At 43.9% G+C, this 144,179-nt stretch overlaps 1 pseudogene; it reads left to right on the top strand.

Moving 5' to 3' along the window:
* Positions 1-37,610: 37,610 nt before the first annotated feature.
* Positions 37,611-110,206, top strand: LOC141126961 (phosphatidylinositol-3,5-bisphosphate 3-phosphatase MTMR2-like; annotated as a pseudogene).
* Positions 110,207-144,179: the final 33,973 nt, after the last annotated feature.

Raw genomic sequence — 144,179 nt, 5'->3', positions numbered from 1 at the left:
AAGAAGTTTAGGAAGGTTTGGTTCCGGTGAATAGACTCTGAGAATACTCTGGATGAGGGAGAGCCCTAGTCTGTTGCATGAGTGGTAAATAAAACTCTGGAGAGCTAGATATTGATTGCTTTGCTTCTTTCTCCTAGATGGGCCAGGTATGTTAGTTTTGAGACTGGGCAGTAATACTGAAATGTTGACATCCCAGGGGAAGAGGGTGGGAGGGGAGGGGGGTTGGGAGGTTTACTGTTATTTGTTTTTTTTGTTTTTTTAAATGCACGTGTATGCTAACATGAGAAAGAATCGATGATGGGAATGGCATATTCTAAGCCTGCAATATGATTTGTATACTGATGGAACATATGTAATATGTGTAATATGTGCGGTATGTATACTTTTGTTGTGCATAATAAAAAACTTTTTCAAAAAAAAAAAAGAAATGAACAATATATCATTACAGAGATATCTTGCACGTGTACACGCTTGCTCCTGATGAGTGACATCAAGTCACGAAACGCGTTGAGCTAACAGATGTCATGTTCAAATCGCATACTTCATCCTACCACGTCATTGTGGACTCTGTTCATGCATTATGTATTTGACTATATTCCAATCATGTGCTATCCAATTTGGGCTTTTCTATATGTATTATGTGCCATCCATTTTTTGGATTATTTATGTATTATGTATTGCTGTATGAAATAAAGTCTTTCATTTAATATCTTACTCCATACAGGTATTTAATTATATGTGTAGTATATCAATTTTCTATCGAATATGAATTATGAGACAAATGTCCAATTCCTTTACATATATTATAGATATGTCAATTATAATGCCACACAACATTTGACACTCCGCGTACTTCTTTTAAAGTCCCGCCCCCCTGTTCTATTTTGTACATTAAGATAAAAAACCTTCTGCCTTTACAACCCCTTTATGCATGGTAGCTCATAGTAAAAAAAATACAAAATTCCCTGGCACACTTACCAGCTAGCCAGCAAAATAAAACAAGTCTAAACTGTTTCAACAATTTGTATTAGGTTTACATTGTATGTATATTTGCAAATATATGTAAAGCCACACTGCCACGTCAAGGCCCCTCTGCAAAGTGCAGTCCCTAACTCTACTCTAATGTAATTTCCAAATTGAGACATTTATAGCAATAAATACATTTAGCAGCTAAACTAGTGCAAAAATGTTGATACAACAGAGGTTTTTGTTGCATATATTTGCAAACATATGTGAACGTACACAGCTTTCCCACAGCAGAGCGCGTGGATCTACTTTATGGCTTGTACTTGATCACAGTGAGACCTCGCATAATCTATTCTAAGCCTTGGGTGCTTGTAGTGATACAACGGATGGTGTTAATAAAGTTTGGAAAGTCACTAGCACTTGAAAGGATTATTTTTACCATTTATTGTGAGAGTAACGTTATAATAGTCCAGTCAATATATTATTGCTGGTTTGCACACATCTAGTGCCAAATGGCAAAAAGAAAAAAAAAATACTGGCCTCCAACCTCCCCTTATAGCCAGTCAACACATGCCTAAAAAAAGTACCGTCCTCCAACCTCCCCCTATAGCTGGCCCATTAAGTGCTTGAAAAAAAGTACCAACCTCTAACCTCTCCTTTTAGCTGGTCCAACACACATCTGAAAAAAACACTAGCCTCCGACCTCCCCTTATACTGGCCTCCAACCTCCCCTTATAGCCAGTCCAACATACGCCTAAAAAAAGTACTGTCCTCCAACCTCCCCCTATAGCTGGCCCATTAAATGCTTTAAAAAAAGTACCAACCTCTAACCTCTCCTTTTAGCTGGTCCAACACACATCTGAAAAAAACACTAGCCTCCGACCTCCCCTTATACTGGCCTCCAACCTCCCCTTATAGCCAGTCCAACACACGCCTAAAAAAAGTACTGTCCTCCAACCTCTCCCTATAGCTGGTCCAAAACACGCCTGCAAAAAATATTACCTGTCTCCAACCTTCCTAGTTTAGCTGATCCAACACACGTTTGAAAAGAAAAAACTGGCCTTCGGCCTCCCCTATAGGTTGGTACTTTTTTTCAAGCATTTAATGGGCCAGCTATAGGGGGAGGTTGGAGGACAGCAGAGGCGGCTCTCTAATTAGGCGAAACAGGCGGTAGCCTCAGGCCTCACAGTCACAGGGGCCTCGCACAGATTGCTAGTTTACCTAATTATAGAGCCGCCTCTTCCAGCAGCAGAGATCTCCGCCATCACACAGTCCCGAGTCCCCTCGCTCTGCTACAGGGAGAGATACAGGCTGCGAGTGAGACGTGTGATCGGAGCTCACGTACATCTCCGGATCACAGACAGGGAGAGCCGCTCAGTAGAGCCTGCTCTGACAGATCTCCCCCCTCCCCCTGCTGCCAGCACAGCCAGACAGAAGAGGAGAGAGAGCTTCTGCTCCTCCTCCTCCCGCCCTCTCCTCCTGTGTCTGCCCCGCCCACTCTCCTCGGCAGTGTTCTCTGTTCTGCCTCAGAGAAGGGGATGTGTGGGCAAGAAGATTCAAGCTGAAGCCCAGCAAACAGAAAAGGACAAGGGGAGTCTGATCCATCTATCCAGTCCCTCCTGCCTCCCAGTGAGTACACTGATGTAGGGGATGCTCTTCCTTCCCTTCCTCCTCCACCCCCTAGCTTTCTTTCTATCTTTCCATTCTTTCTCTTTCTCCTTCCTTCCTTCTTTCTTTCTTTTTTTTCCTTTCATCTCTCCTTTCTTCTTTCTTTCCTTCCTTCTTTCTCCATCCCCCTCTCTTTCTTTTCTTTCTTTTCTTTCTTTTTTCCTTTCATCTCTCCTTTCTTTTTCTTTCCTTCCTTCTTTCTCCATCCCCCTCTCTTTCTTTTCTTTCTTTTCTCTTTCTTTTTTTCCTTTCATCTCTCCTTTCTTCTTTCTTTCCTTCCTTCTTTCTCCATCCCCCTCTCTTTCTTTCTTTTCTTTCTTTTCTCTTTCTTTTCTTCCTTCCTTCTTTCTCCACCCCCCTCTCTTTCTTTTCTTCCTTCTTTCTCCACCCCCTCTCTTTCTTTTCTTTTTCTCTTTCTTTTCTTCCTTCCTTCTTTCTCCATCCCCCTCTCTTTCTTTTCTTTCTTTTCTCTTTCTTTTCTTCCTTCCTTCTTTCTCCATCCACCTCTCTTTCTTTTCTTTCTTTTCTCTTTCTTTTCTTCCTTCCTTCTTTCTCCACCCCCCTCTCTTTCTTTTCTTCCTTCCTTCCTTTCCAGAGAAAACAGAATAAGTGTAGCACTAAAACAATCTTAAATGTCCAATATAGAGACAATGTAGTCCAAGAGATGGTGAAAACATCTTAAGTGAGACTTAGAAGAAAGTCCTCCATGTTTATAAGACGCATAATAACTGATAGTCCATAGAAATTACGTGACTTTTTGTGAGGAACAAATCAATAAGTGCGTGACATCTGGAGTGAAGACAAAAGAAGCACACAACCGACAATAAGAAGGCTTACCGGATCTATTGGACCCAAAGAGACATACGCCCAATTGGTTCAAACAGGTTTGGGTGGTGGGTGGTTGTAGGTAATCCAGAGGGGTTTGTGAAGATGGAGGTCCTGGAATGAACCGTGGACTGGTGTGTCCCTCAGGATGATGTTAGGAAGCAGATGGTAATAGTATAAGGTGGAGAGGAAAAAAGGAAGGCCACATAGTGTAAATCCATAAAACAAGTATCAAATTTATTAAAAATGAGAGATACACTCACATGTAAATCTTTCAAAATCAGCGCTGTAAATGTGTGGCGGCAGTGGGGTCCTACCCGACGCGTTTCGTCCTCTTAGACGTTGACCCCCCAGACGACGTCTAAGAGGACGAAACGAGGACTTGTTTTATGGATTTACACTATGTGGCCTTCCTTTTTTCCTCTCCACCTTATACTATTACCATCTGTTTCCTAACATCATCCTGAGGGACACACCAGTCCACGGTTCATTCCAGGATCTCCATCTTCACAAACCCCTCTGGATTACCTACAACCACCCACCACCCAAGCCTGTTTTGACCCAATTGGGCGTATGTCTCTTTGGGTCCAATAGTAAGCCTTTTTATTGTCGGTGGTGGTGTGCTTCTTTTGTCTTCACTCCAGATGTCACACACTTATTGATTTGTTCCTCACATAAAGTCACGTAATTTCTATGGACTATCAGTTATTATGCGTCTTATAAACATGGAGGACTTTCTTCTAAGTCTCACTTAAGATGTTTTCACCATCTCTTGGACTACATTGTCTCTATGTTGGACATTTAAGATTGTTTTAGCGCTACACTTATTCTGTTTTCTTTCCATATGCATATATCCTATTGGCCGTGTTAGCTGTTTATTCGTTTTGTTTTTCTAGGCAGCGCAGAATTATTTGGCATATTTCCTTCCTTTCCATTCTTTTTGTCTTTCTTTCTCCATCCCCCTCTCTTTCTTTTCTTCCTTTATTCCTTTCCATTCTTTTTCTCTTTCTTTCTTTCTCCATCCCCCTCTCTTTCTTTTCTTCCTTCCTTCATTACCATTCTTTTTGTCGTTCTTTATTTCTCCATCCCCTTCTCTTTCTTTCCTTCTTTCTTTCTTTCTTGTCTTTGCAAAATCAGCGCTGTAAATGTGTGGCGGCAGTGGGGTCCTACATGACGTGTTTCGTCCTCTTAGACGTTGGCCCCCCAGACGACGTCTAAGAGGATGAAACGCGTCGGATAGGACCCCACTGCCGCCACACATTTACAGCGCTGATTTCCTTTCTTCCTTTCTTCCTATAAAAATCTACGTTGGAGCTGATGGCACCTATGGTCTTTGTATTTCTCCCCATCTGCTGCTGGTGAAAGAGAACCCATAATAAAGCTCTTGGTCCTCTTCTGATACTTCAGCATCCAGTTCTTCTTCGTTTTCCTCAATCATCAGCTCTGTGATCTGGTCCTGTGAAGAGAAGAAACATTATTACTGAAGAATATGTACAATGATAGCCTTTCTATTTGAAATGGCTATGCACACTCAGGTGCTGGGAGAATATAGAAGGACCAATGTGTGGTTTATATACTTACTGTCTCCATGTCGAATGGTGGGCTTACTTTCCCAGCCTTCAGTTTCTCCCAGTCTACGCCGCTAAAAAATGGGTGGCTTTGTAGATCTTTAACATGCATCTCTCTTGCGTTTGGACATTTGCATAGAAGCTGTAATAATATAAAAAAAAAACAAAGGTTAACATTGGTACAAAGGCAATAACTATGCCATTCTTCTTTAATAAATATTAATAAAATAGACATTTTCTGGCTGGCTACAGATGGTGTTTACTTACTTTGTCCGCTATGAGGTCCTTGAGATCTGTGTTGAAATCCTCAGGGAAACTTGGAAAATCGTTGCAGATTGAGTCTTTGAGCACCTGATCGATGTCTGAGTCAGTGCCCAAGTCGGTGGCCCAGTCGCTGTCCGAGTCGTTGTCTGAACTGGTCTCTGAGCAGGTGTCTGAAACGGTATCTGAGTTGGAGTAGGCGAATGGATATTTTCCAGTCGCCATCTCATAGACCATAACTCCCAGGGAGAAATAGTCAGCAGCAAATCCGTGTGGCATTTTCAAATGGACCTGTAGAAATATCAAAAAAGAGTAGAATAGTCATTACTGGTTGCTTTACTGACAAGAAGAAGGGAAAAGCAAAATGATCCAATACTCACTTCTGGTGCCATGTAGAACGGAGTGCCGACATAGGACGTCAGGGCCTGGGAGGAATGCACATCCGTTTCTGATACGCCAAAATCAGCGATTCTGACATGTCCACTGCTATCCAGCAGAATGTTTTCTGGTTTGATATCCTGATGTACAATTCCCTGGTTATGAAAGGACTGCAGGCCACAAATGATCTCGGCGGTGAGGAATCTAATGGAGAGATAGAAAAGGTTTATTTATTTATTTCAGGTACTTATATAGCGCCGTCAATTTACGCAGGGCTTTACATATATATTATACATTCACATCAGTCCCTATACCCTCAAGGAGCTTACAATCTAAGGTCCCTAACTCACATTCATACCTATACTAGGGCCAATTTAGACAGAATCCAATTAACCTACCAGCATGTCTTTGGAGTGTGGGAGGAAACCGGAGTACCCGGAGGAAACCCACGCAGACACAGGGAGAACATGCAAACTCCAGGCAGGTAGTGTCGTGGTCAGGATTCGAACCAGCGACCCTTCTTACTGCTAGGTTGATATAAAGCATTTTTTTTATGGTAACTTAAGCCAGAAAATAGGAAATCATTGATTCTAACGATCCAATTATCAGGCATAGTCATGCATACTTGCAATAACTAAATTGTGTTGAAAGAAAATATTATGATACTGGCCAGTGGCAGCTGGTGGTCACCACCCCCCCGGCGGGAGATGGATGGGAAGGCGGCGATCCCCCACACGTGGGAGATGGATATGCAGGTGGAGATCCCCCCCACAGTAGGCAGACGGGAAGGTGGTGATCAACCTCCCCCTCCGTGGTAGACGGATGGGAAGGAGGTGATCAGAGGCCTCCTTACCTTAGGAGGCAGATGAGGAGGATTCAGGGTAGGGCTGCTGTTCCTCGCTCCGGGGCCATTGTTTCTCCTCCCGGGCCGAACAGGAAGTGGGTCCTAAGACCCCCTATATGTATATAAAGAAGTAGGTGCCCTATATCTATACTATCCCTAAAAAGTAAATCACACTACTCTTTAGTGTGCTGAGTGTAGATGACAAAGTGAGAAAAATGTGTATAGGTGTATATCAAGGCGAAAATCAAGCTACTGTAGGTATTCAAAAAAACGCATCATAAACAAAACTCTATAGATGCAGTGTGCAATCAACATAAATAAAAAATTAAGTGTACCACACCTATTTGTGCACTGCAAGTGCAAATTAGTTCAAGTGTAAACCAATGTAATATGATAATGAACCTTGAATTATATATAGTGAAAACTTCAAAGTCCTTAAATGATTAAAACGTGCTAATGCTAAGTGTCCTTGTATGCAATATTCCAAAAGTGACTTGTGCAGATATCCAAAGTGACTGGTGCATACACTTTATCACAACTCCTGTGCAGAAAGTGAGGTGACACTCGTGCTCCCCTTCGGGTCCACGCTAACCAGATCTCTGCACCCCTGCAGGGTAAAGCACATGTAGTCAGGTCTGTTTTTGGTCTCGATATCCTGGTGGTCACATCCTCCGTGGTGTGTCAGAACGTGGGATATCCACATATGGACAATAAGAACAGGCACTCATATTGTGAATCCGAATGGGTAAATGTATTTAAAACGAATGCTAAAAACAGTGCATTCCATATGCTCAGTTAAAAATGTATGGGACCTATGGACTTGGTCCCATACATTTTTAACTGAGCATATGGAGTGCTCTGTTTTAAGCACTTGCAGTGCACCAATAGGTGTGGTACATATTAGTCATTGGGATTTTTTTGCACTTTATTTTTTATTTCTATTTATGTTGCTTGCACACTGCATCTATAGAATTTGGTTTATGATGCGGTTTTTTGAAGATCTATCTTGATTTTTGCCTTGATGCACCTATACACATTTTTTTTACTTTGTCATCTACACTCAGCACACTAAAGAGTAGTTTGATTCACTTTTTTAGGTCGGTTTAGATATAGGGCAGCGCCAACTACGTCTTTATATACATACTACTACATACTTCACTTTGTGGGGTTTTTTAGGGGAGGCAGCAGCCCTTTTCACTCCTAAGCGCAGAATCTTAACCAATTATATACTCCTAAGACCCCCTGGCCAATTGGGTCTCAGGACCAGCTTCCTGATTGGCCAGGTGGAGAATCAGGAAGACAATAGCGAATATTCATTTGCTATTGTCACACAAATGGGTGGGCTCAGGGCGCAGTGCTCTGGACCCCGAGCCCACCCTTTTTGAAGCCAATTAGAGCCTCGGGCTCTAATCAGGTGCTTAAAAAATAAATAAATAAAAACCCACATTGAAATTCATGCGTCCGGCGCCCTGCATGTAAATTAGGGGCTGAGCACATGGATTGGGGGGATGGCGCCCTGCACCCCGTATGGATGGACCGCCACTGATAATGGCAGAATTTAGCACGATACATAGAAGTGTTTTATAGGGATATTTGACATCGCTGTAAATATTTAACAAATATGCTTTGTGAAATCTCATGAATTTTTTTTTTTTTACGATAGTAAAAGTGTTCAGATATGATTGAATGAAATTGTACAGTCTTTCCTAAAGTGTATGTAAGGCCTAAACAGAAAGCATTAAAAAAGCTTCCACGTTCCATCCAAAACTACAAAAAAAGTTTTACATTTACAAACTAACTTTATTGTCCGGAATCAGTCTCACTAGATGCTTGCTATATGTCTGGTGCCTGGGACGTCTGCTCAGTGTGTGATTGTACATGTATGGACAGAGCTTTGGTAGGACAGATGTACTGAAAATCAGACCTTCCTGCCACAATCTCGTATCTAAGACAAGCCTACACTTTAATGTCATCTATGTACAGTACTATGTTCTACCTCCATCCCTATTATGATGGTACACTATTGTCTTATCTATCTCATATCTAGAACAAGGCTACACATTGATGTGCTCTATATACAGCACTATGTTATACCCCCATTCCTATTATTTTAGTACCCCACTGCCTTACCTTATCATCTCAATAGTTAATGGTGCCCTTTTCTTTAAGAAGTTCTCCAGGTCTCCACCACTCAGGTATTCCATGACGAAGAATAAGAGATCCTGTGCAGAGGAAAGAAAGATCCAGGTTATAGAAATGATTCGCTATTTTAATCACTATGCAGCTTTGGGTAGATTGTGAGAAAGGTAGGTGTCACAGTTGTATTCTGAGAGGATAACCATTTAACAACAACCTCTTTCACAAAATAAATATAAGGTAGTCACTTACCTTTGTCTGGAAGGTACCGTATGCACGAACGCAGAATGGACTGGTACAAACTTCCTTCAGTATGCGGCTCTCCTTGAGGACTTCTTCGTAGTCTTCCCTGTTCTTAATCAGGATTTTGACAGCCAGCGGTTCATCAGTGGAGGTGTGTGATGCCAAAACCACCTGGAGGAAACAGAAGGAGAGAAATTATAGCTGACAATTAGAGATATTCATTGCCATTTAATACTTTATTTATGGGTCCACAATAATGGTAGAATTATTATAATGGCATTTTTATCATCACAGGGTCTACAATGGTGAAACAGCTGAAATTATGGGACATTCTCTCACTCCTGGCTGGAGATAAGTCAATGAAGAATCCACCAAGAAAGGTGAGATCGTCTCATTTCACTACAACTCATTCCTTCGTGAAGAAGTTGTTCTTGAAACTAAGTTTCAACACCCTGATTCCTTCTCTATGCTTAATTAAACATTGAGATGAAATCAGCTAAATACACTACAGATGCATCAAAACAAAATATGTTTAATATAAGTCTTACAATTTGTTTTAATTAAAAAGCAGCAGCAGCAACCTGAATGGAATAGAAAAGCCTGCCCCCTGTCCCCCTAAAGCAGTGACCTCTCTACAGAACTTTGGCACGTCTTTCTAAAGCAGAACCCAGAGCTCTCCAATCCGCTTGGAATGTGAGCTTTGATGATTGGAGAGCTCTAGCGCTGACTCATCAGGGGCCATGCTGAACCACTGTAGAGAGACCACTGCTTTCCAAGAGGCTCTGCTCTGTAAAATGCTGGCAAACAACAGGCTTTGATACTTAGCTGCTAAAGAAAAAAATAACTATAAACACATTTTATGTTAATGCACCTGGAATGGAATTATTTGAATAAAATGAAAGGTTTATTTTGGGCTTTAAAGTGTATGTCCAGCTCTGCAACAGCCACACAGACAGAAATAAAAATATTTTCTTTAGTAGAGTAGAGGGAGGGGATAGCTGTCTGTGTCCTTGTTGCAGATTTTCCATCACTTCCAGCCTGGTGAAACCATTGTCAGCAGGTCAGGAAGTGAGGGGAAATCCTTTCACACTATATCTGAACATTTTAAATCAGAGAAAATATCTGACCACTTACCTTTCCATAACTCCCCTTTCCGAGAAGGCTAAATAATCTGAAGCCATCCAATGACATTGGTATTATCTCCTTAGTGCTATGGCACTGACTGTCACTTTTTGTTGGCGTCTCAATGTGAATATCACTTTTAGGTGGAGCCTCAATGTGAACTTCACATGTTGGTGGAGTCTCCATGTGGACTTCACATGTTGGTGGAGTCTCAACGTGGACTTCACATGTTGGTGGAGTCTCAGCGTGGACTTCACATGTTGGTGGAGTCTCAGCGTGGACTTCACATGTTGGTGGAGTCTCAGCGTGGACTTCACATGTTGGTGGAGTCTCAACGTGGACTTCACATGTTGGTGGAGTCTCAGCGTGGACTTCACATGTTGGTGGAGTCTCAGCGTGGACTTCACATGTTGGTGGAGTCTCAGCGTGGACTTCACATGTTGGTGGAGTCTCAGCGTGGACTTCACATGTTGGTGGAGTCTCAGCGTGGTCTTCACATGTTGGTGGAGTCTCAGCGTGGTCTTCACATGTTGGTGGAGTCTCAGCGTGGTCTTCACATGTTGGTGGAGTCTCAGCGTGGTCTTCACATGTTGGTGGAGTCTCAGCGTGGTCTTCACATGTTGGTGGAGTCTCAGCGTGGACTTCACATGTTGGTCTTTGTATTTCTCCCCATCTGCTGCTGGTGAAAGAGAATCCACAATAAAGCTCCTGGTCCTCTTCTGATACTTCAGCATCCAGTTCTTCGTTTTCCTCAATCGTCAGCTCTGTGATCTGGTTCTGTGAAGAGAAGAAACATTATTACTGAAGAATGTGTACAATGATAGCCTTTCTATTTGAAATGGTTATGCACACTCAGGTGCTGGGAGAATATAGAAGGACCAATGTGTGGTTTGTATACTTACTGTCTCCATGACGAATGGTGGGCTTACTTCCCCAGCCTTCAGTTTCACCCAGTCTACGCCGCTAAAAAATGGGTGGCTTTGTAGATCCTTAACATGCATCTCTCTTACGTTTGGACATTTGCATAGAAGCTGTAATAATATAAAAAAAACAAAGGTTAACATTGGTACAAAGGCAATAACTATGCTATTCTTCTTTAATAAATATTAATAAAATAGACATTTTCTGGCTGGCTACAGATGGTGTTTACTTACTTTGTCCGCTATGAGGTCCTTGAGATCTGTGTTGAAATCCTCAGGGAAACTTGGAAAATCGTTGCAGATTGAGTCTTTGAGCACCTGATCGATGTCTGAGTCAGTGCCCAAGTCGGTGGCCCAGTCGCTGTCCGAGTCGTTGTCTGAACCGGTCTCTGAGCTGGTGTCCGAAACGGTGTCTGAGTTGGAGTAGGCGAATGGATATTTTCCAGTCGCCATCTCATAGACCATAACTCCCAGGGAGAAATAGTCAGCAGCAAATCCGTGTGGCATTTCCAAATGGACCTGTAGAAATATCAAAAAAGAGTAGAATAGTCATTACTGGTTGCTTTACTGACAAGAAGAAGGGAATAGCAAAATGATCCAATACTCACTTCTGGTGCCATGTAGAATGGAGTGCCGACATAGGACGTCAGGGCCTGGGAGGAATGCACATCCGTTTCTGACACGCCAAAATCAGCGATTCTAACATGTCCACTGCTTTCCAGCAGAATGTTTTCTGGTTTGATATCCCGATGTACAATTCCCTGGTTATGAAAGGACTGCAGGCCACAAATGATCTCGGCGGTGAGGAATCTAATGGAGAGATAGAAAAGGTTGATATAAAGCATTATTTTTATGGTAACTTAAGCCAGAAAATAGGAAATCATTGATTCTAACGATCCAATTATCAGGCATAGTCATGCATACTTGCAATAACTAAATTGTGTTGAAAGAAAATATTATGATACTGGCCAGTGGCGGCTGGTGGTCAAAATTTTGAAGGGGGCAGCAAACCAACACCACCATCCCCCCTCCCCGGCGGGAGATGGATAGGAAGGCGGCGATCCCCCACACGTGGGAGACGGATATGCAGGTGGAGATCCCCCCACAGTAGGCGGACGGGAAGACGGCGATCAACCTCCCCCTCCACGGGAGACAGATGGGAAGGAGGTGATCAGAGGCCTCATTACCTTAGGAGGCAGATGAGGAGGATTCGGGGTAGGGCTGCTGTTCCTCGCTCCGGGGCCATTGTTTCTCCTCCCGGGCCAAACAGGAAGTGGGTCCTAAGACCCCCGTATGTATATAAAGAAGTAGGTGGCGCTGCCCTATACCTATACCGTCCCTAAAAAGTGAATCACACTACTCTTTAGTGTGCTGAGTGTGGATGACAAAGTGAGAAAAATGTGTATAGGTGTATATCAAGGCGAAAATCAAGCTAGGTCTTCAAAAAAACGCATCATAAACAAAACTCTATAGATGCAGTGTGCAATCAACATAAATAAAAATAATAAAAAAATAAAGCGTACCACACCTATTTGTGCACTGCAAGTGCAAATTAGTTCAAGTGTAAATCAATGTAATATGATAATGAACCTTGAATTATATATAGTGAAAACTTAAAAGTCCTTAAATTAGTAAAACGTGCTAGTGCAAAGTGTCCTTGTATGCAATATTCCAAAAGTGACTTGTGCAGATATCCAAAGTGACTGGTGCATACACTTTATCACAACTCCTGTGCAGAAAGTGAGGTGACACTCGTGCTCCCCTTCAGGTCCACGCTAACCAGATCTCTGCACCCCTGCAGGGGTAAAGCACATGTAGTCAGGTCTGTCTTTGGTCTCGATATCGTGGTGTTCAAAGTGGTCACATCCTCCGTGGTGTGTCAGAACATGGGATATCCACATATGGACAATAAGAACAGGCACTCATAGTGTGAATCCGAATGGGTAAATGTATTTAAAACGAATGCTAAAAACAGTGCATTCCATATGCTCAGTTAAAAATGTATGGGACCTATGGACTTGGTCCCATACATTTTTAACTGAGCATATGGAGTGCTCTGTTTTAAGCACTTGCAGTGCACCAATAGGTGTGGTACATATTAGTCATTGGGATTTTTTGCACTTTATTTTTTATTTCTATTTATGTTGATTGCACACTGCATCTACAGAATTTGGTTTATGATGCGGTTTTTTGAAGATCTATCTTGATTTTCGCCTTGATGCACCTATACACATTTTTTTTACTTTGTCATCTACACTCAGCACACTAAAGAGTGTGATTCACTTTTTTGGGTCGGTTTAGATATAGGGCAGGGCCACCTACCTCTTTATATACATATAAAGGGGAGGCAGCAGCCCTTTTCACTCCAAAGCGCAGAATCTTAACAAATTATATACTCCTAAGACCCCCTGGCCAATTGGGTCTCAGGACCAGCTTCCTGATTGGCCAGGAGGAGAATCAGGAAGATAATAGCGAATATTAATTTGCTATTGTCATACAACTGGGTGGGCTCAGGGTGCAGTGCTCTGGACCCCGAGCCCACCCTTTTTGAAGCCAATTAGAGCCTCGGGCTCTAATCAGGTGCTTAAAAAAAACAAAAAACCCCACATTAAAATCCATGCGTCCGGCGCCCTGCATGTAAATTAGGGGTTGAGCGCATGGATTGGGGGGACGGCGCCCTGTGCCCTGTATGGATGGACCGCCACTGGTAATGGCAGAATTTAGCACGATACATAGAAGTGTTTTATAGGGATATTTGACATCGCTGATAAATATTTAACAAATATGCTTTGTGAAATCTCATGAATTTTTTTTTTTATGATAGTAAAAGTGTTCAGATATGATTGAATGAAATTGTACAGTCTTTCCTAAAGTGTATGTAAGGCCTAAACAAAAAGCATTAAAAAAGCTTCCACGTTCCATCCAAAACTACAAAAAAAGTTTTACATTTACAAACTAACTTTATTGTCTGGAATCAGTCTCACTAGATGCTTGCTATGATATGTCTAGTGCCTGGGACGTCTGCTGAGTGTGTGATTGTACATGTATGGACAGAGCTTTGGTAGGACAGATGTACTGAAAATCAGACCTTCCTGCCACAATCTCGTATCTAAGACAAGCCTACACTTTAATGTCATCTATGTACAGTACTATGTTCTACCTCCATCCCTATTATGATGGTACACTATTGTCTTATCTATCTCATATCTAGAACAAGGCTACACATTGATGTGCTCTATATACAGCACTATGTTATACCCCCATTCCTATTATTTTAGTACCCCACTGCCTTACCTTATCATCTCAATAGTTAATGGTGCCCTTTTCTTTAAGAAGTTCTCCAGGTCTCCACCACTCAGGTATTCCATGACGAAGAATAAGAGATCCTGTGCAGAGGAAAGAAAGATCCAGGTTATAGAAATGATTCGCTATTTTAATCACTATGCAGCTTTGGGTAGATTGTGAGAAAGGTAGGTGTCACAGTTGTATTCTGAGAGGATAACCATTTAACAACAACCTCTTTCACAAAATAAATATAAGGTAGTCACTTACCTTTGTCTGGAAGGTACCGTATGCACGAACGCAGAATGGACTGGTACAAACTTCCTTCAGTATGCGGCTCTCCTTGAGGACTTCTTCGTAGTCTTCCCTGTTCTTAATCAGGATTTTGACAGCCAGCGGTTCATCAGTGGAGGTGTGTGATGCCAAAACCACCTGGAGGAAACAGAAGGAGAGAAATTATAGCTGACAATTAGAGATATTCATTGTCATTTAATACTTTATTTATGGGTCCACAATAATGGTAGAATTATTATAATGGCATTTTTATCATCACAGGGTCTACAATGGTGAAACAGCTGAAATTATGGGACATTCTCTCACTCCTGGCTGGAGATAAGTCAATGAAGAATCCACCAAGAAAGGTGAGATCGTCTCATTATACTACAACTCATTCCTTCGTGAAGAAGTTGTTCTTGAAACTAAGTTTCACCACCCTGATTCCTTCTCTACGTCTAATTAAACATTGAGATGAAATCAGCTAAATACACTACAGATGCATCAAAACAAAATATGTTTAATATAAGTCTTACAATTTGTTTTAATTAAAAAGCAGCAGCAGCAACCTGGATAGAATAGAAAGCCTGCCCCCTGTCCCCCTGAAGCAGTGATCTCTCTACAGAACTTTGGCACGTCTTTCTGAAGCAGAACCCAGAGCTCTCCAATCCGCTTGGAATGTGAGCTTTGATGATTGGAGAGCTCTAGCGCTGACTCATCAGGGGCTATGCTGAACCACTGTAGAGAGACCACTGCTTTCCAAGAGGCTCTGCTCTGTAAAATGCTGGCAAACAACAGGCTTTTATACTTAGCTGCTAAAGAAAAAAATAACTATAAACACATTTTATGTTAATGCACCTGGAATGGAATTATCTGAATAAAATGAAAGGTTTATTTTGGGCTTTAAAGTGTATGCCCAGCTCTGCAACAGCCACACAGACAGAAATAAAAATATTTTCTTTAGTAGAGTAGAGGGAGGCGATAGCTGTCTGTGTCCTTGTTGCAGTTTTCCATCACTTCCAGCCTGGTGAAATCATTGTCAGCAGGTCAGGAAGTGAGGGGAAATCCTTTCACACTATATCTGAACATTTTAAACCAGAGAAAATATCTGACCACTTACCTTTCCATAACTCCCCTTTCCGAGAAGGCTAAAGAATCTGAAGCCATCCAATGACATTGGGATTATCTCCTTAGTGCTGGGGCACTGACTGTCACTTTTTGTTGGCGTCTCAATGTGAATATCACTTTTAGGTGGAGCCTCAATGTGAACTTCACATGTTGGTGGAGTCTCCATGTGGACTTCACATGTTGGTGGAGTCTCCATGTGGACTTCACATGGTGGAGTCTCCATGTGGACTTCACATGTTGGTGGAGTCTCAACGTGGACATCACATGTTGGTGGAGTCTCAGCGTGGACTTCACTTGTTGGTGGAGTCTCAGCGTGGACTTCACTTGGTGGAGTCTCAGCGTGGACTTCACATGTTGGTGGAGTCTCAGCGTGGACTTCACATGTTGGTGGAGTCTCAGCATGGACTTCACATGTTGGTGGAGTCTCAACGTGGACTTCACGTGGTGGAGCCTCAATGTGGACTTCACATGTTGGTGGAGCCTCAATGTGGACTTCACATGTTGGTGGAGTCTCAACGTGGACTTCACATGTTGGTGGAGTCTCAGCGTGGACTTCACATGTTGGTGGAGTCTCAGCGTGGACTTCACATGTTGGTGGAGTCTCAGCGTGGACTTCACATGTTGGTGGAGTCTCAGCGTGGACTTCACATGTTGGTGGAGTCTCAATGTGAACTTCACATGTTGGTGGAGTCTCCATGTGGACTTCACATGGTGGAGTCTCCATGTGGACTTCACATGTTGGTGGAGTCTCAATGTGGACTTCACATGTTGGTGGAGTCTCAACGTGGACTTCACATGTTGGTGGAGTCTCAGCATGGACTTCACACGTTGGTGGAGTCTCAGCGTGGACTTCACTTGTTGGTGGAGTCTCAGCATGGACTTCACATGTTGGTGGAGTCTCAGCATGGACTTCACATGTTGGTGGAGCCTCAACGTGGTCTTCACATGTTGGTGGAGTCTCAATGTGGACTTCACTTGTTGGTGGCATCTCGATGTGGATTTCACGTTGGGTCTCGCTCACTAAGGCAGGCCTGCCGTGTGAGCTGCATCTGCGGTAAATACCGCGTACATCTGCAATAAAAAAAAATTGGATTTAAAACCTTCATCTACATTTGATACAGTTTTCTTTGTAGAACATACAATTATAGGAAGTAAAGGTCAAAACTCAATTGCCAGGGACAATTAATAAACCCACCATGACAGGGACTACTATTTTTCTTCTTCTTATAAAAATGCCGGTTGGCAAGTATCCCGGCCCACTAGATGTTATACTTTCTACAAGTCAGTGAGTCAAGAAGCCGCCAACAAGTATTTTGAGTGATGTGATAATTTAGAGTTAAATTAGAAGGCAGGTCACAAATGAAGTTGCGAAGCTGCATCAGGAAGTAGTTGTGTCACCTGCCTGGCTGTGCATTGTGGCAGGGGTTGGTAAATCATCGGACCAGCTATGAAAAATGACAAATGTGTTTTAAAAGAAAAGGAAAGGCTTTGTTAACTGATAATATTGCTCAGAAAGTGTGCATGTTATCCCTAAGATCAGACAGGAGATGGGTCACAGTAACTGTTTAAATACAGTGTGATGTGGAGTTTGGCTTCAATGTGTTGGTGTATCTAAATCTGAAAGTATATCTAACACTCCCCTCCCCCTAGACTGACAGTGCTGCTGTCTGCTGTGCCCCTGTGCTCCTTTTATCAGACTGGAGGCACTCTAGTACAGGAGATATATTACTGGCCAGATCACCATGTAAAAACAGTAGGAAGAAGGCTAAAAAAACGAATGCAGCTGCATTACATCACATTATTGGTTATGGGTGTAATACCGCTTTAATTATTTTTAAACATTGCATTGTATGTGGGGTTTCTTTCATGTCCAAGTTGCATGTTACTGGTGGCTGGTTGGCACCACCATCTTGTTGGTTGGCACTGAGGTCTTCAGCCCACCCCGTAGTAAGGGGCATGCAATGCTTGTTAAAAAATAAAGAGAGAGGTGGGGGTGAGTGGAGGGATTGAGACTTGGCTCCCTGTATACAGCTCTGATCGATGATACCCGGGACTCCAATGACACCCAACATCAGGAATTGAGTGTAATTCTCAGTGCCATATCAGACTGTCATCAGTGAGGATATAGAAATCATGGAAGACACAAATATCCACCAATGAGAGTCCAGTTACTGAGCCACCTAACTGACACCCCCCCTCCCCCACTGACAGTGACTGTTGATGTTCCGTGGTAGAGGCTTTCATTGTTAGAAATGAACAGAGACATCATTCTACAGTCCAAGGAGACCGGAGAGCTGCTAACAGTTCTAAACCTGTCCAAATGAAAAGGGCATGCTCTCATTGACTTCAATGTTTAAAAAAGTGTTAAAAAGCTTAATATTTTAAAAAGTATAAATAGTAGAAAAAAAGTTGAAGAAGTCCCATGATAAGATGAAAGCGCTGAACATTTTAAAAGTTGAATGGTTTTAATAGCTGAAAGTATGCAGAAGTTACGCAGAGCCAAAAAACATACGGAATAAAATTAAAATGAAAAAAATGAATAAATAAAAACAAATAACAATAGTGGGACTGCTGAAGCAGTCCCACTAATGATCAGTAAGCTGCAATATAATACATTTTTGGATTTGCGTTTAATACTCATTTAAATGGATAGATTTCATCCTTTTTGTTTGAAAAAGTGGCAGTTTATTGTTAGCTGAGGCCACTGAGATTTGAAAAATAACTGCCACTTGTGCTCCAGCTTGGTGCAGTGCGCCTAATATGTGTTCATTTATAATCAGAGATTTGTGTATATAGGGGGGACTCTAATCCAGGTATATAGCGCTGATCCCAGTATGTGTATAGGAATGACAGCACCCTTATATTATATATACACTATTGATCATTATGATTTCCTGATGGGTCTTCTGTTGCTTTTTCAACCACCATTTTGGGTTTGAAAAACCTTCTGATGTTGCGCCCAGCTGCCCTAATACCCCGCAAAATGCTGCTACCAATACCCCTTTGCCGGGCAGCTACATTGGGCTGTGTATCATGTTGTAAAGCAGGCTGGAGATCCTCGGGGGAGGAATTCCTTTTCTGCTCTGTAGATTCCTCTTTTATGACCAGAGGATGTATCTTATTTTGCTTACGAAATCACTTCATTATAATCTAATATTAAACGCTACAAATCGCAAGAGCTTCACAACTCGCTTCCTCTTTGTTCAAGAGTCAGTAGAGTTTTTTTAGGCGTTTTTCAGGCGCTTTAGCGTTAAAAAAAAGCGCCTGTAAAGCGCCTGAAAAGAAGCCTCATCTGCAATCGCAATGTGAAAGCCCGAGTGCTTTCACACTGAGACCCCTTTCACACTGGGGCATTTTTCAGGCACTTTAGCGTTAAAAAAAGTGCCTGTAATGCTCCTGAAAGAAGCCTCATCTGCAATCCCAATGTGAAAGCCCGAGTGCTTTCACACTGGGGCGCTGCGCTGGCAGGGCGTCAAAAAAAGTCCTGCAAGCAGCTTCTTTGCAGCGCTTTCCTGTTTTTGCCACCGGGCTGGGTGTGCCGATGGCCCGAGCCCTTTCACACTGCCAGCGCCCGAAATACGCCTGAAAAACGCCCCAGTGTGAAAAGGGTCTCAAGCGGCGCTTTACCAGCGTTTTTCGGGCGCTGGCAGTGTGAAAGGGCTCGGGCTTTCACATTGGGATTGCAGATGAGGCTTCTTTCAGGAGCTTTACAGGCGCTTTTTTTAATGCTAAAGCGCCTGAAAAACGCCCCAGTGTGAAAGGGGTCATGTAGTGCAGCTGGTGACATCACAGGGAAAAATGGTCGCCTAGCAACTGACCACCCAGGTGCAGCTGCACTGAGTGATGGTCACCTAGCAACTGACCACCCAGGTGCAGCTGCACTGAGTGATGGTCACCTAGCAACTGACCACCCAGGTGCAGCTGCACTGAGTGATGGTCACCTAGCAACTGACCACCCAGGTGCAGCTGCACTGAGTGATGGTCACCTAGCAACTGACCACCCAGGTGCAGCTGCCCTCTTTCAAGCGCAATTGTTTGGAAAATACACACTTTACTGAATTAAAAAAAAAAACTAAACAATAAAGTTAGCCCAATTTTTATGTATATTGTGAAAGATGATGTTGCGCAGAGTAAATAGATAGACAGAGCCATAGAGAACCTGCTGATCATCATAATGACCATGAGCACACAATGGGGAGTGTGGGGACTGAGCCTCGGCCTGTGTGATGTGTGATATATCAGTGTGGAGGGGGATTGCTTGTCTGTGGACCAGCGTCGGGATTACTCTCAGTGTCTCCTTCAGGCTGCAGCACGTCCCTTACTGAGGGAAGGGAGCCGCATTACAATTGAATCCATCCGCCGAGGAAAGCATACAATGAGTACAAAGTCCCCTCACTGATACAGAGCAGGGATTGTATGCTTCCACCCGAAAATGGAGAAAAAGTCCCTCTTCTGCTCGCACCTCCTGGGCCCCCGTCAAGAAACACTGTACCCATTTGAAATTTTTACATTTCTTTCACACAAATAGCGCTTTCTTTTGGTGGTATTTAATCCACATTGCCCAACATTACCCAGCATGCACCTCCAGATCTCGCACATGCTCAGAGCAGCACGAGCAGTGTAATAGGTTGTAGGTTGGGTTTCCATAGCAACGACAGTGTCAGAGGTCACCCCTTAGCTATGGAAACCTCTCCTCCCCCTCCAGAGACCAGGAAGTTTATCTACATTTACAAAGATTATAAATCTAGAAATATAAAAAGCTCCTGCAAAAGGTAATTACTTTTTTAAAAGATAATATTTGTAAATGGTATCCCTTGTTTTGTGCAGATTTTATATATAAGACAGGGAGCCCACCTTGACATTGCTCCCGCTGAAACCAGGACTAAAGAGAAGGCAGTAACCCACACGAAGTTTATATATATATATATATATATATATATATATATATATATATATATATATATATATATATATATAAATAAAATCTCTTGTTATGTGTGTGTATATATCGTGGCAAAATCGCAGCAAAAAAGAGAGGGGGAATTGCCTTAATGGGGGTACATACAGCAATGAAAATTGACAGGGGCTCTAATCCCTTTCCACTCAATCCAAAACTAAAAAAAAAAAAAAGTGTTGCCTTTAGTTATAATTTAATTAAAAAAAAAATTTGCAGATTGGTGTTTACAAGACACAACACAGCAACTCTAATGTGGGCCAGGCTTGTCTTCTTCCCACCCCACCATGTGATTTACTCCCCACACTGCTTGTTCCAATGCATGTCTATCTAGGATTATGTGTGCCAGTCACTGTGCCCTGTCCATGGCCATCCCTATACATATATACACATGGGAATGTCACCTGTCATCAATGGGGAAAAGTAGAAAATGAATCTATCAATATTTACAGTACTCACCATTCCAATCCTTGATCTCCTGGGTTGGGCCATAGACTTTATAGCCGAGACCAAAGCATCCAGCTGCGGCTCTAAAGCAGCCGCGCATAAAATCTCGTGCCCGCTTCATTTTTGCGGGCTTCTTCATTGGGGTATCTGCAAGCTGTTCAATGATACCTCCTTCCATAGGTGGTCTTCCAGTGGTCTGTTTATCGTTGGTGTTAATATGATAAACAGCTTTTTTACACTGAAAAAATTTCATTCTGAAGAATAATCCAAGCACGCTCTAAGCGCGGGAGAATGAAATTAAAATACAATAGAATCAAACGAAATCAGTAGAATGAAATCGCAAGCAAAAGGTCGCCAGAAACAAAACAGCACGTCTGCACCGTTCAGCAATCACTCTGGGACTGGCAGGATCCTGCTGAGAGCTGTGTTATATGTTGGCAGTTGATGACATCATCATCCCTGGCACTGAGCCAAGACTAACTGACGTTCTATTTTTAGATCTCTGGCACTGAGCCAGGAATAACTGACGTTTCTCCTGGTGTGGTAGCTTTGTGAATTCAGCCTCTAGGCTCAGTATACAGATCTCACATACCAAATGATTATTTTTTTAAATTAAAGTGACAGCTATTTTGTTCGATATTTAAAATTTACAGTCCCATTTTTCTCTGTTAAAAAAAAAATTTACAGTCCCATGGCTTAAATAAAGATCTTTATTCCTATGTTAGCACTGTGCATTGAGTCTTATCACTTCATATAAAAGCTTTCCTGTAGGTCAGATATTTTAATTTCTGTCCTGCTTTTATTTATTTAATTTTTTAAAATCATCTTTTAACCCTTTCATGCCTAAACCTTTTTCTGACATTTGTTGTTTACACGTTAAAATCAGTATTCTTTGCTAAAAACTTACTTAGAACCCTCAAACATTATATATATTTTTTAAGCAAAGACTCTGGAGAATAAAATGGTGGTAGTTGCAATATTTCATGTCACATGGTATTTGCGCAGCCCTCTTTCAAGCGCAATTGTTTGGAAAATAATACACTTTACTGAATTTAAAAAAAAAACTAAACAATAAAGTTAGCCCAATTTTTTTTTCGTATATTGTGAAAGAAGATGTTGCGCAGAGTAAATAGATACCTAACATGTCATGCTTTAAAATTGCATGCACTCGTGGAATGGCGACAAACTACTGTACTTAAACATCTCCATAGGCGATGTTTTAAAAAAATGTAACAGTTACCTGTTTAGAGTTACAGAGGAGGTCTTTTGCTAGAATTATTGCTCTTGCTCTCTCACATGTGTGATTTTACAACTGTTTACATTTGTGGGCGTGACCTATGTATGCGTTTTCTTTGGCACATGAGCCCGCGTGGATGAGGGCGCTTTAAAAAAAATTACATTTTCTTTTTTTTTTTTTCTTTTTTTTTTTTCTTTTACACTGTCCCTTAAAAAAAAATTCTGATCACTATTATCGCTGTCACAAGGGATCTAAACATCCCTTGTGACAGTAATAGGCAGTGACAGGTACTCTTTATGAAGGGATCTGGGGTCTAAAAGACTCCAAATCTTTCTCTGCAATTCGCTGTTTTTAAATAATCATTTTTTTTTTTAAATTGGCGCCGTTGGCTGCAGAGTAAATTGGAAGTGACGTTGTGACATTGCTTCCGGGTTACTACCCTGTTTCCCCGAAAATAAGACCTAGCATGATTGTCGGTGATGACTGTAATATAAGCCCTACCCCCCAAATAAGCTCTAGTTAGAGTCCTTGTAGGTCTGATTTTCAGGGTAGGGCTTATTTGGGGGGGTAGGGCTTATATTGCAGCCATCACTGACAATCACGCTAGGTCTTATTTTCGGGGAAACAGGGTATATCGGAGACCCCATCAAAGCCAATTCCGGCTTAGTTCGGGTCTCCGGCCAGCTGGTGGACGCGCCTGCTAGTCGCTCGGGTCTCCCGGTGGGACGGGAGACACGGGCAGAGCGGTGGAATGCAGTGGCCGGGGGGAACGCCCCCTCCCACTGCTTGTGATAAAGGCCAAAAGGCTATTTAGCTGCATCAGTTGTTATCACAATTTATCATTATTACCAAAAATAAATTGTTTTTTTTCCTAATCCTTCCAGTAGTTCTTTAGTAGTCTCAAAACCCCGCCTCCTGACATCAGTCTGAGCTCTTTTTGAACTCTGTTAGCAGTCTAGGCCTACATTCGCACTGCGAAAACTAAACAATAAAGTTAGCCCAATTTTTATGTATATTGTGAAAAATGATGTTGCGCAGAGTAAATAGATAGACAGAGCCATAGAGAACCTGCTGATCATCATAATGACCATGAGCACACAATGGGGAGTGTGGGGACTGAGCCCCGGCCTGTGTGATATATCAGTGTATAGGGGGATTGCTTGTCTGTGGACCAACGTCGGGATTACTCTCAGTGTCTCCTTCAGGCTGCAGCACGTCCCTTACTGAGGGAAGGGAGCCGCATTACAATTGAATCCATCCGCCGAGGAAAGCATACAGTGAGCACAAAGTCCCCTCACTGATACAGAGCAGGGATTGTATGCTTCCACCCAAAAATGGAGAAAAAGTCCCTCTTCTGCTCGCACCTCCTGGGCCCCTCTAGTAACCTGATGGGCCCAGGAAGGTACTATATACTTTGCCAATCAAGTAGGTGCAGGTTAATAAAGTTCTTTAGCTAATTTGTTTGTTTTTTAGCTAGAAATCTGCTCGCCCCCCCCGGTGGCTGGGCCCGGTACAACAGGGCTGGCTGTACTGCCCTATCAGCGGCCCAGAGTCCCGCTGCTTGTGATAAAGGCCGAAAGGCTTTTTAGCTGCATCAGTTGTTATCACAATTTATCATTATTACCCAAAATAAATTGTTTTTTTTCTAATCCTTCCAGTAGTTCTTTAGTAGTCTCAAAACCCTGCCTCCTGACATCAGTCTGAGCTCTTTTTGAACTCTGTTAGCAGTCTAGGCCTACATTCACACTGCTCTGTAGCAACATTGTGTTTGTGCCACATTTCCAGTGCTTTTTTTGGTTGACTGCATCTATGAAAAATGGACATGTAACTCATGAAATGCACCAAAAATGCAAACGCAGTGCATTTTTAGTGCTTTTTTGCAGCAGTTTTCATTCAATTCATTGGGAAGCTGCGGTTTTGAAAGCTGCACCAAAGATGCAGCATGCAGGACTTTTCAAAATGCACCGCACCCAGTGGTGTGAAGAGTCCCAAAGGGTTTAAAAGGAACCATTTTTATTGCGTTTTTCTTGCAAGGTAGAAATGCAGGAAATTTCATCAGTGTGAAAGGGCCCTAAACTTCAAACAAACCTGCAATAATTAACCAACAGTGTCTGTAATATGACACTATCAGAGCTGCAGACAGGAAAGGCTGATGATTTAATGTTGTATAAATAATTTTTCAATTTACAATTGCGTGGTCAAGAAACACTGTACCCATTTGTAATTTTTATATTTTTTTCACACAAATAGCGCTTTCTTTTGGTGGTATTTAATCCACATTGCCCAACATGGTGCACCTTGGACAGAGTCCTAGTGATGGATCAATCACCTTTTACCTCTATATCATGTCTGGTTTCAACATGACAGTAGATCCTTGCAATTTTTTTCTAGCGCCCACTGGGAGTGGTCACACCATCCCTTGTTATGGTAGCAGCTGTAGGTGGTGCCTGGGAGGTAACCACACTATTTCCACCTTCTCTGGTTGAAGGTTATCCTTCCAGCACTGAGCTTAAAGCGGAGTTCCGCCTGCAAATAAAACATTAAAAGTCAGCAGGTACAAATACTGCAGCTGCTGACTTTTAAAATAAGGACACCTATCTGTCCAGGGCGCCCGCAATGTCCTCACCCGAATCCGACCCGTCCCTCGGCTCTGGGTGGAGGCACCGGCATCTTAAGTAAGGGAATCAGGAAGTGAAGCCTTGCGGCTTCACAGCCTGTTTCCCTACTGTGCATACGCGAGTCGCTCTGCACGTTCTGACTGGTCCCTGTGTGTCTCCCAGGAGACAGCGGGTGGGACGGAGGAGGGGCCAGACATGGCGTAGATCGCAGCGGATTCTGCTGCGATCTTTCGCTGGAATTGGGAACAAATACCTGTATTAGACAGGTATCTGCTCCCCCCCCCCCCCTGAAGGGGTGCCAAATGTGACACCGGAGGGGTGGGGAGGAATGTACAAGGCTCTCTGGGGAGGATGGGCCCCTATGTACAAGGCCTGGGCCATCTTAATAGCATCATGGGCCCCTGGGCAAATGAATGCTCTGGGGCCACTACAATGGAGACACGGCAAGTAAACAGACATCAAGTAGGTAGGAGGCAGACAAGCGGAGCTTCCCCTTTTGGGTGGAGCTCCGCATTAACTACATGAACAATCATTCTGTACAGCAAAGAAACAGTGGGGAAATACTACATACATAAAGTAACAAAGCTGTCCTGTACATATAATATATCTGCTAAATTGATGCCTCCCCAGCACTATGGCCCCTCTACACCCTAAATATTCCCCCTGCACTCTGACCCCTCTACACCCCAGATATCCCCCTGCACTCTGACCCCTCTACACCCCAGATATCCCCCCCAGCACTGTGACCCCTCTACACCCCAGATATCCCCCCCACCACTGTGACCCCTCTACACCACAGAAATCCCCCCCCCACTCTCTGACCCCTCTACACCCCAGATATCCCCTCAACACTGTGACCCCTCTACACCCCAGATATCCCCCCACCACTGTGACCCCTCTACACCACAGAAACCCCCCCCTACTCTCTGACCCCTCTACACCCCAGATATCCCCTCAACACTGTGACCCCTCTACACCCCAGATATCCCCCCAACACTGTGACCCCTCTACACCACAGAACCCCCCCCCCCCCCACTCTCTGACCCCTCTACACCCCAGATATCCCCCTAGCACTCTGACCCCTCTACACCCCAGATATCCCCCTAGCATTCTGACCCCTCTACATCCCAGATATCCCCCTAGCACTCTGACCCCTCTACACCCCAGATATCCCCCCAGCACTGTGACCCCTCTACACCCCAGAAATCCCCCCCCACTCTCTGACCCCTCTACATCCCAGATATCCCCCCAGCACTCTGACCCCTTTTTACACCCCAGATATCCCCCCAACACTGTGACCACTCTACACCACAGATATCCCCCCAACACTCTGACCCCTCTAAATCCCAGATAACTCCCCAGCACTCTGACCCCTCTATATCCCAGAAATCCCCCCAGCACTCTGACCCCTCTACACCCCAGATATCCCCCCAGCACTCTGACCCCTCTACACCCCAGATATCCCCCCAGCACTCTGACCCCTCTACACCCCAGATATCCCCCCAGCACTCTGACCCCTCTACACACCAGATATCCCCCCCCCAGCACTCTGACCCCTCTACACCCTAGATATTTGCCCAGCACTGTTACCATATACCATAAGATACCCCTTGTATTGTGACCCCACTACATCCCTGATACCCCCTACACTGTGGCCTCTCTACATCCCTGATACCTCTAGCACTATATCCACCCAAGCTACCCCAAACACTGCTACCCCCTATACACCCCAGATCCGCCCTCAGCATTTTTTTCCCCCATACACCCTTGATATCCCCCAGCACCATTATTCCATCCATGTAGTACCCCCTTTTCCAGTGGAGATACAGTGCATGTAAACTTTTGGCTATGTGCCAACCTCCAGCACTGGACTCACCTATGCCAATCAAGCAGGCAGAAGGAGGGGTGGAGGAGGGAGCATCCCTCCGGGCATTCCAAGCCCTTCGGTGAAAACAGTGCTGGACAGCTGGGCTCCCCATGACACCATCCACAATGCTACTTTGGCAGGTGGGCTCTCAGTGCTGCTGACTCAGCAGCTCCCACTCCAGCTTCTACCCCGCGGCCTCCAAGTCCCGAGCATTCAAGCTGCATGGGGTGGGGTCAGAGCATCACTGGCGCTCCGGCCCTGCTGGCTGTGAAATAATAGGTATCGTTTTGCACAGCACAGTGCACCGTTGCCAGCCTGCCCCCCCAGGTATCCATCACTCTCAGTGCCATCATGGGGCCCCCAATTTTGGGGCAGCGTGGGCTCAAGGACCAGCTGCTTTGGGGAAAGTGCAGGGGCCTCTATGCAGCTGGGGCCCCTGGGCAGTGCCCAGGTCTGCCCACTTAAAACAGCCCTGTACAAGGCTCTCTGGGGAGGACAGGTCCCTATGTACCGGACTCTCTGGGGAGGACAGGTCCCTATGTACAGGACTCTCTGGGAGGACAAGACCATATGTACAAGACTCTCTGGGAGGACAAGTCCATATGTACAAAGCTTTCTAGGGAGGACAAGTTCCTTATGTACAGGACTCTCTGGGGGGGCAGGTCCCTATGTACAGGACTCTCTCAGTGGGCAGGTCCTTATGTACAGGATTTATACAGGACAGGTCCCTATTTACAAGGCTTTCTGGGGAGGACAGATTCCTGTGTACAAGGCTTTCTGGGGAGGACAGGCCCCTATGTACAGCCATGGCCAAAAGTTTTGAGAATGACACAAATATTAATTTTCACAAAGTCTGCTGTTTCAGTGTTTTTAGATCTTTTTGTTAGATCTTACTATGGTATACTAAGGTATAATTAAAAGCATTTCATAATGGATTTTTTTGACAATTACATTAAGTTTATGCAAAGAGTCAATATTTGCAGTGTTGACCCTTCTTTTTCAAGACCTCTGCAATTCTTCCTGGCATGCGGTCAATCAACTTCTGGGCCACATCCTGACTGATGGCAGCCCATTCTTGTATAATCAACGCTTGGAGTTTGTCACAATTTGTGGAGTTTTTTTGTTCACCTGCCTCTTGAGGATTGACCACAAGTTCTCAATGGGATTAAGGGGATTACGTTTCCTGGCCATGGACCCAAAATTTTGATGTTTTGTTCCCCAGGCCACTTAGTTATCACTTTTGCCTTATGGCAAGGACAAGGTTTTTTCTGGATGCCCCAAACAATCGGAAACGGGATTCATCAGAGAAAATGACTTTACTCCAGTCCTCAGCAGTCCAATCCCTGTACCTTTTGCAGAATATCAGTCTGTCCTCCCTGTTTTTCCTGGAGAGAAGTGGCTTCTTTGCTGCCCTCCTTGATATCAGGCCATCCTCCAAAAGTCTTCTCCTCACTCTGCGTGCAGATGTACTCACACCTGCCTGCTGCCATTCCTGAGCAAGCTCTGCACTGGTGGTTCCCCCAAGCCGGCAGCTGAATCAACTGTAAGAGACGGTCCTGGTGCTTACTGGACTTTTTTGGGTGGCCTGAAGCCTTCGCAAATGCAGTGTAATTTTTTTTTTTTTTTACGGGATTAAGTTCATTTTCATGGCAAAGAGGGACTTTGCAATTAATTGCAATTTATCTGATCGCTCTTTATAACATTCTGGAGCATATGCAAATTGCATCATAAAAAAACTGAGGCAGCAGACTTTGTGAAAATTACTATTTGTGTCATTCTCAAAATGTTTGGCCATGGTTGTACAAGACTCAATAGGGAGGACATGTCCCTATATACAATGCTCTCTGGGGAGGACATGTCCCTATGTACAGGACTCTCTGAAGAGGACAGGTCCCTATGTACAGGACTCTCTGGGAAGAACATGTCCCTATATACAAGGCTGTCTGGGGAGGACAGGTCCCTATGTACAAGGCTCTCTGGGGAGGACAGGTCCCTATGAACAAGGCTTTCTGGGGAGGACAGGTCCCTATGTACAGGGCCCTCTGGGGAGGAAAGGTCCCTATGTACAGGACTCTCTGGGGAGGACAGGTCTCTATGTACAGGGCCCTCTGGGGAGGACCGGTCCCTATGTACAGGACTCTCTGGGGAGGAAAGGTCCCTATGTACAGGACTCTCTGGGGAGGACAGGTCTCTATGTACAGGGCCCTCTGGGGAGGATCGGTCCCTATGTACAGGACTCTCTGGGGAGGACCGGTCCCTATGTACAGGACTCTCTGGGGAGGAAAGGTCCCTATGTACAAGACTCTCTAAGGAGGACAGGTTCTCATGTACAAGGCCCTCTGGGGAGGAAAGGTCCCTATGTACAGGACTCTCTAGGGAGGACAGGTTCCTATGTACAGGGCCCTCTGGGGAGGAAAGGTCCCTATGTATGAATGTATTTAATACAGTTGCCTTCTCCCTGTCAGTTGTTACCAACTTCCCATGATCATCTTTTATGGGGCCAATATGTTCTGACCTTACCATTTTACCATTAATATATTTAAAAAACTTTTGGTGATTTGTTTTACTCTCCTCCACAATGTGTGTTTTTATCATCTATTTTAGCTGCCCTGATAGCGCTCTTGCGTTTCTTATTGCGTTTTTTGTAGTTTTAGAATGCTGATGTTCACCCTTCAGTCTTATATTTTTAAAGGGAATTTTTTTCTCATTTACAATGATTTCTCGGTTCTTGAACGCTTCTGTTCACGAACAATATATATATATATATATATATATATATATATATATATATATATATATATATATATATATATGTTCAGAACGGATTAACCTGATGTACATTGATCCCTTTGGGAAAATTTGCTTCGGTTCACAACCAATTCGGCTTGTGACCAGAGTCGTTTCACAAAGTAAGTTCGTGAACCGAGGTACCACTGTATGTGCCTTTTTACGTTCATATTTTGCCACCCAGGTTTGACTTTTGTTCTTTTAAATTTGTTTCCAAATGTAATGCACTGACAAATGTCACCATTTAATATGTCCTTAAAGCACTCTCACTTCTCTTCAGTGTTCTTTGTTTCAAGAATTTGATCCCATTTGATGTGATGTAGTATAGAGCACAGCTTAGTAAAGTTCACTCTTTTGAAATTTGGTGTTCTTATTCTTCCCCCGTGTCTCCCTTTCATAAAATTGATAACAAATGTATTTACTCGGTGATCACTTTTTTCTAAGTTATCCCTACTTCCACATTTGTAATCTGCTCTGTTTTGCTCCAGCAGAGGATTATTTTTAGTTGTGGCTTTCACCGTTTGACTTGTTAAATTGTCTTGCGTCATGTTCGAGAAAAAAATTTGCCTTAGATGAGTTTTCAGTTCCATCTGCCCAATCAATATTGAGATCAATATCGGGATAACTGATAAGTCCCCTATGATTATAACATTGCCCTGCCTCCCTGCTGACTCTAACTGTTAAAGGAGATGAGTCTCATCCTCATCCTGAAGGTTAGGGGTCCTATAGCATACCCCCACAATTAGTTTACCATTTGTCCCTTTTAAGTTCAAACCACAAGGACTCCATATCAACACCTGCCTACAATTCTGATCTACTGGCTTCAATACTTTGAATACCTCACTCAACCAAGTATGCAGTTCAGGAGTACAGTTTTCATTCTGATTATACTTGCTACAAATTTGTCAAGGCCAGCGACAAGTAGGAGTAAAATAAGTCTCATTGATGGTTTCAGTGGGAGTAAAATAAGCCGCCCCCCCCCCCCCCCCCCCCCGCCCGGTGTTGACAGTGTGCAGGAGACCTGCATGGCATTAACAATCTCCTGATCGCTGGTACAATGCTTTACATGCTCCTGATATAAAAAATAATAAATTCAAATTTTTTTACCTGTAAAAAGATGTGCATTTATTATTTTTTGTACAAATGTGAATTTATCCTTTAATCCCTATGTTTGCATTGTTCTTTAGTGCTTGTAAGGGTTAGGTGCCACCCTACTCCAGATTGGCTGGTTGGGGTGCCAATTAGAGGGAGAAGGTCTAGCATATAAGGGGGAATCTTTAAAAAGTGCCAGAAGGCTATATTAAAGTGGAGTTCCACCCAAAAGGGGAAACTCTGCTTGTCTGCCTCCTCCCCCTCTGCTGTCACAATTGGCACCTTTCGGGGGGATTGGGTATCTTTCGGGGGGAGAAGCGTGTGGCTCCTATGTACCTCTCACTCAGGAATGTTGCTGTAACAGAGATTCCCCTAGTATGGGCGATGCTTGAATACAAGGCCTCCATATTAATGGAGGCCAAAATTGTATTCATGGGGACCGATAGTCCCTCCAAGATAGTAAGTAGATGAATTGTATCTTTGAGATATGTCGAAAGGCTCTCCACGTGTGGTCGTAGATAATCAATGAGGGAGCTGGCTTTGTATGTTAAACAGCCAATGCCTGAAATTATGGGTCTCTCAGTTGAATCTGAAAGGGATTTGTGGGTTTTTAGTAGGCCATAGAACGTGGGTGATTTACTTTTAAAAATCCTCTGGTATTTTTGGTAATAGAGTAAATAAAGTAAGCCCTGTCTATGATATTGAAAAATTCCTTTCGATAGTCTACAATTGTGGAAGCTGGTATTTTCTGGTACCATGATGGATTTTTTTTAAATTCTGTGACACATTGTCATACAGCCATCAATTGTGTGTGACAAGGTTGCCACCCTTATCTGACGGTTTTATAATTATGTCTTGCCTGGCTTTCAATTGATTGAAGGCTACTCTTTGTGTGTGTGTTTAGTTATTTTGTGTTGCATGTACTTTCTGGATATCTTGGGTTACTCTTTCCACAAATAGTTTTACATTGGAGTTGGAGAAGGAAAGAAATTTACTTGATTTGTTTTTATATTGGGGGGGGGTAAAATCAGACTCAGTTACATCCTCTGATTCAGTGAGGACTCAAAACATTTCTTGGGGGTTTTTCCAACTGATCTAGAATAGCAGTGGCCCCAAACTGTGGCCTGATGGACAGATGTGGCCCTTTGCTAGCCTTTATCCGACCGTTGGGGTACTATTCCTCCCACTGATATGGAGCACTATTCCTCCCACTGACACCAACAGGGAGGCACTATTTCTTCCACTGATACCAATGACTATACTATACAGTATAATACTATTCCTCATACTAATAGGGGCACTACTCCTCCTCCTACTGACCACGAACCCTATGGCCATAAACTTGCTGTGGGGGCACCTGAGCCGAGTCACAGCTCCCTGTGTCCATTCAGACATGGAGACCCACCCCAGCCTGGACCCTCTCTCTCCTGATTGGCTAGCTGACTTTGATTGACAGCAGTGGCAGCCAATGTCTCAGCCAATCAGGGAGCGAGAATCTCGGATGGCTGAGACACTCGTGGACATCGCTGGACAGAGAGGAACCTCAGGTAAGTATTAGGGGGGTTGCTGCACACAGAAGACTTTTTATCTTAATGCATAGAATGCATTCTAACCATCATGTTCCTGCTTTGTAATTATTTCATGCTGTATTTATATTTTTTATTCTTTTTTTATAATACCATCATTTAAAAAATTTATGGCCCTTTATATACACCAAAAACAATTTTTTAATCCCCCTTTCCCCTATAGGATCCTTCAGGGTTGTGTGTGCTTGGTGGCGGTCTTGATGTGGTCTATGCTGTCCCTGTCTTGGTTTTCCTCTGATCCGGGAGCTGCGACGCGCACTGCGGGCGTTCCCTCCCTGTCTTCCTGCAGGGGGGGGTGCACGCGTACTGCGTGTCGACATCACACTTTCTACGCCGGCATCAGTTTCTGTGGCGCTGCATTTGCCGACGATTATTCTACCTACGAGCGCTATGGGACCCGGTTTGGTGTCAAACCACCAGGCAGCTCTTCCGCATTGGTGATGGCGTCTCCCCTTCCCTTTGCTCGCATATGTGTGACGTTGATGGGACTTTCGCGGCGATGCCCCACTAGGCGCCATCTTTGGATGGTTCTAGCATTTGGCTTCTGCTTCTTCCTTTAGACACTATACACAGCCTACCTCCCTTTTTGGTTGGTAGGCTACCTTTCCCCCATATCATTCCTTCTGCATCCCACTTTTCACTTTCTGGTCCTGTTAGTCCACTTTTGTGGGTGCTCTTTTACCTCTCGCACACTCCCCTGCTTTTTATCACCCTTCTCTCTTTTTTGTGAAATTGCATGACCCTCATGCGATTTTTCACCTTTCTATTTTTTTTCCCTGTATGGTGTGTTTTCTTTCTCTTTGAACTCACCACCCCCTTTACTTTTCTAGGCAACAATTAGTGCTGGTTTCCTATCCATGATTATATATGGGAGGAGCCCAGGGAGTGTTGGGTGTTACTTATACCCCCACTGGGCAGTGGCATCTCTAGCTTTCATATTTAGGGGGGGGCACATGGGGGGACAAGGACAAAAGTAGGGGGGCCAACCATAAAAACGCAAATATATATATACACATATACACACATTTTTATTAAAAAATAAATTCAAGAATAGAATGCACCCCAGCAGAAATCACAGGAGGCCATGATGTGCAAGATAGTTGAGGTCAGGTGTATGGGGGGGAGATCGATCCTGTGGGGGGGTGTCTGTCAGGGTCTCCCACCTTGTTCGGCAGACTCAGAGCTCAGCACTGTCAGCAGGACAGGACGGGTCCTCCTCTCTCTTCCACCTTCTCCTTCCTCCTTGCATTGCTGCTTCCTCCAGTCGTGGCTCGTGGGGGTCGGTCATGGTCAGTGATGTTGCTCCTGGCTAGGGTCTCCACTCCACTCCACTCCACTCCACAGTACTCTTTACTGCAGCCACCAGGCGCGCCCAGGCCAGCCACGTGATGTGGTGTCCAGGCAATATCTGACCGCGATGAGAGTTGTTGTAGCACGCAGGCTCAGGCGGGCTGCGCTGCTCTCCTCTCCTTAGACTGACTCCACCCCCCCCGGGAGCAGGAGCAGGGAGCTTGAGCACACAGCCGCCGCCTCGCTGCGGACTACACTACAACTCCCATAAACAACAGCAGCGGACAGAGGCTGTCGTGCGGCGTCACCTGGGCTAATAGCTAGCCCCGCTTACTGGCTCAGAGACTGACAGCCATACTAGTGAGTCATTCAAGCGGGCGGACTGTGTGCACTCGGACAGCCGCAGGCGGCTATTCGGTTATTATGGTAACTGACATTCAGACAGTACTTAACTTGGGGGAGGAACATGGGGGGGGGACACAGTAAAATTGGGGGAGTCATGGCCTCCTCAGGCCCCACCCTGGTGACGCCCATGGAGCTTGCTCAGGAATGGCAGCAGGCAGGTATGATTAGATCTACAAGCACAGTGAGGAGAAGGCTTTGAGGATGGCCTGGTGTCAAGGACAGCAAAGAAGCCGGTTTTCTCCAGGAAAAACATCAGGGACAAACTGATATTCTGTAAAAGCTACAGAGGTTGGGTTACAAATAAAACATATTGTTCGATTTTCCATGACTTTGGATATAAGACTATGTATTTTTGTATACACCATGGAAGCTTCTTTTGTTTGTTATATATGTTAAACAAAATGTAAAAGCTGTATGTACAATCGCCTCAATAAAAACTTTTATGGAAAAAAAAAAAAAAACTAGGACTGCTGAGGACTGGGGTAAAGAAATTTTCTCTGATGAATCCCCTTTCCGATTGTTTGGGGCATCCAGAAAAAACCTTGTTCGGAGAAGAAAAGGTGAGCGCTACCATCAGTCCTGTGTCATGCCAACAGTAGGGCATCCTGAGACCATTCATGTGTGAGGTTGCTTCTCAGCCAAGGGAGTGGGCTCACTCACCATTTTGTCTAAGAACACAGCCATGAATAAAAAATTGTACAAAAACATCCTCCGAAAGCAACTTCTCCCAACCATACAAGAACAGTTTGGTGATGAACAATGCCTTTTCCAGCATGATGGAGCAGCTTGCCATAAGGCAAAAGTGATAACCATGTGGCTTGGGGAACAAAACATTGACATTTTGGGTCCATGGCCAGGAAACTCCCCAGACCTTAATCCCATTGAGAACTTGTGGCCAATCTTTAAGAGGTAGATGAACAAAAAAACAAATTCTGACAAACTTCAAGCATTGATTATACAAGAATAGGCTGCCATAAGTCAGGATGTGGCCCAGAAGTTGATTGACAACATGCCTAGGAGAATTGCAGAGGTCTTGAAAGAGATGGGTCAACACTGCAAATATTGACTCTTTGCATAAACCCTTACAGACCACTTTGACCTACAGGTAAGCCTAGATTAAGGCTTACCTGTAGGTCCAAGAAATATCTCCTAAACCTACACGGTTTAGGAGATATTTGCAAAAAGACAGGCACCGCTGTCTACGGCGCATGCGCCGTAGACAGCAGCGCGCAGGCGCACTGAGCTTGCCGCTGCTGACGGCGATATGCCGTTAGTGGCGGCTCCCGTGCGTATGCGCGGGAGTGACGTCATCGCGGCTCCGGCCAATCACAGCGCCGGAGCCACGATACCCAGAAAGAAGATGGACGCTCCGTAGCAGAGGGGACAGCGGTGACATTGCAGGCTCCTGTGTCAGGTAAGTGACACTTAATGGGCTACTATGCGATGCATAGTAGCCCATTATGCTTTACCTTTGCAGGGAAACAAAGAGGAAGTAAACCCATCAGGGGTTTACTTCCTCTTTAATGTCATTGTCAATAAAGGCCTGACATTTATGAAATGTTTGTAATTATATTTTAGTATACCATAATAACATCTGACAAGAAGATCTTAAAACACCAAAGCAGCAGGCTTTGTGAAAAATAATATCTGTGTCATTCTCAAATCTTATGGCCACGGCTATACATATGTCCCCCCCCCCCCCCCTTCTTCACATATATCAAATTAAATTTTCGCTAAAAACACACTAAAATCATTATTAGTAGACACAAACACAACAAAACTCCAGCAAAAGCTCTGTATGTGAATGAGGTCTTGGGGCTGGTGCTGTGGCCTGTACAATGTGAGTCAATGTTTTTTTATGTGGCTGGAGCTGTGTGCAGGCAGCTTTTGTTACCCTATGGGGATGCAGTAGCTGTATGAACACAGCCGCAGGTCCTAATTTGACAGGTGTGTGTGTGTGTGCGGCTGTATAATCCCCAACACAGTGTGCATTCAGGGCCACCCCCACACCTGCCACCTGCTATGGTTGAGCTGCACGCACCAACCGCTACCCCCTTTAGCAACAGAGGCAGTGGCTTTGCAGCCATGGCAGAAATGATAGAGCGCAAAGGATATGTTAACGAGTCCCTAATTTTTTTTTTTTATTATTTTTTAGAATTTAAATTTAAATTTTTTTTTTTTAGAATTTAAGTTTTTTTTTATTTGTTTATTTTACATTTTTGTAACTGCCTTGTTAGTGGGGGGTTGGCAGCAGGGGGATGGGGGCACAAATTCTAGAACTGATCCCCTTGCTGTGCAGCCAGAGGGAGAAAGAAGAAGATGATCCGGCAGCACTAATGGGGGAGGTACAAGAGGATCAGTGTCTGCAATAAGGCAGTACAGCCGGCCCTCCCACTCATAAGGTGCCTGGGCCCCCTTTTGAACTGCTGGGGCATGGGCCTGGTACAGGAGGGCTGGCTGTACTGCCTTGTCAGCAGCCCTGCCCTTTTACCCCAACACTCTTCACCCCCTGCAACCCAAATATACCAACACTCTGCACCCCCACCTCTCTGCAACCCCAATACCCCACCTCTCTGCATCCCCAATACTTCAACATACTGCACCCTCTGCAACCCCACCTCTCTGCACCCCCAATACCCCAACATTCTGAACCCCCAATACCACACCTCTCTGCACCCCCAATACCCCACATCTCTGCATCCCCAATACCCCACATCTCTGCACCCTCTGCAACCCCACCTCTCTGCACCCCCAATACCCCACCTCTCTGCACCCCAATACCCCACCTCTCTGCACCCCCAATACACCAACACTCTGCACCCCCAATACTTCAACATACTGCACCCTCTGCAACCCCACCTCTCTGCACCCCCAATACCCCACCTCTCTGCACCCCCAATACCCCACCTCTCTGCACCCCCAATACCCCACCTCTCTGCACCCCCAATACCCCACCTCTCTGCACCTCCAATACTTCAACATACTGCACCCTCTGCAACCCCACCTCTCTGCACCCCCAATACCCCAACATTCTGCACCCCCAATACCCCACTTCTCTGCATCCCCAATACCCCAACATTATGCACCCCCAATTCCTGCCCCCCATTTCCCCAACCTCTCTGCATCCCCAATAATCTGCACCCCTATTACCCAACCTTTCTGCACCCCCAATACCCCAGCACTCTGTACCCCCATACCCAACTCTCTGCATCCCCTATACCCTAAAACTCTGCAACCATCATACCCTAACTCTCTGCACCCCCAATACAACACTTTGCACACCCCACACCTCCTATTACACATCACTCCCAGAATTCCCCAATATGCTCTCTCTGTAGCCATCTGTATTACATCTCACCCTGTGTCCCTCCACCCTTACCCTGCACACCCCACACTGCACCCTCATTACAGCTCACTCTGCATCCCCAATACCCCCACCACACTTCATCCTCCCTGACATAAAGCGCCCCCTGCTGGTCACATCCGGGCTGTTCCCATTTCCAGGATTTGGGAGAAAACTTCAGAAACCAAAGCGGAGTGGTCACATGACCTAGTAAGAGCAATCCGTAGAAAAGTGTGATTTGTGACCAATGGAAATGCTGGAGCGCCCGGCGGGGTGTGGTTAGGAATACGTTGGAGAGGTGAACATGACTGTAATACAGGTGAAAACCTCAGTCCCTCCCCCTCCTCCTCCCAGATACTACAACGGCGTGCACGCGCTCCGGCGCATCTCCGTGCGTTGCCGCGCGCACCCTACATTGAATCACTTGTGTGTGTGTGAGCGCGCGGGGGGGCGAGTTCTCGCGAGAAGTGTCGGAGGATTCCGGGAGAGGTGAGGAGGAAGCGTGGGGGGGTGGGGTGTCAGAACTACTCGGGTCCCTCTTATAGAACTTGTCCATGACGTCACTGATCACAGACACCACTCAGGGCTGGCAGCATTGCTGGGACTTGTAGTGCAGTAGGAGGTGACAGGTGCAGTGTGTGGGGGCGGAATAAACTGTATGGAGAGACAAACACTTGTATTTTGTAGATTCGGATGGAGTATTTAAGGGTTAAAGTTCCTGCCGGGGTGTTCTGTACTGTCTGTATACCATAGAGGGGTTTCCCTTCACTTCCTGTCCCAGGGACACCACAGGAAGTCCCCCAGAGTGTGGGGGGAGGGGGTCCCCTCTTACACTGGTGGTGTCCCCATTGGAAGTGTTCTCACTCTCATGACAACGTTAACCACGCCTATTTTTCAAACTTGTTCACAAGGTAAAATCTTTTTTTTTTCATAGAAAATTATTAGAACCCCAAACATTTTATATATATATATATTTTTTTTTTTTCAGACACCCTAGGACAGTGCTGATGAACCTTGGCACCCCAGATGCTTTTGAACTACATTACCCATGATGCTCAACTACACTGCAGAGTGCATGAGCATGATGGGAAACGTAGTTCCAAAACATCTGGCGGTCGTTGTAATACTTTATGTCACACCGTATTCGCGCAGTGATCTCACAAGCGCAATTTACAAAAAAAATGCACTTTTTTTTTTTTTTTTTTCTTAAATTAACCACCTCCCGTCCGCGCTATAGCCGAAAGACGGCTGCAGCGCGGACCTACTTTGTCAGTAGGACGTCCATAGACGTTCTCCCGTGCTCGAGCAGGCCTGCGCGCCCCGCTCTGTGATCAGCGAGTCTATGAGACTCGGCTGATCGCAGATCGGAGTAAGTGGTCGATACCTTACCACCTGATCAGCGGATCATGTGATGTAAACAGAGCCGATAATCGATTATTTTTTCTCCTCACGCGAGAAAAAAAAAAAAAAAGCCGATCACCGGCGGCTGTGAGAGGGACATCAGTCCTGATCATGGAGAGCCTCTGCAGAGGTTTCTGTGCCCACCAGTGCTGCCTACCAGTGCCCACTAACGCCACCCATCAGTGTCCACAGTGCCACCTATAAATGTCACCCATCAGTGTCACTCATCAGTGCCCCTCAGTATCGCCTTATCTGTGCCCATCAGTGTCGCCTTATCGCTGCCCATCAGTGTCGCCTTATCGCTGCCCATCAGTGTCGCCTTATCGCTGCCCATCAGTGTCGCCTTATCGCTGCCCATCAGTGTCGCCTTATCTGTGCCCATCAGTGTCGACTTATTTGTGCCCATCAGTGTCGCCTTATCTGTGCCCATCAGTGTCGCCTTATCTGTGCCCATCAGTGTCGCCTTATTTGTGCCCATCAGTGTCGCCTTATCTGTGCCCATCAGTGTCGCCTTATCTGTGCCCATCAGTGTCGCCTTATCTGTGCCCATCAGTGTCGCCTTATCTGTGCCCATCAGTGTCGCCTTATCTGTGCCCATCAGTGTCGCCTTATCTGTGCCCATCAGTGTCGCCTTATCTGTGCCCATCAGTGTCGCCTTATCTGTGCCCATCAGTGTCGCCTTATCTGTGCCCATCAGTGTCGCCTTATCTGTGCCCATCAGTGTCGCCTTATCTGTGCCCATCAGTGTCGCCTTATCGCTGCCCATCAGTGTCGCCTTATCGCTGCCCATCAGTGTCGCCTTATCGCTGCCCATCAGTGTCGCCTTATCTGTGCCCATCAGTGTCGCCTTATCTGTGCCCATCAGTGTCGCCTTATCTGTGCCCATCAGTGTCGCCTTATCGCTGCCCATCAGTGTCGCCTTATCGCTGCCCATCAGTGTCGCCTTATCGCTGCCCATCAGTGTCGCCTTATCTGTGCCCATCAGTGTCGCCTTATCTGTGCCCATCAGTGTCGCCTTATCTGTGCCCATCAGTGTCGCCTTATCTGTGCCCATCAGTGTCGCCTTATCTGTGCCCATCAGTGTCGCCTTATCTGTGCCCATCAGTGTCGCCTTATCTGTGCCCATCAGTGTCGCCTTATCTGTGCCCATCAGTGTCGCCTTTACTGTGCCCATCAGTGCAGCCTCATCAGCGAATATCAATGAAGGAGAAAAATTACCTGTTTGACAAATTTTATAACAAACTATGAAACTTTTTTTTTTTTTTTTTTTATTTCTGTTTTTTTTGTTTGTTTTGCAAAAAATAAAAACCCAAGTGGTGATTAAATACCACCAAAAGAAAGCTCCATTTGTGTGAAAAAAATGATAAAAATTTCATTCAAGTACATTGAGCATGACCGCGCAATTGTCATTCAAAGTGTAACAGCGCTGAAAGCTAAAAATTGGTCTGGGCAAGGAGGGGGGTTTAAGTGCTCAGTAAGTGGTTAAAAAATAAGGCAACAGTAAAGTTAGCCCAATTTTTTTTCTATGAAAGATAATGTTGTGAAACATTTTCTTGTGAAAGATAATTTAATAAATTGATGCCCAACATGTCACGCTTCAAAATTGCGCCCACTCGCGGATGGCGACAAACTTTGATCCTTAAAAATCTCCATAGGCGACGTTTAAAATTTTCCACAGGTTACCAGTTTTGAGTTACAGAGGAGGTCTAGTACTAGTATTATTGCACTCGCTCTAACGATCGCGTCGATACCTCACATGTGTGGTTTTCATATGCAGGCGCGACTTACGTATGCCTTCGCTGCGGGACGGGGCGCTTTAAAAAAAACATTTTTTCTTATTTATTTTTTATTTGTACACTGTCTTTTTTTAAAAAAAAAAATTTGGGTCACTTTTATTCCTATTACAAGGAATGTAAACATCCCTTGTAATAGAAATCAGCATGACAGGACCTCTTAAAGGGGAGTTCCACACAAAAATGGAACTTCCGCTTTTCGGAACCCCCCCCTCCGGTGTCACATTTGGTACCTTTCAGGGGGGAGGGGGGTGCAGATACGTGTCTAAGACAGGTATTTGCACCCACTTCCGGCATACACTCCCATGGGAGTCTATGCCTCTTCCTGTCCCTCCGCGCTGTCTGCTGGGAAACACACAGCTCCCAGGAGAGAGCGGGGACCACTTGGGACGCGCAGCGCGACTCGCGCATGCGCAGTAGGGAACCGGGAAGTGAAGCCGCAACGCTTCACTTCATGATTCCCTCACCTAGGATGGCGGCGGCAGCTGCCGAGAACCGAGCGGGTTCTCGGCGTCCCCCGCCAACATCGCTGGACCCTGGGACAGGTAAGTGGCCATGTATTAAAAGTCAGCAGCTGCAGAATTTGTAGCTGCTGGCTTTTAATATTTTTTTTTTTAGATGATGTAGGTGGACCCCCGCTTTAAATATGAGATCTGGGGGGTCAAAAAGACCTCAGATCTCATATTTACACTTAAAAGCAAAAAATAAATAAAAATTAGTTTTTTTTTTTTCCAATAAAAAAAATTTCCCCTTTGAGAGCATTGGGTAGAATTGACGTTTGACGTCGCTTCCGTCATCCAGTGTTATGGAGCGGAGTGGGGGTCATCTTTCCCTCCCTCGACTCTAAGTCTCTGAGGGGAAAGGACCCCTATCATCTCCGCCACTACCGACGGCTCCGGTAAGCGTCAGAAACCACCAGGGATGGGCGGGGCACCTGTCCCACCGCCGATAAAAGTGATCTTGTGGCGAATCCCCCGCAGAGACCACTTTTATCTGTTGACGGACCGCCCGCTGTTTAAAAATATACCGCGGTTATGGCAGCTATCAAACAGCCACCATATAATGACGGCGGGCGGTCCATAAGTGGTTAAACTAGAACTAAAGGTCAACTTTTTTTTATATATCATTTTGGATAGCATAAGGGAGGGTTCTAACCCCTGTCAGGTTTCTTTTTGCCATTTGTATCCCATTGGGGGGAGGGGATTTACATTCACTTCCTGTCCCAAAACCAAAACAGGAAGTGAGAGGAAATCCCTGCACAGTGAAGGGAATCCCTGGTTGTCACTGGAACTAGTGTCTTCAGTTACCCTTTATTGTCCCTTTCAGATAGGTGGCGTGTTCACTGCCCTTTGAAAGCAATCCAGAGGACCGCAACTGTGAGCCCAGCGTCTGGTCACGGTTACGGTTTGGCCCCATTGGTCTCATGGGGTGAGTGTGGCGCGTGGTGCCACCTGTCAAACTCTTTAGCCCGAGTTTAACCACTTCTGGTACGTCGCTGGGCCTTTGCTGGTTATCCCGGGATGATGCCTGCAGGTACCATATGTTTTTGTTTTGTTTTTTGTTTTTAGAGCCGGCGTTCTATCAGAATACCGCTACCCATCAGAAACGGCAACGGAAGTGACGTTCCGTGGCAGCCATCTTGGAACACCCCGCACTCGTCCACAGTAAGCCTACAGTCAGAAGGCGGTAAAGCAGACATCTTTTTACACCCACCGAAGACTTGCATCTCACACTTAATTTTAACCAGTAAATTCCGCTTTTTTAGTGGAATACAGTATTTGGAAGTCCGTGACACTGTTTTGATGTTGAATTTTAAGTGCCGGTTCACACAGGGCTTGCAGGTCGCCTCACCGAGGCGACCTGCACACGACTTCAGCGGCGACTTGCAAAACGACTTCTGTATAGAAGTCAATGCAAGTCGCCTGAAGTCGCCCCAAAAATACTACAGGAACCTTTTTCTAAGTCGGAGCGGCTTGCGTCGCTCCTATTAGAACGGTGCCGTAGTACAGAACGGGAGGCGACTTGTCAGGCGGCTAGGTCGCCTGACAAGTCGCCCCTGTGTAAACCGGCACTAAAAGCATCGGCAAGCCTGCTGATCTCACAGGTTTGCTGATCTGACAGAACACCGCTGCTTTTAAAATTAAACATCAAAACAGTGTCACAGACTTCCAAATACTGTATTTCACTAAATAAGCGGGATTTACTGGTAAAAATAAGTGTGAAATGCAAGTCTTCGGGGGGTGTAAAAATATGTCCGCTTGCCGCCATCTGACTGTAGGTTTACTGCGGACGAGTGTGGGGTGTACCAAGATGGCCGCGAGGGAACGTCGCTTCGGTTGCATTTTCTGATGGGTAGCGGTATTCAGATAGAACACCGGTGTTCTTTCAGATTGGCGAACACTTTAGATAATGTAACGGAAGTGACGTTCTGTCAGCTGCGCATGCGTTCCACCGCTACAAGGTTTGCTAATCTGACAGAACACCTGCAGTCAGAAGAAGGCAGCGGACATCTTACTACACCCAGCTACCGCTTGAATTTCACAGTAATTTTAGCAATAAAGTGAGCGTATATAAATAAATATAGTATAATGACATCTGTGATGCCGTTTGCATGTTTAATCTTGAAAGGCTAAAGGTTTAGCGCTGAGCAGGGAGCAAAAGAGTAGGTAAAACCCATCAGGATTTACTTCCTCTTTTAGGTTTGGTGGCTGTCACTTGGCAACTCGAAGTTTCAGCTCCCTCTATAAATTTTCTATAGGACTAAGGTCTGGAGACTGACTAGGCCACTCCATGACCTTGATGTGCTTCTTCTTGAGCCACTCCTTTGTTGCCTTGGCGGTATGTTTTAGGTCATTGTCATCCATCTTCGGTGTTCTGGCTGAAGGAAGAAGGTTCTCATGCAATGTTTTACAATACATGGCCCCGTCCATTGGTCTCTCAATGTGGCAAAGTCAGCCGGTATCTTTAGCGGAGAAACAGCCCCAAAGTATAATGTTCCCACCTCTGTGCCTGACTGTAGGGATGGTGTTCTTAGGGTCATAGTCAGCATTTTAATTCCTCCAAACAGGTGAGTCGAGTTAATACCAAAGAGTTCAATTTTGGTGTCATCTGACCACAGCACCTTCTCCCAATCCTTCTCTGAATCATTTAGATGTTCATTGGCAAACGTCAGACGGGCCTGTACATGGTCCTTCTTGAGGGGGAACGACCTTGCGGGTGCTGCAGGATTTCAATCCATGGCGGCATATTGTGTCACCAATGGCTTGTTTGGTGACTGTGGTCCCAACTGCTTTGATATCATTCACAAGCTCCTCCCGTGTAGTTCTGGGCTGATCCCTCACTTTTTTCTCATGATCCTCCTTACCCCATGAGGCGAAATCTTGCATGGAGCTCCAGACCAGGGGGGCAATTGATGGTTATTTTGTATTTCTTCAATTTGCGAATAATCGCTCCAACAGTTGTCTCCTCACCAAGCTTCTTGCTGAAGGTCTTGTAGCCCATTCCAGCCTTGTGCAGGTCTACAGTCTTCTCCCTGATGTCCTTTGACAGCTCTTTGGTCTTGCCCATGATGGTGAGGTTTGAATAGAAGAAGGAGATTCTGTCTACAGGTGTCTTTTATACACATAAGGAGCTGTTGTTAGCAGAACCTTCTTGACGAATTGACAGGACTGATCTTTGTACCACATGAGCAAATACTATAGACCAGTGATGGTGAACCTTGGCACCCCAGATGTTTTTGAACTACATTTCCCATGATGCTCAACTACACTTCAGAGTGCATGAGCATCATGGGAAATGTAGTTCCAAAACATCTGGGGTGCCAAGGTTCGCCATCACTGCTATAGACAGTCTGTGGGAGCCAGCATTATTGTTGGGCGGTAGGGGGATCAAATACTTATTTTACTCACTGGACTTCAATTTATAACATTTGTATCGTGTGTTTTTTTTTTCGGGATTTTGGTTGATATTCTGTCTCTATCATTTAAAATACACCTATGATAACAATTATAGATCCTTCATTTCTTTGTAGGTGGGCAAACTTACCAAATCTGCAGGGGGATCAAATAATTATTTCCCCCACTGTATTAACAGACCAAAAGAGGTCTTATATAATTACTGGCTTCTTGTAAGTTCATTGATCAGGTAATCAAAAGTGTTTGATGCATATATAATTATTAAAAGAAGCTGGCAACACCCTTTTTAAATATAACTTTCCAGAGCAAATGTTGTCTTGTTCAGCATCTTCTGCTTTATGTAGAACAGTGTGATCTCTATTTGGTGCAGAGAGAAGACACTAGATGAACAGAAGAAATGCTGAGTGGAGGATTACAAGAGAGGAACTGAGCTGTCCTTGTTACTTCTGGAACTGCATCACCAGGACGGTCACGGTCTCCGCAGCTGTGATGATGTCATGATCATGTGACCACACCCCACGGGGACAATCTTCTGAGCAGGCAAGCAAAGCAACACACACACTACCAAGGTATTTTATATTTCCGTATCATACAGTATGTTGTGGATAGACCACCCGCTATGAGAGAAATATTCCTTGCTGAGCTCTCCTACTGAAAATACTGGTTGCCTGGCCTTCATGCTAACCCCCTGACTTCCATATGTAAGGCGACTAACCAAAAATAAGTTTACAATTACTTTCACACTGCCAGCGCCCGGGCGTTGTCGGTAAAGTGCCTCTATTTTTAGCTAAGTTTTTAAAGAGCTTTTCGGGCCGCCAGCAGGGGGGTTTTAACCCCCGCTAGCAGCCGAAAAAGGGTTGGGCGCTTTGGCGGCACTGCCCATTGATTTCAATGGGCAGGGGCGCTTTTAGGATCGGTGTATTCACCGCTCCTACATCGCTGCAAAGAAGCTGCTTGCAGGACTTTTTTTGACATCCTGCCAGCTAGGGCTGGGAGATTTTCTTTAAAAAAAAAAAAAAAAAAATCTGCGATTTTCCTAAAAAAAAAAAAAAAAAAAAAAAAAAAAAACTCGATTCACTATTTGAATCGAGTTTGTTTTTTTTTTTGTCGACACAGCGTCTGTCCCGAGGAGCCGCGGGCAGAAGTTTTTAGGGGAGGCCGTGGCTTCGGCCTAGTCCACGGCGTCTGGCCTCGCGGACTAGGCCAAAGCCGCGGTCTCGTCTAAAAACTCCTGCCCGCAGCTCCTCGGGACCGGCGCGTTGAAAAAAAAGAAAAAAAATCGAAAAAAAACGATTTGCTTAAATTTTGAATCGATTTGACCTCTCAACTCGATTCAAGATTTAAATAGATTTTTTTCCCCCAGCCCTACTGCCAGCGCAGCGCCCCAGTGTGAAAGCACTCGGGCTTTCACACTGGGATTGCAGCTGAGGCCTTTTTCAGGCACTTTACAGGCGCTATTTTTAGCGCTAAAGCGCCTGAAAAATGCTTCCAGTGTGAAAGGGGTCTAAAGAGTAACTTTTTTTTATATAATGAGTTTTATTAAATCCTAATTCCTATCACTTTAAATAGTTTGTTTGGGCCAAGCTTATGAGAAAATTTAAAATCGCTTTTTTTTTTTTTGTGAATTCTCTTCCAGAGCTCTTCTAAGTTTTTTTTTTTTTTTTTTTTTTTTTTTAATGGTTATTTGGAGACGCAATTAGTGTTCACCTGCCCGCCACCTGCTGTTGAAATCTTGTGTTATACCATAACCATAAAATACAATGGCGTGGTAAACACTAGCCTTCTGTTCTTTACAATGGGCTGAGGGAGGTGAGGGGGGCTTTAAAACTGCAGCAATACAGAAATCCCTTTTAAAGCATATTTCCACCTCTGCAGCCAATTGTTAGAAACTCCACTTTGTTTGTTATGTGTTCTCATTCACACAGCACTACAAATGATAACTGCAAAAAATATTTCTTACCTTTTCTACTCTTTAGGCAGCTTCTGTTGTTCTGACTAACTTAAAATATGCTTATTTATAGACAGATTGGATTGAAAGTGCATTAACATACAATGTACCACCCGAGCCTTGACAACTTTAACCACTTGTTGACCGCCTTTATAGCACTTTTACTGCTACAGGGCAGCAGCTGTCTGAAAGATCACGTGTGTGTATATATACGTGATCCTACACTTCCGCCTGCAGAAAACGTGCGCTGCCGGCGGGCCACTTCTGCTGTGATAATTTACAGCAGGAACTAATCTGCGGGTCCCGGGGGCCCAATGTCCTCCAGCACCCGGCGATCATTAGGCTTACTCAGTTCTCTGTGTTCTACTATGTAAACAAGGCTTATCTCAATTCTGACATAGGGGAAGGGACGATCCTGTGTTCCTGCAAAGTAGGGAAAAGAATCGATCTCTTCCCCTAGTGAAAGCAGCACACTGTGTACACAAAAACACTGGCTAGGCGCACAGTTAACCCTAGATGTTCTACCCCTTCCCAGCCAGTGTCATTAGGACAGTGCATATTTTTAGCACTGATCACTGTATTAGTGTCACTGGTTCCCACAAAGTTTCAAAAGTGTCAGTTAGTGTCTGATAGATAGATCGACTTGGGTACAATCAGCCTGCCCATTTATGGATCGAAATTTGACCAGTCCCTGCTGAACCAGCCAAATTTCAATCCATGTATGGTTGGCTTAACACTTTTGTTAGGAAAGACACTGGAGGAGATTTACTAAACTGGAGCACTCAGAATCTGGTGCAGCTGTATATGGCAGCCAATCGGCTTCTAATGTCAGCTTTGACAATAAAACCTGAAAGCTGATTGGTTTCTATGCAGAGCTGCACCATATTTTGCACTCTCCAGTTTGGCTCGGTTCACACTAGGACGACTTGTCAGGCAACCTAGTTGCCTGACAAGTAGCGTCCCGTTCTGTACAATGTAACCGTTCTAATCGGAGCGACGCAAGAAAAAGGTTCCTGTACTTCTTTTGGGGCGACTTGAGGCGACTTGCATAGACTTCTATACAGAAGTCGTTTTGCAAGTCGCCGTGGCAGTCATGTGCAGGTCGCCTCGGTGAGGCGACCTGCAAGTCGTGCCGCCCCTGTGTGAACCGAGCCTTTTAGTTAATTTTTTTTCCCCCAGTGTGTACATCTAGTGGTATAACAAATCGTGAAGATCTGGCAGCACAGTACAGACAGGGTTAATTATGGTATACTTAACTCCCCAGCCCCCTCCTTATTACATACAAGAGGAAAGATAGGTAGGATTTTGGAGTTTTCAGAAAACAGCAATTAAAAAGGTAAGCAGCAGTTTTTAAATATTTTTTTAAAACGTTCTTATGCGAATAGGAACATGTAACCAGATATAACGTAGGTGTTATCCCAAATTGGCTACAAAGGTGGAAGTACACTTTGAAGCTTAGCTCCATAGTTGGAAACAAACCCCGGGCCCCAGTGCTGCAAAGGAATAGCACAGACATTGTGCCTCCATGATTTAAAAATATGGCAATGAATTACCTTGGGTATATTTATTCATACAGAGTATTATTTATATATATATATATATATATATATATATATTTTTTTTTTATGGGAACCTGTTACCTCTATTAATAATAGGCCTATACTCAGGAACTGTGCAGAAACTCAAAGGTTTCTGTAATAATTTTGGATTAGGTGCCATACCAACCTAGACTCATAACTGCACAAAAATAATGTGACTTTTTGAGAACCTCTGGATTTGGATAGTTCTAGGACTTTGTGATTACATTTTTTATCTCTTGCTTTCAGTAGACTGATATTGCAGATGTCTTGTCCAATCTTGTTTAATGTGGAAACAGACCCACTTGCATTTACATATCATTTCTCTTGTATTGTGCAATGTGCCCTGAAAGCATTATGCAGAATTCTGCCAGAAAAACTTGTGATTGGTGAATGACTTGGTGCTCTGTTCATGTCCCAAGGATCTGCTCCTGAATAGCTGGGTTTTTATAGGCCAGGTGCGGCCCTGCATTCAGAAGGCTCCGTTATTGTGATTTTTACCTTTCTGCGGTTTTAGGTCCCAAAATGCTTGCTGGAATGGAAGAGCTGCTCCTGTTGCCTGGAGAGGTGGTAAAAGATATGGGTAAGCAAAATACCTTTCTATTTATAAATCGGGGCATGACATATATGATGTTAAATAAAGTGCAAAATAAGTCAGTCAAAAAATGCGCAGGAATAGTACCTAAAAAGGATATGCAAAAATATTGCTTGCTGACATAAAATAAAACCTTAATGCATAATATGGATCATAAACACATCAAGTGAAAAAAAATCCTTGAAGTCACAAGACGGGTGACGAAACAGGGCGGGGCATGGTGACGTCATTGCGCACGAACAGGAAATCACTAGCTTCACAGAGCCAAGACACGGCAATATCCAAGTGACGAATAAGGGGCTCACACAGCCTGATTGTTTCAAGTGTAATGTTTTTTAAACAATTCAGCACTGTGTCAGTTTGTCTGATTTTTTATGAGCACCTTATATATGAGGAATACTGCATAACGGAACGAGTGTCCCTGGAACAGGATCCCAGCTGCCAGCCATTGGAATATATACCCCTTAAAGGGGAAGGCTTACAGTGACCTGTGGAAGGTCTGTATGTGAGGTGAGCGCATAGTTTGGATGGTGAAGAGGCACTGGAGGTGATTTGTGATAAACGCCACATGCGCAGAGGAGTTTTTTTTTATTCAATGAACTTTTGGTCACGGCTGATTTATTTATATATTATATATACCATATTTATCAGCGTATAACAGGCGCCGGCGTATAACTTGCACCCCAAATTTAAGGGGGAGGTTTAAGGAAAAAAACTTACATTTAAATGCCCATCAATGCAGCCTTGTCAGTGTCCATCTGCAGCCTTGTCCATCATTGCACCCTTGCCCAGTGTCCATCTGCAGCCTTGCCCCAGTGTCTTTGCAGCATTGCCCAGCCTCATTGCAAGCTGATTATTTAAAATTGGCGCCGATCTCCGCTGACTGTGAGCGGAGAGGAACGAGCGCAGCCGACATATACAAAGCCGAGTGTACTCGGCTAAGCTCGGCTCCTCTCGCAGTCCCGCCCCTATGATGGACATAACACAGGTCCAATGGCGGGGCTGGGGGTGACTGTGAGCGGTGCCGAGTACACTCGGCTATGTGTATATCGGTGGCGCTCCGCTTCGCTCACAATCAGCAGAGATCGGCGTATAACATGCACGATTTTCCCCGGATTTTATGTATATAATTTTTTATTTATTTTGATCACATAGACTGATATTATTAGATTTTGCTTTTATATTTGATGTTTTTTATTCACTACTGTATTTTTTCACGTTTCTATGTTTATAATCCATATTATGCATTAAGGTTTTATTCCTTGTCAGCAGGCAATATTTTTGCATATCCGATTCCCTTTTTAGGTACTATTCCTGCACATTTTTTGACTTCTAAGGTTATTTGCTTATTTTGCACTTTATTTAACACGGCATATTAGAGGGGTAGCGCTTTACCATTTACTATTTGAGTTTGTGGGAACACATCTACGTGTACAGCAGCAAACCCCAACTTTGAGTTGTTTTTTATGTATTTTTTGCACATAGTAGCGGAGGGGATCAGGCACTAAATTAGATAATATATAACGTATAAGTCCCCTTCCACGTGGTGGGGGGACCCTGCCAGGAGTCTGCCTACTCAGCAGGGAATCTGTCTGCTGATCCCTGCTGAACAAGCAGATGGCTGGTTCATGCTTATGCAGAGCAGACACAGCCCGCTCTCCTCTATAGGCGGTCAGATGTAAACAGACTGCCTGTCCATTTACACCCGACTGCCATCCGATCTGTTAGACGAATAAGGAACAGATCCCCATCCATCTGTTTTTATCGGATCAGTTCGGATGTCGGCGGGTGTAAACAAGCACATGTCCACTTACATCCGCTGCTCCATAGAGGATAATGGAGAGTCCGATTGGTCTGCCTGTGTGAAAGGGGCCGAAAGTGATTAATCCTAATGATGGGCAAATGGGAGCTTCCACTGTCACCTGTAAAGCCTGTATACATAGTAGTTACTTCTTTTGTAAAGCACCCAGCTAATTATAAAAACTAAACGCTGCTTTACAGAAACAAAATGACCCGCTATTATCGTCTCTCTATCAGTCCCATCACATTCTGTAGATAATTGGGAGGCAAGTGGTTGCTTGTGTTGTGAAGACGTCATGCTTATGCTGGCTTTACCAGCTAGTGAGACACCTTGTTTCAGCAAGAATGAACAGTCTACAAAGTTGTAGAGCTGCACGATTCTGGCTAAGATGAGAATCACAATTCTTTTGCTTAGAAAAAATAAAGATCACGATTCTCACGGCGTAACATCATCTTTCACATTATACAAAAAAATTGGGCTAACTTTCCTTTATTTTTTTTATTCATTAAAGTTTATTTTTGCTCAAAAAATTGCATTTGAAAGACCGATGAGCAAATACAATGTGACATAAAATACTGAAACAACCACCATTTTATTCTCTAAGGTCTCTGCTAAAAAATATATATATATATAATGTTTAGGGGTTCTAAGTAATTTTCTACCAAAAAATGACTTTAACTTGTAATCAACAAGTGTCAGAAAAAGGTTTAGTCTTTAAGTGGTTAAAACTTCCCTCATTTACAGACCAAAGTTCATTCCTTGGATCTAAGAACGAAATGTTACTTTGTTTATAATTATCTCCGATGTTGAGATAAACTTGGCAGGCTGCCTGGATTTTTTATTTTTTTGTTAGTTGTCAGAAGTGAGAAGAGAACTCTGCACTAGTTAGATAGAATCAGGGAAATGCTGTTTTAAGTTCAGGAGGGGGGTAGAATTGCGATTTTGATTCTCTAACGATTAATCGTGCACTTCTACAAAGTTGTGATTCTTGTCCTGCATACTTGTTGAAGATCAGTGACTCGTTGGATCATGAAGCCAGAATCAACGTGGTGGCTTACACCCAGTTTCTTTAATAGCAAGTCCACAATGGCAAACTATATACTAATGGGTGTGCTGAGACTGCTCGAGCATGCTGTGTTCAGATATATTTAAGACCGAATTCCCCAGAGATGAAATGTAACTAGAACTTACACTTCTACTATAAGAGGAATAGGATAGAATTTTAAAGAAGAATTCTAGGTATAGATATGTTCACATAGTTACATTAGACCAGCTTGGATAAGTGTAACTTTGCACATACCATATCTGTGGGATCCCTTTAAAACAGCTATTCTCAACCAGGGGTTCTATGGAATCCTAGGGTACCTCCAGAGGTTACTAGTGGTTCCTTGAACTGTGGCTGATCGATTCTTTCTGATGGTACCTGCATAATTCCAAGTCCAACTCCACTTGGCAAGAGCCAGCAGCATGACGCTAATTATATTTTTAGCTGTCTGTATGGGTGGCATTCTGATCAGCACTGTAAGGGACATTCTTTCCTCTGACCCCAATTGTTTATATTTTATCTGGGGTCCCCCAAGCCCTAAAAAGGGTAAAAAGGTCAAGGAAGTCTACTCTAAAATTGGAAAATCACTGTAGTAGGCATCACTACTCCAGTGATCTCCACTTGCCCTTGCTTCACTTCAGGGTCCTCTGCTGAGCAGCTAACCTGCTGCATTCTCAAAGCCAGAGGTCACCCGCTCAGCACAGGTGCTATTCAGAGATCACTTTGCATTTCTCAGTGAATGCAAAGTGTGCTCTGATTGGGCAAGGTATAAAAGGCAGGGCAGTGACGTCACGCTCTCTGCCTCATCCAATCAGAGGATGCTTTGCATTTACTGAGAAGTTGCAAAGCATTCTCTGAATGGCACCCATGCCCAACAGCCAACCCCTTGTGTTCCTTTTGCAAGAGAGCAGCCACTTAGCACGAGACCCAGAATCTAGTGGTAATCATTTGTAGTAGGGATGCCTACTACAGTGATTTCCAGCTTCTAGAGGGATTCCACAGGTATGGTACTGTATATGCATAATTACAAGCTGGACCAATGCAATCATTTAAACATATTGATACCTAGAATTCTTCTTTAAAAATACTTGTAGCATAATTATCAGAAGTTTGACTCTATAATATCTTCCCATACTCTCCTGTACAACTGAAATTTGACTGCAAGCAGGAGATCCTGCACTGTAGGGCAGTCAGATGCTGTTGTAAAATACTTCCAAATGAATATTGTTTTTAGGCACTGAGGGATACAAGGATAGATGTATAGAGGGAATGTAGAGTCAATATTTTTGAATATACTGAAAACGTATCGATTAATCAGTGAACGATTGTAAACAGCACACTCCACTCCCAGCGCTTATGAACCAAAATACCAAAAGGAAAATACTAGAAACTACTATAATCAAAACAAAATCGTAAACAAATATGCTGAATAAATCCAACATTAGCAGCGCTCAAATTTAAATGTAATTGAAATGGATAAATCCATCCATTTCAATATAATTGTGTAAAGTCCATCCATATAGTCACATATATTGGATTAATAAAAATCAAAGTTAAACGTCCATCCATATTATCCATGTGTGGTATACATCCTAAACGATTAGCTGTCACCACACTTCCTGAGATCTCTCCCCTATGGTAATGAACTCACTACATAATCAATAGGAATGCCCTGCGAGGCCACACCTGATGAGGGAGAAGTAGCTGGGCAAGTGATCTACAGGTAGTGGCAGAGAACAGAAACAACCTTTGACACGCCAGAGGAAGATAAAGAGGTCGGGATCTCTGAACCAAGTCATCCCCCATTCATCGAGAGTGACACTTAGATGGAAGGACCGGATCGCTATTCCTTGAATCAATGTTAACACAGGCGCATTCCTATTGTTTATCTGGTGAGTTCATTACCATGGGGGAGAGATCTCAGGAGGTGTGGTGACGGCTAATCGTTTAGGATTTATACCGCACATGGATAATATGGATGGACTTTTAACTTTGATTTTATTAATCCAATATATGTAAATATATGGATGGACTTTACACAATTATATTGAAATAGATGGATTTATGCATTTCAATTACATTTAGAGTGCTGCTAATGTTGGATTTATTTAGCATAATTGTTTATGATTTTTGGATATACATTTAAAAAAGCTTTGGAAATGCAGGGTAAAGAAACACTGAGGTTGATTTACTAAAGGCAAATATACTGTGCACTGCAAGTGCACTTGCTCCAGAACCAGTAAATTAGATAAATCTTCACTTTGCAAAGAATACTCAATCACATGCAAGGGGGGAAAAAAAAAACAAAACAGCGTTTTTGTTTGCACATGATTGGATTATGGAAATCAGCAGAGCATCCCTCCTAAATCTAGATATAGAGCAACTACAATTGCAGTGCACAGTATCTCAACCTCATTGTCCGTTGTCCTAAATGGGTAAAGCGACATCGTCTGTGTTAAGCTCCTGGCGCCGGCGCCTCCCGGGGTGTCCTGCCGAAAAAGGTCCCCGGCGGATAATGCCCCCCCTGTACTGCGCAGACGCAGCACTTGTGCAGTACGGACCACAATGGAACCGCCGAAAAAAGCCGAAGATGAACAGCTGTGAGTCAGCTGTGCACGGCTCCTGCGCAATGACGACGACATTGTGCCAGACGATGCCGCACGCTCCCGATGCTCGTGCTACTCTGCAAGGGGTGGGTGTATTACTGTTATATCATGTAAGGGGCGGATGGCTATACAAGAGGGAGAATTTTAAATTGATGGGCAGAGCTGGTAACTTAGAGGTGCGTTTAACAATAAGCCACACGTCTTTGCGGGGCGTGTTTAAACAAATGAAGGGCGGGTTTTGCAATGTTGATCCCAACTTATCAGCTCTGCCCATCAATTTAAAATTCTCCCTCTTGTGTAGCCATCCACCCCTTACACGATATAACAGTAATACACCCACCCCTTGCAGAGTAGCATGAGCATCGGGAGCGTGCAGCAGCGGCGTCATCATTGCGCAGGCGCCGTGTACAGCTGACTCACAGCTGTTCATTTTCGGCGGCTCCGTTGTGGTTCGTACTGCACAAGCGCTGCGCCTGTGCAGTACAGGGGGGGCATTATCCGGCGGGGGAACTTTCTCGGCAGAACACTGGCCCTTTAAGGTGTTTTAGATGCCGGGAGGCGGGGTTTATGATCGCATGACTTCACATGATTGGAAAGCTCCTGACTGCAAGCAGTGATCGGGAGCTTTCCCTTGGCCGCCAGTAACTGTGTCCCGGGAGCGTGCAGGGAGTGCCCTCTCGATTCACCTTGTTTTGCAATATTGCACGCAATAATTCGGTCGCTTGGCGCCAAGACGCTGCATATTTGCGTGCTGTAAGTGCCTAGGGGTTAAGCCCCCAACCAACTAACATGCATCTGGCGATTCCCACCCTGCTCCTTCCTGTGTCTCAGCCCGTGCAAAACACCAAGTATTTCTGGATATGGGGAGCATCCTACCTCCCATGATTTCAAACTACAAAATGTTCATAAAAATATCAGCCTATATATTTACAACATTAAGGTCCTTGCTACAATTGCTGGAATGCATATATGAATATTCAATAAAGTCTTATGCAGTAGAAAAAGAAATAGATGCAGAACCAAAGTGGTGAAGGGATAGAAACACTCCTCAGTCACAGTCAGGCTTCATAGGTGCACTCCACACATTTCAAAATCCCATGTGTTATCACCACGTGTCGCCATCCCCAAAAACAAAATGCCTGCTTACCAGATTATCAGACCTATAGAAAAGGTCAGCTGCACCTGTGGCTGATTACCCTGCCAGGGCCTTTGCACTGCAGTAACTTTGGTACACAGTAGTCCTATGAGTGCTCCCTCTTGTCCTCTCACCTCCACTGTCCACGGATGTCCCACTCAAAAGAGAAGGAGGCTCCACATAGTGTAAGATCCAACGATATTTTATTCCAAAAAGTTTAACATTTTAAAAAGGAGAGAACATCTCTCATTCACATAAAATATACCGGCCTGTACAAAAAGCATTCACCCGCCCTTCCGGGACTTCGTATGTCGCGATGAAGTCAGCACATTGTCCGCCCGACTAGTTTCGTCACAGATTGACGTCGTCCTGGGGCACGGGGGATGTGCTGCGTCATCGCCTTAAATATACAAGCAAACAAACCAAGCCTCGTTTTGCGTTCCGAGGACTCAGTACAGAAACCAAGCCTCTTATTGACCATACAAGGCAAACCTCCCTATGAGGGTAAACTGGACACCTCTTGTGTTGTATCTTTAGCTCAACTCAGGCCAATTAACACATAACGCTATTAATGGGTGTATATATAACACTAGAAATAGGCTAAACTAGGAAAAAAAGGTGCAAAAAAAAGCACCAAAAATGCGGACAGCATCGGAAATCAATCCACAGATACTCCGATGCTGCCCTCTATAGGCCACCCCACTGTTTGCACCCATAGACTACTTTGTCATTTCCACGTACAGGAAGAATTTACGTGGGAAACCGTAAGTTTCAGGCGAAGAAACAGGCAGGAGGCACTCTGATGCTGACTCTGCATGAAGACCCACCTGACACCAAGTCAGATGGTGTACAAACACAGTAAAATATACTACTCAACAATTTAAAATTATTAAAAAAGCTCTCTTATTCACAAAAATTTACTCTGAAAGATAAAAAATGTGGAATAAGGTATAAATGTAAAAAAAAATAAAAATATATAATATTTCTCAGGCAATGGTCAACCATGCAATAGGTGCACTCCACACATCTGGGGTGCCAAGGTTCGCCATCACTGGCCTAGACTAATGACCACACAAGAAACAGGAAGTGGGCTGTATATGGTATTTAGTGGAAGAAAAAAAATGTTTTACTACCCAAAGTTAAAACTACAAGGGCAGAGGATTTAATAAATGGAAAGATGAAAAAATGACTGAAGGTCCACTTTACGTTCCTTTTGGGATTGCTTGTTCTCATTTATATATTAACAGACAGGTTTTTTTTGTTTTGTTTTTTTGGTACTATTTTTGAACTTTTACTTAGCTCTTTACCATTACTTGCACAGTTTTTTGCATTTGCACTTTATTTTTATGTATTGCACAGACATTATTTTGTATGGTAAAGAATTTTTTATTCAGCAATTATATTGTTTGTTTAACATTGTGATATGTGATAATTGATTATTATGCACAGTTATTAGGTATTCACAAATATTTATTTAGTTTAATTTAATACTGGAGATCAGCGCCACACTCCACCTATCTTCATTCAAATTAGCTTTTTAGTTAATACCAAAATTGGAGGGGCAGCGATTTGTTACATAATACATTTTCTCCTCTTTCCACCCATACCCTAGGCGCTCTATATTTTTTCTTTATCATACAGATTGTATGGCTGAACGCATTGCATTCAGACCAAAGTCGTGCAGGACAATTTTTTTGGTCCGCACGAGAATCGTGTGAACACCCATGCGATCCGATTCCTGTCTGAATTGACAGTTCACACTGCGATATGCAAACCGATCTGGGGGTGTCAAAGTACAGATACGCAGATATGCGGCACCACGGCAAAAAGCCCAGTCCAGTGAGGTCGCATTTGTGTTATGTCAGTGTGAAGGGGTTAATCTGTGTGCCATCATTGGTGGTCTGAGTTTTATGTAGTTCAGTCAGTTTCTTATGAAATGATGTTGCTCATTATAAAATGAGTTTATATTGAACATTATGTTTGTATCACAGAGGTAATTCTGTGTTTTCTTTTGTAGCTAAAGATGTCACATACATCTGTCCATTTACTGGGGCCATCCGGGGGAGCTTCACAGTTACCAACTACAGACTGTACTTTAAAAGTTTGGAGCGGGTAAGACCATTTAGTGATTTCTCTTTGATTTGTTTTTTTTTTTGTATTTGTGAATAGATTCCTCATTCAGCTGATATATTTAAATTGTTTGTTACCCCTACATTTCATACCTGATATGTGTCTGTTGTACCATGTATGTCTGTTAAGAAGCATTTTGTTCTCTTTTGTATTGCTTCCTTTATGTGAAATACCTGGTGATCCTAGGAGGTCCCCCTGCTTTCCTTTTGCATACTGACCACACTAGGCATGAGAGCACATCCATCTCAGCGTGGTCAGTTTATTGGCTTCGCTGGGAGAACAGCCTGCATGTCCTCCACTTGTGCTGAAACACCTCCCTGCACAGCTCTTCACTGACTGGGAAGATCAGTGTATTGCTGTTTCTCGGCCTCCTGCTGACATCCCCCTGCAGTCTCCACCACCACCTCTCTGTGCAGCTGAGAACAGAGGTGATGTAAATAGAAAAAGAGAATTTATAATAAGAATATAATATAATAATATACACAACTAAGGCTAAAACAACTAATCTGCATAATCGATTACGAAAATAGTTGTTAAATATTTTCATAATCGATTAGATGGCCTGCATACAGAATGCATTATTTGTTTACATATCAGAAAATACAGTTGAAGCACACATACAGCTCAGTACATCATCCATAATACATGTCAGTATACACAGTGCATCACATATACACCTCCGTACTAGGGCTGGGGAAAAAATTGATTTAAATCTTGAATCGAGTTGAGAGGTCAAATCGATTCAAAATTTAAGCAAATCGATTTTTTTTTTTTTCACCCCTATTCAGGGGGCCTAAAACGCCTCACCATCTCATCCCTTCTATGCGTACCACTATGCGGGCATGGAAGGTGGGTGAGGCACTGAGGGCACCCCAGCCGAACTCCTGGTCTCCTCACACCCCCCTGTGGCTGAACCCTAACCTATCACAATTCAATACCATCCCGGATCCACAGGCCTGGGCCAAATACAAAATACTGACCCTTGAGCTCAGTCTCAGCTCTACTGGTCCCTGCTGGTTGCTGCCGGCCCCGAGTTGTCCCCCCTCCGCAGGAAATGGGTGGGGGAAAAATTTAATAAAAAAGATTTTGCAAAAAAAAAAAAAATATATAAAAAAAGTACGGAAACTTTTTGAAGACCCCATATATCTTCTATCTGTTATTCTCAGAGTGGATTAGATATTTTGTTCTCTAACCATATACAGTGAGGGAAAAAAGTATTTGATCCCCTGCTGATTTTGTACATTTGCCCACTGACAAAGAAATGATCAGTCGATAATTTTAATGGTCGGTTTATTTTAATAGTGAGAGACAGAATAACAACAAAAATATCCAGAAAACCGCATTTCAAATAAGTTATAAATTGATTTGCATTTTAATGAGTGCAATAACTATTTGATCCCCTATCAATCAGCAAGATTTCTGGCTCTACACTTATTGCTCTGGAAAAATACATCCCCCATTGGCGAGGCAGTAATGGTAAAAGGAACATCTCATGGGCCGAGACCAGTTGGATCTTGTTTTTGGGAAATGGATTTGTTCCTAATGACAATGTTAAAGCGTAACTATGTCGTTTTAAGTGTAAGTGCACTACTATTTTTTTTTTTTAAATAAAAATTGTGAGTTATACAGTATTGCGCTATGTGGAGCTTTATGTTTTACATATACCTCGCCCATTGAGCATGCCCTTCCATGATTGTTGGTCCACCATATCTGCATACTGATTGTTTGGAGCCATGTTTGATGTCATCCGAGCTAAAGCGACTGGATCCAAAGCCTAAACCAAGCGCATATTGATCTCCCTGAGTAAGGGGGATCGCTGGCTCTCTGCTAGGTTACCAGTTTAGAGTTGCACAGGAGATCTGATGCTAGAATTATTGCTCTCGCTCTGATTTCGACAGTACCTCACGTGTGGTGGGAGCACTGTTTACATATGTGTGCGGGAGTACCGTATGGGTTTGCATTTGCTCGTAAGCACGGTGGGACAGGGGCACTTTAATTCTTTTTAGTATTTATTTTATACTAAAAAAAAAAATTTTACTATTTTTTTTTTTTTGATTAACTTTATTGCTATCACAAGGGATGAACAACATTCCTTGTGACGGCATGGGCCATGACAGGTCCCCTTAATGGAGAGATCTGGGGTCTATTAGACCCCAAATTTCTCCTCTAGCCTCCCATGCAGCCAATCAGACACTGGTGGGCAGGTAAACTAAAAGGCAGAACTGGAAATGACAAACTACTCGTTGCTCCCGTTTCACGGGCTTACAGAGAGATTAAGGAACAACCTTAGTTCCTCTCTGTGTAGTGCAGCAATCGCCACCAGACGCATATCGCCTGGGCTCCGCGATGAGACAGTAGAGCATGGAAAAGGTGGTGGCGGCTGTAGGAGAGGGGTGGGAAACCTTTCTGCCACCCACTGAAGTGATCAAGTGGCTAATTAGCCACTCGGATCACTTCTGCCTTACTGGGAATCGCCGGCTGAAAAGATCTGTACTGGGATGATACCTGTAGGTGCAGACATCATCCCGGTATAACTACTGAAACCCGAGGACATCCTACGGACAGCAAGTAGTTAAGAAAAATATATTGAAACAGGAAAAAATACTCTGTTAGATTGCCTTACATTGTCTTGAGGGAATTGTTTTATCACTCACACTTTTGGGCCTCATGAACACTGGGGAGTTTGCCCAGCTTCTCTAAACTGGATCATAACTAAAACGTGCCTAAAGTCGCTTTTTGCAAACGCGTTTAAGTGCATCAAGGGGTATTATTTCATTCCATTGGCCAGAATATAATTTTTTTCTGGCCATTGAAATGAATGAATGCTCAAGCACTAAAAATACCTAGCAACTGATGCGTGTTTTTTTTTTCTGCCGCTAAATGTGTGCACACCAGTCACTGCGTATTTATGCAGCAGCTGGTGTGAATAAGTATTAACATGAAGGGGCTTGTAGAGGCAAAATAAAAGTGAAGTGCCCATAAAAGTGGCTTTTGACACCCAGTGTGCACGAGGCCTTATTCAGTTTTCACCTATTGACCTGCCAGTAACAGACTTCCTGTCCTGGGGTGACAACACTGACAGAGTCTGTGCTTCTGCAGGAGCAGCATTGTCACTCTAAAGCCTCGTACACACGATTGGATTTTCGGCAGGGAATTTTGTGATGACAGACTGTTTTCCTAAAATCCGACCGTTAGTACGCTCCATCAGACAATTGTCCAACTTTCCCCCAACAAATGTTGGATGGCAGGCGGTCTGTTGTCAGATTTTCGTATCGTGTGTACACAAGTCCGTCACACAAAAGTCCAAATTACAAATACGCATGCTCGGAATCAATGCTCACCAAACACGACATTAGCAGAAGGTGCCCAAAGGGTGGCTCTCGAGAGCTGAAATCCCTCGTAGTACGTCACTACGTTCGTGTTTGTTGGCCGACAATTGTGTGCCGTTACTTTGCAAGACAAGTTCCTGACAAAAGTCTGATGCTCTGTTGGCCAACAATCCGATCGTGTGTACAAGGCTTAAGACACAGACTGCTGATTGTGGACTTGTGCTGGCAAGTGTGTTCAGCCATCTATATTTTAACCAGTGCAGCTCTTTGTACGATGTACATCCAAAGAGTGAACTTTTAATCACAAGCTGATGGCTGCAGTAGCAGCCATCAGCTTGTGTGTGTTTTGTTCAGCTGCCTCTCAGCTTTAAAGTGAAAATGATACAGCAGCTCCAAAGCTGCCGATCATTTTTACAGAGCCATCAGCGCCTTTCCCCCTCCCGCCGGCGGCCCACCTTTCTCCCGTGGTTCGTGGGCACTTCTGCGCTTACCAGTGCCCGGGAACACAACTGCCGGCTAAGGGAGAGAGATTGCTGTGAGACCAAGGCACATGCATGCCTTGAGCTCACATGCAATCGATGAACCGAAAGTGATGTCACTTCCAGTTTCAGATGCACCCTTTCCTGGCCAGCACAACCAGGAGACACATCTAACCAAGCCAATCTGTGCTTGGTTAGATGGTGTGAAGGGCAGGGGAGATACTGGGGTCTATTAGACCCCCAATGTCTCCCTAAAGAGTACCTGTCACCTGCCCAATGCTATCACATAGGGGTTTATTAACTCCTTGTGATAGCAATCAAGTTAAAAAAAAATAATAATAAAATATATTAAAATAAAAAAAAATGCTGAAACCTTATTTATAATCTGAATATAGGGAAGTTGCAGCTGTATTTCTGGGTGTGTTTACTCATTATTTATAATGCAGATCAGTGGTCTCCAAACTGCGGGCCGGGGGGCCGAATGCCGCCCTTTGCTTGCTTTTATGTGGATAATTCTTAATTGGGATTAAGCACCCATATGCCTAATGTATAACAGCATCATGTACTACAAAAAAAAAAACAAAAGCATGTAAAATCTTTTATTCACTATAGTGTGTATGATATTGTATAACCTTTTATGTTGCTGTTCAGGGAGGATCAAAGAGAAATACTATTGAGTCCGCTGGCAGGGCTTTCAGAGTCTATACAAGGGAGGGGTTCGCAAGTAAATAACATGCATAAAATACATTAAATGTACAGCTATGGCCAAAAGTTTTGAGAGTGACCCAAATATTAATTTTCACAAAGTCTGCTGCCTCAGTTTTTATGATGGCAATTTGCATATACTTCAGAATGTTACAAAGAGTGATCAGATATATTGCAATTAATTGCAAAGTCCCTCTTTGCCATGAAAATTAACCTAATTCCATAAAAAAAAAAAAAAAAAAACATTTCCACTGCACTTGTGAAGAAGGCTTCAGGGCGCCCCAGAAAGTCCAGCAAGCGCCAGGATTGTCTCCTACAGTTGATTCAGCTGTGGGATCGAGGCACCATCAGTGCAGAGCTTGCTCAAGAATGGCAGCAGGCTGGTGTGAGTACATCTACAAGCACAGTGAGAAGACTTTTGGAGGATGGCCTGGTGTCAAGAAGGGCAGCAAAGAAGCCACTTCTCTTCAGAAAAAAATATCTGGAACAGACTGATATTCTGCAAAAGGTACAGGGATTGAACTGTTGAGGACTGGAGTAAAGTCATTTTCTCTCATGAATCCCCTTTCCGATTGTTTAGCGCATCCGGAAAAAACCTTGTCCGGAGAAGAAAAGGTGAGCGCTACTATCAGTCCTGTGTCATGCCAACAGTAAAGCATCCTGAGACCATTCATGTGTGGGGTTGCTTCTCAGCCAAGGGAGTGGGCTCACTCACAATTTTGCCTAAGAACACATCCATGAATAAAGAATGGTACAAATCATACTCCGCGAGCAACTTTTCCCAACCATCCAAGAACAGTTTGGTGACGAACAATGCCTTTTCCAGCATGATGGAGCACCTTGCCATAAGGCAAAAATGATAACTAAGTGGCTTGGGGAACAAAACATCAAAATTTTGGGTCCATGGCCAGGAAACTCCCCAGACCTTGATCCCATTGACAACTTGTGGTCAATGCTGAAGAGGCGGGTGAACAAAAAAAACCCCATAAATTCTGACAAACTCCAAGCATTGATTATGCAAGAATGGGCTACCATCAGTCAGGATGTGGCCCAAATGTTGACTGACAGGGCGAATTGCAGAGGTCTTGAAAAAGAAGGGTCAGCACTGCAAATATTGGCTCTTTCCATGAACTTCGTGTAGTTATGAAATGCTTGTAATTATACTTCAGTATACCATAGTAACATCTGCCAAAAAGATCTAAAAACACTGAGGGAGCAGACTTTGTGAAAATCTAATTTTTGTGTCATTCTCAAAACTTTTGGCCATGGCTATACATATAATCTTATGAAGAACTCTTTGTATAAATGCATGGGTCAACAGGGTCTCTTTAAGCAATAGGTCTCTTCCCCAATCCAAATTCTGTAGTCAAGTTACATCTGCTCTTTTCTGATTGCAGAGAAAAAGGAAAGACTGACTACATTAATTAGCCTGGAGCTGGGCCAGGTAATAAAGGAACTAAAGGCATCTTGAAACTGCCTCTCATTGTAGGACTCTGAGAATTGGAAGGTTGTGATCTGGGTAGATGTAGCCTTTAAGAACGGCTGTTACTTGTTTATAAATAATGATGGTTCTAGAGCCCAGAATGATCATATTATCTTTTTGGCAGGATCACCGCTTGATATTAGATGCTCCTCTGGGAATCATAAGTCGAATTGAAAGAATTGGAGGAGCTGCAAGTCGAGGAGATAATTCATATGGGATAGAAATTGTGTGCAAGGTAAAACGATGTGTGGTTTGGATGTACTACTTGCTTTGTGTTTTTCATGTTACTTCTCCAAATAATAATGGCATTACTGCTGATTTTCCAGGACATGAGAAACATGAGATTTGCCTACAAGCAAGATGGACACCCTCGCAAAACTGTGTTTGAGAGCCTCATGTCCTATGCCTTCCCATTGAATCACAATTTGGTATGACCTGTCCCGGGGCATTGCAAAGTGCTGTATACATATACAGTGGTGCTTTAAAGTTCCGGACCCTCTTGTACATTTAATAATTCTGCAAGAATATGACCGTGTGATTTGTTTTTCATGTTCTAAAACTAAATATTGAGAACCAATTTAAGGAGTCAAAAATGCAATGCTTGTTCATTTGCTGTATAGCCGCTTGCCGAACGCTCAATAGCAGATTTACTGCTAGAGGGTGGGTGCAGGGTGCAAGTTGTCACAGCAGAAGCCAATCAGTGGGTGCCGGGCGATGGATGTCTGCCGGCACCTGTCGATCGTTGAGAAAACGCACAGAATGGAGCTCTGCCTATGTAAATAAGGCAGAGTTCTGTCCTGACAGGGGTGAAATGATAGACTTTTTTTTCCCTGCTTTGCAGAGAAAGAAAATCTATCGCTTCCCTTAGTGAAAGCATCACACATAGAACACACAAACACTGGCTAGGCACACATTTAACCCTTTGATCGCCCTTGCTGTTTAACTTCTTCCCAGCCAGTGTCATTAGTACAGTGACAGTGCATATGTTTATGTATGTTGATCACTGTATTGGTGTCCCTGGTTCTCAAAAAGTGTCTGTTTTCGAATGTCCGCTGCAATATCAAAAGTCGTTGATCGCTGTTATTACTAGTATAAAAAAATAAAATCCTGTACATATCCCATAGTTTGTGGACGCTATAACTTTTTCGCAAACCAATCAATATACGATTCTTGGGATTTTTTTTTTTACTAAAAATATGTAGCAGAATACATAAAGTAAAGTACATTTTTTTTTTTTTATTGTTGGTCTTTTTTTGTTTATAGTGCAAAAAATAGAAAATGCAGAGGTGATCGAATACCACAAAAAGAAAGCTCTATTTGTGGGGGAAAAAAAGTACATACGTTTTATTTGGGTACAGCATCGCATGCCTGCACAATTGTCAGTTAAAGTAACGCAGTGCCGTATAACCAAAAATGGCCTGGTCATGAAAGGGGGTTAAATCTTCCCGGAGGAAAAGTGGAAAACTACTGCTGTATACATTTGTATGTAAACCTTTGCTAACTGGTGTGCCCCTCTAGGGAAGTAGTATCTGCAACCATAGACGGTTCGAATCTTGGGTGCTTCAGCATGAACTGGCCGAGATTCGAGCCATGTATGGCCAGGATAAATGTGCCAAGTTGATCAACCGATCAACTTCGGTACATCCAACCTGCCAGATTTTACAGCGGAACCAAAGTGATTCGCACTGCGTGTGGCTGGCTTAAAGCTGACCACAGTGATGATAGAAGCATCCCCTGTTGTACCTGTTGTATTTTGACAGCTGATTATCAACTGAGAAATTTCCACCCAAATCCTTTGGTTTTTCAGTGTATGACCAGATTAGGGTAGAACATCCCACACTCCCTCCTGATTATCATCCTATTGAAGCACCTGACCCTAATTTATCCTTCTAATATTTGAACCTAGAGGTTCAAATACTTTTCCACACACAAACTTGTATCTTTGGATCATTTTCCCCTTATAAAAGAATAAGAAGTGTAATGTTTTTTACGCTGTTTTAGGTCATATTTGTGCACAATTATGAAAAATAAAAGGGTTCGCAAAACTGTAAGCACTCGTGTAACTGGTGTAAGGCCTCTTTCACATGGACGATCCGTATGTCCGTTTTTCATCCTTCCGTTTTCGGATGAAAAACGGACATACATTCATCCCTATGGAGCGTCGGATGTCAGCGGTGACATGTCCGCTGACATCCGACCCCGCTCCGATCCGAAAAGTGTAACGGAGGAAAAACCTACTTTTCCATCCGTTATCGGATCGGGTGACGACGGACACTACGGTCCGTCGTCATCCGATCCCCCCATAGGGGAGAGCGGCGCTCTTACAGGTCCGTCGCTGCACAGTGTGCAGCGATGCACCTGTCATCTTCCTGCTCAGCGGGGATCGGTGGAGCGATCCCCGCTGAGCCAGCGGATGTTCACGGGGCGGATCATCACTGATCCGCCCCATGAGAAAGAGGCCTAAGTCTTTCAAACATTTATTGATTGATTCTGAAATTACTAAATTTAATAAGTTTTACTAGCAAAGTAATTTTACTGCTGTTATGTATTTACAGCTTTAAAGAGCTTCAGTCAAATCTATGAAAATGAAAAGTCAGCAGCTACAAAACCTGTAGCTGCTGACTTTTAATAAACGGAGACTCTCCCAGGGACCCAGCGCTGTCCACACCCGAGCCAGCTTTTTCACCAGTCTTTAGTCCCCGGCGCCGGCATCTTAAAGTGTTTGATAAAAAACTTGATCCTGTTCCCTTAAAGCAAGAATAACAGCACAGTGCTTGTGCTGTGTCATTTGCCCCCCCCCTGTATCATGTAAAAAACCTGGCTGATCCTGTCGGGTTTTGCCCCCCCCCCCCCCCCCCCTGGAAACTGACCACGGTTTATCATGGCTGCTAAGCCCTGGCACCGTGGTCAGTTTACTTGCCTCCGTCATCCACAGCCCTCCTCTGTCCCCCCCCCCCCCCCCCGCCTGTCACCCCCCCACCCCCCTGCAGAAATAACTGTTATTTTCAGGCACTCGCCTGTCTTTCTTAATGCTATGCATTAAAAAATGCTTAATGCATTAAAAAACGCTTAATGCATTAAAAAATGCCGTATTTCCAATGCCTATGCTGTATTTCCAAGCACTGCTCTGCGCTCACGTGACTGGCCGCCTCTCTCCTCTCTCTTCTCCTCCTGGCTGACGCCAGCGGGGGATTCTCGGCCCCTCCCGCTGTAGCTGTCAGATCGGGAGAGAGGGAGCAGCAGACGGTCATGTGAGCGCCGAGGGGCGTTCTGAAATACAGTATAGAACGGCATTTTTTAAATAAAACCGATATACTGGGCACATAGCATTAAGGAAGACAGGTGAGTGCCTGAAAATAAAACCGTTGGGTTACAACCACTTTTGACTGTGGGTAGCCAGCTGTTACTCCTTGCGGCTTCACAGCCGGTTGCCCACTGCGCATGCACAAGCTGTGCTACAGTTTGTGAATGGTCCCGTAGTCTTCTGGGACCTGTGATGTGTCTCAGAAGGCTGCGGGCAGGGAGGGGGGGAGGCAACTTTGTGGGAATCGGGTACCTTTCAAAACCAGGCGCCCACTCCCTCCGCCCAAAGAATATAAAATGTGCCAAATTTTGCAGGGGGGGTGGAGGAGGTAGTAGAGCGGAACTTCCCCTTTTGGGTGAGGTTGCGCTTGAAAGGGTTAGTTCACCCTTGTCAAAAAAACTGCCTTTGCAAATAAGGGGTGTCTGTAAATGAAAACAAACTGTGCAGTTTTGACTAAAGTTTAATAATGCCCCTGCTATAGGTGTAGGCCATTTACATACCCTATGAAGCCTGACTGGAATACTCCCAGAACGTTACTAAGTGAGGCCTAGTCATTACTACTCACCTCCACCATCACAGGAGTGAACTCTCAAACACTGAGCTCAGAGCTACTGCATCAGGGAAGAGAAAGCCCATGTGAGGGGGTGTGAATCAGAGAAAGAGCTCACTCCTGTGATGCTGAAGGTGAGCGGTAATGACTAGGCCTCACTTAAGCCAGCCATAGATGGTTCAATGATTTGAACCATCTATGAGCAAGCTGATTGTACCCAAGTCGATCCATTGATTGACTTGAGTACAATCAGCATGTCAGATTTTTACATGTGATTATTGCTAGTGACTATAGCCACTAACAATAATCTTTATATTCTCCTGGCAGGGACGGCTCCCCACTGGGAGAACACAATAGCTCCGTGGCAGGGATTCCACCATTAACACTGACTGTGTTGATTAGAGAATTGAACGATTTTCTTTCCTGAAAATTGCATCGTCTTTGGCCTGCCTTAGCAATGTCCTGGAAGTATTACAGTCAGGCTTCGGGAGATATGTAAATGGCCTACAACTACAGCAAGGGCATTATTCAACTTTAGTCAGGGCTGCACAGCTTGTTTTTATCTACAAACACCCCTTATCTTCATAGGTAGTTTTAAAAAAAAATTTTTTTTTTTTTGTAAAGGTGAACTCAGGCCAGCCTTAGACAGTTTGAGGCTGGGTTGACACTATTGCAAATTGAATGTGGCTTACACCGCATCCAATTCGCAGAACATTAAAAAAAAAAAGTTTTCAATGGGTATGGTTCACATATGTGCGTTGCATCCACATTGCACAAAATTTGTGTGCAATTTCTAGGTAGTGCAGTGCGAATTGCAGGCACATAATCTTCAATGGCAATGCATCTGATTTGCAGATGTGTTCTCTCCCCCTCCTCCTACACCTCCCCCCCTCTCCCAGGTCAGCTGATCCACAGCTACAACAGAGAGGAACCGATGAACAACTGCTTTTTATCTTTACAGGAAAATCTGAGCTGCAATTCACACCGGACTAGTGTGAACCCAGCCTGAATTTCGGCCGGTTCAGCAGGAACCGGCTGAGATTCGAAACCGTGTGTGGGCAGGCTGAATGTACCAAGTTGGTTGATCAACTTTGGTACAGCCAGCCTGCTGGATTCACTGGCGGTCATATCTAGCAGCTGCTATAGCCACTAGCAATAATCACTCTCTTCTCCCAGCTGGAACGGCTTCCTCCCCGCCCACTGGGAGAATACAGTGTCTCAGAAGGAGGGATTCCCCTCTCAGCACTGACTGTGGCATTTTATTTGAGGTGTAAGCCTAGCTACTTCTTATATAGCCCAGAAAAGCCCAGATTACTTAACATCTGTAAGGAAAGCTCTCTTAAGCTGACCAAAGGTGGTTCCATTTTTTTTTTTTCCACGGTTCCTGTTTAAACCATCTCAATTTCAATCCATGTATGTTCAGCTTTAGTGTAGTGTTCTTTTGTATTTTAGTATTTGTAGACTTGTTCAAATACATTAATTATAGTAACTGTTTGCCTTTCACAGCCTATGTTTGCCTTTGAATACAAGGAAGCCTTTGTGGAAAATGGCTGGAAGGTGTATGACCCCATACTAGAGTACAGAAGACAGGTACGTAGTATATTTAAAATTCACAATATTCTTGTCTAAAACACAAAAACAAAACAAAAAAAACTCCTAAACATGATTTGTGTCCAAAGTGGCAGCTCCAGTCATTTCTACACATTCTCCTTTCTCTTTCATGGAGCAGACTGATTATTCTGAAATTCTAAGGGGTTGATTTACTAAAACTGGAGAGTGCAAAATCTGGCACAGTTGTGCATAGTAGCCAATCAGCTTCTAACTTTCAAATGTTTCTCTTTCCAGTGTTAGTAAATTACCCCTAAGTGTCTTTGGCAGTCCTTTGCCTCCTTCTTGCCAAAGGCTGCCATTTTGCTGAAGCCCAGAGCCCCCTCGAACAGCAATAATACTTTAGGCTGTCAGCAGATCGTACTCTACAACTTCTGCACAGTGCCAAAAATAGAGAGCAACTGAGTATGAGCAGAGCAAGACACAAGACAGTGCATTACTGGATTTAAAACAGTATAGGGACTTATTTTGATCGTTTTACATAGCTATACCTGTCTTTAGCAGGACTTTTCTGACTGAAGTTCCACTTTGAAAAAAAAAAAAAAAGCTGTTGCTATAACTGCTTAAAATTTTTAGCTGGAGTTAAACTTTAATTTGTCTCTTACTTAACATGCATTTGAAACTACATGGACCCACGTGCATCTTCCATCCATGCTGTCTCTGTGCAGCCGCTGCATTCCAATTGGCATCAATGGGACTGCCTGCACAGGAATACACAAAACATCTGTGCTTCCCTGTGTGGGTAAACACTGCTCTGCACAGGTGTACGCCATGTGTGGTAGAGGCCTAGGGAAACCCTGTGCACAGGGAGACAACACTTCTACATTTAGATCGTATGTTAATTGCAGTCTATTAACAGATTATAATTTAGGCTAGAATTTGTTGGTGAAAAAGGGAAATTGTCTTCTGCATTTAAGTGATACTCAGTGGCGGCCCGTCCATTAGGAGCGCCCGGGCGCCGCCCCCTCGCTCCAGGTCACCTCCTATATGCAATGGATGCATGAATCTATCCATGGTCGCCGCGGCCATCCCCTATTCATGCGTTCAACCCCTTTTGCAGGTGTCGTGCTTATGAGGATAATTTTCCTGCATGGTATTTATGATTGAGTAATTTTTAAACGATAATATTTTTAAGATACAGGATCAATCAAATATGACCGCAGTCTAAAAATATGAAATTCATTCACCAGACATGTAATCATACAAAATAGTTATATATTGGTTGACAAAAACAAACGTTACATAAAATTAAAATACTGATTGTGCTACACAAAATTAAGAGTGTTGTACCTTTTGAAAGGACACAGCAATGATAAACTTCCCAGACATATAAACATACAAAATAGTTATATATAGATTGGTTGACAAAACAAATGTTACATAAAATTAAAATAATAATTGTGCTACATAAAAGCTTTAATATCAATTGAAACACCCGCGAAATGGGAGTGTAGTACCTTTTGAAAGGACACAGCAATGATAAACTTCCCTGTAGAATTAATAACCTTATAAAAATGACAATAAGACAGAATGTCTGTTTTTCACAATTTCAACTGTTGCTATACTGCAGGTAAGTAAGTGGTTAACAACGTGAAATAAAATTAGACATTTGTTATGCCAATAAAACGGAAAACTGTGCAAATGGAAAATATTGAAAATTGAATCTTTTAGTGAAAAATCTAAAAGGCGGTTACTGATTCGAGGGAAATAGTTATTCAACTGTATAATAATCAATAAGTAAATATTTAAGATAACACAAATGTATATAAGGTAAAAATCAACACGACATAATTACCCGTTCCGAAATAGCTACTGGTCTAAATTGCTGGTTACCAGAGTTTTTAGAATGGTTGCTGTGGCTTTCAAGATGGCTACTCTTAAAGAGGAATTGCTTCTTGCGACCTCTGAGTTTCAAAACATAAGGTGTCCAGGAATCTTCATGAATGTAGAGGTATGAGTTGATGAGTGGAGTGTGTGTGTCTGCATTTGTGATTGAGTGTCCTCTCATGGCATCTATCCTGCTTCTAAATACCATGTTTAGACAATAGGATCATAAAAATTATAATAGGCTCAACCTAAAAGGTATGACTTCTTTTCCATTGGTTGGAAAAAAATTAATGATTAACTTTTTTGTGAATTCAGGTTCACCTTCAGGTGAATTCACCTTCAACCACTAGGCATGTCTGAGGTCAGAAAAACGTGTTCTGAACTATCTGTTAAATAATATTTTCTATTTTTATAATGTGTATCTGTTTGTATATTGGTGTATTGATGCTGATGAATATATATATATTCAGGGACTTTGGTAACCGGTACAATATACAATACACTCAGTATAATTTTGATTAATCAATATCACATAAAATGATTATCTATTTGGATAAACGTTTAATTCTTGTATATCCTGTGAATACTTATTTATCTTGGAACAACACATACTATATGTACATTTTTATGCAGATGTCACGATTTATGTCTTTCATAACAATGATTGGTATCTTAAAACAATTCTTACTTCTAATTTGTTCTACATCAAAATGTTGTATTTTTACCTTATGACAGAATAATCATTAGGTCAGTAGACACTAAAGTCATAATTGTATCTATGACCTGGAATATAATATATATTATTTGAATGACTTATAATCATATGTATTTTAAAATATCACTGAGTAGACAGAATTCTGTCTCTCAGAAATGTTTGAAATTAACTTTGTTTAGCCTCAATGAATATTTAGATTGATTTTAGCTGTATAAACAATTCCTAGAGTCTAAACAATGGGTTCCGTTAGATATCTGCATAGATGGTATGATTTTCAATAAACAGTTGCCCTAAACATATAACCAAAATGTAACAATTACTTTTATAAGGCACATTATGATATTCATTATAGAATGTCCATAGATATAGGTGATATATTTGGATTCCTACATAGTTTAGGATTTTAAGTAGACAAGCCTGATATCTATTAACTCTTGTCTCATTTACAATTCTTAGAAGTGTCCAGCTTGGTAAACATCCTCCAAAATTTTCTTGTAAGACATTGTTTGATAGTGGCTCGTCTCACCTGGGAAAACAATGGCGTTTGCTGAGTTTCCCAAGCTTTATTGTTGCTTCAAAGCGTCTCAAATGAATCTTGCTTAGAGATCATAAAATATACTTTTTGATCAGACAATCTATGTACAGATTTATAACTGAGTGATAAGAACACAGCATGTTCTACTAACTTTGCAACCATATGTTCCCATTTAAACTTATGAGTGATGGTTATTTCTTCATCATAATTACAACACAGGGCACTGGGCATGTGAATTACAGCGGCCGGGGTTATTTTTTTTTTTTTAAGCACCTGATCAGAGCCAGAGGTTCTAATAGGCTTCAAAATAGGGTGGGCTTGGTTTGCAGAGAATACGAACAGAGCCCACCAAGGTGTGTTACAACAGCAAATGAATATTCGCTGTTGAAACACTGATCCTTAATCTGGCCAATCAGAAGTGGGTGTGACACCCGTTTTCCGATTGTCCGAAAAGAGAAGACTCCCGATTGGCCGCCAAGGAGGAGGGAGGAAACGGAAACTGTCGCCTTGATGACCCATGGAGAGTGGGAGGCCGCCACCGCCGAGCAAGGGAAGCCGCCGGTAATGGGGTAAGTGCTACCGACCGGGGGGGTGGGGGGGTGGGGGGTTTCACCACCGGCCGCCACTGGTGATCCTTTATGGTGGGGATCCCCATTGGTTTCCATACCAAATAGCAGGGCTGAATTATTACTTTGTCCTCACAAGAGCCCAGTAACATGTTTGCTTCTCTTGATGATGTGTCAACTGTCCAGTCCTGTAAAGTCACAGTGAACGCTTCACCTCTTTTTAATGTATTGGTTCTCCTGTATAGGTCCTCTAATCTCACATGATGGCTAAAATAGTAGCTAGCAATATTAAAACACATGTGCAGAATATCAGTTCAGGAGTTAAACATCACTATTGTTTCATTTCCTTTTTTTTCCTTTTTTTTTATAATCAGTTTGTAACAATGCCTCAATGTTTTTTTTTTTTTAGGGGGTGCCTAATGAGAGTTGGAGAATTACAAGAGTAAACGACCGATATGATCTTTGTGACACCTACCCAGCCACTCTGGTCGTCCCAGTAACTATGTCTGATGATGAACTAAGGAGGATTGCCGTATTCAGAGCAAATGGGCGTATACCAGTAAGACCAGTGTCTCTTCTGGTTAATTATACAGTACTGTTCAAATTCCCCCATAAACACAGTGTTGGGGGAATCCCTCCTGGCAGGGTTGGAGGGGGGGGGGGAAATGGGGAGCCGTCCCTGCTGGGAGAACACAGTGATTATTGGTAGCGGCTATAGCCACTGGCAATAAATTGCATCTTAACAATACGACATACTGGTTGTACCTAAGATGATTGATGGATCAGCCTGCCCTTGGTTCAAAGTCATCTATGGCCGGCTTAACGTGTTCCAGAGGGTGGAACCTCCCCCTCCCTTATCATTTAAGTAGTGCATTGTGCATCAATTACTTTACTTCTCAGTCTTGATTTCAAACACCTCTGCCTAAAGCCTAGTACACACAGGCCGAATGTCAGGTGGTATCGGCGGGTTCAATGGAAATCGGCCAACATTTGGCCCGTGTGTACTAGAGTCGGTCTGTCAAAAGGTCCGGCGATCAGCGCTGACCGGTGTGTTCTCGCAGAGTTGGTGTCCTCCTTTTAGAACACAATAGCAAAGCAGGGGAGATCGCTGTACTAGCCCCGGATAGTTAGTACAGCGGCTTCTTCAGAGGTGTCCGTTTTTTTTCCGTTCAACCCTATTGGGTTAAATGAAAAAAAACTACTGGTGTGTACTAGGCTTAAGCTATCCTGCAATGTAATGGATCAAAGTCCCAGCTTCCCCTATGATCCAAACTAATTTCCTGCCCTGAGGACTAGACCTTTTTCCCTGTTCATTATCTTCTTGGGCACTGGTCCCCTCACTGCCCGTGTGAGTTTTCGTTCCTGCCTCTGGAGCCTATGAGAGTGGAACTGGTTGTAGCAAGCGTTACCTCTATCAATAGGAGAATTCCACATTGTGCAGGTAATGTGATGTGGACAACCCAGGAAATAAACAGAACAAGAGAGAAGGATCATTGCAAGACCGTGGCTTCAGATAGGTAAAATGGGCATCTGGTTAGGTTTTTTTTTTTTCATATATAATGTGGAGAACAGTGACACTAATGATGAATTTATTAAGATAAAAAATTAAAATAAGAATTAACTCACAGGGTAAGGGTTAAAATGGCTAGTCACAAGGGGAGGCTCGCTCTGTAGTCTTGATAGCCGCCTGTGATGTTACTGGATGTGGGGAATGGGGCCAACAGGCACCCGGTCTGAGCATGCAGGCTCTTTCTTTAGCCTGAAGAAGGAGCACACATGCTCCGAACGCGCACCTGCTGGCCCTGTGCCCACATCCAGTGACGGGGAGACGACTGCCACCTAGACTCGGAGCCTTGGAAACTCCTGCAGCTAGCGAGACAGCAGCAGCACCCCACACCACCAGCTATCTGGATCAAACTACACAGCGAGCCTCCCCTTGTGACTAGCTATTTTAACCCTTACCTTGTAAGTTAATTCTTATTTACGTTTTTTTATCTTAATAAATTCATCATTAATCATTTTAATTTCCTGCACTCAGAAGAGCGCTGCTGTTCTCCACATTATATATCTACAGAGCTGCTTCCTCTTCCACAGCTGGCTGCACCTCTAGAGCTCTATATGCATCTTTAACCCATCGAACTTGTTCCTGACCCATTCTAGCCTGAACTTTCCAGGGTCCAAGCTACCCCCAACCACTGAATTTTATTATCATAATCACCTTTACCTATAGTTTTGTTTCCCACACATCCATCTCTCTCCAAGCACCACTATCTCCCCCTCCCCTCCCTTTTTTTTTTTTTTTCATACCAGCTGTTAGAGGGGGATAGAAGGGGAGGTTGGGGGGTCGCTAATATCTTGGAGCTGCACTTTAGTGACTCTGTCATGAGAGAGTCGGACTCGTTCCAGGAAACATACCTGAGACATACTGAAGTTGGACAAACTATCCTGTAAATGGGGGTTAGAAAAGTGTAATGCCCCGTACACACGATCGGACTTTCCGACAACAAAACCATGGAATTTTGTTCGAAGGCTGTTGGCTCCAACTTGTCTTCCATACACACGGTCACACAAATGTTGGCCAACAATTACGAACGTAGTGACGTACTAGACGTACTACGTGGTTTTTCAGCTCCTCAGTTTGGTGAGTGTTGATTCGCACTTTTCTTTTTACGTTTTTCATTTAGCGCTATTATTATTATTCTTGATATAATTTGAAAAAAAAGCCTTTGAAAATTTGTTTGCAATAACTCCATCAGTATCACCAGCAAAGCAGCTTCATTATTATCCCATTAAAGAAGACGAGAATTGTGCGCTGCATTTGTCGATTTCCTAATTTGCCACATCACGAATGTTAAATCTCCATTACAAACGCTAGTTTACAAGACCGGCCGCATCTGCTTATGAGCATGCGTGGGCATTTGTCCGACGGACTTGTGTACTCACGATTGGAAATTCCAACAACAAAAATTTGTTGGCGGAAAATTTGAGAACCTGCTAGCCAACATTTGTTGGCGGAAAGTCCGCCAACAAATGTTTGATGGAGCATACACACGGTCTGACTTTCCGCCAACAAGCTCACATCCAACATTTGTTGTTGGAAAATCTGATCGTGTGTACGGGGCATTAGACTTCATTCTATACTTGTTCTCTCATTCAGCCACTCTAGCAGAGTCAGAGCATCAGAATGACAGCCAGTAAATTAGCATTCTCGCACTCCCTTTAAAAAAAAAAAGGTTTTGTACTTTTGTCCCAGTGTAACTCTGGTGCTGCATTGTCCACAGTTCCTCGAGATATGAAGGGACCCCCAAATTAAATTCAATTCTAATGTGTTGGAGCTGTTTGTTATGATCTGGGTCACTAAACTGTTTTTTTGTTTTTTTTTACAGGTCCTCTCTTGGATTCATCCGGAAACTCAGGCTACTATCATACGGTGCAGTCAGCCCACACCAGGGGTCACTGGGAAGAGGTGTAAAGAAGATGAGAAGTACCTCCAATCCATCATGGATGCCAATGCGCAATCCCACAAAATCTTCATTTTTGATGCTAGGGCTAGTGCCAATGCTGTGGCTAATAAGGTAGTATTATTTATTTACACACAAATTCTATTTATTTTAGATTTTCAATAAAGGAATACAAAACATAGTGACACTGTTATGACAGTGCCACCAAAGAGGTTGCACAGGGCCAACATAACACATACAAGATTACTATCTAACAAAGACCTTCTAACACAACAACCCAATAGTCTCACCCCCCCCCCCCCCTCTTCCAAACACTAGCTCAACTGACAACACAAGACGTGAGTGTAGGATGAGGAGTGCTTCACCTATCCTTGTTTAATGTGATAACCTTTCTTATAATATGGTACAACCATTGGGACTAACGCAGGGAGATTGAGACATAAAACCTTCATATTCAGAGGAGCAATATACTTAGACCCGAAACTTGCTCAGGAGCATAGATATATATTCCTGAACATGTGGATCACCCAATATCATGCCACACTAATTCATCCTGCATTGGAAGTTGTTGATAATCAGGTATGCCAGACATTATAAAAAAAAAATTCACACCCTCTGTAAATATAGGTTGCTCTGTAAATTGGGACCATTCAGTTGACAAGATCAGAAGGCAGAGTCTCTACCACCATATTACGAAATTGAACCTGAAAGGCATGGCGAAGTTGAGGGAAATGCAAGAAATGGTGTCTTGCTTTAAAGTGGAGGTCCGCCTGAAGAAAAACATTAAATATCAGCAGCTACAAATACTGCAACTGCTGACTTTTAATATAAGGACACTTACCTGTCCAGGGCGTCCGCGATGTCCTCACCCAAAGCCGACCTGTCCCCGACCCCTCCCTCGGCTCCAGGTGGAGGCGCCGACATCTTCAGGGTACCAGGCTTCACAGCCTGGTACCCTACTGCGAATGCACGAGTCGCGCTGTGCATTCTGAGTGGTCCCTGCTGTCTTCTGGGACCTGTGTGTCTCCCAGAAGACAGCGTGGGGGAAGGAGGAGGGGCCGGACATGCCATAGATTACCGCGGATTCTGCGGCGATCTTTCGCCTGAAGCGGGAGTAAATACTTGGATTAGACAGGTATCTGCTCCCCCCCTCCCCCCTGAAAGGTGCCAAATGTGACACCAGAGGGGAGGAGGAACCAGATAAGCAGAAGTTCCATTTATGGGTGGAACTCCACTTTAAGTTGGTCAAAGGTTAAAAGCTCTCCCTCTCTGGTTATGTTTCCAATAACTTGATACCCCTTGTAGACCAACGTGCGGCATCTGGTATGTGATAAAATTGGGAGAGGACGAGGGTTCATCAATATAGGAGACAACGGGAAAACACCCACATGACTCTGAAAAGCCAGCTTCAATGCTGCATCCCACGCCTTTATAGTGGCCTTCGTGGTTGTCGTAAGAGGAAGACTAGAGCTAGGGCCCCTGAAGACTGCCAGACATAGGCTTTCATAGGAGCCCAATTGTGCTGCCTCCAGTACTGTGGCCGCATCCCCATCATCTTTCATAAGCCATCGACGGACAAATACCATTTGACCGGCATAGTAATATTTTTCGGGAAGAGGCAGACCTCCCTAACCCCAAGGTTCTTGCAAGCCTTTTATCCCTATTTGAGGGGCTAATAGGGACCAAAGGAAGGAGCTAGTGATACCATCTAACTTTTTAAAGAATGCTTTAGGTACCCAAGTTAGTGTGTGTCTCAAAAAGTACAAGATAACAGGGAGAAATTTCATTTTAAGGAGGTTTACTCTGCCTATTAATGACAATGGAAGCTTTTTCCAGGCCTGGACTCTGTTCAAATTGTGTCACTAATGGGGCTAGATTTAGGGCCATATAGTCATGAACATTTGCTGTGATCCGAACTCCAAGGTTAGTGAGGGACGTGACCCAGCGAAACGGAAGGTCAGGGTCGGACACTTCTTGGCCTTGTCGTCCAACGGTAAAATAGATGACTTACCCCAATTTACTCTAAGGCCAAAAAAGGAAGCAAACTTGTTTTAAATTTTTAATGACATTTGAAGTGATGGTCCTGGGTCTTTTAGGAAATAACATTAAGTCATCAGCATATAATGTGAGACATTCACTAATGGATGCCACTCAAATGGCCCCAGATGGTTTTGATGCTCTAAGGGCCAAAGGCTCCATAATAAGAGCAAAAAGGAAGGGGGACAATGGGCAGACCTGTCTGGTGCCCCTTCCTATGTTAAAAAAGGGGGAAATAGCAAGATCCAGTCTAATTGCCACTCGGGGAGTACTATAAAGCAATGCGATCCAACGTCTAAAATTGGACCCAAATCCCATTAGCTCCAGAACCTTATGCATAAACTGCCAATCGAAGGCGAAGGCTTTTTCAATATCGATTACACTAGCACCCTGGATGACATGCCAGCATTAGGAATTTGGAGATGGGTGAATACTCTACGCAAGTTTGTATAAGTTGACTTAACAGGCAAAAAGCCTGTTTGATCTATATCCACTAATGAGGAAATAATTTTGACTAATCAAGATGCTAAAACTTTAGTAAGGATTTGAAGGTCCATGTTTAACCACTTGCTGACCAGCCGCCGTCGTTATACTTGGTCGGCTCTCCTGTGCAAATCGGCGTAGCTGTACGGCAGCGCGACGACGGGCGCGCGGCACTTTCTCGCTCCTGCTGCACGCTGCGGGAGCGTGCCCGCGGGTTGGGTGGACTCGGTCGCCTATTACACAGGCAGAACGGGGAACTGCCTTTTGTAAGCAAGGCGATTCCGGACATGACAGGGATCTACTGTTCTCAGTGATCGGGAACAGTGATCTCTGTCATGTCCCTGGTAGCCCATCCCCCCTACAGTTAGAACACACTTAACCCCTTGATCGCCCCCTAGTGTTAACCCCTTCCCTGCCAGTGACATTTACACAGTATTCAGTGGCTATTTATAGCACTGATCGCTGTATAAATGTCAGTGGTCCCAAAAAAGTGTCCTATCTGTCTGCCGCAATGTCGCAGTCCCGCCATTACTAGTAAAAAAAATTAAAATTCCATAAATCTATCCCCTATTTTGTAGACGCTAGAACTTTTGCGCAAACCAATCAATATACGCCTATTGTGATTTATTTTATTTTTTTTATTTTTTTTTTTACCAAAAATATGTAAAAGAATATATATCGACCTAAACTGATGAATCAATTAGTTTTTTTTATATATTTTTTTTTTTATATGTATTATAGCAAAAAGTAAAAAAAAGTGTTGCTCTATGTTTATAGTGCAAAAAATAAAAACCGCAGAGGTGATCAAATACCACCAAAAGAAAGCTCTATTAGTGGGAAAAAAAGAATGCCAATTTCGTTTGGGTACAGCATCGCGCAATTGTCAGTTAAAGTAACGCAGTGCCGTATCGCAAAAAATGGCCTGGTCATTAAGGGGGTAAATCCTTCTGGGGATGATGTGGTTAATAAAGCAATTGGACGATAAGAGGAGCACTCCATGGGATCCTTGCCCGGCTTGAGAGGGAGGATCACATAAGCCTCGAGCATAGAATTTGGGAGGGTCTGTTGATCTAAGCAATACTCGAACAAGGCACAAAGTCTAAGGGCCAATAGCTCAGCATAAGACCTATAAAAATCTGTGAAAAAGCCATCAGGCCCAGGGACCTTATGGGGGGAGGAGGCAAAAATAGCTGCTTCATTCTCCAGACACATGATTCTAGCATCTAAGGTTTCCCTCTCCTCATCTGAGAGGAACTGATCCAAACCTGCTGTATCGTAGGGCTAGATAGGTGCATAGAGTAGGGAAAAATACTGGATAAATTCTGCCATTATAGCTGAAGGATCTGTAACCAAGTCAGCCCCTAACCTTCTAATAGTAGGAATATTTGGAGGAGGTGCATGATCCACCACTAACATGGCCAAAAGCTTGCCATTTTTATCTCCTTGGGAAAATAAAGACTCTGCCCTATGTCCAGATTCAGTATGGGCCAGATCAGAGTAGTGTAAAGAGTGAAGACGCTGCGCCTCCAATAAAGATGTAAATTACTCATCCGAGGGAGTTGCAGCGTGTTCCTCTGCACAATCCCTCTCCCTAGCTTGTAGTGTAGTCATCTCGGCATTATGGTCCTTACGGCCGATTTGATTGAAGAAATTCATTCCCCCCTGACAACTGCCTTGAACGCATCCGACACCACAGGAGGCTCGGTAGAGTCTTTGTTAGTTGACCAATATGAGGCTATAGACATTTGGAGGTGGGAGAATATCTGGTCTACTTGCAGCCAGCCTGGAGACGATCTCCAGGATCCTCTCTTTGTTCCTAAGGAGAAAGCTAATGTAATGGCCAACGGGTTGTGATCAGACATACCCCCGGCTAAGTATTCAGCCTTTTGAAATAATGTTAATAGAGGAGCGTTACCAAAAGCAAGATCAATTCTGGCCGCTGAGCGGTGCACTCTAGAGAGATGGGAGTAACTTTTAGTCATTGGATGTTCCCAGCGCCACAACTCGGAAAGCCCAGCTGTTGAGGCCCAGGAAAAAAGATGAGAAGAACCCAACCTATTCAGGTTGGAGGAGTCCAAGGCAGCATCAAGAATAGTATTAAAATCCCCCATCAAAACCATAGGAAGATGTACAAAAGGAGCCAGTTTAACTGGCAGATCAAACATTAGTTGGGGGTGAAATGGTGGAGGTAGATATACGTTGACAACAAGTAATGTACTTTGACAGATATCCAACACTACAGCCACCATACAGACCCTCCGGATCGGAAATCACCCGATAAACGGAGCATGGGACATTGTTACTTATAAGGGTTGAGACCCCTCTGGCAAAAGTAGAGTGGGTAACATGCAGAGCCCTCTGCACCCAAGGCCTGCATAAAGCCAACACCCTGCTACCATCCAAGTGTGTTTCCTGCAGGACGACGATATGTGGCTTGAGATACTGAAATACAGCAGCCCTCTTATATTTGTCATTCATCCCCCATACATTCCATGAAACTATTCTCGCTGCGTTAGCTATTGTATAATCCCATTGAAAAATACCCAACAGGAGACAGTATACAGTCCAGAATTGATTCGGAAACCTCACATTTACTCGGAAGATATGGATATGGAAGATGATGCAATAATCATATGAGAGTCTATGAGCTAGTGGCACAAATAACCCTGCCATTATACCAGAACCTAGAACAAAAAAAAAGTCCAGCAGCTTATTCCCAAACCAAAAAGTAAAACCTGTGAGGTCCAACCACTGATCACGAAATTTCAGCATCTCAAGTTGACTTTTCTGTGTCACTGCGAGAAACTCCGCAAAGCAGAAGTAACAGCAGTGCGGTTCCGTACCGATCAACCCACCAATGAACCAATGAGTCATGCGATCATCAAAATTTATCATAACTGATGTGAAAAGCCAAGATAGGGCAAAATGTGGCAGATTCAAAACATTTCTATTGGGCCCCATAGCAGTCAAAAAGGCACTTCAGATGTAACCATACACGTAACAGAGTGGGAGGCACCTTGTAAATGGCTTGTAGATGCAGTGGAGAAGCCTTCAGGGATCTCTATCCAGCCAATCACAGGCCTCCTGTGGTGAGTCAAAGAACTTGACCAATCCGTTGTGTTGAACCCGAAGCCTGCTGGGGTACAGATTGCTGTACTGGATATCTTTTGGCCCTGAGCCTCTTTCTGATATCGTTAAAGGAACAGCATCTTATCTGAGTTTCACTTGAAATATCAGGGAATAGCATTATTTTAGCATTTTCATTACGAAGGTCTTTGGTGTTTCCTTGCTTCAGCCAGGATCATATCCCTGTCTTTATAGTTTAGAAACCAGACAAGAAAGGGCCTGGGTGGAGCACCTGGAGGGCAATTCCCTGTGAGGACATGGTGAGCTCTCTCAACCACATGAGTTGGGGGCAAATTTTTAAGCCATAAGAGCTGTTTAAAACATTGCTCTGCAAAGCGAACAGGTTTGGTGCCTTCAGATCCCTCCGGCAGCCCCAACATCTGCTCATTATTCTGCCGCTGTCTATCCTCCATAATCAGCTCTATTTTGGAGCGACCTTACCAGATACTGCAGTTCAGAGAGCTGGGAGCCATGAGTGTGAGCAGCATCCTCCACCTCAGATATACGATCCTCAGCCTTTGTAAATCTGCCCCAGGTTTTATCCAAGTCATGCCTGATGAGGGTGCACTCACTTGTGAGGTGACCTATGTGGACCAGCATTTCGGTTTTGCAGGCAGCTAGCTCCTCCAGAATGGGTTTGGTGATAGCTCCCACATTCTTTTCATTCACCCCAGGATCCACGGATGGCACTCCAGGGCTCTTTGCCGCCGCTGCCACCTCGCTCTCGGTCTCTGCAGCTGATGCCTTGGCGCACGGAGAGGATGTCACAAGAAGCAAGATGGCGGAGTCAGAGCCTAAGCTTAGGGGATAGCTGGACTGGCACTGATCTAACTGCGCTTTCTCCCTCTGCTTGAAATAACTAGTGGGCATCTCTAGGGTGTCAGGAGCACAGATCACTGCTTAGGAGATGAAATGGGCGAAGATACCCACACTAGGAACGGATATTTTACAGGAGTCAGACAGAACTCTAGGAAGACACATCCAGCCTCGATCACATCTGGTCACGCCCCTCAATCCCCAATTATTATGAGCAACATTTAACAATATTATGCTACATTTTTCTTTAAAAAAAATGATGCTGTCCATACACAGATCAATTTATCCACACAATGAACTGTTTGATCCATTCCTAATCAATTTTTTTAAATGATCATTCTGTGTACCACACATGGCAATTAGGCAGTATCAATATATTAACGTTTTTAGTATCAAATGTTTATTGGCAAAATAATGGATTTTTAAACCCATACAATCACTTTCATCTTCAGTTTGGTCATAGAAAATTAGCTTGTAGTAGTGTAGTTTGGCTTCACTATACATTACCTGCCATTCAGATATGGGAATGAGCAATGTCCTGTGTGAACTCAGAGTGGTGTTTGTCACACGGATGACTTCTGTCTTTGCGCCATCCACTATCACCGATTTTAAGCCATTTCCTTTTTGGTGTTACAGTCTAAAGGAGGAGGATTTGAAAGTGAGGATGCATACCAAAACGCAGAGCTGATCTTTCTGGACATCCACAATATTCATGTGATGAGGGAATCTAAGAAAACTGAAGGAGATCTCCTATCCTATCATTCAGGAATCACACTGGCTGTCTAATCTGGAGTCCACACACTGGCTGGAGCACATTAAGGTCAGTTTTATATGCTAGACATGGTTTGTGAAAATGTCAGAATACATGTAAGTGTATATCACCTTCACCCTGTTTTTCAGTCCGCCTAAAGCCCAATTCTAGGTTTACCTTTTTTAGAGTTGTCTTCAGTTCCATCATGTGATGTTCTGGAGTCCTCTTCTTCTTTCTGCATCGGCTGTGGACAGTCCTGAACAATGAAGAGACTGATGCTTATATAGTAATGTGAACACTGTGCTAAGCATCACTCTTGTGAGTCGAAGCTGTATTCTTGATGCTCTGGGCTCACAGGAAATGGAGAGGTGGCCAGAGTTTGAGCTCTGCTTAAAGATCTTCTCTTTTTTTTTTTTTTTTTGGACTCACTGGTGTTAAGTGGCTTGTGTTTACAGTGTATGTAGTCAGAATTAAAACTGAGCTGTTGAAAGCCATACGGTAGGCAGGGTTCAGGCAGCAGACCAAGGGTGTCAAACTCAATGTCATTATGGGCCGCATCAGAATTATGGTTGCCCTTTAAGTGGTTGTAAACCTAGTTACACCACTTGTGTACCTACAGGTAAGCCTACAATAATGCCCTGTACACACGGTCGGTTTTTCCGACGGAAAATGTGTGATAGAACCTTGACGGAAATTCCGACCGTGTGTAGGCTTAATTTTCCATTGGAATTTCCGACACACAAAGTTTGAGAGCTTGCTATAAAATTTTCCGACAACAAAATCCGTTGTCGGAAATTCCGATCGTGTGTACACAAATCCGACGCACAAAGTGCCCTGTTTATAGCCCCGACGTACGTGTTTTACGTCACCGCGTTCAGAACGATCGGATTTTCCGTCAACTTTGTGTGACCGTGTGTATGCAAGACAAGTTTGAGCCAACATCCGTCGGAAAAAATCCATGGATTTTGTTGTCGGAATGTCCGATCAATGTCTGACCGTGTGTACAGGGCAAGAGGCTTACCTGTAGGTACTGTAAATATCTCTTAAACCTGCATGGTTTAGGAGATATTTACCATATATACACTTGCGCCGACGTCATTGGCGCATGCACAGTGAAGAAACGGCCCTCCCATGCCATTTCTTTACTAGCAAGTGCCGTGACTGACAGCTCCTGTGCACATGAGCGGGCGTGATGTCACGCAACTCCAGCCAGTCACAGAGCCAAAGTCCGCGGCCCCCAGAAGGAAGAGGGGCGTAGATGGATGTGGCCACCAGCGGAGACATCGCGGCCTTCGCTTGCAGGTAACTGCCGCATAATGGGCTAGTATGTGATGCATACTAGCCCATTATGGTTTTACTTTGCAGGGGAAAAAAGAGGAAGTAAACCCCATCAGGGTTTACTTCCCCTTTAAAGGGCTGGTTGTAACTGTAAGATTGATGTCCAAAGCACAACCCCTCCCCTTACATCAGATGTCAATAGCCTCCCCACTATCCGAAGTCAAGAGTCTCCCATCGTCCCTTACATCACAGTGCACTTACTTTGTGCTGCTGCTGGGAAGAAGCTGGGGGCATAGCTGGGAAGCAGAAAGCGCGGGGTCTGGAGGAGGGCTGGAGTCTGCTGAATGCTAAGACTAGGGGGGGGGGGCAGAGACAAGGGGGTGCTGCAGCTGCACAGATTGCAGAGAGGCGCAGGATCTGTAGGAGGAGTTTTGTCGTCCTTTCTGCTGAGATGGGGGGAGTAGAGACGAGCCTCTCCACGGCTGCATGGAAAAGCGCAGGATCTGGTGGAGGAGTTCTGTCCTCTTGCTGCTGACTGCTGAGACAAGGGGGGTACTGCAGCTGCAGAAGAGATGTGAGGGCCACATGAAATGGCCTGCAAGCCTTGTGTTTGACACATGTGCAGTAGAAAAAACCCTTACAACACATGTGAGTAGCTTGATTTAATCTTGCTACAGTAGATTCCATTAAAGTTATGTTAAGGTAAGGTGAGTGGCCTTTTAGATTGTAGCAAAGTTGCAAAATTTCCTGAATGCTCTTAGTAGCTTCCTGATTTATTTCTCATCTTTCCAGGAACTGCAGCAAAGGGGTGGGAAGAGTTTAACCCCTTCCAGACCACCCCACGCATATATACTGCAGCAGGGTGGCCCTTCTGTGCGAAATCGCATACCTGTACATGATTTCAAATTCAGGGTCTGGGACGCGCGCGCACGCCACCAGCGACCCACTTTTGCTGAGATTGGACACAGCGGGAGTCAATCAGCGGGTCTAACGGACCCGATGTTCACCGGCACCCCGCGATCGTTCCCGAGAGATACAGAACGGTGGACTGCCTATGTAAACAAGACAGACGGCCCTTCTGTGAGAGGGAAAGATGGAGATCTTATGTTTCTGCTAGCCAGGAACACGGATCTCTGTCTTTCCCCAGTCAAAGCATCCCTACTACAGTTAGAAAGCACTCCCTAGGAGCACATTTAACCCTTTGATCTCCCCTGATGTTAACGCATTACCTGCCAGTGTCATCAAAACGTCGTCCCCAAAACGTGTCACTTAGTGTCCGATTTGTCTGCCGCAATGTCGCAGTCCTGCTAAAAGTCGCTGATCGCCACCATTACTAGTAAAAATAACTTAAAAAAATAAAAATTCCATAAATCTATACTATAGTTTGTAGATGCTATAACTTTTGCACAAACCAATCAATATACGCTTATTGGGATTTTTTTTTACCAAAAACATGTAGCAGAATACATTTTGGCCTAAATTGATGAAGAAATTTGATCTTTTCATTTTTTTTTTTTTTATTGGATATGTTTTATAACAGAAAGTAAAAAAAAATATTGTTTGTTTTTTTTTTTTTTTTTAATTGTCGCTCTTTTTTTGTTTATAGCACAAAAAATAAAAACCGCAGAGGTGATCAAATACCTCCAAAAGAAAGCTCTATTTGTGGGATTTGTGCGATTATTTATTTTTATTATTATTATTTGAGCACAGCCTCACATGACCTCGCAATTTCGCAATTGTCAGTTAAAGTAACATAGTGTCCTATCGCAAAAAATGGCCTGGTCATGAAGGGGGTAAAAGCTTCCGGGTCTGAAGAAGTTAAACCTGTTTCAGGAGGTAGTGCTGAGACTCCATACAGTAAAAATTGTAGCTTCAAGGAGCAAAAGTATCAGACTGCTTTAGATCTCACGTCGCAATTATACAGCTATAAGACTGTAGGCACAGGAATGCCTAGCCACCCTCACATACCGGCAAGTTTGCTGCTATTTTTCAGGAGAAATTCTAGACAAAAGGCTCAGTCGCCCTTTTATACCACCCCTCCAAACTGCTTGTCTTAAGGAGACCTATTTCATGACCTATTTCGTCAGTGAGAGAGAGCTGTGTATGATGTCATAAGCCTAGGCTAATGACCAGACAGGAAACGGGAAGTGTGCTGTATAAGGTATTTACTGGCAGAAAAAAAATGTTTTACTATCCAAAGTTAAAACGACAAGGGCAAAAGATTTAATAGACTGAAAGTTGAAAAAATGACTGAAGGTCCGCTTTAAGTTCAGCCCTCCACAACAGTCCCAGTTTCTCACCCGGTCCCTTGGGAAAATTAGTTGTCCACCCCTGCCCTTATAACATGACAAATCTTGACTTTTTGATTTGAGGTTGACTTTAAATTCCTATCTCTTAGAGAGTAAACTAAATAGAGGATAGCAGCATGTTTCAAACAGGCATCTGTACCAATCCTAAATTATCATTACACTCTTTCTTTTTCCTGTAGTCCATTCTGGCTGGTGCCTTGCGGATTGCTGACAAAGTGGAATCTGGAAAGACCTCAGCGGTTGTTCATTGCAGCGATGGCTGGGACCGCACTGCGCAGCTCACCTCTCTTGCCATGCTGATGCTGGATGGTTACTACCGCACCATTCACGGCTTCGAAGTGCTTGTAGAAAAAGAATGGCTCAGCTTTGGGCACAGGTTCTATCTTGTAAGTTTATGTTATTGCCCAGGGTAACATACATTGCACTAAGTACATGGCAAATTTAGAAACCAGCTTGTCAAGCAAAGCTCAGTAATGCCAGTAATCCTAGCCATTATGTTATTTTTTTATAACAGTTTGGCAAATGATATTTGTAAATATGTTCAATAGTCCCCCCCCTACCTTGGCATAAAATGTGAATAATGTAAGTGCTTTGTCATTTTCCAGCTTAGGACAATGAAGGTTTAATCCTTTCACTGCCAGACATGTTTGTGGCTTTTTTTACACACGTTTAAAAAAATCATTTTAGGCCTGAAGATTAGCTAAAACCCCAAAACAATAATTTTCTGAAAGCTGAGACCCTGGAGAATAAAATAGTGGTAGGTGGGTGGTGCACTTCCAGGTGTTCGTGAAAATGATAGGGCTGCTTAGTTGCTGTCATCTGAAAGATAAGAGATATACACACACTCCAGGCTGCCACAGCACCTCTTCTACCACATGTTGGTGGCATTAAAAGTGTTCATTTTAATCTATAGTCTGTTAAAGCCTGATGCCACCTTTTTGCTACAGTTAAAAAAATAAAATTTAATAATAAAAATAATAAAAGCAGCTTTCACTGCAAATCTCACCCTTCTCCGGGAAGCTTCAATGCTACAGGTGTCAGGGCGAATCCTCTACTAGGTTGAATGACACCCAGCAGGGGCGGACTGACAACTCATCGGGCCCTCAGGCAATAGGAGATCATAGGGACCCTCTGTGTCCCTGCCACACTCAAGCCTCACTGCCCACATTACATACGTTCACCCCTACCCCCTTTAGCTGCAGAGGCAGCAGCTCAGGATGTACACTTGCTGCAGCAGGAATTATATTCCCTGTTGCTTTTGGTGGGTGATCGCGATCCATTCAAGTAGGAGAGGGGGGTCCCCTGGGATGAGGACAGATGGGGGTCCCCTGGGATGAGGACAGATGGGGGTCCCCTGGGATGAGGACAGATGGGGGTCCCCTGGGATGAGGACAGATGGGGGTCCCCTGGGATGAGGACAGATGGGGGTCCCCTGGGATGAGGACAGATGGGGGTCCCCTGGGATGAGGACAGATGAGGGGGACCCCTTGGATGAGGACGGGGGGGGGGCCTGGAATATCCATTAACTACGCACAGACCTCAGAGAGCAGAGAGATCAGCGTGGCTCTTGCAGTGTGTGATCTCTCCTCCCTGGCTCCTCCTCCTCCTGTCTGTGTACATCAGAGCCGAGGAGGAGGATCCTCAGTGAGATCTGTGTGCTGTGCAGGCTCATTTGGGAGAGAGAAGCCAGTGTGTCGGCTGCCACAGAGGGGCGATCGATGCGTGAGGCAGCCCGGGCACCCCGCAGGAGATGCGGGGAAGGTGTTTTGAGTGTCCGGCACTAGCGTGCCCCTATCTGGCCAGTTACCGGAGCTCAGTGCTGGAACTTGTTCCAGCACTGGGCTCCGGGATAAACATAGATGCCTTGGAACGGAGGTACACTCATAGGGCCCCCTACTGGCCTCGGGCAGTGCCCGAGTGCCCTAATGGTGAGTCCGCCCCTGACACCCAGCATTGTTTAACCCACTTTCTGAGAGCCAAGGTCATTAAAGACTTACCCACTTAGGCTTACAATGGTTGGTTTTTCTTCACATACATAAAATCTTAATCGAAAAAAAGAAATGTTCTGTAACTGCTTAAAGAGTATTAGGTGGAGTTGGGCTTTAGTATGTTAGTCACTTATGTACCATATATCTAAATCTACAAGTTCATCTAACGCTACCTTTTCCACAGCTTGCCAATGCGGCTATGTTTCTCTTCCATAGATACAGTGAAGGAGTTAGTGTAGCCACCTTAGGAAAGGAGGTGTGTTACTGGACTGATCACAAGGTGAAAATAAAGATAAAAAAAGCTTAAAAAAAATAAAACTAATGCAGCCACCACATCTAAGGTTTTTTAAGCTGCATTATGTTGAGGTTTCGGTTTTTGGGTTTAAATATGCTTTAAATGGTGTGCACAAACCTAATGGCACGTGGAAGGAAGTCCCAGACAAAACAGAGCAAACTGGGAGAGCTCCCAAAGGCATGAATGAGAAGTGAGTAAAGTGGAAGGAAGATGTTTCAGGCTGCAATTACGTCTGAATAAAGCATTTATGCCTTTCCTTGCTGAAGGGGCTCCACATTTTGGAGATTTTTATATGTTAAAGGTAAAGGTAGGATTTAGATTAGGAACAGACCTGCAGGAGTTGGAAGAGAGCTGTATTAGTTCTGTGGCAGTATCCACAGCTGATTGGAGTGGTGAGAATTTTCGTGGGAAGCTGTTTTTTTTTTTTTTCAGTACAGGTATGGACTTAGTACAGTATTCATATTATTGATCAGATCAGAATACCGTGTAGATTTATGATTTTTTTTTTTTCACTGTGGGTCATTTAAGATTGATTTCAGAGAGATTCAGTACAGCGCCCATTACTTTTTTATTTTATTTAGTATTGATAATAGTTACATCACAATCCTAAATACTTTTTTTTTTTCCTTTTCCCACTGAAGAGAGTTGGCCAATGGCCATGGTAACAAGAACCACGCAGACGCTGACAGGTCCTCGGTGTTCCTGCAGTTTATTGACTGTGTTTGGCAAATGACGAAGCAGGTAAGTTGTTCTGCTCATACAGACTCAAGTTTTAGGGTTACATGTTAAGTACCACCTGTAATGTTGGGCAATGTATACAGGGGTACCTTTTGTAGCAGTGTGGGAACAGGAAACTGACTCAGCCAAAGAATGGCAGTGTGTACATTCATCTGAATGAATGAGATATAAGAAAAAAGACTTAGCTGTGATTAAAAGATGTTTCGTACAAAGAATTAAATGAGCTTAGAAAAATATCATATCACAAGCAATTTAACTTTTTCCTTTTTTTTACTGTGGCAGAAAGATTGATTTCTATATGTTGTTTTCATTTTTATACAGGGAGTGAATGCATTTTTTTGTTTTTTTTTGCCCTTCTTTGTCCAAATTTCGGGGCATTCCAGTGGCAGTTGCTCCATACGGGGCGCAGGGGTCCCGGTCCCTAATCTACATACAGGGTGACGGACGCATGGATTTCAATGGGTTTTTTTTTTTTAACATGATTGGAGCCTGAGGCTCTAATTGGCTTAAAAAAAGGGTGGGCTTGGGGCGCAGGGCACTGCACCCCGAGCCCACCCACTTGTGTGACATTAGCAAAATAATATTCGCTAATGTCTTCCTGCTTCTCCTCCTGGCCAATCAGGAAATGGGCTGGGAAGAGAAGCAACGCCTGTTGGAGCGGGTCCTCCCAGTCAGAAGCCCGGCAAGTGGCATCGCTGGTGGTGGTGCGAGTGAGGGAGGGGCAGGTTTGTTTGCCCCCCCCCCCCCCTCCTAAATATCCAGCACCAGCCACCACTGGGACATTCCCTCTTTTATTTTGTGCAGTAGACACAGCAGGAAGTGAAAGGAAATCTCTCAAAATAGGGGAAAATTCCTTAAAGTGGGAGTAAACTCCCATGCATGACTTTTACCTATAGGTAAGCCTATAGTAAGCCTTACCTATAGGTACAGTAAATATCTCCTAAATGTGCACTGTTTAAGAGATATGTACTTTGGATTTAGCCGGTGACGTCACCCACACATGCGCTTTTGAAGGAACGGCATACTGTGCTATTCCTTCAGAGTCCTGTGCCATGAACAGCAGCTCCCGTGCGCATGCACAGTAGTGACGTCATCGCGGCTTCGGCCACTCACAGAGCCGAAGTCCGCGATCCCAGAATGAAGACCGGGTGAAGATGGAAGCAGTGACAGCGCGCCTTTAGCTGACTGGCTTCGTTCTAAGGTAAGTTTCACATAATATGCTAATATGCAATGCATATTGGCACATTATGTTTTTACCTTGCAGGTTTAAAAAAAAAAAAAAAAAAGTTTTGTTTTTAATTACATTCTAGAGCTTCAGTAATATGTAATGTTAGTAGTGTTCTGACTTTTTATTCTGTGTTTGTGGAGAGAGATCCAAAACTATGCTTTGTTGTATGGCTTTAGGGTCCATTTGATAAAACCTGAGAGACTCTAGGTCAGTGTAGCAACCTGTGAGAGATCTACATAAACAACATTAAAGAGGTCAAAGAGGGTTCAGTACTTTTTAAATTTATTTGTTTATTTAGGAAATTGGCATAGCCTAACTAAATGGTAAGGAAAATGTAGAAAAACTTAATAAAACAAATGTCACTGTAATAATATAAACTTGGCCTAGCTTAAGAGTGGACAGTGTCAGTCAGTAAAGCAGTGGACAGTGTGTCAGTATGGCAGTGGACTGTGTGTGGATGGTGTCAGTAGGGCAGAGGATCGTGTCAGTAACCGTTACCGACCATTTACTGTGTTCATTCAGAAAAGGAGGGGCCAGTAATGGCCCCTTTCCTCGCTATTCATCTGAAACGATCCCCTGCAGCAGCTGACGGGAGAGAAAAGGGGGAAAACTGGTAGTGCTATGAGAGGAGGGGATCTGGGGAGCACTTGGGGTAGGGATCCTGGACAGGAGGGGAGGTGGGGGTGGCATTTATTGGAACCAATTCCCTGTATTTTCCTCCTGCAGCAGCTGAATGCTGGCGGGAGATAGAGAAGGAGAAGCCGCCTTTCTGCAGGAGGTAATTACAGGGAATCTGTTCCAGTAAATGCCAAACCTGCTCCTGTCTAGGTCCCAGGGGTCGGCAAGGAAGGGACTTGATCTGTCCTTCATGTGCCCCACGGTCAAAGGGTTAGCACCCCTGGTATGTATGCTTGTTCTGGGTTAGAAACTCAAAATACATTAGTGTTAGAATATGCTATACTGTATATTGTTCAGTATTTCTTATATGGCATAATGACAACACATCCCCAATATTATTTTAGAAAAAAACTCCCATGATGGATGAGGCTCTTTCTGCATTCTGCTGTATATCAGCCTGATTTAGTAGAAAGAGGCAAACAACTTTTTTTTTTTTTTTTTTCTATTTTAGGTGTTAGGTCTTGGTCTGCTCAATAACAGCTCTCTTATTGTAGGAAAAACGTTAAAACGTATTCCTCTGTTTCCTCTAGATTGTTGCACTTTGGTCTTTTTCTTTGTGAAGTTTATAAGTAATTTGTGCCGATATTCTCCACAGTTTCCTCATGCATTTGAATTCAATGAACATTTTCTGCTGACTATTCTGGATCACCTTTACAGCTGCTTGTTTGGAACATTCCTGTGTGACAGCGAGCAGCAAAGACTACAAGAGGTAAGTCCCCTAAGACGGTCCTCTCTGACTATAGTCATATTGATGGAATTGTTTCCTAACTTTATTAAAGTAGGTATTCTTTTATGATGGCTAAAGTTTATGTACCCACTGCTGTGATTTACTGTATCTTATGTACCTCTTCTTTAAAACGGGTATTTACATAGCCCTGACAATTTACTCAGTGCTGTACTTACTGTACATTCACATCAGTCCCTGCCCTCGAGGAGCTTACAATCTATAGTCCCTATCTCCTATACATAATAGAGCCAAATTAGACAGGAGTCAATTAACTTACCAGCATATCTTTAAAGTGTAGAAGGAAACCGGCATACCCAGAGGAAACTCACGCAGGCACAGAAACGACTTGAAAACTACATGCAGATAGTGTCCTGGCTGGGATATTATTATTTTCTAGGAAATACATTGTGCTTATAGGTAGTTAAAGTGTATCTAAACCCAAAAACAAAAACGTTCTATATTGCAGCTTAGCAGTCCTTAGATGTGGTGGCTGCAATAGTTTCCTATTCAGACCTTTTTTAAAATTTTTTTTCACCTGATGATCTTGGCAGTAACCCCCTCCCTGTCCTAGCAAGCCAACATTCAGCTCAAAAAATTTATGGCAGGATCAACAGATTCTTTTAAACTTCTCAAACAGATATAACAAAACATTTTCAATTGCATATTTAACGGGCCAAATGATAGCAAATATCAAATTTCTGGTTTTGGGTTAAGATACTGTATGCTTAAGACATTACTTCACATTACTTCCTCTGGTTGGTTTTATGTATGATTTATTGGTGAAATTATATACTCACATAATGGGGGGGGGGGGGGGGGCTATAGTGCCCAATTAGTTTCTATCTTTTTTTTACACACAGCTTGGAAAATGAACATTTAATAGATGATTGGTTGTGCTCCAGTGGAGATAAAGTTTTTCTCAGAAATTTTCCCCAGCACAGTACTGTGCAAAAGTCTTAGGCAGGTGTGAAAAAATGTTTGACATTTTTCTGCACCCCAGTTGCTATGTTTTCATGCATAGGACATGAAAACAAGGCTAAGTGACTCAACTATGCATGAAAACATAGCAACTGGGGTGCAGAAAAATGGCAGCAGGTGCTCTGAACTGATGAGTCAAAATTTTAAATATTTGACTGTAACAGGAGGCAGTTTGTTTACCAAAGGACTGTAAAGTGGTACAATAATGAGTGTGTGTGCAGGCAACAGTCAAGCATGGTGGAGGTTCCTGGTAAGTTTGAGGCTGCATTTCTGCAAATGGAGTTGGAGATTTGGTCAGGATCAATGATGTCCTCAACGATGAGAAACACAGACAGATACTTATCCATCATGCCATACCATCAGGGAGGCGTGCAATTGGGGCAGATGTATTCTGCAACAGGACAATGACCCTAAACATACAGCCAATGTCATTATCCACTTCAGCCCCGGAAGGATTTACCCCCTTCCTGACCAGAGCACTTTTTCCAATTTGGCACTGCGTCACTTTAACTGCTATTTGCTCGGTCATGCAATGCTGTACCCAAACGAAATTTGCGTCCTTTTCTTCCCACAAATAGAGCTTTCTTTTGATGGTATTTGATCACCTCTGCAGTTTTTATTTTTTGCGCTATAAACGGAAAAAGACCGAAAATTTTGAAAAAAAATGATATTTTCTACTTTTTGTTATAAAAAAAATCCAATAAACTCAATTTTAGTCATACATTTAGGCCAAAATGTATTTGGCCTCATGTCTTTGGTAAAAAAAATGTCAATAAGTGTATATTTATTGGTTTGCGCAAAAGTTATAGCGCCTACAAACTAGGGTACATTTTCTGGAATTTACACAGCCTTTAATTTATGACTGCCAATGTCGTTTCTTGAGGTGCTAAAATGGCAGGGCAGTACAAAACCCCCACAAATGACCCCATTTTGGAAAGTAGACACCCCAAGGAAATTGCTGAGAGGCATTTTGAGCCCATTGAATATTCATTTTTTTTGTCCCAAGTGATTGAATAATGACAAAAAAAAAAAAAAAAATTACAAAAAGTTGTCACTAAATGATATATTGCTCACACAGGCCATGGGCATATGTGGAATTGCACCCCAAAATACATTTAGCTGCTTCTCCTGAGTATGGGGATACCACATGTGTGGGACTTTTTGGGAGCCTAGCCGCATATGGGGCCCCGAAAACCAATCACTGCCTTCAGGATTTCTAAGGGCGTACATTTTTGATTTTACTCCTCACTACCTATCACAGTTTTGAAGGCCATAAAATGCCCAGATGGCACAAACCCCCCCCAAATGACCCCATTTTGGAAAGTAGACACCCCAAGCTATTTGCTGAGAGGCATGTTGAGTCCATGGAATATTTTATATTTTGACACAAGTTGCGGGAAAGTGACTATTTATTTATTTATTTATTTATCTATTTATTTTTTGCACAAAGTTGTCACTAAATGATATATTGCTCACACAGGTCATGGGCATATGTGGAATTGCACCCCAAAATACATTCTGCTGCTTCTCTTGAGTACGGGGATACCACATGTGTGGGACTTTTTAGGAGCCTAGCCGCGTACGGGGCCCCGAAAACCAATCACCGCCTTCAGGATTTCTAAGGGTGTACATTTTTGATTTCACTCTTCACTGCCTATCACAGTTTCGGAGGCCATTGAATGCCCAGGTGGCACAACCCCCCCCCAAATGACCCCATTTTGGAAAGTAGACACCCCAAGCTATTTGCTGAGAGGCATGGTGAGTATTTTGCAGCTCTCATTTGTTTTTGAAAATAAAGAAAGACAAAAAAAAAAATTTTTTTTTTCTTTTTTTAATTTTCAAAACTTTGTGACAAAAAGTGGGGTCTGCAAAATACTCACTATACCGCTCAGCAAATAGCTTTGGGTGTCTACTTTCCAAAATGGGGTCATTTGGGGGGGTTTTGTGCCACCTGGGCATTCCATGGCCTCCGAGACTGTGATAGGTAGTGAAGAGTGAAATCAAAAATTTACTCCCTTAGAAAGCCTGAAGGCGGTGCTTGGTTTTCGGGGTCCCATACGCGGCTAGGCTCCCAAAAAGTCTCACACATGTGGTATCCCCGTACTCAGGAGAAGCAACAGAATGTATTTTGGGGTGTAATTTCACATATTCCCATGGCATGTTTGAGCAATATATCATTTAGTGACAACTTTGTGCAAAAAAAAAAAAAAAATTTGTCTCTTTCCCGCAACTTGTGTCACAATATAAAATATTCCATGGACTCGACATGCCTCTCAGCAAATAGCTTGGGGTGTCTACTTTCCAAAATGGGGTCATTTGGGGGGGGTTTGAACTGTCCTGGCATTTTATGCACAACATTTAGAAGCTTATGTCACACATCACCCACTCTTCTAACCACTTGAAGACAAAGCCCTTTCTGACACTTTTTGATTACATGAAAAAATTATTTTTTTTTGCAAGAAAATTACTTTGAACCCCCAAACATTATATATTTTTTTAAAGCAAATGCCCTACAGATTAAAATGGTGGGTGTTTCATTTTTTTTTTTTTTCTCACAGTATTTGCGCAGCGATTTTCAAACGCATTTTTTGGGGAAAAAACACACTTTTTTACATTTTAATGCACTAAAACACACTATATTGCCCAAATGTTTGATGAAATAAAAAAGATGATCTTAGGCCGAGTACATGGATACCAAACATGACATGCTTTACAATTGCGCACAAACGTGCAGTGGCAACAAAATAAATACATTTTTAAAAGCCTTTAAAAGCCTTTACAGGTTACCACTTTAGATTTACAGAGGAGGTCTACTGCTAAAATTACTGCCCTCGATCTGACCGTCGCGGTGATACCTCACATGCATGGTGCAATTGCTGTTTACATTTGACGCCAGACCGACGCTTGCGTTCGCCTTAGCGCGAGAGCAGGGGGGACAGGGGTGCTTTTTTTTTTTTTTTCTTTTTTTTCTTTATTATTTTTTTTCTTTTTTATCTTATTTTAAAACTGTTCCTTTCATTTTTTTTTTTTTTTTTTAATCATTTTTATTGTTATCTCAGGGAATGTAAATATCCCCTATGATAGCAATAGGTAGTGACAGGTACTCTTTTTTGAAAAAATTGGGGTCTATTAGACCCTAGATTTCTCCTCTGCCCTCAAAGCATCTGACCACACCAAGATCGGTGTGATAAAATGCTTCCCCAATTTCCCAATGGCGCTATTTACATCCGGCGAAATCTAAGTCATAAAATGCTCGTAGCTTCCGGTTCCTTAGGCCATAGAGATGTTTGGAGCCACTCTGGTCTCTGATCAGCTCTATGGTCAGCTGGCTGAATCACCGGCTGCATTCTCAGGTTCCCTGTTGAGACAGGAGAGCCAGAGAAAAACACGGAAGACGGTGGGGGGGGGGGGCATTCTCTCCCACTGCTTGTAAAAGCAGTCTAGAGGCTAATTAGCCACTAGGATTGCTTTTACATGAAAGCCGACCGCTGGCTGAAAAGAATGATACCAAGATACCTAAACCTGCAAGCATCATTCTGGTATAACCACTCAAAGTCGTGAATGGTGTACCTGAAGACAAAAAAATGGTTAACAATAAAGCACAGTAAACGGTAAAGTATAAAAAATTGCATACCTGAAAAGCAAACATGATAAAACATAATAACAATAAAACATTGCAGAATAGAATACAGTAAAAAAGAGCAGAACAATAGAGAGAGAGAATAGAGAGAGAACAATAAAACGACAACTATTATTTTTTATTTTATATTTTTGTTTGTGTTTTTTTTTTTTTTTTTACACTTTTTTTGTAACTAACTTTTATAACTGCAACCGGTTCCAGGTTCGGGTCTCTCAAAATGCGATGGCATCTTGGGAGACCCTGTGAAAGTGTGTCCTAGTCTGTGCAATGCTGTACCCTACGCTAATACTCAACTAGTGAATGGTAGCGTTCAAAACATTCACCAATGCAAAGACCAGGATTGACAGGAGGGACAATAATAGCGGATGTCACGCCTATATCCGCGCTTGCTGCAGACACGACATCTTTTTTGGGGGGGTTCGTTGGGTAGGGGTACTCGGGAGGACATAAAAATGCCTCTCATGCAGCCGACTGCATTTGGTTGGGGATGTGAATGGGGGAAGTACGGGCGCTGCAGAAGTGGTGGGTTCCCAATTAGGATTGGCGAATGCAGCAGGAAGGGCACTATGGGCACGACGGGCCTGTGTTTGTCTTTTTGGTGGCAGCGGGACACTATTTGTGCTTGCCACCTCACCAGCTTGAACTGCACTTATGGGACTCGCCACGTCACCAAGTGTTACTGCAGTGCTGGTTTGACAACGACCGGGGTGTACTAGGCCGCTGGCGCTTGCCAGTTCACCAAAACGCTACCAAAAAAACTGTTAGCGATCGCAGGGATCAGGCCTGACTCTGCGAACGCTGCAGTTATGCGTTTAGTGTTTTGTAAGTGACAGTGATCGATCGATACTGCACTTGGGTGGGCTGGGCTAGGCCGGGCGGAGGGGCAAAACGCAGGTGCTAGCAGGTATCTGGGCTGATCCCGCTAACACTGCGTTTTTGGGAACCCTAAACTGCTGGTGACGCTAGTATAGATCTGATCGGATCAGATATTGATCCGTTCAGATACTATACCACTAAGGGAGGCGTATGCTGCGTGCGTGGGTGTTAGCGGTACTGGCGCTAATCTGACGCTGCCTGGGGCGACGCATATCACCGCCGGGCGATCGGGGGGCTAAACCTTTATTCGGTAATAAACGGCGGGTTCCCTGACACTATAAAAAATAAACGAACTAACCAGCGTCACCCGTAACGGTTATACGGTGATCAGTGGTGAAAGGGTTAACTAGGGGGCAATCAAGGGGTTAAAACATTTATTAGGTAGTATATGGGGGTCCCTGTCGCTATAAAACGCTGACGGCGAACCTAAATATTTACGTCCTTAACTAGCGTCACCAGCGACACTAATACAGCGATCAGAAAAATGATCGCTTAGCGACACTGGTGACGGGGGGTGATCAAGGGGTTAAAACTTTATTAGGGGGGGTTAGGGGGGTATCCTAGACCTAAAGGGGGCTAATACTCACTGCCCTAACACTGTAACTGTCACTAACTGACACCAATACAGTAATCAGAAAAAAAAAAAAAAAAAAACCTGCTTGGTGTCAGTTTGTGACGGGGGGGGGGGTGATTGGGGGGGGATCGGGGTGTTTTATGTGCCTGGCATGTTCTACTGTGTGTGTGTGTGTGTGTGTGTGTAGTGTTGTGCACTCACATTACAGTCTTCTCTCCTTGGCCCGGAACGGAAAATACCGAGCCGAGGAGAGATGACATCATTTCCTCTGCCTCTGTGTACAATACAGAGGCAGGGAAATGATCCCATTGGCTGGGAGCGATCGCGGGGGGGGGGGGCCACGAATGGATGGCCTCCCCCTCACCACCGATCGCCGGGGGAGATTTGCCAACCGCCGCAGGCACCGGGGGGGGGGGTCCGATCGGACCCCCCACCCGCGGGCAGGCAAGGACGTACAGGTAAGCCCTTTTGCCTGCCCGTGCCGCTCTGTCGACGTACATCGTCGTGCGGCGGTCGGCAACTGGTTAAGAACTATCTTCAGTGTAAAGAAGAACAAGGAGTCCTGGAAGTGATGGTTTGACCCCCACAGAGCCCTGATTTCAACATTAACGAATCTGTCTGAAATTACATGAAGAGACAGAAGGATCTGAGGCAGCCTACATGCACAGAAGATCTGTGGTTAGTTCTCCAAGATGTTTAGAACAACCTACCTGCCGAGTTCCTTCAAAAACTGTGTGTATGTGTACCTAGAAGTAAAGGTGCACCGAAATGAAAATTCAAGATTCACTTGGCCGAGACCGAAACTGAAAATGACAGTTTTAAAATTATATATATATATTTTTATATATGATTGTATTATATTCGACTTTTTTAAAATAATATAATGAATTTAAATGAATATGAATTTAGTGACGGTCATTATCTGCACCTTTAGCGCAAGAAAAGTTCAAGAAAAATGCATCCCTTTAAATTCTATGTATGTCTTCACACTGGTCCGCGTTGCACTTCCGTTGTGGTGTTAAAAATCTTGCTGCATTTTTGGCCAGTTAAAAACGCACCAAAAATGCACCTCCTCGTTAAAATGCATTAAAAATGCAGCAAGAGGGCATCAATAACGCACCTGTGTTAGATTTGTTGCCGTTTTTGAGTCACGTGACCTATAAAAACCACACTGTAAGCACGGTAAAATCGCGTGTGTTTTCGGAGCTATTATCGGCACCTTTTTCTCTATCGGCTAAATGCCAATAACTCTTTTTTCGGCTGATAATTTTCAGCGGCCGAAATTTCGGTGCATTTTTACCTAGAAGAATTGATGCTGTTTTGAAGGCAAAGGGTGGTCACACCAAATATTGATTTGATTTGGATTTCTTTTGTGTTCATTTACTTTCCATTTTGTTAATTCATAAACATAAACTATTTCCACTTCTATTTCTGAAAGCATTCTTGATTTATAGCATTTTTTCACACCTTCCCTAAAACGTTTGCACAGTACTGTATGTACATTGGCAAATTTAAGTACCTCTTGGGTGGATTTGATTTAAATCACTAGTAAAAAGGCTTGATTTAGATCATAATTTTTAAAGAGCAACTGTCATCTCTGTCCCGCAGTGGCTCCTCCTCTGACCCGCTGTTGACTTACCGACAGTCCCATTCACTTTAATGGGACGGCTGGTGATGTGGCAGTGACACAACAAGGTGAGGTACGTGGCGGCAGCAGGTGAGTAAATGCCCGCTAACAGGCGCTGCCATGATGGATCTGAAATGACAGGTGCTCTTTAAATGCAAGGACTCGTTCTTGCTGGTAGTTTGAATCCTTAATATTTGCCAACAAAATGAAGGTTTCCTATTTAGAATAATAAGCTGTCAGGTCAGTAAAACAGCGATATAAGAACCGATTCAATTATACAGTTTGTAGTGTACATAGATTTGCAAAACAATGGGATAAAGGAATATTCCTGAACTTTGGTTTATCTCATTGTTACTGTGAAACTGTACATCAATGCAGTGCATGTTATCTCAGCTTGCAGAGCTTGGATTCATTGAATGAGTTTACCAAAAATGTAAATATTGCAGCATATACAGCCTCATGCTACACAACGAAGCTCAATTTCATGCTGAATAAACTAAATTATTAATTTATCTTAAATAGAAAACCAGATTTTTAGTTTTTTACTCCAAAAGCATTTTATTAAAATAAATTTGATACAGATCAAAAAAATCGGTCCAAATCAAAAAAATCAGTTTTTTTTTTTTTTAACTCATTGATTTATATCCACCCTGAGTGTACAGCTTGTATAACAGTGTAAATTTGCTGTCCCCTCAAAATAACTCAACACGCAGCCATTAACCACTTTACATCCCGGTTATAGTCAAATGACCTCTGCAGATGGGATCTCCCATCCTGGGCGGGCGTCATATGACGTCCTCAGCTTCCCGCAAGTATAGAGGTTGTGCGTGCGCCGCCGCATCACTGAGGAGACGATGAGCGTGCCCGGCGGCCGCAATACCCACCGGCCACCCACGATCGCTCATGACAGAGCAGGAACGGGGATCTGTGTGTGTAAACAAACCGCTGTATGGTCTTGGCCACCGTGCTGCAGCTCAGTTTCAGCGTCTTGACAATCTTCTTATAGCCTAGGCCATCTTTATGTAGAGCAACATTTCTTTTTTCAGATCCTTAGAGAGTTCTTTGCCATGAGGTGCCATGTTGAACTTCCAGTGACCAGTATGAAAGAGTGAGAGCAATAACCCCAAATTTAACACACCTGCTCCCCATTCACACCGGAGACCTTGTAACACATGACATTGGGAAGGGAAAATCTTTAATTGGGCCCAATTTGGACATTTTCACTTAGGGGTGTACTCACTTTTGTTGCCAGCGGATTAGACATTAATGGCTGTGTGTTGAGTTTTTTTGAGGGGACAGAAAATTTACACTGTTATACAAGCTGTACACTCACTACTTTACATTGTAGCAAAGTGTAATTTCTTCAGTGTTGTCACATGAAAAGATATAATAAAATATTTAGGGGTGTACTCACTTTTGTAAGATACTGTACATACACATACTAGGGCCAATTTAGACAGGAGCCAATAAACTGGAGTACCCGGAGGAAACCCACGCAGGCACAGGGAAAACATGCAAACTCCAGGCAGGTAGTGACCTGGTTGGGATTCGAACTGACAACCCTAGCACTACTAGGTAGAAGTGCTAACCACTTAGCCACTGTGCTTGCCTGTACAAATCCTTTGCCAACTGAAACCATTAAACTGTATGTATTTAGCTGCTTGCCTAGAGTTCAGCGTTAAGTTAAAATGTGGACCTCACAGTTATTCATCTTAATTTTCTTTTGTTGTGTCTGAATTTAGTCCGTTCTGGAAGAGTCTGTCTCCTTGTGGTCATACATTAACAGCCAACTTGAAGACTTTACTAATCCACTGTTTGTGGATTACTCTGACCACGTCTTGTACCCGGTGACCAGCACTAGGCAGCTGCAGCTCTGGGCAGAATATTACATAAGGTGGAACCCAAGGACTAAGCCGCATGTACGTATGTACTATTTTTTTTGGTCTTATGCAAAGTTTAGAAAACGCCTGTCAAATTGCATGTTTGGGTGGTTTTGTTATCATTGAAACCATTTAACAAACAATCTAACAAAACATTTGCAGTGTTTCTTGATAAGATTAGCACAGGGTATACTATTTCCTTATCATACATCACGGAACACCGAGTTAGGCTAATATTCATTACCTACTGGGTTATACGCCATCTCTATGTGAATGGACACTGGTAGACAAAGTCTGCCCCTATATAACCCCTCCCATACAGGAAGTACTTCAGTTTTTTTTTTACCAGTGTCTGCAAGGTGGATGGGCACGTTTGTTGAACTGTCGGAGCTCCAAGACTTTAGTGCCAAAAACGGTTCTTAAATGAATCAAGGCATTGACCGATCGGATCCATTTGAAGAAAAGCTTTTATGCCTAAATGGTACCCGAGCCTTGCAAAGGAGAGGCAAGGATCCTGCGAGGTTTTGCCTCTAATGCGACCCTCTGGCGCTCGTCACTGTGTAGTAGAATCCTGGACACCACAGAGCTAAGGCATTCCTGCAGGGTGCTGTACATATCCAAGGGAGTGGACCTTAAAACATGAAAGGGTACCCAGTCCTTGAAGGACCCCAAGTGACGGAACCCGCTGTGATGGGTGAAGATTGGGCTCTTCATTTCTAAGGCTGCCCTGCGCCCGGTCGGGTAAGTGAAACTCCCTTATTTACTTATGGTGGGGTGCCCCAGTGATTGTAACAATGTCAAGCTAGCTAGAGGCTGGACACCTGTGTGCGGTGACCACAGGGGGAGAGTTTGGGCTAGCTGTGGGTGTTTGCTAAGAGTACCTTTTTTCCTGTTGTCTTGGCTGTTTTCTCTTATGGCTGGTCCACGCATGAGCGTGCGCCATTGCGCATCTTGGTTCACCAAAGTGCACAAATGTTCGTGGCTGTTTGGCGGCCATGGCGCACGCAGCTTTTCCACAGGCATTGTGCGCACATGAAGCTACGCATGCGCCATAGCCTAATATTGGTGCACAGATTTGCGTCATATGCCAATACTGCCACGCCAATTTGCTGGGACCACGCATGTATGCGCAGAAGTCCCAGCGCACAGCCAGCTTATTTAAGCTGAGTATTGCAGACATGCGGTGCTTCCAGGGGACAGCTGTGGGACACAGACCAGGCTCTGAACCAGTCATTTTTCAGTGGTTCATTTCTCCTTACCCGGGTCATGTGAGTGACCAGGAGTTGCTTGGCAGGCTAAGGTGCTTAGCAGGATTGTTACATAGGGGCTTGTTGAGCTCTATTAAAGGGTCTTCCTTCTGGGGTGTGTAAATACTAAACCCAGGTACTCCCTTTTTTGTGGCTTGCAATGGCTTCAAAAAAGTGGAGCAGGACTAACACTACAGGGAAGGGCACATCTATGTCGTCAGTAGCTCCTGAGGAGCCTAGTTGAAACCCTGGTGTTGTATCCCCTGAAAGACCAGAGGCTTCCGGGCAATCTGAGCCGCTGTGCCTGTCTGGTATGGTATGGTGCCTACATTCAACGCTGCTGCTTCAGCCTTTATCACCAGGGATGACCTGTCCTCAGCCCTAGCTGGGTTAGAGGACAGGATTGCTGGCATAATTGCCTCTATCTCGCAGGATGGTAAGAACCGTGACAGATCCCCCTCCTCTGAGCCTCCTATCTTGGAGCAGGAATGGGTTAAGGATGGGGAAGAGCTAAAGGCCAAGGATTCTGTGAAGGGCCTGGCAGATGAGTCTGCTTCTGAGCAATCTGGGCCAGATGATGTCTAGTTGGTATCAGCCTCTCAGTCGCAAAGGCTTTTGATCCAGACTCTTACCGAGATGGTTCATTTTGCCTTTAAGTTGCCTCCTGCAGAGGTTTCTGAGCCCCCTTGGTTCTCTTTGGGGTCCCTGAGGCCTCCTCAGGCCGCACAGGCTTTCCCCTTACACCCACTATTGGAACAGGTGGTGTATGCTGATTGGGGACATCCTGACAGGATTTTCGTTCTTCCTAAGAGGTTTTCCCTTTTATATCCCATGGAGGAATCAGGTCAGACGGCCTGACAGGCCTAACCAGGAGGATGGTCCTGCTGAAAGCAGAGAATATATACCTCAAATGTTTTGTTTTGATGTTGATGCCTTGAAGGATTCAATGCAGCAGGTTTCTCGTTTGGCTCTCCTGTCTGTACACATATGCAGACTTTTGTGGCTTAAGAACTGGTCAGCCGAGCTTCCTTGCAAGAAGTTATTGGCAGGATTCCCCTTTCATGAGGAACGTTTGGTGATGATTTGGACAAATATGTCCAAAAGATTTCCAGAGGGATGCGCTCTCTACTTCCTGTGAAGAGAAGGACCAGACCTCCCTCGTTTAAAACCTCAGGGACCGCTTCTTCAGGTGTCTCAGCGCCAAGGCAGTTCCACTGTCAACAGGGCGCTAGAGCCGGGGGGCAAGTCACAGGGCCAGAAGAAACCCTGGGTCCAAAACTCTTCTAAACCTGGCACCAAGCCCTCCTTTTGAGGAAACGCCCCCACTCTATCGGGTGGGGGGGAAGGCTACTGCACTTTGCGGACATTTGGAGAACAATGGTTCACGACGAGTGGGTCACCTCGACAGTATCCCGCGGTTACAAGCTCCCCCTCAGAGGTTTCTGAGACCCAGCGTTCCCGCGGATCCTCCAAAGAGAAATTTATTGTTTCAGGCACTAGATCATAATGAGAGTGATTTATATAGGTTCCTGTATCCAAAAGGGACGCAGGGTTTTATTTGAACCCGTCGGCGGTTCATATCCCGGAGGTAGAGAACTGGAAGGCAGATTATCTCAGCCGCCAGCAGATCTGCAAGGGGGAATGGTCCCTACACCCGAGGGTGTTCCAGGAAATTTGCCAGCATTGGGGATGGCTAGATGTCAATCTTTTGGCATCCAGGTTCAACAACAAACTAGTTTGTGTCCCGAACAAGGGATCCCCTGGCAATCGGACCAGATGATCTGGTAGCTCCATGGAGCCATTACTCCCTGGTTTATGCTTTACCCCGATCCCTCTCCTTCCACATTTTGTTGCGCAGGATTCGGTGAGAGGGGGTTCCAGTCGTTCCTGGAGATTGTGAGATTGGCAACAGCCGGGCCATGGATGCTTCCACGCTGCCTCGATCTACTATCTCAAGGTCCTATATTCCACCCCAATTTACAGTCTCTAAATTTGATAGGCATGGTTATTGAAGCCAGGGTGCTGAAGGATCGTGACATCTCGGGACTAGTGGTGTCTACCCTAGTGGATGCTAGGAAAGTGGTCACTAGGAACATCTATTATCTATTATAAGGTCTGGGAGGCTTAGTGTGAAGCCAGAAAATGGCATCCTCGGAAATACGTGATTGGGAGAATTCTCACTCTTTTCTACAGTCGGCTGTAGAAATCAGATTTGCTTTGAGTACAATCGGAGGTCAGATTTCGGCCGTCCAAAGGCCTTTAGCATCCCATTCACTGGTCCCAACCTTTATGCATGGGGCAACTCATTTGCTACCCCCTATTAGGTCACCTATGTGTCTTTCGGACTTGAACTTGGTGCTGTCTGTGTTACAGAAACAACCATTTGAGCCTATCAAGTAAATTCCATTAGCCTTGCTGTCACGCAAGCTAGCCTTCCTGATGGCCATCACCTCGGCTAGAAGGGTGTCGGAATTGGTGGCCCTTTCATGTAGGGAAGAAGTCACGTGATGACGTAACGCGTAGGGAGTGGCCGTAGAGACTGAGCGATACCAGGAAGTGATGTGAGAGCGGTGCTCAGACGCCTTAGCAACTGTTTATGCCTATTTCTTTTTTATCATTGTAAGAGTCCATTTTAAACCTTATAATAAAATTTGTGTATTCTAACCTTACTACACTATTGGGGCTTTTTTTCTCTCTCTCTTCCACCCTTGTTTGCTGCCGTCCCCCCCGTTTTGCGGAGGATACGAGGTATAAGAAGACGTTGGATGTGCAGTAATATCTGAGAGATTTGGTGGACGAAGGAGAGGACCCCCTGGTGGTGGAAATAAATATAACTGATGACATTTATATTTATGGTTATATGCTGACACTTTGGCTAATTGCAATTTCACTTATGCTGGCACGGAGGACCCCCTAGTGGTGGAAGTTGAAATAACGTCAGACAACGGACTTTAGATCACCAATATATGCAGTTTTGAACAGTGTATGAAGGTGAGGGCTCTGTGACCAATACTTGTGGGCTTTTTTCAACCCCCTTTTTTTTTTTTTTTTTTTTTAACCCCTACTTGTGCATCTTATCAGACATTCAAATCCCTTCTTTATAATACTGTTTGTGGATAAAAACTTTTTATCTTTTTGATAATGTGGTCAAGAGACTGAACATACTCTAAATCACCTGCCCTGGCTTTGTTTGAATATATATTTTTTATTTTTAACACTATGTACACTAATTTAACCATTTAGTAAGCTTTGACGCTTTAATGATCTATTAATTGAATGATTATTTTATTTGATATTACACTTTTACACTGTAGCGCGGAATCACTTTTATAATCATACCTAATTCTTCACCACGACAAGGTGGTGTTGCATCCTATTTCATCCTTCTTGCCAAAGGTGGTGTCGGCCTTTCATTTAAATCAGGACATTGTTTTGCCTGGCTTTTTTCTCTCAGCCTCGTTTGGCGGAAAAGAGATAACTGCATTCCTTGGACGTCGTTCGGGCAGTCAGAGTTTATTTGTCTAGATCTGCGGAAATTCGAGGATCAGACTCCTTTTTTGTTTTACCAGAAGGGGCAGGCAACTTCCAAAGCTTCCATTGCCAATTGGGTCTGCCAGTTGGTCATTCAGGCCTTTGGTCTGAAACGTAAGGCTCCTCCCTTTAGGGTGAGAGCGCATTCTACCAGGGGTGTAGGAACCCCCTGGGCTTTTTTCGGCATCAGGTATCTGTGGCTCAGATTTGTAAGGCTGCTACCTGGTCTTCAGTGCATACGTTCACGCGATTTTATCAGGTAGATGTTAGAGCAGCCGAAGATTCGCCTTTTGGCTGTAGTGTACTACTGGCTGCCGTTTAAAGTCTGATGGCTATTTTTGTTTGGCAGGGTGACTCCCTCCCCTCAAGGATATTCCTCTGGGATGTCCCAGTAGGTAATGAATATTAGCCTAACTCTGTGTCCCGTGATGTATGATAAAGAAAATAGTATTTTTTTCGTCATGCTTGCCAGTAAAATCCCATACATCACAGGACACAGAGGTCCCTCCCCTCTTTTGAGGATTCAGTGTTGCTACAAAACTGAAGTACTTCCTGTATGGGAGGGGTTATATAGGGGCGGACTTCCTGTCTACCAGCGTCCATTCACCTAGAGATGGCGTATAACCCAGTAGGTAATGAATATTAGCCCAACGGTGTGTATTCAAAGAAAAGGATTTTACAGGTAAGTATGACAAAAAAAAAAAAATCCTATTTTCCCTAAAAGTTTGTGGATGCCTGGCCCTATGAACTTATTAAACATCCCATTCCAAAGCCACAGACATTAATATGGAGTTGGCCTCCTTTTGTACCTACAATAGCTTCCACTTTTTTGCAAATGTATTCCAGAAGATTTTGGAGTGTGTTGGCGGTCAGCAAAAAAAATATTTGTGAGGTTTGGTACTGATGAAGACCTAACTCACAATAGGCATTCCAATGCATCCCAAAGATGTTCAGTAAGGTTGAGGTTTGGAATCTGTGTAGGCCACTCGAGTTTCTCCACACCAAACCATGTCTTTATGAACCCGACTTTGTGCATTGGGGAAGTCATGCTGGAAATGAAAAAAGCTTATAGATATAGATATATCTATATGTGTGTGAGTATGTATGTATATATATGTATGTGTGTGTGTGTATATATATATTTAATTTTTAATATATACTTTTTTTTAACACGTGTAGGAAGCTGTCAGAAATTTAGTGTTTGCTAGATATCCTGAGCCTATTTCTGAACTAGGAACATTCTGCAAAGGAAAATATTTTTAGAGCCAGAATAGAAAGACTGGTTGCCGACTTTAGGAAACATTTGGATCTTGTGCTTTCTACAATGAGGTCACTGCTAAATATGGACAGGGTGCCCTCACTACAGTATTACACATGCTTCATTATATGGCTTATTTTTTCCATTATATAAAATACACCAAATAATAGTGCATTAGCCTTTGTTTTGGTTGGTTTACTGCATGTATATATAGGTTTTGTTATCTCCTTGTACTATATTTCTTGGAAACCCAGCCACTGAGCACCTGGTTATTTCTTGTAGGATGCTGTCAAGAGTCAGTGTAAGGACTTGCTTGTCAAGCGAGCAGAGCTACAGAAGAAATTGGAAGAGCTCAAGCAGGAGATGAGTAACCGCTCTCTGTCCTCTGACTGGGGAGGGTCTGTGCATTCTGTCACCCAGACCGTCGTTTAACCTGTTCTATTCATCTGGAACTAATAATAACCTTATGTCTTAAGAGCACCTCATGCATTTGGTGGTTAGGTTGCTCACCATTGTCTGTAGGGTCCTGTGCTCCAAAATAGTTCTATATGCACTGATTAGACTTCATGTCTGGAATTGCAGTGGACTTTATCTTCTCAGTTTAACATGAAGGGTAGCAATTCAGATCTTGAAGTGATCACCCCATTATTACTGTGTGTACACTAATCATCAGCTATTGACTTTAATGGAAATAACTTGTTCTGTTGGCTTTAAATATGAATTACCTGGTAATCTTTAAGCTTAACTCCAGGTATAGAGTTTATTGCATAGTTATATTGGTCCAGCTTTGACTAATGAAGGTATCCATATACCATACCCGTGGGACCACTGTGAAAGCAGAAAATCACTAGTAGCCGTTTTACAGTGATCACCGCTGTTTTCCAGGTCCTGTGCTGAGTGGCTGCATAGTAAACACAGGTGGTCGCTCGCTTGTTCACAGAATGCCTTGCATTTTTCCCAATTAGTACAATGTCTTCTCTGTTGCGAATGGAGACTGTGCCAAGCAAGTGACCCGCTGTGGTTATTACGCATCAGGGCAGCCGCTCAGCATGGGACCTGGAAGACAGCAGCAACCACTACAGCGATTCCCCACTTCCACAGCAACAGTAGTCCCACAGGTATAGACTGTGTATGCTTACATTAGTCCGTGCTTGACCAATATAACTATACAATAAAATCCGTACCTGGGGTTCTGCTTTTTATTCCCATACATGTTACTATCTGACTGCACAGTTTCCTTTAGATTTACCTAAAGCATGTTATATGAGCACCTACCTAAACTATTCAATTTGTATCAGTCAGGCAGGCCCTTACACTACAGAGTTGTTGGTAGGTTTAAAGGAGGTTGTACAGTCAGATTGTAACATGTGTTGTGAGCTTTACAGTCTACAGCTCCAGCAGTCTTTCACTAAATGATATTTCAAGATGTGCTGAAATACTTAAGTATGTCTAAAGCCCTGACTTATTTTTAATTGGATAGAGGGGTTAGAACTCTGTCAAATTTGTACTGCTGTCTGTGTCCCCACTGGGGATTCTTACCCTCCCAATTTTTCCCTATAGCCACTGTTATTGAGACCTAAAGTGAGGGAAAATTCTAAATTTTATGTTGTCAACCGAACAGGAAGGGGGGATGAGTCTTTCAATTGGGACATTTGTTGCGGTTACAACTGGCTTGCTGTTTCTAATGTGTCTATTGGAGTGAAAGGGAATCTCCCCAATGTGACACAAAAAAACGGAAAAAAAAAAAAAACATAAGTGGTTTTACCCCTCCCTACTCCCGTCTGAACCTACAAAGAAGATATGACTTTAGATATCCTTAAATTTTCCAATCAGATTAATGCTAGTTTTGTACCTTCCTAATGTAAGTTGTTTGCAAGTTAACTAATGTTATCACTTTCAGTATTTACCGTATTTATCGGCGTATAACACGCGCCGGCGTATAACACGCACCCCAAGTTTAGGAGGGAATTTTAAGGAAAAAAACTTTTAGGAGGGAAGTTTAAGGAAAAAAAACTTACATTTAAATGCCCATCAATGCAGCCTCATCAGTGTTCATCTGCAGCCTTTCCCCAGTGTCCAGTGCAGCCTTGTCAGTGCAGCTTTGCCCCAGTGCAGCCTTGTCAGTGCAGCTTTGCCCCAGTGCAGTCTTGTCAGTGCAGCTTTGCCCCAGTGCAGTCTTGTCAGTGCAGCTTTGCCCCAGTGCAGCCTTGTCCCCAGTGCAGCCTTGTCCCCAGTGCAGCCTTGTCCCCAGTGCAGCCTTGTCCCCAGTGCAGCCTTGTCCCCAGTTCAGCTTTGCCCCAGTGCAGCCTTGTCCCCAGTTCAGCTTTGCCCCAGTGCAGCCTTGTCCCCAGTGCAGCCTTGTCCCCAGTGCAGCCTTGTCCCCAGTGCAGCCTTGTCCCCAGTTCAGCTTTGCCCCAGTGCAGCCTTGTCGCCGCCGACATACAAACGTTTAGTTTGTATTTTTAAACATGGCGCCGCGGAGTTCGGAGGGACTCGGGGGCGCTCGTTCAGCTGAACGAGCGCCGCCGAGGACACAGTGACTGGGCGGAGCCGAGATACACATAGCCGAGGCTTCTCGGCTATTCTCTGCGCCGTTCACAGTCACGCCCAGTCCCTATGATGGACATAACACAGGTCCAATGGCGGGACTGGGCGTGACTGTGAACGGCGCCGAGAATAGCCGAGAAGCCTCGGCTATGTGTATCTCAGCTCCGCCCAGTCACTGTGTCCTCGGCGGCGCTCGTTCAGCTGAACGAGTGCCGCCGAGCCCCTCCGAACTCCGCGGCGCCATGTTTAAAAATACAAGCTATGTGAATGTCGGCAGCGATCGCTCCGACAGATCACAAAATAGCGGGGATCGGCGTATAACACGCACCCACGATTTTCCCCTTATTTTAAGGGGAAAAAAGTGCGTGTTATACGCCGATAAATACGGTATATCCTGTTTTACAGAGTACATGGACCATTTACTTCAGCCTTCTCTGAAAGGAGCTTACGATCGAATGTCTCTATAATAATGTACTCTGTCTATCTCTCCTCGCTCCCTTGGTTGCAGAAGAAAGACTGAGTAAACCCACACAAACATAGGAAAAACTTGCAAACAATGCTAATAGCGTGTGTGCTGAAAACTGAATTTGGGACTTCAGTGCAGCACAGTAAGTGCAAGTCTATCCTGTGCCCATTTCCTGTATGTTCTGCACTGGGCATCCTGCAGACCAGCAACTGAAATGCCCACCGTGGCTTCTGTTGCAATCCCCATGTCAGAATACAAAAACTCAGCAGGAAGACTGCTGAACTACTATCGGATTATTAGTAGAGCAAGCTCCTCAGGTTTTTTTTTTTTTTTTTTTTCGTTCAACCCAGCAGGCTGAAAAAAAACAAAACTGACCCATGTGCTGGGCTTGAGACAGGGAATCAGTTAATCAGTGCTTAAAGAGAGATTTTGCAGCTTCTTCCCACTGCCTACTGATTATTCTTTTTCAGACAGTGTGCCCATCAGCATCAGGTAAGAAGGAGAACCTGAGCTGCTTAAAGCTCAGCTCCATTATTTGTATTGCATACTTACTTTGGTCCATCTTGGCACATTGTAAAAATGCAAATCTTATAACTGATGGACAGTTGGGGCAGCTGGAAATTATTTGTACTAGTAGGTGCTACTACAGTGATAGCTGTGGCCTTCCAGATCCTCAGGTTCTGTGCAAATGGCTTGCCTCTTCCTGCTGACCAGAGGATGTCATTCACTCAACACCAATGCTTTTAATAGAATGCCTAAAGGTAGCAGTTACTGTTATTTCTAGAACAGAGACACAAAGACCGCTGCCACATGCAACTACACTATTTTGATTGCCGACTCTCCAGTTTTGCAAGGCCTTTCGACTAAGTGCAACAGCATGAAACACGTCTAGGTATTAGGTTGCTGCTGTATGTACTGTTTAGAATGGAGCCTCCCTTTGCTCTACTCTTTTTGAAGACGTGTATACATGTACTGTTATTTCTACATGAATCACTCTATATAACACTTAACCACTTTCTTCCCAAAGCACTGTTGATATGCAACCATTTTTTTTTTTCTCGTCCATTGAAGGACATAAGAAGTCTTAACCTTTGAATTATGCTGCCGCCTACAGAAGGGTTGGACACTGACAAACAAAAAAAATGTAGTTTATCCCAGAGTATTACCCGTTCAATTACCAGCTCGCCTCAGTTTTTTGCTAGTGTCTTAGGAGGATCGGCATCCTTTCATACGCTCTGTTGTATTAAATACTTTTTTCATTTTTCTACAAATTTTTTCTTCTCTACACTGCTGCTGGAGGTTTTACCTCCAAATTTCAGCTATCCAACATGGTTGTCCTCAGCCTGGCTTTTGGACCATACTGTATACAGAGCACATTGGACTGGATGTTGTGGGGCTAGCCTAGAAATGACTTTCCGGCACTGGGTTCCATGTGGGGTGTTTTCCAGGCTGGGTAAATTAAAGAAGAACTGCAGTCTGCTCACATAATTTGTAATAAAAACATCTTTGCCATTCTGAAGCTTCCCTCCAACCACTTTGCATATTATTTCATATATACTGTGATTCTGTACTTGCTAAATATGCTTCAGAAATCTCCCTCCACTGAGTCTGGCTGCAACCTTTCCTTCTGTTAAAAAAAAAAAAAAAAAAAGTCTGGCTGCAACCATTTTAACTGTGGGCAGCTGAAGCTGCTGCCTGTTCACTTCCTGGATTTACACAGACACACCTCCAGATCTGCAGCCATCTCTCATTGCACCCTTTATGACTCATCCCCCCTCCATTCATGGCAAACTCTCAGAGAGTGAGAGCTGTGCATGATGTCATAAGCCAAGACTTTTTACCAGACAAGAAACAGGAAGTGGGCTGTATAAGGTTTTTACTGGCAGAAAAAAATGTTTTACCTTTCCAAAGTTAAAACAACAAGGGCAGAAGATTTAATAGATGGAAAGTTGAAAAAATGACTGAAGGTCCGCTTTGACTGTGGACTGCTTTCCAGGCACAGAGCTGCTGGCTTTGCCTCAGGGCTTGCCCTGTGTGAGTACACTGGTTGGGCTCAGCATCAGGAGTTTCTTCATTTTCTTTGGTTGCTGGATCCTCTGCTCGTTCAACGCATGGAGCAGATTGCTGTGGAGTTAATTTCAGTTGTGATGGCTTACTGAAAGCCTCCTGGCTTATTTCTTGCATATGTCTCATGTCAGTACATATGCGTAGGGACTGTGGAACTGCCTTGTAAGAAGCGTTTGAACCGTATGGCCTTCAAGGACAGTACCTCTAGTTGTAGATGTTCTCATTAAATATGTTACTGGTGGGATAAGCACTCATCTTCCCCAGTGGAAGAAGCCTCAGAAGTAGACTGTCAAATCATCTTTCTCTCTGAACATCAAGAAGCATCCCTTTAATTTCTCCACTCCTTTAACGTGGCAAGGCCGTCCAATCACCTGCAAATATAGCATTCCAAGTTGGCCAAATCTTCAGACAAGCCTTCCTCACAAGAGAGTGTACCCCTCCCCCACCCCCACACACACTTTTCACAGTGGCGGTTAACATTTTAAGATACTTGGACAGCCTGCATTGCAGATGCCTTAGTTCAATAGGTAATGTCCCAGGGCTACAAAGTCAAGTTTTTTTCCCCTGCCCCTCCTTGTTTTCTCACTGCTAAACCCCAACCTAGAAAAAGAAGGTACTAAGACCAATCAATATTTAGTCTAAAACACCTAAATTAAATAATTCCCCATTTATTTTGTTTTTTCCAAGTTGTTAAATGTTCAAAAACCAAAAAGGGGACATCTGCCCTATCTTAGACCCTAAAGCCCCAGATATTTGCATTCAGGCCCAAAATTCCCAGTTGAAATCCACAAGCTCTCTCATTGGCCCCTTTCACAAGGGAGACTTTCTGGCTTTTTATGGACATAAAAGATGCTTACTTGCATGTACCCATCTTTCCAGAGCACCAACCTTTTCTGTGGTATGCTGTAGGGCCACTACACTACCATACTACCAGTTCATGGGTATAATCTTTGGCTTATCTACTACACCTTGTGTGTACAACAAAGTGCTGGCTCCAATTTTGTTCTCGGGATATCCCCATTGTGGGGGAACAGTCCGCAAGTGTTTTGTCGGACATCGTATCTACATATCCAGACAATGCAGAGGTTCAGGTGGATCCCGAACTTTTAGAAATCGTTGCTAGAACTGAAACATTGCTTGGTGCAGTCCTGGACACGTCTCAGGCCACAGTGTTCCTTCTTCAGGAGTGGCTTTAGCCTTTCCCGTGTCAAGCTTGAACCCTTCAAAATCAAAGACATCCAATTCTTTGCTTTTGTATGAGAAACTGTGGACTGATAGTAGCCTTCTTCAAGGCTTTTCTCTTTGCCTAATTTCACTCTAGACATCTGCAACACCATCTTCAGCCATTGTAAAGAAATTTAGTCTGGTCCTGGACAAGCTACCCCTGGTTTCATGGCTCTGTAATCCAGCTGTGGCGTCGGAAGTCCTTTTTTGCATCTTTTGGAAGATTCTTAGGATGGATGGATGGATGGATGCCAGCTTTTTGGGCTGGGATGGGAGTCCTGGGCATCTTGTTGGTACAGGGGACTTGGTAGTCAGAGAAATCTTGTCACCAGATTAAAAATCTTGGAGCTTTGGGCTATTTGGCTGTCCCTTCAGCTTTGGACCAACCTTTTTGAAGGGCCCTCCATTGGATTCATCCGGACAGCGCTTCTACGTGGGGACAAGGTGGTGTTGCAGGCCAGAACTTCCATCTTGTCATGGTAAGTCTCTGTCTTTCACCTTAACCAGGATATTGTTGATCAGTCCTTTTGTCAGGCTCCAGTTTATCAATAGGAAATTCTGTTGTCTTGATGTGGTTCAGGCTATGCAAATCTATCTCTCAGCCACTGCTTCTTTCCGATAGACTGATTCTCATTTGTCGTTCCACATGAGCCTGGAAGGGTGCTTCTTGTTCCACCATCTCCAGGTGGCAGACAGACCATCGTTATGGTCTCAAGGATTAGTAAGGCCCCTTTCACACGATCGGACCGTTCAGGTCCGCCTGTCAGTTTTGACGGCGGACCTGAACGGGCGATCCATGTTAGCCTATGGAGCGTCGGATGTCAGCGGAGACATGTCCGCTGACATCCGACCCGTCCGATCCGCTAAAAGCAGACGGATGGCTCTACGTCCAGATCCGTCGCTGGCGGATCGGGTGAGATCTGACGAAAACGGACACGCTGTCCGTTTTCGTCCGATCCCTCCATAGGCGGCAGCGGCGCCTGACAAGCCCCTCCCCGCTCAGTGAGCAGAGAGGGACCTGTCATCCGCCGGCTCAGCGGAGATCAACGGACAGATCTCCCGCTGAGCCGGCGGACCGAGGCGGGCTCCGTAGAAACGGAGTCCGCCTCATGTGAAAGGGGCCTTACTGTAAAGGCTTACTTCACTAGAGCTGTGAGCACCTTTTGGACTTTTCAAGCCTCTGTTTCCCAGACCTGCAAGGCTGCCACCTGGTCTTCTGTTCACACGTTCCATAAGTTCAACCAGGTGGGCCTTTCTGCCTCATGATTTACCGACTTCAGGCATAAGGTCCTTTTAGGCAGCTGTTTAAGTTGCAGCTAGGCCCTAGTTCTTATCATTACGTTGGGCCTGTTAGAGATTGTTTGTCGTTGCTCAGCCCACACATGTGGGCTGAGCAACATGTGGACTGCTTTCGGACATCACAAAAGTTTAAAACTTTCTGTGTAAAATCCATTTCTTCAAGTCCATTAAGGGACACAGGTTCCATCCCTCCAAGATTTAAGATCATGTACTGCTTTCCTACAAAACTAAGGCATGTCAGTAGTAAAAGAGATAATACCCTGGGCTGGCCTACAGTTTTTTATTTTTGGGTGGAAGTATAACCCAAAGATTTAAGACTTTCTCTGTCCCTCAGTGGACTCTTAAGGAAAGTATTTTATGTTGAGTACTTCTATTATTTCATCCTAAAGCCTGGGTTCACACATATACAAACACAGACATCACATGCGATTCTCACCCACATTTTTGTGCTGATCACATGCGATGTCTGTGCAATGGGAGTTCAGTCATACAGTTTGTATGGCTGAACTCGCATTGGATTTGCAAAAAAAGGTACAGGGACTTTTTTTTTCCCGCACTGGAATTGGATTGCATGGGTGTTCACACCCATGCGATCTGATTCCTGTCCGAATTCACAGTTCGCACTGTGATCTGTGAATCGATCTGGGGGTGTCATTAACTTTGTATTGGCACCCGCAGCGGTTCGCAGACGGCAGTGTGAACTGCTTGTGGGAGTGATGCGATGTGGGAACTGGAATCGCGCTGGTTACTGCATAGCTGTATGAACCTAGGTTAAAGGAGATGTAAACAATAACTGGATGACATTTAATTTGCTCTGTGTACAGTATATCATAAACAACTGCCATGTTCTTTTATGAAATACTGTTCTCGCATATTATCCATCCTTTTTTTTTTTTCCCAATAACTTCTTGTCTATATGCATTTATTTAATCCAGCATCTGCTGCCAATCAATGCTTTGGACTGGCTTCCTGACCTTTTGTAGTCTACATCAGGGGTGCATGTGACAAATGAGAAATAAAATTGAGAGACAGAATGTGCTTTAAAATGTTTTGACATCATTGCGTGTAGTTGACATGGGCAGTATAGAGCAGGAGCTGAAAAGGCCAGACTGGGCCTTTGCTGCAACCACTTTACTGTGAGTAAATTGGAGACCTCTGTACCTGTGCAGGCTTCTATTCTATAACTTTCCTACTTCTAAATGTGCCTTTCTGAGTACAGCTGTAATGTGCTGAGGCTATCATTGCATTGACATGTATATCAAGCTAGACTGTTTCATAGTAGCACTAAGGTCTTAATGTTCAAAGGTGCTTTGTCAGTCACCTTGCATGGGATCACTTACCAGTAACATTGAGAGAAGCCTTAATTTTAGCACTAGCACAAGAGCAATAATTGTTTAGCACTGCTGCTCCTTACATATTGTGTTTTGGTTATTGGGGCTTTATCTTTAATTGCTTTGCCTCAAATGAGTGATTTTATTTTATTACTACAAGGTTTGAACTACTTGAAGTTACTAGTTTAAAGTTACCAAAATGTTTGCTAATTTTCTGTGTGTTTTAAATTATTTTCTTTGTAATTGTAAAGGGTAACACTTAAAAAAAACAACTTCCACAAAACATATGTTTCAGTTCTAAATGATTGCTAGCAAGTTGAATCATAGGCTAGCTTCCTATGTGGCCACAAATTTGGGAACACCTTACTATTACACTTAAAGTGATACTAAAGTCTTGTTTATTATTTTTTAATGGAAAAAAGATTTTTTTTTTATACTTGCCTACTCTGTGCAGTGGTTTTGCACAGAGCAGCCCAGATCCTCTTCTTCTTGCGTCCCTCTTTGGCGCATCTGGCACTTCCCCCCCCTGCTGAGCGCCCCCACAGCAAGCAGCTTGCTATGGGGGCATCCGAGCTGGGCCGCTGCTCTGTGTCCATTTAGACACAGAACTGCGGCCCCGCTCCCTCTTTCCTCATTGGCTCACTGACCGAGCTCCGCTGCTGTCTCAGCCAATCAGGAGGGAGAGTGCCAGTCAGCCAAGTCTCTTGTGTAACATCGCTGGATTGGAGGAGGCTCAGGTTAGTATTAGGGGGGCTGTGGGGGGTTGCTGCATACATAAGGTTTTTTATTTTAATGCATAGAATGCATTAAGATTAAAAAAAACTTCTGCCTTTAGAACCACTTTAATGACCTTGTTAAACCCCAACACTGCCAAAACTCTAACCATAGGCATTAATATGAAGATACTGCACTTTACCTTTGTGGCTGTAACAGCCTCCACTCCATGCTTTTATTGTGTGTCTGTGTGAATTTGTTCTCAATTTGGTACTAATTTCCTCCGAATTTTTGGCTCACAGTTGGTGTTCCTGTTCATTAGGACTGAGGTCAGGGCTCTGCTTTAGGCCACTTAAGTGCCTTCACACCAAGCTCCTCAAACCATGTCTTTATGGATCTGGCTTTGTGCAGAGGGGCACAGTCATGCTGGAACAGAAAATGACCTCCTCCCGATTGTTGCTACAAGGTTGGAAATGCACGATTGTCTAAAATCTATTTGTACGCTGTATCAGTACTGTTCACGTTAAACACCTGGACTCAATAATTTTGAAAAGGTGTCCACATACTTTTGACATTCTAGTGCATCTTTCATGGACTCTTATGATTAGACAATCCTAACCTCAACACAACCAACACTATAACAAAGTGAGATGAGGGTGTTACTGTCCTCTGAAGGATTCTCGCTAGTGTGTACATAGAATAAAGCGGTTGGGAAATCCAGCTGCAGAAGAGATTCCTGCCTTTTGCAAAGATGCATAGCTTTAAACTACTGAGGTGCAATAGCAAAGGATATTAAATTGAACCTACCAGTGCCTTCTAAGACCTGAAATAACGGGTTTTAGTGAACTCTAAATTTTGTTTTCCTGTGCCTTCACTTCTTGTAGTGGGAGCAGTGAAACCATCTGTGAGACTAAAAATAATCTCAGACACATTAAGCATTTAACAGTGAATTTTCACAAGAGAGGATGAGCATCCAATTAGACACAGTCTCGTGGGGTAAAGAGAGGCAGGTGCAGGACAAAGGATGGTGCAAAAATAGAAACCTCATACACTAAGATCCTTAAATCACAGTTCATAGGATATTCCAGTTATTCCAAGTCCCATATAACATCAACACCGCATGCGACCATCACCCAAGGAAGGATGTCTGCTTACCGCTTACCAGATAGATCTGACCTGCAAAAGGTCAAAAATGCCTGTGACTGTTTTACCCCGCCAGGGCCTTTGGGATGCTCGGTAAACCAGAATCCTGCAGACACTCTCTCGTTTTCATAGACTCAGGGATATCCCACTCGGAAAAAAGATGCTCCACATAGTGTAAGATCCAACACACAGTTGTTTAAAAATGGAAGAGCGTCTTCCTTACATATAATTTTTTTCAATATTATGTTGATATGTGTATGAATAGTATGCTTCACTAAATGTCTAAGCGCGATTCTGTTTTTATACTTATTGATCCTTTAGGGATATCACACATGAGAGTTGCTGCTCTTTTTTGATCTATTGGATTTTATTTATCATATCATTTTTAATAAGCGCGTTTTTTCCCCCCTATACATTAAGCATTTACCTGAACCACTTCAGCCCCCCAGAAGGTTTACCCCAACAACCCCCCCCCCCCCCCCCTTCGTGACCAGGCCATTTTTTGCGATACGGCAGCACTGTGTTTCTTTAACTGACAATTGCGCAGTCGTGCGACGCTGTACCCAAATAAAATTGATGTCCTTTTTTTCCCCTGAAATAGAGATTTCTTTTGGTGGTATTTGATCAGTTTTTCTTTTTTGGGCTATAAACAAAAAAAGAGCGACAATAATGGGGAAAAAAACTAGATTTTTTACTTTCTGCTATAAAACATATCCAATTAAAAAAATGTAAAAAAATCAAATTTCTTCATTAGTTTAGGCCAATATGTATTCTGCTAGATATTTTTTGGTAAAAAAAAACAAAACGCAATAAGCGTATATTGATTAGTTTGTGCAAAAGTTATAGCGTCTACAAACTAGAGGATATTTTTATGGAATTTTTATTTATTTATTACTAGTAATGGCGGTGATCATCGATTTTTAGCGGGATTGTGGCGGACAGATCAGACACCTGACACTTTTTGGGGACCAGTGACACTAATGCAGTGATCAGTGCTAAATAACATACACTGTAACTGTACTAATGACACTGGCAGGGAAGGGGTTAACATTAGGGGCCATCAAAGGGTTAAATGTGCTCCTAGATAATGCTTTCTAACCGGGGGGGGGGGGAATCCTGTGACTGGAGGAACACAGAGATCCGTGTTTTTGCTTAGCAGAAACACAAGATCTCCATCTTCCTCCTTCACAAACGGCGGTCTGCCTTGTTTAAATAGGCAGAACTCCGTCCTGCCTCTTCTGTGAACGATCGCGGGTGGCCTGCTGATTGCCACCCACTGCGTCCAATCACAGCGGGAGCGTGTCGCTGGCGGTGTGCGCCCCAGACCCACTGCACGAAATCCTGTACCTGTACGTGATTTCGTGCAGGAGGGCCGCCCCGCCTCAGTATATCTGGGTGGGGCAGTCCTTAAGTGGTTAAAGTGGTTGTAAAGGCTAAAGGTATTTTACCTTAATGCATTCTCTGCATTTAAAACCTTTTATGTGCATCTCCCCCCTCCCTCCCCTTCCTCTTTGCCCTGATGTAAACTAACCCATCTTCATACTCGGATCTGACAGCCGTGGTTGCTGGTGTTTGTTTACATCCTGGCCACATCTGTGCATTACAGCCCCATAGACTTCTTCAGGGCTGGTTCCTTCCATCTCCCTTCATCTCCAGCCTCACAGTCCTATAGAAGTCAATGGGGCTGTAATGCGAGGCCAGGACACTGAAGACTTGTGCGACGGTTGTAAACAAACAGCGGAATTATCACTGTCAGGTTAGTAGAGTTGGTTGATTTTGGTCAGGGCAAAAAGGATAAATGCACTTTGTATTAAATTGCACTTATCCTTTAATGTTAGATGTCTTATAATTGCCAGTATGTACAGCGGTATGGTATGTTTGATAAAAGAATGAATATGCAAGGAGGTACCCATTATAGGCCTTATTTATTGGTGTATGAAAGAACAACTGTCAGTGCTGGACTAATCAACAAATTGGATTCCATTCACATTTGTTGGAAGCTGATTTGTTGTTAAGGACATTCTTTCAGAATGTTAATGCCTGATAGGAAGTATGAGCTTTGTTCAGTTAGGGTCCTTTCACACGGGCGATCCGTCCAGCGGATTCTGCTTGCTCAGCGGGGGATAACTCCGCTGATCCCCCTCTGAGCAGGCAGATGACAGGTCCGTCTCCGCTCACTGTGCAGAGACGGACCTGTCAGAGCGCCGCTCTTCTCTATGGGGAGATGAGATGAATATGGACCACCTGTCCGTTTTCATCCGATCTGACAGACGGGTGGAAAATAGGGTCTCCATCCGTCTGGATTTCACAGACAGGATCAGATAGCAGCGGGTGTCAGCGGACATGTCACCGCTGACATCCAGCGCTCCATAGGAGTGAAAGGAGGCTCCGATCAGAAAAACTGACAGGCGGTCCTGATCGGAAAGCCATTGTGAAATGGGGCCTTACTGCTCATACTTAACTGCCAGAGGGTGATGGCAAGTTTTTGATATCTGATTAAAAGAAGATACAGAAAGCTGCATGCTTTGTTTTTTTTCCCAACGTGCCTTACACTGCAAGAAAAATAATAATTATTTTGAGACCACTTTTTTATATATATAGATAGTGATGGAATAGGGAAGTGTTAGACCCTCTGTCAGGTCTTTTGAGTTGTCACGTAATGAAAATAAAGCGGAAAACTTCCAATGTGGACCTTTGCTTTGGGTACAACTGGTGACATTTGTTGCCAAAATACAGAAAAAAATTAGGTTTACAACCCTTCCCTACTCCATCCAAAACATTAAAATATTTGGCCATATGTACACTGTAAATCTCTATTGAATGCCCACAATTTGTTACTGTAATGCCCCGTACACACGGTCGGATTTTCCGACGGAAAATGTGTGATAGGACCTTGTTGTCGGAAATTCTGACCGTGTGTAGGCTCCATCACACATTTTCCATCGGATTTTCCGACACACAAAGTTTGAGAGCAGGATATAAAATTTTCCGACAACAAAATCCGTTGTCGGAATTTCCGATCGTGTGTACACAAATCCAACGCACAAAGTGCCACGCATGCTCAGAATAAATAAAGAGATGAAAGCTATTGGCTACTGCCCCGTTTATAGTCCTGACGTACGTGTTTTACGTCACCGCGTTCAGAATGATCGGATTTTCCGACAACTTTGTGTGACCGTGTGTATGCAAGACAAGTTTGAGCCAACATCCGTCGGAAAAAATCCTAGGATTTTGTTGTCGGAATGTCCGATCAATGTCCGACCGTGTGTACGGGGCATAAGTCAGACAAGCTGCATATACAGTAATTATTATTTTTAAATTTTTTTTTTACTCTTTATTTAATTGGAAAGTGCCGATATTTCAATTGTCAGACCCCGGCTCTCTCACACAAAGCAGCAGCCCTGCGTTCCTGCAATCCAACAGAAGCCCCATAGCAAACCCCTCTTACTACCTAAGCAGTGTTAAATAATGCACCGTTCAGGGGGGGAGGTGGGGAACATTGGATAGCAGGAGAGCTGGGCAGCCTGACTCTCCAGATTACTGCAGCATTTATGGCCTCATTAACATGGGCATACTACAGTGTACACCCGTGTGAGGGCTGTGTTTTCCCACACCTAGATGCATGCAGGCAGTCCCATTCATATCAGTTGGGGTGCAGGCACTGCATAGACACATCCGCTGCTTCCAATTTAAAATCTGTGCAAATGCATGGTCCCAAAACGCAGATGTATGTTTGGAGCCATGCACCTGAACCCACATGGCTGTCATATTGTAAGCAGCGGCTGTGTTCGTCCTGCAGCTGCGTCCTAATTGACTTGAATGGGATTGCCTACACTGCGTTGCATGCAACACCTGTGCATCCGCTTGTGAGTAAACACAGCCTTCACATAGGGCTACCAGTTATATAAGAGTGTAAAAAAAAAAACAGGTAAATTACAGTAATAAAAATGTTCAATTGGACTTTAACCACTTCCCTACCCGCCCATAGTCATATGACGTCCCCAGATGGGATCTCCCATCCTGGGTGGACGTCATATGACGTCCTGGGATTCCCGGGCGTCTAGGGGGCGCGCGCGCGCGCCCGCCGCGTTCCTCGGGACCCGGTGCGTGTGCCCGGCGGCCGCGATGTCCGCCGGGCACCCGCGATTGCCCGTTAACCGGGCCGGCATGTGGATCTGTGTGTGTAAACACACAGATCCACAGCCTGTCAGCTCTGAGGAGAGCGATCTGTGTTCCCAGAACGGAGGAACACAGATCGGTCTCCTCCCCTAGTGCGTCCCCTCCCCCTTCAGTTAGTAATCATTCCCTAGGAAACACATTAACCCCTCCCCGCCCCCTAGTGGTTAACCCCTTCACTGCCTGTCACATTTACACAGTAATCAATGCAATTTTATAGCATTGATCGCTGTATAAATGTGATTGGTCCCAAAAATGTGTCAAAAGTGTCCGATGTGTCCGCCATAATGTCGCAGTCACCAAAAAAAATCGCGATCGCCGCTAAAAAAATAAAAAAATTTTTTTTTTAAAAAAATGCCATAAATCTATCCCATATTTTGTAGACGCTATAACTTTTGCGCAAACCAATCAATATATGCTTATTGCGATTTTTTTAAACAAAAATATGTAGAAGAAAACGTATCGGCCAAAACTGAGGAAAAAATGTGTTTTTAAAAAAAAAAATTGGGATATTTATTATAGCAAAAAGTAAAAAATATTGTGTTTTTTTCAAAATTGTCGCTCTTCTTTTGTTTATAGCGCAAAAAATAAAAACCGCAGAGGCGATCAAATACCACCAAAAAAAAGCTCTATTTGTGGTGAAGAAAGGACGTCAATTTTTTTTGGGTACAACGTCGCACGACCGCGCAATTGACGTTTAAAGTGCGACAGCGCTGAAAACTAAAAATTGGCCTGGGAAGGAAGGGGGTGAAATTGCCCGGTATTGAACCGGTTAAGGTAATTGTTCGGTATTTATTAAAAGCACTAAAGTGAATGTTTATGAAATAGCACTGTACAATGTACTGTAGTAATTACATTAACTAAAAATACTGTAATTACTTTTATAATGTACGAATGATGATATATTTTTAATATAGCAGAAATGTTGATTTTCTAAAATGGAAAAAACAACCAGAATAAAACCATTTACAACTGATTATTCCTAAAAAGTATATTCTTTCTGTGTTGACTGAATTATTTTAGTATGTATGGGTGTACAGTATGTATGCATATAGGTTTACATATATGATGATCATGAAACTAGCTGTTCCTTGGGAAGCACTGGGCTGCGGTTTATCCAGCCTTCCTTGATGGCGATCTATAGTGGGCAGTGTTCAGTGGATGAAAGGTGAATGGTGTCAGTAGTGTGGTGCTGGCCATACACTGTTCATGTTACTGAATGCAGAGAAAAAAAAAAACCTAACTGGTTCCATCCACACAAATGAGGTGGGTGGAGGAATCCCCCCCCCCCCCCAGTTCTTTAGTTTTAAGAATACAGCAATCAGCGGCTGCAGCTGCTGATCAATAAAAGTTATCCAGCATGTCCATTCAACAGGAGTTGCTCAAACTATCGACTTCTGTTGAGCAGGGATGGCCACACTGATAGAAATAGAGCCAGTCTCTGCTGAACTGGTCGAATTTTCATCAGCGAATGGCCAACTTTGGACTGACCCAAATCTACATCTTAGCCTGTGATTGTCTAAATGTCCCCTTTCAGGCTGCTGATTGTTCATGCACGTCATGTAAAAGCTTTCTTGGCCTATAGGGAATCTGCATGAGCGAGAAACTACACATTGTGGACCAGAGCCATGGTGGTGAGTTAAAATGTTACTAAATCCAGGACCCTGCATTCACTATATCTTCTCTCCCACGGTACACAGAACATAGAAATGCAACAGTTTTAGTAAATATAAACTGCTAAATACCTTTTCTCATTGTCAGTTAGAGCAGTCTTGTGACTTCTATCAGTGTCTGGTTAAAGAGTAAGTAAACCCTAATGGGTTTTATGTGATGGAAAAATCTGGACAGCCGCACTCCGGATTAGAAAAGTGAAAAATAAAATCCTCTTTATTGAAAAAGTAATAACATGATTAAAATCCGTACATGGCTTTGTTGGGATAATGCAGCATAACCGCTAACGCGTTTCACGCTCCCATAGAGCGCTTACTCATAGCTGGTTTGTACGAAAGTGATCACCACTTATATACACATAATTTATCTACCACATGACTACATATTGATTATCTGATTTGAAACAGTTGATTGTTAGTCTGTGTGGGGTCTTTTTGGCATAGATGTGATTGGATGTGCGTCCTATAGTGGATTCACTAAAGGACGCACATCCAATCACATCTATGCCAAAAAGACCCCACACAGACTAACAATCAGCTGTTTCAAATCAGATAATCAATATGTAGTCATGTGGTAGATAAATTATGTGTATATAAGTGGTGATCACTTTCGTACAAACCAGCTATGAGTAAGCGCTCTATGGGAGCGTGAAACGCGTTAGCGGTTATGCTGCATTATCCCAACAAAGCCATGTACGGATTTTAATCATGTTATTACTTTTTCAATAAAGAGGATTTTATTTTTCACTTTTCTAATCCGGAGTGCGGCTGTCCAGATTTTTCCATCACACACATACCATTGGAATAGCAATTGCCGGCACCTGGGGCTCTCACAATCATCCACACAGCGGAGGACGGGAAGCTTGAACCCGATCACCTAGAGCGGTGGTAATTATCCTGTTTACCTAATGGGTTTTACTTCCTCTTTGTTCCCCTGCAAACCCTGCAAAGTAAAAGCATAATGGGCTAGTGTGCATCGCATACTAGCCCATCATGTGCCACTTACCTGCAAGCTAAGCCCGTGGTGTCCCCACTGGTGGCCGCATCCATCTTCTGGGGCTGTGAACCAGTGCCCTTACAGATTGCCTGTTTCATTGTGCTTATAGGTCTCCCTGTACTGGAACACCTTTTGTTATTGCTTATAACTTTTAATAAATACTTTTTTAAAATACTACACAATGGAAGCCCTATCTCTTTCTATGAGGCTCTAACTATGAACAGCTGACGAATCAACTTTGGGAAAAGTGACCAGGAAGACTCCCTTGGATACCCTTACTGGGTGGAGTGAGCTGCTGAGGCCCTACAGACCACAGATACCACGTGTGGACCACTAGGAGAGATACCAGGAACCATCCCATCTTTACATGCCCATTACCCCTGCAGGGGTGCAGAGAGCTGGTGAGTGGGGACCCATCAGGGGGAGCACAGAAATCACTCGATTCTCTGAACACAAGAGTCACTTGAGCACTTTGGACTTTTTTTGTTTTTCACTGGGAATTTTTGGAGCTTCACAAATCATTTTTTATATATATTTTATATCTTCATGCTGATTTTTCTATTACGGTTTATGACTACACATATGTGTCACTGGATTTTGCTGGTTTTGGGTTTTATACATTTTTGCACATAATTTATATATATTTTTTATCTTTTGGACATTAAGGTTTTTTTGATGGTACATGGATCCCATGAGGTTTATCTCTCAAGGTTATTCCTATGCACACATATACAGTGGGGACGGAAAGTATTCAGACCCCCTTACATTTTTCCGTCTTTGTTATATTCAGTTTTTCTTTTTTAATAAATCTGCAAAAATGTCAACAATTCTGTGTTTTTCTGTCAATATAGGGTGCTGTGTGTACATTGATGAGGAAAAAAAATAACTTAAATGATTTTAGCAAATGGCTGCATTTAACAAAGAGTGAAAAATGTAATGGGGTCTGAATACTTTCCGTCCCCACTGTATATGTGAGGTTTATTGGGATTCACTTAATATTTATTTTTATCTGTGTATTGCACATTTTTAAATTTTTTTGAACATTGGTATGGATGCATGGAGCCTGCATTATCGGGTAACTAACCCTTCCGTACACGCATTCACCACTGGCATCCACATTGCCACTATAATCATCCTCATAAGTTAGCCAGTAGGTAGCGCCACCAACCCCACACCTGCACATCATCACATCCATCTTCTGCCCTCCTACTTCCGGGGCTGCAGACTCCAGCTCTGGCCATAGCCTTGTGGTGTCATCCCTGCACGCGGGAGCAGTCAGTCACAGCACATACGAGTGAAGAAACGGCACGGATGACATCATCGGTGCAGTGTACAGGAAATATCTCCTAAACGGCGCACGTTTAGGAGATATTTGCACTACCTATAGGTAAGCCTTATTATAGGCTTACCTATAGGTAAAACCTACAAATGTGGGTTTACAACCACTTTAAAGCTTGTAGGAGGAGTTTTCATTCTCCTGACTGTCCTATGAAGCTGCAGGACCCCTGACCCTCTGGACAGTGCTGATTGGCCCTGTGCTGATCACATGCACTCTTCCAGGAAAGAAAAAACACTCTAGCAATACAGAGCAAACTGAGCATGTGCAGAGTGTCTCGGGGGCTCTGTACTATCAGCTAGATCAGATGAATTGGGGACAGTGGAAGAAGGGGAGGATCAGCAAAGACAGGATCAAACAGTCTTTTTACACAATGCAGAGGATTAACCGCTTAGGTTCTACATTGAGTATAACCAGCATGCTTTACTGCATATACAGACTGATTTTACTGTTGTGGGTTTAGTAACACTTTAAGTAAGGTGATCGGATTTTCAAAAGAAAATCTGGGGACATATTTATTTTTTTATTGGCAAACAGTAAACTATTTTATAAGCAAAAGTAGAAAAACACATATGTTAGAGTCAGTATAGCTGCACACCCCATAGAACTTGCAATATGGGATGATTCCCCCAAAGGGGTTTTTTTTAGCAGCAAAGTATTAAAGGAAAAAAAATTGTAATTTTAGTAAAATCTTTTTATTTCACAAAATAGAATCCAAAATATATGCGCTCTGGTTACAGACTTAAAAATCATTTTCCATCATACATAGCGAAAGTCATACAGTGGAGCAAATTGAACATTACAGAATTGCCATACATATGAATACCCCATTGGTATTTGAATTCTATTTTGTGAAATAAAAAGATTTTACTAAATCACTATTTTTTTAAGTTAATACTTTACTGCTAAAAAAAACCCTTGGGGGAATTGTCCCGTATTACTATTTTATAAGCATATTTTCCGCAAATGATATATATGCAGTGTATGTGTTTATGGAATGATTGTATGATACATACGGTATTTCTCAGATTTTGTCCATCAGATTAAAAAAAAAAGACGATAAGATAGAGAAAAAAACTTTTCAATGTATATCTTGTATCGGTGCCGCCTCATCGGTGCCAACTTATCAGTGCAGCCTCATTAGTGCCCATCAGTGTAGTCTCATCAGTCCTACCTCATCAGCTCGAATTCATCAGTGCAGCCTATCCATGCCACCTCATCAGTGCCCATCAGTGCAGCCTATCCATGCAACCTCATCAGTGCCCAGGGTCAGGGTATTACTGCCCAAGTGCACAGAGCTGAAACTGACTCCTCTCACAGCCAACATGGCCCCCGCCAAACGGGAAACTGCCCACCCAGGCAGGGCCAGTGCAAGGATCTCTTTCCACACAGGCGAAGGTGCATTTTGCCACAACCTCCCCCCCCCCCCCCATTCCAACCACTACTGCCATCCTCCTGCCACCCCACTCCCCTCCTCAATGCAAACTGGGTTTATTCCCTCCCCACGTCCCCTCACTTGTCTGCAGTCGCACTGGTACCGCCTTCACGTTGCACTCATAATGTGATGGGGTGCAGCATGCAGGACGTCACACAGCATTGAAAATTTGAGCTGTACTGAACTTCCACTAAATGGCAGTGTAGAAAGAGGGGCCGGGTTATGCACTCCCTGTCTCCCCTCACTGGCTATGGGCAGCTGGCGGGTGAGGCAAACTAAAACTTCTATGTTGAGCCCGGTAAGAGAGAGGACTCGGCATTAGGAAAAGGAAGCAGTGCTGGGACAAAGTCAGCTGGTGCCCAGGGTGAAGCTGCCAAGCTGTCCCCCCCCCCTGCCAAAGGGAAGGGAGATGGTAGTGTTGGGGTTCAAGGGGAATGGTGGTTACAGGGAAGAGGGTATATGAGGTGGAAGGTATGTGCTATGATCTGAGGGGTGAGAGGTGAATGACATAGGGGGGCGGTAATGAAATTGGGTGGGGGGGAGATGGGTAAGAGGGAAATTCTGGAGAGTTAAAAGGTGGGTAGAATGGAGGTGGAATAAGGAGGCGATGTTTGAGTTCAGGTGCTGTGATCTCTAAGGTAAAGTAGTTGGCAGAGAGGCACCGTGGCCAGCGAGAGAGAGAGGTGGGTGGGAGATGCTTTAACTGGTGGAGAGAAAATAAGGTGGTACTAGCACTTAGAGCCCATTCACACCAGTGAGCACACGTTATGGTCCATTTGATGTGTGCCTGCTGGTATGTATTATAGAAGGGCAGTGCAATATCTTGTTAAAATGCATTGCACAGTTTACTTTTCTCTTTTTTTTTTTTTTTTTTAAGATTCACTCAATATTATTGAAAAACAATTCATTCAGCTACATGTGCTATGGAGACATGTGTTGGACTGTGATAAAAATGGAGACATGCTGCATTTTTACATGACACCAACACTTACAGTATCTCACAAAAGTGAGTACACCCCTCACATTTTTGTAAATATTTTATTATCCCTTTCATGACTAAGCCTATTTTTGAAATTTGGTGTTTAAAAGTTAAAATCCGTATTTTTTGCTAGAAAATTACCTAGAACCCCCAAACATTATATATATTTTTTTAGCAGAGAATCTAGAGAATAAAATGGAGATTGTTGCAATATTTTATATCACACCGTATTTGTGCAGCGGTGTTTTAAACACAAATTTTTGGGAAAAGGGACACTTTCATGAATTTTAAAAAATCCAAACAGTAAAGTTACCCCATTTTTTTTGTATAATGTGAAAGATGATTTACACCGAGTAAATAGATACCAAACATGTTACGCTTTATAATTGCACGCACTCGTGGAATGGCAACAAACTACGGTACCTAAGAATTTCCATAGGTGAGTCCTTACATTTTTTTTTTTTTTTACAGTTACCAGGTTAGAGTTACAGAGGAGGTCTAGTGCTAGAATTATTGCTCTCGCTCTGATGATCGTGGCGATACCTAACATGTGTGATTTGAACACCGTTTACATATGCGGGCGCGACTTCTGTATGCGTTTTCTTTGCTGCGTGAGCTCGCGTGGACGGGGGCGCTTTAAAGAAATTTTTTTTCTTATTTATTTAATTTAATTATATATTTATAAATTGTGTTTAAAAAAAAATGTTTTTTTGATGACTTTTACTGCTGTCACAAGGAATGTAAACATCCCTTGTGACCGTAATAGGTGGTGACAGGTACTCTTTATGGCGGGATCGGGGGTCAAAGACCCCCAATCCCTCCTTTGCACTTCAAAGTATTCAGATCGCCGAAAACGGCGATTCTGAATACTGTGTATTTTTTTAAAACCGGCGCCATTGGCGCCCCGAGTAAACGGGAAGTGACGTCATGACGTTGCTTCCATGTTTACGATTAGGAGGCTGGAACGAAGGCGTGGGCCACCGGAGGCAGCCGATTGGTCACCGGGCCTCCCGATCGAATGGGAGGCCCGGTAAGAGCGGCTGGAGGCGGAGACGTCCCCTCCCGCTCCTCCGGTATAACAGCTGAGCGGCTTTTAGCCGCATCGGTTGTTATTCTTGGATAGCCGATCGCCTGCTCTAAACAACAGTACCGGGATAATGCCTGCAGCTGCGGACATCATCCCGGTATAACCCCAGAAAGCCAAGTACGCACATCTGCGTACGCTCGACGGGAAGCGGTTAAATCTTTTCATGTGACAACACTGAAGAAATTACACTTTGCTACAATGTAAAGTAGTGAGTGTACAGCTTGTATAACAGTGTAAATTTGTTGTCCCCTCAAAATAACTCAACACACAGCCATTAATGTCTAAACCGCTGGCAACAAAAGTGAGTACACCCCTAAGTTAAAATGGCAAAATTGGGCCCAAAGTGCCAATATTTTGGGTGGCCACCATTATTTTCCAGCACTGCCTTAAACCTCTTGGGCATGGAGTTCACCAGAGCTTCACAGGTTGCCACTGGAGTCCTCTTCCACTTCTCCATGATGACATCACAGAGCTGGTGGATGTCAGAGACCTTGCGCTTCTCCACCCTCAGTTTGAGGATGCCCCACAGATGCTCAATAGCGTTTAGGTCTGGAGACATGCTTGGCCAGTCCATTACCTTTACCCTCAGCTTCTTTAGCAAGGCAGTGGTCGTCTTGGAGGTGTGTTTAGGGTCGTTATCATGTTGGAATACTGCCCTGCGGCCCAGTCTCTGAAGGGAGGGGATCATGCTCTGCTTCAGTATGTCACAGTACATGTTGGCATTCATGGTTCCCTCAGTGAACTGTAGCTCCCCAGTGCTGGCAGCACTCATGCAGCCCCAGACCATGACACTCCCACCACCATGATCGACTGCAGGTAAGACACACTTGTCGACTAGACGTGGGCTAATTTCTGACATATACCGAATATTGAACTCCTACAGTTTCCCGGATCAGGGCAAGCACACATACATGCTCCGCTGGGAGAAGTATCTAGGCGAGGAGATACCAGAAAACACATGGCAGGTGATCTGGTCCCAGGCAGCCAAAAGTTCACTCTGTACTTTGTACAAGGAGAACGCATATAAAATTCTCTATTTCTGGTACATGACGCCTGACGTACTCCGAGCCATATACCCCTCCAGTTCGGACAGATGTTGGCGATGTTGCAAAGATAGAGGGACCTTATTTCATATTTACTGGTCATGCCCTAAAATTGCCCCGTTCTGGACGGAAGTTCAATCGCTACTGATTCGCTTGCTGGGGGTACAGGTGCCCTGGTCCCCGAAACTATTTCTCCTTGGGATATCCGGGTTGAACATACCCCGCCACTCTAGGAAATTGATGGGCCACGTAATCACAGCAGCAAGGTGCCTGGTCGCACTGCGTTGGAAAAAACAGACCCCTCCCACTCCAACAGATCTATACACCAGAATAAAGGACATAGAGCTCATGGAAAAAATGACAGCCCGCTTACAAGATAGACTGGAAACACATGACAAAGTCTGGGAAGATTGGCATAGAAGGGAGGACCCACCCTAGATCGACGGCAGAACCTCCCTCCCCCCCTTCTCCCCCCCCCTTTGTTTTTCCTATACTCTCTTCTCTCCTCCTTTCTCTCTCTACTATCTCTCTCCTTATTTTTGGATTATGTCCAGTATAAAATATATATCTGTTGGTTGACGAATTTTCCAGATGAAGAAGGTACTTCATTTTTATTTTCTCTAGATGAAAATATTCTATCGCCTATTGAATGTCAGGTTGAATGTCTACCAATGATAATCTGTATTGAGCAAATTACAACTCTTTTGTACTTTTATATTTCTATGACCAATAAAAACTGTTATTTGAGAAAAAAAAGACACACTTGTCTTTGTACTCCTGACCTGGTTGTCGCCACACACGCTTGACACCATCTGAACCAAATAAGTTTATCTTGGTCTCATCAGACCACAGGACATGGTTCCAGTAATCCATGTCCTTAGTCTTGTCTTCAGCAGACTGTTTGCAGGCTTTCTTGTGCATCATCTTTAGAAGAGGCTTCCTTCTGGGACGACAACCATGCAGACCAATTTGATGCAGTGTGCGATGTATGGTCTGAGCACTGACAGGCTGACCCCCCACCTCTTCAACCTCTGCACCAATGCTGGCAGCACTCATACGTCTATTTCCCAAAGACAACCTCTGGATATGACGCTGACCTCTTTGGTCCACAATGGCGAGGCCTGTTCTGAGTGGAACCTGTCCTGTTAAACCGCTGTATGGGCTTGGCCACGGAGCTGCAGCTCAGTTTCAGGGTCTTGGCAATCTTCTTAAAGTCTAGGCCAGTGATGGCGAACCTTGGCACCCCAGATGTTTTGTAACTACATTTCCCATGATGCTCATGCACTCTGCAGTGTAGTTGAGCATAATTGGAAATGTAATTCCAAAACATCTGGGGTGCCATGGTTCGCCATCATTATGTAAAGCAACAATTCTTTTTTCCGATCCTCAGAGAGTTCTTTGCCATGAGGTGCCATGTTGAACTTCCAGTGACCAGTATGAGAGAGTGAGAGCGATAACACCAAATTTAACACACCTGCTCCCCATTCACACCTGAGACCTTGTAACACTAAAGAGTCATATGACACCGGGGAGGGAAAGTGGCTAATTGGGCCCAATTTGGACATTTACTTAGGGGTGTACTCACTTTTGTTGCCATCAGTTTAGACATTAATGGCTGTGTGTTGAGTTATTTTGAAGGGACAACAAATTTATACTGTTATACAAGCTGTACACTCAACACTTTACATTGTAGCAAAGTGTCATTTCTTCAGTGTTGTCACATGAAAAGATATAATTATTTACAAAAATGGGAGGGGTATACTCACTTTTGTGAGGTACTGTGTGAATAGGGAACATAGAGAACAATTGTGTACTCTGTGTTTTTGTGTTAAGCCTGGGATGATCAATGAAGATCAGCACAGCACAACACATCTGGTGTTAATGAGCCCTCAAAGTGAAAAGGAGAAAATTCACCTAAATATCCTTAAAGTGATATTAAAGTCTGTTTGTTTTGTTTTTTACATTTCAAAATAACAAACATGTTATACTTACCTGCTCTGTGGAATGGATTTGCAGAGAGCAGCCCAGATCCTCCTCTTCTCAGGTCCCTCTTCTGTGCCCCAGGTCCCTCCCTCCCGCCGAGTGCCCTCACAGCAAACAGCTTGCTATGGGGACACCGGAGCTGAGCCACTGGTCTGTGTGTCCATTCAGACACAGAGCCACGGTTCGGCCCCGCCCCCCTCTCTCTCCTCTTTGGCTCACTGACTTTGATTGGCAGCAGTGGAAACCAATGGTGCCGGGTTGCTGGGACTCCCGGGCAGCTGAGTCTCCCCTGCAACATTGCTCGATCAAGATGAACCTGAGGTAAGTATTAGAGAGGTTGCTGCACACAGAAGGTTTTTTATCGTAATGCATTAAGATAAAAAAAAACTCACTTTACAACGACTTTAATCCTAAGGGCTTGTTCAGACAAACTGCACAGAAAAGCACTGCCGTCTGCAGACATGTGAGGGTGTCATTAATTCCTTATGGCACTTCATGCATCTAGCAAAACGCAGATGCGTGTGCAGCCACCAGAAAGAAAAGTACCTTCAGTACTGTGGGGTTTGTGTGTTGAAGTTGTGGTGCAATTTTAAAATTTGTGCCTGCTGTACTCTCTTTGTGTTTGCCAGCCAATTGAAATTGGTGATCTGCTAAAAATACACAAAAAGATGCAAACTTGGATGCACCTATACAGTATATGGTATGAATCATGAGCCCTAAAATAGAATACATTGGGGTTGATTTACTAAACCCTGGAGAGTGCAAAATCTGGTGCAGCTCTGCATAGCAGCCAATCAGCTTCCAGGATTTATTGTCAAAGCTTAATTGAACAAGCTGAAGTTAGAAGCTGATTGGCTACCATGTACAGCTGCACCAGATTCTGAGTGATACAGTTTAAATCTCCCCCATTGTGTGCAAATTTTGCTAAATATAGTAAGGAATGCATTACACATTAGTTTGTAGATGTTCAGATGTCACAATTTATCATGTCTTTACATGGTGCTCACTAATTCTAGCTGCCCTCACCTTTGCAGCTATCAGATGTTTGCACAAAACACATTTCCTTTAGACCCCTTTCACACTGAAAGCGCCAGCCGCTAGCGGTAAAGCGCTGCTTGTTTTAGCGGCGCTGTAGCACTGTTTAAGTGGCACATTTGCACCGCTTTTCGGCTGTTAGTGGGGTGCTTTTAACCCCAAAGAACGGGTTAAAAATGACAGTGTTCTCAGTCCGGGGATGTCTGGTCACCCTAACTTTAAGATTCAAACAAGGAAGACGCCGCTCCAGGCGAGCAGTCACTACAGTCCGAATGCGCTGGGTGCAAGCCACAGCCCGCCACCGATGATCAATAGAAAGAAATGAACGACTGCACACCACAGGAACGTTCAAACCAGAAGAAGCACTGAGGTCAGTGTGAAACGTACGCGTCACCTCCTGGGTTCGGACACTCTGTCTTTGTTGGCTGTTTATTGCTATTGTTTGGAATAAAATCATTGGAACATTCCTGTGGTGTGCAGCCGTTCTTTTCTTCCCACCCTAACTTTAAGCCTCGTACACACCACTAGTTTTTTTTTTTTTTTCAACCCGTTCGGGAACAAAAAAAAAAAAAAAGACTGACAGCTCAGATTGGAGCCGCTGTACTAACAATCCAATGTTTGTACAGAGGTCTCCCCTGCTGAGCTATTGTACTCTGACAGGGGGACGGCCTTGAGAGCGCTGATCAGGAGCCGGTCAACACTTTTTTTTTTTTTTTGGTCATGAGCCTTCAACAGAAGCTGACCCGTCTGCGACGCACACGGTCCAAATGTCGGCCAATGCCGCCCGTGTGTGTACTAGGCTTTAGATTAGCACCTTTGACCCCCCACCCAGCACAACAGTGCTCACTGGTCTTCTTCTTCAACTACTCTGGGCTTGAGTCACCAGGCGTTCTTATCAAATGAAGCTGCATGCATATCAGCTGAAAGGCCAATGTTGGACTGGAAACCCGTCAGAATACAATAGCTCAGCGGGGAGATCGCTGTACTAACATCGGATTGATGAAGCTGATGATAGAGTGCAGAAACAAAGGGGAGGATGTGCAAAGAAAGTGCATGGAGGAGTACACAAAGTGAATGGAGGGATACAAAGAGCAGAGGGAAGTGGAGCACAGAAAGGAGATGGAGAAGTACTCCATGAGATTTGAGGAGTGCAGAAAGAAGATCTCTTAGAGGACAGAAGGGAGGAGAAGATGAGGGAAGGGGGCTTAATTCTGGAACACACGGCAAATTATTTATCGTTCAACCCAGGGGAGCCGTGACCTGGTTCCAGCTTGTTGCAAGTCCATCCCCACCATCAGAGGCTCTGGTGAAGAAACAGGCTGGGGCTTAGACACCGCACCCTGGGGAACCCTGAGTTGGCAATCTACAAGGGCACACTACCACTGAAATCTGACATTCTGATCTAGAGTTGAGCAGTGGGGGGAAGTGAGGCAACAGCATCTGATGAGGGGGGTAGGAGGATACATTTTTGCTGATTTCCCCCATTACTTACCCCTATCAGATGCTTCTACTTCCCAATCCTTAGCTCCCTTTAAATAATTTTGTCCCTACCTCCCTCCCTCTGAAGCTAGGGCATGTTCTGGAGGAGGACACAAAGAATAAGCAGGAGGAACACAGAAAGAAGATGGAGGAGTACTCAGCGATAATAGAGAAGTGCAGAAAAATAAGAGGAGGTGGTGCAGAGAACGTGCATGGAGGAGAACACAAAGTGGATGGAGGAGAACACAAAGTGGATGGAGGAGTACATAAAGCAGAGAGAGGTTCAGCACAGAAAGGAGATGGACAAGTACTCCAAGAGGATTGAGGCGTGCAGAAAGAAGTTCTGACCATCTTATCTAGAGTTGAGCCGTGGGGGGGGGGGGGCAGCAGCATCTGCTGAGGGGGTTAGGAGAGCGGGGGGGAGTGGGCAGGAGAGGATACAATTTTGCTGTTTTCCCCATTCCTTACCCATATCAGATGCTTCTACCCCTCAATCCTGCAGTCTCTGATCATCTCCTGTACTATGTCTGCAGTCTCTGATCATCTCCTGTACTATGTCTGCAGTCTCTGATTATCTCCTTTACTATGTCTGCAGTCTCTGATCATCTCCTGTACTATATCTGCAGTCTCTGATCATCTCCTGTACTATGTCTGCAGTCTCTGATCATCTCCTGTACTATGTCTGCAGTCTCTGATCATCTCCTGTACTATGTCTGGGGGCTCTTTCTAACAGACTCTCTAACAGACGCCCTCTCTGTGTGCATCAGAGATACTCCCCTCCAGGTCTCATTAGTGTACTCTCTTCCTGTATTTTCTTTATTAAAAGATCACAGGAGGATCCCAGGGTAACAAAGACTTCTTAGGGGAGCATCTCTGTGTTTGAGTCGTTGCCATAGAAACATTTGTAAAGGGGAGGAGTTGGTAAGATGACCACGCCCATGTAGGGCCGCCAGAAATATTTCTGCACCCAGGCGCCGGTGACCCTAGGATCGGCCCTGAGCGCTATAGTGAATACCGTTTTAGCGCTAATTAGCACCAATTTGCGGTTATAGCGCTAATTAGCGGCGCTATAGTAAATGACCCCCTATGTGCGGTGGAAAACTAACACTGCACATCACCCTGAATGTACCATCCCCACTGTGAAACATGGTGGCCGTAGCATCATGTTGTGGGGATGCTTTTCTTCAGCAGGGACAGGGAAGCTGGTCTGAGTTGATGGGAAGATGGATGGAGCCAAATACAGGGCAATCTTAGAAGAAAACCTGTTATGCCCCGTACACACGGTCGGATTTTCCGACGGAAAATGTGTGATAGGACCTTGTTGTCGGAAATTCCGACCGCGTGTAGGCTCCATCACACATTTTCCATCGGATTTTCCGACACACAAAGTTTGAGAGCAGGCTATAAAATTTTCCGACAACAAAATCCGTTGTCGGAATTTCCGATCGTGTGTACACAAATCCGACGCACAAAGTGCCATGCATGCTCAGAATAAATAAAGAGATGAAAGCTATTGGCTACTGCCCCGTTTATAGTCCCAACGTACGTGTTTTACGTCACCGCGTTCAGAATGATCGGATTTTCCGACAACTTTGTGTGACCGTGTGTATGCAAGACAAGTTTGAGCCAACATCCGTCGGAAAAAATCCATGGATTTTGTTGTCGGAATGTCCGATCAATGTCCGGCCGTGTGTACGGGGCATTAGAGTCAGCAAAAGACTTGAGACTGGGGCGGAGGTTCACCTTCCAGCAGGACAACACCCCTAAACATACAGCCAGAGCTACAATGGAATGGTTTCGATCAAAGCATATTCATGTGTTAGAATGACCCAGTCAAAGTCCAGACCTAAATACAATTGAGAATCTGTGGCAAGGCTTGAAAATTGCTGTTCACAGACGCTCTCCATCCAATCTGACAGAGCTTGAGCTATTTTGCAAAGAAGAATGGGCAAAAATGTCACTCTCTAGATGTGCAAAGCTGGTAGAGACATCCCCAAAAAGACTTGCAGCTGTATTTCAGCCAAATGGTGGTTCTACAAAATATTGACTTGAGGGGGGGGGCTGAATACAAATGCACGCCGTACTTTTCACATATTTATTTGTAAAAAAAAAAATTGAAAACAGTTTATCATTTTCTTTCCACTTCACAATTATGTGCCACTTTGTGTTGGCCTAACACATAAAATCCCAATAAAATATATTTACGTTTTTGGTTGTAACACGACAAAATGTGGGGTATGAATACTTTTTCAAGGCTCTGTAGGTGTGAATAGAGCCTGTGAGTCTTATGCACAGAATGCAGGGGACAGGAGTGTATAATGCATATTAGAAGTCATGAGTACAAAACAAAAAGAGTTTAGGAGTCAGGAGTGTGTAATGCACAGTGTAGGGCTAAGAAGAGTGCAAAATTCCCAATACTCTTCCCCACTTTACCCTTTCTTCAAAAAGCTCCACTCCCTCTCCTGCTAAAAAAAATCCAGCATTATTCTTTATGCTCACCCTCCACCCCCCACCAGCAAATGTCAAGTCCCCCCTCCACTATCCCCTAAATCCGCAGTCCCAACACAATCCCCCCTTCTTCCACATCCCAGCGCTTATCCTCACCCCCTCCTATTACAAATCATCTTCTTCCCCTACCAGCACAAATCCTCCTTCCCACCAATACCGCCGACAGGGGGTACCACCAGGCCTCCTGTAGGGGGCCCCAGCACTCATGGGATCCGGAAAGCAGGGGGACAAACAGTATGGTGGGGCAGGGGATAATTACAGAGGAGACAAACTGGAAGGGAGAGAGAGACGCCAGAGAGACGCCAGGTAGCCGCTGGTGCAGTCGTTTTTCCTAAATTTCATGTTTAAAAACAATCTGTACTGCACTCACATATGTCAGTTTCCCACGGCTCTGTATCCTTATATCGGCTTCCTCCAGTGATTCAGCGATCAGAGCAGCGTGGATCGGAAGAATGCTGACAGCGGACTTCACAGACTGTGATATGCCGACCACTCTAACGTATGTGAGTGCAGTACAGATTGTTTTTAAACATTTAATTAAAGGAAAACTCCTGCACCAGCAGCTACCTGGCACCTCTCTTTCCCTTCCAGTTTGTCTCCTCTGTAATTGTCCCCTGCCCCGCAAAACGATCCCCCTGCTGTCCGGGTCTCTCTGTGTGCTGGGGCCCCCTACAGGAGGCCAGGTGGTACCCCCTGTCGGCAGCACTGGTGTCCGGGTCTCAGGAAGAGGGAAACATGGACACAGCATTTAAATCCCAAACTGTCCCAGTCAAAACCGGACAGGTGGCAACCCTATGTGGTGTATAACAAAAATGTTCAGGAAGCTACTGATGGATGGCACAGGGGCCCCCTGAGACTTCACTATGTGTCCACTGCACAGTGGCAGCCCGTCCATAGGGGGAGCACAGGCGCCGCCCCCCACCCAGCGGGCCACCACTGGGGCACAGTGAGGCTGCATTTGATGGGGCACAGTGAGGCTGCATATGATGGGCACAGTAGCTGTATTTGATGGGGCACAGTGGCAGCATTTGATGGCACAGTGGGAGCATTTGATATGGCACAATGGCTGCGTTTGATGGGCACAATGGCTGCGTTCGATGGCACAGTGGCTGTGTTTTTCATGGTACAGTGGCGGCAATTGATGGGCACAGTGGCTGCGTTTGATGGTACAGTGGCAGCAATTGATGGGCACAGTGGCTGCGTTTGATGGGCACAGTGGCTGTGTTTGATGGGCACAGTGGCTGCGTTTGATGGGCACAGTGGCTGCATTTGATGGCACAGTGGCGGCAATTGATGGGCACAGTGGCTGCGTTTGATGGGCACAGTGGCTGCGTTTGATGGCACAGTGGTGGCAATTGATGGGCACAGTGGCTGCGTTTGATGGGCACAGTGGCTGCGTTTGATGGCACAGTAGTGGCAATTGATGGGCACGGTGGCTGCGTTTGATGGCACAGTGGCTGTGATTGATGGTACAGTGAGGCTGCAATTGATGGGTTTTTTTTCAGAATTTTTCAGTTTGTTTGCTTCCTCCCAAAAATTTTGAGCACCAGCCGCCACTGCATAGGACAGTACAGATTTACCCAAACATTAAAACACGTGATACGGGGCAGCGAGGGGGTGAACCTTTCCACTGGACAATAAAAGTAGGTGGAGTGTGGAGGGTACAGCAAGGCTATGGGGTGCAGGCAAAGAGCCTGATGATTACACTGAGACATTGCAAGCTGGGTACTCCTATTGCATCATGGGGTTGACTTGACCTATAATGGAAATCAGGTGTAAATATTGAAGGTAGTAGAAAAAATTATTTTATTTTTAGTTGTACAGAAATTAAAATGCAAGAAAAGTGGCTGCACTTCTGTCCAAACTCTCCTGCGTCAGCTGTGATTATTTTCAGAATTACGTTTGTTTTAATATAATGAAATCAGAGCCAAGTACATTTGGAAGAAGACCTCGGATTACTAATGATGTTTATATACAGATTTAAAATATGCTCAGAATTGCCTACAAAAAAAAAAAGTACACGGCAGTCTTTAGAAGTTTCTCCAAGCAGGAACCAATTCTAATACAACTGGCACTACGTTTACCCTTTATCCTAATTTTATCAGCCTGTATTAACTATTTCAAAACCAGGCCAATTCTAACAATTCAGTCATATATGTAAAAATCAGCAAATGTTTGCTAGAAAATGTACCTAACACCCCCTAACATTAGATATTTTGTATGCCCTGGAGAATAAAATGGTTGTTTGTTCAATTTTTTTATGCCACATGATCTTGTGCAGCTGTTTATCAAATGCAAAAAAAACACTTTAATGAATCTTAGTGCGCACAAAACACAATATAATCCCCAATCTTTTGGTAAATTGTGAAAGATGATGTTATGCCGATTAAATGGATACCAAACATACCGTAACAGGTCATCACCCTTTCAAGCCTGCAGTATCAGTCTCCCAGGTTTACACTCTGTATTCAGGTGTTGGCAGAGATAGAGTACATCTCGCTACAAAATACCTCTATGATTAAGCCTAAGGTGGGTGAAACATGTCAGAAGGGCATGACTGATGGGCTGGAATCTGAGCTGAAGCCGGTCTTATATTTAACTTACATTGGAGTTCAATGCAGTGTGCAGCGGTATCTGCATGTCATAGTACCTGTATTTTACCTTAATGCATAGCAGGCCCGGACTTGGACAAAAAATAGGCCTGGGCAATTTAGACTGAGCAGCCCATTTTTTTTTCTTAACCAAATTACAAATAAAGACAATTACCTATTTCTCTGTCTTTTAGTTATATTTAGCCCTCTATCTCTCTCTCTCCCACAGGGAAGCCATCAGGGGGGGACAGCCCATACACATGTAGGGGGCCCAGACGTCTCAGGGGCCCTGACGCCCAGGCCCCAACCAACAAGACCAAGGTAATGCTGCTGTAGTAACTAGAAATTGCTAAAGCAGGGCGCTGCAGAGTGAGCTGATGCAGATCACTTAGTTCAGGCTGCAGGGGGAAGTGGAGTGATATCATTTGCACTCTGCCTCACCCTGTAGACCGGATGCTGGTTTGGGTGCCACGCCAGTCGCAGCTCAGCCTTGTGGAAGAGCTGCGCTGAGTGTAACCTGCAGGACTGCTCAGTGCTCACTGTGGACTGGTCTGGAGACAAGTTGTTTGACATAAAATATGGGACAATCAGCGCAAACAAATAAAATGTAGGTAAATGCAAGCTGAACACTTTAAGTAATCACATATGCCTAAAACGTATAATGAAAAAATGGGGTAAGTGCAGCGCAATCAATTAGCTGCTTCACCCAAATATACAAAATTGTGCTTACCAGAATCTGTGGACCTCTGTGGAACAGAAAGTCATACTCACATGTGTCCCCGCAGGGATGATGGTAATTCCTGGTGTCGTCTCCAGTATCCTCAATGGAGCCTAATGAAAAGCCCTCAACCATCATGGCCACCGTCAGGCCTAAGGAGGAGTGCATGTTCCGCAAACGCGTCGCCTGCTACTGACCAACTCGTCCCACCGGAAGTGAGTCATCGACCGGCATCCCGGGCTTCTGAGAACCAGGAATCGTCGGCATCCACCGGCGTTACCCGTCCATGGTTCCCACATCTTTGCTTCTGACGGACTCACGGCTGGACATCCTGTTGGACTCTCCTATGGATTCCCCCCGGAGGGCTTACTTTGGTGAAATGCTTACCTGTCACATATTTTTGTGAGTACCATACATTCTGTGTTATAATAAATTGTATCTTATACTGCACTTAGAGTGGTGCTTTCTCCTCTAATAAATCAGCCATCCAGCAGGGAAATGCCAAAGAAATGGACGTCCTGGTCAGCAAAGATGAATGTGGGAGGAATGAAGACTGTTCCAATACATGTATGAGAATAAGGACACGATCTAAGTGCACTCCATAAATTTATTTAAAAAGTCACTGTACAAAGTAGAAATGAGGCGCTCACAAGCGCAAACTGTAAAAACTGAATGGGCAGAGACACGATTACTAATGAGATGCACATCAGGCAGGGTATGGCAGAGGGTGATGTCCGTGTGGAAGCTCCTCCCCCCGTACGTGGTGTTACGTCCTAAATGTGAGTTTGACCTTCTGTTCCACAGAGGTCCACAGATTCTGGTAAGCGCAATTTTGTATATTTGGGTGAAGCTGAATGGGACCGATTACATTATTGGAGCCATTACATCATTCTTTTGTCACAAAGATATCTGACAGTTTTACCTCTTGGATATACATTGGTCTTTTTAATATGTTTTAGTTTTCACATTATTGATTGCTCTGCAGTTAACCCATTTTTTCATTATAAGTTGTTTGACATCACAATGGTAAATGTAAGATGTTGGCCTGTGCTGTGACTGTCTCTTTGCTGAATATATGGATTGGATTGCTCTCCAATCCTTTCTTTCCCTTTCCTCTCTCTCTCTCTCTCTCTCTCTCTCTCTCTCTCTCTCTCTCTCTCTTTTAGTCCATTACTTCTTCTCAACCCTTTTATTTATTCTCTCTTTTCCCCATTTTCTCACTCCTTCTCTCCTCTCTTTTTCTTTTTGTCACTTTTTTTCTGTTTGTTTCTCTCTCTCCTCTGTTTCACTTTCCTATTACTCTCTTGTTCTTTTTCTTTCTCTCTCTCTTTCTTTGTTTCTCTCTTCTTCCCCCTCTCTCTCATGTATTCTATCTTTTTTTTCTCCCTCTCACACTCTATCCCTCTTTTTTTGCTCTCTCTCACTCTTTTTTCTCTGTTCTCCTTTCTTTCCATTTTATCTCTCTCTATCCCTATTTTTTGTTTTTCCATCTCTCCTTCTATCCTTATCTGTTGTCTCTATCCGTCTTTCTTGTTCTTTCTATTTTTCCTCCAAAAGTTTTGACACAAGAATGACACAAATATTCATTTTCACAAAGTCTGTTGCCTCAGTTTTTAGGATGTCAATTTGCATATACTCCAGAATGTTATGGAGAGTGATCAGATTAATTGTAAAGTCCCTCTTTGCCAAGAAAATGAACTCAATCCCATAAAAAACAATTCCACTGCATTTGTGAAGAAGGCTTCAGGGCGCCCAAGAAAGTCCAGCAAGCGCCGGGACCGTCTCCTACAGTTGATTCAGCTGCAGGATCGGTGCACCACCAGTGCAGAGCTTACCAGTGGTGTCTCTAACTTTTATATTTAGGGGGGGGGCACATGGGGGGACAAAGACAAAAGTAAGGGGGCCAAACATAAAACGCAAATTTATATATATATATATATATATATATATATATATACACACATTTAAAAAAAAATACATTCAAGAATAGAATGCACTCCCAGCAGGAATCACAGGAGGCCATGATGGGCAAGGTAGATGAGGTCAGGTGTATGGGGGGGGGGGGATAGATCCTGTGGGGGGGTGTCTGTCTGGGTCTCTCACCTTGCTCGGCAGACTCAGAGCTCAGCACTGTCAGCAGGACAGGACGGGTCCTCCTCTCTCTTCCACCTTCTCCTTCCTCCTTGCATTGCTGCTTCCTCCAGTCGTGGCTCGTGGGGGTCAGTCACAGTCAGTGATGTTGCTCCTGGCTAGGGTCTCCACTCCACTCCACAGTACTCTTTACTGCAGCCACCAGGCGCGCCCAGACCAGCCACGTGATGTGGTGTGGTGTCCAGGCAGTATCCGATCGCGGCGATGGGAGTTGTAGCACGCAGGCTCAGGCAGGCTGCGCTGCTCTCCACTCCTTAGACTGACTCCACCGGGAGCAGGGAGCTTGAGCACGCAGCCACTGTCATGCCGCGGACTACACTACAACTCCCATAAACAACAGCGGCGGACAGCGACTGTCATGCGACGTCACCTGGGCTAATAGTTAGCC

This window comes from Aquarana catesbeiana, linkage group LG02, assembly GCF_042186555.1.
Source record: "Aquarana catesbeiana isolate 2022-GZ linkage group LG02, ASM4218655v1, whole genome shotgun sequence".
In the NCBI taxonomy this organism is placed as follows: domain Eukaryota; kingdom Metazoa; phylum Chordata; class Amphibia; order Anura; family Ranidae; genus Aquarana; species Aquarana catesbeiana.
The sequence above is the reverse complement of the archived record's forward strand: the minus strand, read 5'-3'. Positions and strand labels throughout refer to the sequence as shown.